Source organism: Maylandia zebra, linkage group LG20 (assembly GCF_041146795.1).
Source record: "Maylandia zebra isolate NMK-2024a linkage group LG20, Mzebra_GT3a, whole genome shotgun sequence".
Taxonomy (NCBI): Eukaryota; Metazoa; Chordata; class Actinopteri; order Cichliformes; family Cichlidae; genus Maylandia; species Maylandia zebra.
In genome coordinates, this window is record NC_135186.1 from 34,820,957 (window position 1) to 34,942,852 (window position 121,896).

Genomic DNA, 121,896 nt, shown 5'->3' on the forward strand with positions numbered 1-121,896 from the left:
TAAAGTCACCAACCTGTCAAGTGTAAGCTAGCTGCTTAGATACCCATCTCCTAGTCATTGTCTTCAAATGTTACATTTTTATAACCTGATCTTTACTATGTGTTTAACGTTTGAGGGAGCAGCTAAATCGGTTCGTGATGGAGATTTAAAGAAATAAACTTTGATTAAAGTCGCTAGTTTAGCCTCATGCAGGCTTAGAGATTGATCAGTGACCCTCTAGCAACCACCGGTTGCTAAGGAAAATGTCCATTCCTCAACAAAAGTAAAGTAAGAATGTAAAAGTTTATTTGTGTAGCACATTTCACAGACAGACATCACAAAGTGCTTCACAAGAGAGGTAACAAAAATACAATCCAATCATAAATGCATCATAAAAGCCCTGGGCTTTAAAACGTGCTAGTGTCAGTGGTGAGGCACAACTCTGTAAGTTCTTAGTTTCCAGTTTGTCAGGCATGTTTTTCAAGTGTTTGCAGAGAAGTTTGCGTCTCCCTTGCATATTACAGGAGATCATGGCAATCTACAATTCATTTTAGACAGCAAGCTCCAAGCTACAGCGCGCCAACCGCTGGGGGAAAACACATTTTCTCTTGAGTATCTGGCAGTTCAATGTAGTCTCCAGCCGGCCTCTATGCTTGTGCGACTGCAGCCGTAACATTTTTTATTTTTTCCAGAGATTTGATTGTTAAGCTGCCTAAAAATATACAAACTCAGAGCATCAAATTATAATTTAATGTGTTGCTGATTTCAGTGTATTTATTGGTAGCACTTGGCCTGAAGCACTTGAATCCCCAAAGCTATGACTTCAACCTACAACCCTGATAAATGGATCAGAAAATCATCATTTTGTAAGTAATGAACCATAAAAAAAAATAGTTTTTCAGTTTGTTTCAGCCTGAAAACATAAAAGGTGTTTTTAATTGAACTTAAGGCTACTGCTTCTTCCTGCCCTCTGCCTTTCTCCCGTTGTCTCTCTCTCCCGTTGTCACCTCTTATTCCTTTTGTTTTATGGGTCTGGCATGAAATCTGTTGTCTAAGCAGAAAATAAGCATCCATTCTTATATAAAAGCCAGTATGCACCATGAAATAACAGCCAGGGGGCAACAAGCAAAGGCTGGCCATTAAAAAAAGACAGGTAGAAAAAAATAGCTCGCAGCAGCTTACACATTTATTATAATGTCACATTTTCCCAGCACTAATCCCATCACAGCTGAGTCCTGAGTAGGAATTCTTACGGATATCGCCTTTAAATGTGCAGTAGCTTCAGTGTAACTTAGATCCCTTCTAAGAAATGATTGCATAGTTTCACATTTTCTTTATCAGTAGCTGCAACACATCGTTAAACTCCCACTGCAGTGTATAGCTTGTTCTACAGTAAATGGTACTCAAACTAATATGTTAAATAATAAAGTCATGATTGGTATTGTTGCACTTTTATGGCTTGCTGTGAGGCTACAATTAATTTATTTTTATAATCGATTAATTTGCAGTGATTATGTTAATAGCTTTCATGCTTGAACAGCAGCGATGCCAAACAAAAGGTGGAAATACTTTATTTTCTATCAGCCTGAAGCAGAAAATCTTTTGCGACTTCTCGCTGCCATTTCAAACAAAACCAGGACTGCGAATGTAAACGGGCCAACGGGGAACTCGTTCATTCATCACACAGTCCTGGTGACCTTTAACCTCGCTATATATTAAGGCCGCACTGACAGAAAATCCAAACAAAGTGTACTCCCATGACTGGCAGCCAAGTCACGCTGCATTTAACCGCACTGAAAGCTATATTTATCCTCCACTAAGGTCATAAAGAGCTCACAAACTAAACACTGATTGGATACATTAACTCAGACGGCGCTGGACTTCATCCATTAGAAATAAAGACGAGCTGAGGGAAACGGGAGGGGATGACAGCGGCGTGATGGATGGTAACCAGATTAATTCTGTGGTTTTACACACAGAGTTTAAAGTGGACCAATTACACTCATATTAAAACAGTAACACACGTAAGTCCTCTGTGATATTTAGGGATTATGTCAAGGAGGAAAGGTAAAACCTCACTTACCAGACAAATCCTGAAGATAAAAGTGATGCGGAAGAGCCGGCTTCACTGAATCAACATTAGACAGCACTCAGTCCACGGAAGTAGGAAAAGAACAACTGATCATTTTAAGGTAACTTCAAGCAGACAAAAAGTCAGAGAGGCAGTGGATGGATTCCCCACCGACCCGAGACACGAAACAGATGAAACAGAAAGCAGTGTCACAAAGATGAGAGAAGCGGACGTTGATGCTAGGATCTTCACAGGAGGGGAAAAAAGTCCCCGAAGCCCAGCTACAACGGGAAAAGGCCAAAAGCATCCTGCTCCAGAATCAAACAGACGATCATCCGCAGCCGTGCACCAGAAACGGAGAACGGGGGTTAAACAGAGTAAAAAGCTAAATGTAAATATGTTAAATGCAAAAATAAACAGTATGAAATGTGTCTGTTCAATAGTAATAAAGTTACCATTGCATGAACACACATACCTGCAACTTCACCCAATCTTTTCCTCAACATACTTGAATCTTTAAAACAGTCGTTTTATAAAATGTAACAGTATGAGTCCACTTTATCATTGGGTGACAGGCCACTTCATTAGGCACACTTAACACAAATACCTGATCAGCCATCAAAGTTTTGGAGACAAAAGGCCAGAGGTCATGGGGGAATAGGCAGACCGCTTCGATATGATAGGAACATAACAAGAGCTCAAAGTTACAACCAAAGTGGGCAGAAGATCATCTTTACATGGCAGGTCTGGATTTCTGAATGAGTTTTGTCTTTATTTTTACATATTTGGTGATTTGCCTCCTTGAAAATTCAACTACATGCACTTACTCCCTTTTTGCTGTGCTGAACACTGATATTACGGATGCCGAGGATCCCTGGAAATGTATGGTCGATGTTTAATACTATAGAACAGGGGTAGGCAACTCCACACCTCGAGGGCCGGTGTCCTGGAGGGTTTAGATGTGTCCTTGATCCAACACAGCTGATTCAAATGGCTAAATGACCTCCTCCTGAAGTTCTCCAGAGGCCTGGTAATGAACTAATCATTTGATTCAGGTGTGTTGGCCCAGGGCGAGATCTAAAACCTGCAGGACACCAGCCCTCGAGGCCTGGAGTTGCTTACCCCTGCTATAGAACAAAGAATCAGCTGCGTGTTAAAAGGAGGCTTTAAAAAACCCCCACAAAGTGAGCCTTTGTGATTTCAGAATATTTCCCCCTGTTAACCACTGCTGTTTACATCACAGCCTCCAAACAAAAGCATATCAGAAATGTGTTAAAGAACCGGCAGTAATTTAAAAAGTTTGAGAAACAGTGTGAACAATCGATAGTGTGAATACTGTGACAATAATGAGCTGCAACATGGGAACAGTGGCATGGTACAGGACACCCCACCCCCCACCCGGCTATAAACAAGGTGACTCCAACACCTGAAGACCTTTTCTGTCCTAAACTCCGGGATCATTAGCATCTGATGAACCCCATTTACCTGATGCTGCGAATGCTAAAGCAGCTACTTTCAAACCTGTGAAGTCTGTCCAGAGCAGGGGGGAACACTGAAGTCTGCTGCTGTTTCAGTCATTAACAGCTCAACGACAACGTCTGACTTGTACTCCAAGGTCAGAACGATGGAAAACAAGAACAGACAAATATTTACCAACTCTGATGTTGGTTCATTAGAGAAAAACAAGCCTTCCTATATTTAATAATCACAAAGAACCAGAGAGAGTTTATTATTTTTTTAGCACCTTATGTTCCAAAAACCGAAAAATGTGACTGCAGTTAATTATTACTGATTTCACTGTAATAACAGCTAGGATAGGCTCCAGCCTCCCGTGACCCTGAGCTGGATGAGCAGGCGATGGATGGATTCTATCTTTTTAAATCTACGAACCAAAGCTTTCAGATTTCAATAGCAGGACATGTGCAGAGGATGGATAGTTGCTATATTGGGCAAAGGATGAGAAACTTGGAGCTCCGAGGCAGGAGGGAACGAGGAAGACCTCAGAGATGGTTCATGGATGCAGTGAAGATCTCCCTTTTAACAGGAAGAGTCCTCCAGCAGAACCAAGTTCAGGGACGGGCAGCCATGTGCTGCGAACAGCCGAAGGTGGGGTGGGGGTGGGTGGGTGAGTGGAAGGAAGAGGAGAGCACAGAGACACAAGGACAAAACACAAACTACAGACAGAAGTTCATGACATGCAGCAGTGAAAGGAGGGGGGAGAAGTGCTCAGAGGATGATGGGAAATTCCCAGCAGCCTGAACCTATAGCAGCAATTAAGGGAAGGTTCGGGGTCACCTGATACAGCCCTGCATACAGGAACCGTTTGACACAGCTTGAGATTAAAAAACAAAATCCACAATTATGTCCCACAATAAGCGGCTAATGAGCGTAATAATTAGCCAACAAAGACGTCCTGCTGTAATCTTTGTTGCTGCAAATGTTCGTGCCATCCGCTCTCACAGTCCGGATCAGATACGAGCTGAAACATGCACGGATGGATTTGACAAAAATACCGTTTTCAACCAAGAAGGAGAAATCTACTTTTCCCAATTACTATTTTTTAATGTAACTGGAAAAAAATGTTGAAAAATATTGTTCGAATTACAGAATCCAGTGAAGGTTTTCTAGCCACGGTTGATTATTATAGTTGTTTTTTCCCCTTTAAAAGCAGGATGCACTTGGTTCTGTCTGCTGAAGCCAGGAGAGCGACAGGTAATCTGGGAAAATTGTGGGCTTCAAGGAAGGTCACCTTAAAGAGGAGATTTAAAAAGAAAAAAAAGAAGAGCTAAAACTGAAAACATAAAGACTCGTTTCAAAGGATGAACTGCAGGGCTGCACCAAGCCGACGCTGAACGGAGAATGATGTAAATCTACTCCAGTGGAGTCCGAGAATAAAAAACACGGAGCTGGAAATGAGCAGAATAAATGTACTTTAAGTCCAGTGTTAAATAAAGAAGAAAGAAACTAATGCAAGTACACACAAACGAGCAGTCTGAGGCTTGAGCTTTGAGCTCACAGGCTTTACATGCTCACCTCTTTATTTAAACACTGCCAGCTCTTAAGACGAGCATTCGCTGCTGTAACAGCATCATTTCAAACCAAAATACACAAACACAAGAGCGAGGAAGAAAAGGAAAGTGAAAATGGAGAAAGCGCTGGATCTGTTTCTCTGCAGCTTCTGCATGCTTCTTCTGTCCGTTTTCTGATTTCAAAACATCCTCATTTAAAGGTGCTGTAACTTAGCAACTAATGCATTTTCAAAAGTGGGCAGTTTATGCGTTTAAGTGTCTCGTTTTGCAGCGAGAGGAGGAAGAAGAATGCTTTTACGCGTTCCAGCCCTTCTCTGCAGAGCGCACGGGGAGCGAGGTTTAAAATAGGACTGCAACTTAAACCCGACTGCCAGCTGCTCCAACGGCGAGCTCGGTAACCAGGTGCAGATTAGAAAATCAGCCCAACAGATAAATATGAGTACAGTTGTGATGTTATCGCAGCTTTCTTGCTGATAAAACCTGTTCTTCATGTCTCATATACCCAAGAATAACCCTTTCACTCGTGCACAGAGGAGCCATCGTGTCTGCCGCTTTCACGAGTGTAACACACCTAAACACGAACCTTTGTTCACATCCGACTTTACAGGAATTACAATTTGTCACAAGAAGATCTGCGGATCACAACACGCGGCGAATCTGAACATCAGAGGCCCACTCAGCCCTCCGCAGCTTATCTCGACGTGTTGCGAACACCGGACCTAAATATTTGTCAGGATAACATCAGTGTTGGAGCTCAGGGACACTTTAGCTCACTTTTAATGGCTTAAAAGAACTAAAACAGAGACGACAAGCGCCAAGGAGTTCGTGTTCAAGTCTAAACAGACGATAAGAGAAGAAACTGATGAAATAAAAGCCTTTACTTTACAGTCCTATGAAGCATTTGTATCTGGGTTTATACGTTTCCGAGAAATCGTTCTGAAAAGTCCTGGAAAAACATCACAGGAGTGGAAACTCTGTGATTTGTGCTCAATCAGGAGGCAAAACAGTGTTATGCTCCTTTAATGGCCTGAAAGAGCTGTAATGTTGACTGTTGGACACCACCCTGAATGCACACACACACACACACACACACACACACACACACACACAGTGTCCCTGTTGGTTCATAAAACATTTCTAAGACTCGGCAGCTGCAGAGCGATGCCCCCCCCTCCACACACGGGATGTGAAATCACTCGTGCGCACACACACTTGTATTTAACCTTGGACTCCAATGATTCAAAGATTCACAGGAATGCACAGAAACATGCAGGATGTTGCAGCAGTTCAGTGAAAGTTCGAACACAATGCAGGAATTTGACTCTCACTTCTAATTCACACCATCCTTCACAGACAGGTGTAGCGATGACAACAACTGCAGAACCGTTAATTTGATAAGCAGCAACACGTCTGACGGAGGGAAGAATCTAAATGTGAACATTTTTAGTTGATTTTGAACCACCACGTGCAAAACATCTGACTGGGAGCAGCTTCGTTTTTCAGAAATGTAACGATCCAAACGCACTGCTGGTGCAGTAAAAAGCACGGTGTGGACTGGCCTCCCCAGAGCCCTGACCTCAAAACTATCGAAGCAGCGCGGGATCCTTCGAGAAACCTGAAGAACTGAACACTGAAACAGTTACAAGAAAGACTGGCTTTAGAGAGTTCAGGGTGACAACAAGAGGAACGGCAGCTGTCTTCTTCTGGGTTTTGTTTTTGTTCCTTTAAAATTTTTGTACATTTTTTTAACCTGAATCAGCTTCCAAGAGTTCAAAGAGCCTCTTTCACAACTGTGTGAAACTTATCAAAACTGGAAATGAACACATGAGATGTTGAAATCATAATGTGGAACATTTTTACACGAGAACTGCTCAAAACACTTTAATTTCTCACTTTCACTTCTGCTTGTTTTGAGTGTTTCACTCTGTTTTAAATGCATCAGTGTGAGATGGTTTGGAGAGTAGAAGCAGTCGGACAAATGCAGCTGAAGCTAAATGTGAAAGAGAAACACGAAAAGGTCATTAGGACTTAAGTAAAGAACATCAGTAAATGTACATACGGCTACAAACACACACACACACACACGGACAGAAAGTCACATGTATGTCTTTGACCCTGGCCTCTCTAAGGCCAAATCACACATGACCGCACACATCCAGCTGCTAGAGGTCAGGAGGCATCGAGGGAGGAAACCAATAGCCTCAGCTGATTGTTTCCTGCCTGTTCCTCAGCTCATCCTGAGAGTGTGCGTTTGTACTTGTGTGCCTAGCTTTGTGAGGACCCTTGTCCATTTTAGTCCTGTCATCAGGGCACGAGTGGAAAGTGGGCACTATTTAAATGGTTTCAGAGTTTAGGGAAGGATCGGGTTCAGGTTGAATGTTTGCGGGTCTGGGAACACGGGGTTCTAACAAGGACACCAGTATGTGTTTTAGACCGGTGAAGCCATCACATCGGATAAGAGGCTGCCTATGAATCGTGCCTTGTTGTGTCAGATCTGATAGCAGTGAAATGAAGTGAAGTGAAACCCTCCTGATGGTGAAAGACCAGATGTGACAAACACAAATACTCCAAATATTCCAATGTTTGGCAATCGGATTTAGCCCGGTGTGGACAACGGCTCCCTTATTCAAACACAGTTTAGATTTACAATTCATTGATTAGAACAGGGTGTGTACTTCTTATATAAACTAAATTCCTCGCGAGCAGATTAGAGACCGACACGTATTTTAACACCGTTCAGCTGCAGGTTCGCTTCTTTTTATCAAGACAAATAAATGTTCTTCTCAGCTGTTGAAAAGCTGACACGACACAAAGAGGCCGAGCACAAGTTTATACTACAAGCCTTCAAAACGGAGCATGAGATCATGAATAGCTCATGAAGTTATTGTACAAACCATCAAACTTGTGCAGAGCTCACTGACAGGGTCACTTTGCACTATTTGCAGACTAATTAGAGAAAATCTATCCCTGTTGTTCCAGTTAGGCTGTGGAATTGAGCGACTTTGGTCAATAAAAACTATGATAAAAATGTTTATGAACATTTTCAAACAGCAACAACTATAAAACTAAATGATGACTAACAATTCAAGTAATTTGTGTTTAATGCGTCTGCAGCGTTTGTGAAATCACAGCCTGCAGCTTCCTCCTCGTCCTCAGCACATTTGTCTGAACTGCTGCACAAAAAGAAGCTCTTAGCATCCGTCTCTAATGAAGCTGGTGGCTCTAGGAGGAAACTGATGAACTAACTACACTCATCTACACATTACCACAAAATATTAGACAATCAGCATTAAAAACAGGCGCAGGCAGCAGCGTGGATGGCCGGTGGCTCGTCGTCAGGTGACGTTAACGTTTCTGTCGTAAATCTTTCACGTTGCCATCCGAAGGAGTGAGACGGTTCCAGAAACAAGTGAACTGCTCTGTTTAAATCGTGGCTGCGTTCACGTCCGTGTTCAAACAGACAGGAAAGAGGATTTCAGTGAGCAAGCTGCTGCTCTTCAGCGGAGAGGTGCTAAACGCTATGTGAGGAAAAGTGAATCGACTCCAGGAGCCAAAGTCAACACTGAGCCGGCCCTGAGGCTGTAAAACCTTGGACTAAACTAACTAACTGATTATAAAGCAGTTAAAATACACCTGCTGCATGAAAAGCTGCCAGTGTATCAGGACTGATAATCTAACAAATTCATGAGTAATGCATCAGACTTTTACGACTTCATAAGTATTTTTTTTCCTTCGACACTTTAAAAAGGCTCCGTGTGTTTTATTCTTCGACTCGGCTGCAGCAGTTCTAAGCAGCCTTTCTTCATCCTACACCGCTCTGCTGCTCCTGAATCCATCCTCTGTCTGCAACAAGCCATTTCAGCTTCTCTACCTTTCAGTCGCCCTCCCCAAACAACACCGCTACTTCAAGAACTGCCATTCTGTGGACTTCCTGTTCCACAGGAGGCACTCCAGCATGAATGGGACCCTATACAGCATTTATTTTGGTTTAAGGCATGAAGCAAGCCACAAAGAAATCCTATAGGCACTTCAACGAGTTCCCTATTTACACACACGGAAGCTTCTGTTGTGCGTTTGCTTCTGACTTCTTGTTATCCTTTGTGGGAGTGAGTTTAAAATCCATCCACCTCTTTTCCACTTCAGAGTTATGACTGTGCCGTCACAAGGCGAGAGGCAGGGCACATCCTGATAGGCTGCCAGTCTGCCACAAGGCTGAGACAGAATAAAAGACAACCATTCACTCTCAGTTTCACACCTACAACCAATTTAGAATCACCAAATAACCTGATGCGTACGTCTTTGGACTGTGGGAGGAAGCTGGAGTTCATGCATACACGGGGGGAACGTACCCACTGCACACAGAAAGGCCCCAGCAGGCCACTGGATTCAAACCCACGGTATTGTAGCTGTGAGGGGGCGGGACTAAAAGTGCACCGTCATGCCCTCACTGTTAAAAATCCTTGATGGACTTAATTATATGTGTTAACATACATATTTGTGAAAACTAAAATTTTTTATTTAGTTTTCGTCAAGAAAAAGGTGTAAAAATACATTTTAGCAATTTAACACCAGCTTCAGTACGATGAGATTAGCAGCTCTGCCGTCCCTTTAAGCCAACCTTCACCTAAACAGAAGGTTTGAACAGCAGGTGGGCGGGGCCACTGTGCTGAGATGACGATGATAAGGAAATCCTCTATCTATGACATCATATATTCCCAAGAATAGAAAAAAGCTCTTGGTAACAGCAGTAAGAACATTCTGGGATTAGGCGTACGTACACTGATCTCATTTATTTGAGACTCTGGTCATGCTTAGTATGAGCATCCACGACTGGAACATAAGAGGCCGACTAACTTTGATATGTTTATCTCATTAGGACGGGTACTGGGGAGGATCTGAAACTGAGCTTTCAGATAGAATCAGTTTGAAGTACACGCTGGTGCACAGAAAGATGACGTCATCGCAGCAGCAGGACCGGCTGGTCTGGCTGTAAAACGTCTTCACAGACAGAGTCAGAGGTGAAACGCTGCCGGCAGAAATATCATATCAGGGTCCGTCTCGCTCTGCTGACTCAGCGTTCTCTCAGCGCTGACTCTGCCAATGACTCAATGTGACAGAGTGCGAGTTTTTAGACTCAAATTGTACATTAACAAACAATGGCGTGTGTTACAGGGAGACAAAGCGCTCTGGATTAATTTGCACACGTCTGCCCGCTCTGATGTCTAACACACACAAAAACACGCCGCTGCAGGTGACACTGTGACCTGATTTCGACAAAAGGATAATTAAGAACGCACAAGAGGTCAAATACACACACACAGACACACTCATATCAAATCAATGCTCCATAATAAGACACACTGATGGATTTCCAATAGCAGGATAACAACAGCCCTTCACCTGAAGGACTACAGCTGCGCGTCAAGTAACGATCCAAATATTTACGCTTTTTTAATGAAGTGCCGACTCGGCGTCCGTCTTCATTCCACTCCACGGCTATGGCAGCACTCAAACACTGGACAACAAATCACTGCAGATTGCAGCCAGTAACTGGGAGCTCAACCAAACAGACAGACGCAAATGTTTCCACAAAGAACGTGAGACGACCGATGCAAAACACGACTCGCCGCAAACGCGTTCAAAGGCAGCCGTGCGGATGTTCACTCTGTCTGTGACGTCCTTTCAAACAGATTTAATCATGACTAAATACTGCGTGAACGAGCCAGACCGAAAGCAGTCCTCCTGCGGAGGCAGACAGCTGTGACCTCTGACCTCTTCACTTGAACAGTGATTTTAGGCCAGCAGCCAGAATCAACATCACTAAGATGGCAAGTTATTTCTTCAGTTAATCAATTAAATGTTTTGCCTTAAAAATGTTAGAATAACAGAAATTATGCAGTTTATCCACGAAACGAGTCAAACCAGCCCCTCAGACTGAGACTTTTACCAGTTTACTATGTTTGCAGCGAATCGCCACCTCTGATTAATTTATCAGTAGATGACTTGGTCACTGCTTAGTTCACTGTTGTAGCAATCCTCCATGGACTCCAGCTCCACCCTTTCTACTGCAGCTGATGGGAGAAGTCCTCCTTCCGCTCCTTCCGCTGTGAGCTGGAGCTCCACTCCAAGGAGAACCCTCAGCAGGTGGAGAACTGTGCAAGCAGGACAAAGACCATGATCAGTGGCTGCAGTCCAAAAGGGTGGAGTTGGAGTCCTTCGAACCACGGGATAAGAGTCTCTGTGAAGACCCAGCTTTATGCTTTATGATTTTGTAAATAAAATATTTGCAGAAGATAAAGTCATGAGTAGTTTACTTAAATAATCCCTTTAGGAAGTAACTGCATTTGCTTTTTAGGAATGATTTTCAGATGTTCAAGTTGTCATTCAATCATAAATTTTGTAACTGTTTCTGTTTTTGAAGGATGCATCTTTCCAGGTAAGATGCAAAACCATAACTCTGCCAATAACACACCTAGAAGCTGTTTGACAGTCATAAAACATTAAAAACTGAAAACATCTGTCCAGTAAAGCATGACTGGCATGATGAGATTAGATGCCAGTCAAGAGTGGTAGCGCCGTGTTTGAAAATATTGTAAAACCTTCCAAATGTAACTAACGGTGTAATCACTATGTGAAGAAACGATGACATCTGTGTGTGGTGATGAAGCGCTATCAGCTAAAGCTGAACTTGGGCCTGGCTGTACTTTTGTGTAATACCGGTTTCTACCATAAGGTGGCACAGGTCAGCCCAGCAAGTCATTAACAGCACTTTCTTACTTATAACTGGAGCTAGGTGTGGGCAATATAAACGATATACGATAGAAACTATATAAATTTGGCCAGCGATAGAGATTTTGACTATACCACTCTATCGCGACAGTGCATGTTGATGATGTCATTAAGCTGCACCTGTTTCGCAGCGGCTAAAACCATTATCATCTGCAAATTATTCCGGGCGACAGTCATAGCAAAGAGATGAAGCACTTTTGAAATATGGGGAAAGCCAAAAACTGTGCTTCCTCCACTTCCGTAACATTGATTCATTAATGTTGAATTCTCTCGCAGCTGTTCTAGTCCCATGTTGTTGCAGTATATTAATAACTAACCTCGTATTGTGGATGAATGCTCTCAGTTGTTCTCCTGACTGAAGTTTGGCCCGTGTACAGCATCCTGCTATGTGATTGCATTTGTCCCTGACCACCAGAATCCCTCATGTTAACTTTTATTGAGTGGAAAAAAGTTAGCTTCATCCTCCAGCTTCACTGTGCTAATGTTATGCTAACATAGCTGTGTCGCTAGCAATCACGTAGCACAACATTATATACCAGGTAGTCCAACTTCAGTAACCCTACAAACGTCACTGCTGTTTAGTTTTTGGTCTTCATTTATATTGGAAGTGGTAGCAGAGCTGTACGTTTGAATTAGTTTCAAAAATCTCTCAGTCAGAACATGGTATGTCATGTTTAGGTGGAAACTAGCGAGCTAACTTCCTGTTAACTTCTAACTCCGTTAAATTTAATAACTTCTGTTTTCATGGATGCCTGGATGTTAAACTTAATTGTTACACCTGATAAAGCAGCAATGCTGATGATTTAATTAAAGATTAAAGAATTTAGACCGTTTTAACTCTCAGTGTTCGTTACTCCGCGAAGCTCCTCACTACGGCAGCCGTAATGCTCTGACAATCCATCGAGCAGTGCGGCTTACCAAAGTTGTACTAAAACATTTTTTAACAGATTTCTGCCCAAATCAGTTCGCGGTCAGTAAGCACAACCAGAATTCATACATAAGGGCACACTCTCGATTTTTCAGAAAATTAAAGGATTTTAAGTGTGCTTATAGTGTGGGAAATACGTTATACAGAAGAAAAGAATATATCGCGATATATATCGTTACCGCACATGCTTCAAATTATATCGCGATATGACTTTTAGGCCATATCGCCCAGCCCTAACTGGAGCCCCCAAAAGACAAACCTGATGAGGAAATTAGAGTAAAAAAATAATAAAGAAACGTTAAAAAGATCAGCGTACGTCTGAAAACACCGCCCCCTGGTGTTGGACGTTTTTGTCTAAACCTGACTGAGAGGAATTACAAAAACAAACCTTTAAATAAATGAACAAAAATTATCTCCAGTGCAAACTGATCCGGGTACAGCTGGCATGTTACAGCATGGAACAACATGTAATCATTTCAGAGCAGTTAGGGCAGCAGACCTCCTCGTGAGTGAACATCGAAACCTTATTTTTTGCATTAAAATATTATCTCAGTGGAAAAAAATGAACATGATGTTAACTAAACAGATAAAAATTGCAACAAGTCCAACATATCATCTCCTATTGCATTCCTGAGACGCCAACTTGAAAATGAAACCTGCTATGGACTTTCAAAAGCGCACACACATTTGTACTGCACTCTGTGCGTGTCTTATAGGCTCCAGGGTTGGTAGTTCAACTCCCTCTGGAGCTGAACTGTATCCCAAAGCGAAGGTAGATTAGCTCCAGAGGTGCCTGCTGACTGGACACACACACACAAATGGAAAAAGTGATGCCGAGATAAAGCAGCAGGCAGGAAAGTGAAGCTCGGTCTGGAAACATGTTGCAGCTTCACAGCAGGAAAACTGCAACTTTACGAGATGTATTACAATCACAAAGAGGACGTTACAGTAACAGAGAGGCCGAGCGAAATGTGAAAAGCACGTTTCCTCCAGAGGATCTGGAGTCGTTTGGCATTCGTGCAGCTGCATCCAGCTGTGCTCCATCTACACGCACCTGTAAGGAACATTAAAGTTTTACTTCCAATGTTTCTGCTTCCGCATTTTGTGTGAATGATTCAGGAAAAACAAACATTTGGTGCCTTTCGGACATTTTATACCATTACCATCCCAAAACTATGACTCAGCTCACAGTACTGGGCTGTATTATTAAGAGCAGAGTGGCATTTAGAGTGATTTTTACTAAATGAATACACAATTAAGTCTTTTTGCACAAAACATGCCACAACAATTAGTTGTTGGCTTGTTTTTTGTTAAGCTTCATGTTGATACTGGACCATCACCTTAAACACCAGGATGTTGTCCCATGTTTTCTCATTTTACACCAAATAACTCAGCTAAAAAAAAGTTTTATTTGTTACACAGAACCTGCTTTAAGCACAATAAAAGCTGATTTTAGTGACGAGCTAAAGAATCTAATCAAATAATTCGAGCTGTTCCAGCCCAGTGTTTATTTTAAAAAGTGTTTCATCTCAAAAAGGCTGAGAACAAGAATTAATGAGCTGCAATAGCGAGTTATAACAGTCTGATTTACTCCGTGGTGTCTTTGCCTCGTTTTAAAGTCATTTGTTTTGCTCCAAAGAGGCATGTTTCCCGCCCCTCTGTGAGTGAAAGCAGCTGCAGGAATCATTAAAATCCCCACCTGCCTCGACATGAACGTCTTTCACAAGTAGACGTAGACGTTTGTCCAGCGCTGCAGTGAGACACTGTTTGATAGAGAGCAAGAGTTTGGAGTTATTTGGATGGCGAGTAAAACTACAGGCTGCATATAGATTAAAAAAAATGGAGGACATCTGTAAAATGGCGCTAAACATAAAGTGGAGCTGAGGCTGATGGGAATGTCATTAGTTCTGCTGAACTAAGTGAAGTGCGATAGGCACATGGATCTGATCCACGTTTATGTTTTAGAACTTCTTTGCGTGTTCCTGCGGTTTGCACGGTCATATCTACTCTCTGAGCTAAGCTGTGCGTTCTTCTTTTACCTTTGCAGCTTCCTCCTCGCTTCTAGATTCATCATTGCTGCTTCTGGCCACAGTAACATGCTAACAAGTGCTTTAACTTAGTGATTACTCCAGTACTTAAAATTCATCATCAGTTCTTATTGAGGTCCTTCGTTGGGTTGGGCAGCTGTGAGCATTTGCTGAATAGAGCGTGATGATGGAGATCAGCTGAGTGATGTTTCTCAGAGGACCATTTTTGAAAACAACTGAAAAATACTTTACAGAAACTACTCAGACAGTGAGATTGAGATCGGAGCAGCAGCAAGATAGCCAGCCAGTTTAATTCCTGTCTTTTTAACCTCCCCTCCATTCTAAAAGCCCAGTTTCTTCTGATTGGTCAACTTCCAAAAGCCAGCTGAGGGGCTGCACCCGTTCTTCATGAGCATGTAACGAAAAATCAACGAGTACGATGTTCAGAGCAGTCGGGAATCCGCTTTTCTGTCACTGCTAGTCTATAGACTATATGCACGTTAGCATATGCTACTTCCGGCGCGGAAACTCCTGTGGGGAGGTTTGTTTCCGGTGTCCTATTCGCGCCTTGTTCATTTTAAGCAAATGAATGAATCAAGCGGTGATTTACATTTCTATAGATGTCTCGGGCATTTGCCCAATATATCTGTAAATGATGTTCATCGACTTGTCGATATTTTTTCCCCGCGCCTCAGAGCAAAAGAGAAACTGGATTCAAATGTTATATTTCTCAGCGGTCCCTCGTTTATCACGGGTGTTAGGTTCTAAAAATAACCAGCGAGAGGTGAAATCAAGTAGCCAATTTTATTTTTTGATGGTGCAAAACGTTTCATGGACATCGTGGACATACAGTACTGCACTTCAGAGTCACACTGCGAGCGATCGATGCAGCGATTCTATGCTGTACAGAAGAGACGTAACGGAGGAGATCGTCTGCAGTGATCAGGGCGCAGGACACAATGTGACGTAAAAATAAGCATGCAAACTTGAGCTAAAAAATCTGTGAAACAGCGAGGTGAAAGGTGAACCGCGTTATAGCGAGGGACCACTGTAATTTTGAAGGTAAGTCACAACATACCTTCGTAAATACTAATGTATAGAAACCCTTACCAGCAGTCATTCATTTTTTGTGTGGCTTTTTTCACGGTTTGTTAACATGCTGTGTGTGTGTGTACTGGACTAGCTGATCTCGACATAACGGGGAAACATCTGGTTTGACTATTCTTCACCTTTGAATGCTGAACATTTGCCTGTTTAGATCATGAGACCAGTCACTATACAGAGATGTGCTTCTGAGTGTGGACGATGTGTCTTCTGCTGCAGTGATGCAGTTCTGCTTGTGTTGAGTGATGTAAACAACTGATCGATCTAAACGCTTTAAACGTCAAAATTGATCATTAGATTTTTTTATGACACAGCAGCGGTGAGTGTTCCCACCTTCTGCTCTTTGTAACTTAATGCGATCTTTCCGTTTTTGAGTATATCTTCGCAGTAGCGATTGACCGCAAAGTAAAGCTACGGGAAATGTACAACCCCACATCCGGTCTCAAACCAGGAAGTTAGCATTTTCTCGTGCACAGGGTCTATTTTCCAGCATTGGCTCAATGAGCTCATCTGCAAAAAGCAATCCAATCCTGATTACTGCCACCTGCTGGACTGGAGGGGAACATGTTGCTGCAAAGCCACTGGCAACACAGCTGTTTCACACAATGTAGACAAACAGTGTGAAGTGAAACAGTTCCATTCCTTAAAATTCCAAATAGTGTGAATGGAAAAGCAGATAAATGTGACCCGTGTACACAATCAGATGAAATATTGAAATCAAATATATTTTTTTAACTCACAAAAATTGGTTCTGATACCAAACATCTCATCTTGGTCAGGTTCTAGACCAAAGTGCCAGATTCCAAATCATAGAAAAAGTCAATGCAGATCTCCATTGGAAAACATATTAAGTCTAGAGTAATGAAGGAATAATGAGGGACCAGCAGACTGAAGCCCTGGCAGGACTAATACACTAATTTGAGTCAAACTGCAAATGGAACCGTGACTTTTGTTAAACTTAAAATGTCAAATCTGTTACCAAAACAACCGGAGATTCATTTCTTTTCCAATCACCTTAAAAATTTATGGACTAGTCGTTACAGCTCTGACCAGATTTATGGAAAATCTTCAACTCTGGGACACGCTGCGGTCATCATCACCTTCTTGGCTTTTATTCATCTGCTGTTTGGACTTTAAAGCTGTTTTTTTTCTCGTTACTTTTTATATTTGATTCAAACTTAACTTTTTTATACGATTCATTTGAGATCTCCATTTGATTTTCTGTGCGCTGCCGTTATCTGATCCATGTCTCTCTGGAAAAGTTTCTGAAGCTCACTCTTTGCAGATAATGCGTTTATCTGGGATATTGGTTAATCAACTGGTTGTTGTCCTGGTGAAATGGGGAACATGTTAGAAAAAACACACCATAAAACTGAAGAAACTCCTGAGACGACTTCTTGAACGACGGTTCAAACAGAAGCTCTTTGTGTTTGTTTGCTTAAAATGATCAATCGATGCGATTAACTGATGATCAAAGCGCTCAATCCACCGTCATCTCTGATCAGCTTTTGCACTTTTCTTCACGTAGGTTTGGAGTCATTATTTAATCTCAAATTTGTCTCCTTTATTATTGATCTGAATCTGACCCGTGCCATCGATCAGATTATTGATCACAGGATCAGTGTTTAGCTGAACATCTGTTTGGTAAGGACACATGTGGGGGAGACTTGCTGCTACTCCTGGCACCATTTACATTCAATCAGTCATTATCATACAGCCCATCACATCACTTATTGATCCTGTGATTATTGATGTGCAGGTTGATTTCTCTTCTTCTTCTTCTGCAGCAAATTTATGTTTTAATCCGTTTTTAATAACTCATTCTTTTTGTTATCGACTCATTTTTTCGCTATTTGGGGCCGTTTGGTCCTGAAAACCTGATTTGGACTGTTTGTTGTTAAACTGATCACATCATTGATCGACTTGTAAACACATCAGCAATCCTTTACCGGGACTGTGATCCAAACGTTACTTGAGGATCAGCGCGGTCTGTTCGGTCGGGATTCTGATTGATAACCTTCAGCCTGGTGGGACTTGAGTGTGTCAGGAAGAACATCGATCACAATGAGATCATCACGATCGCGGCTCTGAAATAAATCCCGACCCTGAACTCGCCGAACCGGGATCAGAAATGTGCCGGTCTCGGTTCCGTGAGCAGAGCTGGGGGCTGATCCAGAAGATCGAGGCTGCTCTTCGGCACATGGGCAGTCGGATGAAGGCGGATTCAGAAAAACACAAATCCGAATTTGGTGCGTGGATCTCGGCAGCAGCCGGCGGTTCGTCCGCAGAGTTCGGGGCGACCATCGGACGCGTTTCCGGGGTTTCGGCTGCGGTTTTGAACGTTTTTCTGCCGCCTTCCCCCCCCTTTGTTCTTCCTTAATGGATCGGCGTCTGGAGCTGTGCTACCTCCCAGACCCCCTCCTCCTCCTCCTCAGCCTCCCCCACCACTCTCCCCTTCACCACACACAGAAAAACACACACTTGCAGCTCAAAATCGCCTCTTTTACGCACCGAACTCCGCACTTTAAAATGGAGGAAAAACGCAGAGGGAAGCGGTCCGCTTGGTGCCGTAACACAGGCCGAACCCCGAGGGCGAAAGCAGCCCCTACCTGTGGTATCAACCAACCCCCAAGTCCCACTCCTTCATCCCCACTCGCAGCATTGAGAAGGAGGAAATTTCCACGCGTAAAAAATAAAGAAAGGGGGGAAAAGCAGGCAGCAGGAGCAGCTGATGAGCGGTGATGCGGAGGGCAAGCGAGGCGTTTTCCCCCTGAAACATCCACACACTCATACACCCCTCTCCACAACCGCCACCACCCCGATACCCCCATATCTGCCGCCCGGACCCGGAGAACATCACCGGCCTCTCCACCTCCAAACACCACCTACTCCCTCCGGAACCCCTCAGACCTACCTGCACAGGGACGCGCAGAAAAGTCCGATCAGTTATTTAAATCCACACAGTCCCACGCGCTTCTGCTGCCTTTCTTCTTCTTCTCCTCACATAAAACCTGAGTGAGGTAAGCTCAGCTGGAGGCAGCAAGAGGAGCCCGCACAGGTCACCACAAAATCCTGCGGGTTTTTAAAAAGTGAGGAATAATCCAGAGAGCAGAGATCACAGAGCGCAGGAGCGCGGCGAGGTCTCCCATTCACACACAGCCTGCCTCGGCTTGGCTCGGCTCGGTCTGCCCCTACTCCACCACAGACAGCCCCCCAGCTGGAGCGTACCACTCTGCGCTGAGCTGGGAGGGGATACGGCCAGTTAGAAGCGGTCATTTAAACCAATTATCAATAGATTAATCGGCTTATCAAAGGCTCGGTGCTCCTCTGAGGACGTTAGCTAACGCGGAGAGGAAACGAGCATCGTTGAGAGGAATGGGACAGTGAGCGCGCTGTCTTTTTAATTGAAAACCAGCTGTTGTACCCCCTCCGAAAAGCCTCTCATGGTTCAGTCCAACTCCTTAATCTGCTGTTTTTCTCCTCCCAAAACCAGATGTGGAGAGAGAAACTGAGAGAGAGTCATATAAGTGCTGTGTGTGAGAGAGAGCCCTATAGAGAGGTGCGGTGGAAATGTATAGCCTGCAAATGTATAAGAGAGAGAAAGAGGGGGTGAGGAGATGCATATCAAAATAAAAGGGGGGATGGGGGAGTGAAGAGAGATGGTGTAAAGACACATGGAGACGAGAGGGATAAAGAAACACAAATGAGAAACTGAGACGTGTGAATGAGGGAGGGAAGAAGCAGAGCAGTGAGAAGAAACCGAAGCAGAGCGATCTGATGGAGAGAGAGACACACAAACTGAGCAACACATTCAGGAGATTTCATTGTGCCTGATGATAAAATTGCTGCTGCGTCTCCCAACAGGTGTTGAGTCATCGAGAGATACTGAAAAATAACAATAAAAAAGTTTAACCCTGTAAAGCCCGGCACAGCAGATCACCTGCCTCCAGCTCACGTCTGCCACACCAACCTCTGCCTGTCCTCCTTCACCACCAGGAATCGTCTCTGTGGTCTTCCTTTTCCTTCCTGCCTTCAACGAACTTTGTCCAGCACATCGGTCTTCCCTCCTCACACATGTCCAACCTGTCTTTGTCTGACCTGTCCCTCAGATTCTTTCTTTTCTAATTCTGTTCTCCCAACCAGGTCTCACTACGCTTTCACTCTTGTGTCAAAATCACCCCTGACACTCATCTCCACCCTGCCTGCTTTCTCACCCCCCCAGCTTTGGATGGGCACTCCCGGATATGTAAACACATGTATCTGTGTTGCTTCTGCTCTTCTCTTCAGTTCATGCCTCCACATCTCCAGCCTCTCCTCCACCTGCTCCATATTCTCACCACAGATCACAGAGTCATCTGCAAACACGATCGTCCACAGAGACTCCTTCCTGATATCATCTGTCATCCTGTCCATCACCACCCCAAACAAGAAGGGGCTCAAAGCCCATCCCTGATGTAATCCCACCCCCACCTTGAGCCCATGTGCCACTCCTACCTCTCACAGCTCACCACAGTCTCCCTGTCCTCATACACGTCCTGATTTCCTCACGCAACACCACACTTCCTCTCTTGGTACCAATATCATATCTTTCTCTCAATCCACAAAGACACAGTAAAGCTCCTTCTGACCAGCTCTACACTCCATCAACACACCCTCAAAGCAAACATCACATCTGTAGAGCTTTTTCTCAGCATGAAGTCACACTGCTGCTCGTGGATCGTCACCCACAAGCCAGTTTCCTCCCGAGGCCGGATAAATAAGGAAGGTAGAGTCAGGAAGGGTGTAAAATCTTTGGCAAATCAAAAAAAACACTCGCGAGAAAAGAAATAAGATGGTATTTTAAGCTCTTAGTGTGATTTCTTTTTCTCTATCACACATGATCATGAAGCCTCTGAGCACAGGTGTGAAAAGGACCCCCCAGAGTCTCACAGAGGAGACAGAATTAAATCAAGAGCGTTAATTAAAGTCTCTGTTTAGCTGTTTTAAGTTGCTTCTGCTGATTTCTGTCTCTTTATAGATATTTTAAGTCTTTTAAAGTAAGCTACTTTCAGCTGCTGCCTTACCACAGGCGTCGCCACAGCTGGCAGCGCCTGAGTGTTACGCTGCATGGCCTTCATGCATGCAACAGGAATCAAACCAGCAGCTTTTCTTATAAACGTGCTTTTAGTTGTTTTAAGTCTCTCTGTCGTAATTTCAGGGGTCTTTCTAATTTGTGTCTCCCATTTCTTGATGCTTTCGTGTCTTTTGTAGTTAAGTCTCTTTTTAGTTGCTTTATGTCTTTATGATGTCATCTTAAGACTCTGTCATCATTTAAAGGCTCTTTGTAATGTTTTCAATCATTTTGTGGTTCTAAATCTTCTGTTTTGTAACCGTTTTCATGTCTGTTAATTTTTTAACTGTCATCATTTTTTAATCTTTTACATGTTTTTTTATTTTGTCTGTTTATTTTTAATTTGCTTTATAGTTGTTTTCTGTCTCTTTGCTGTCATTTTAAGACATTTTGTAATCTTTTACATCATTGTGTAGTTTTAGATGTCCGTTTATATATTTCATAGCTTTGTCGGTTTTTTATGTCTCTTCTCATCATTTTAAAATTGTTTTTCTGGTCTTTTAGAGTTTTAAAACTATTCATATATATTTTAAGTTGCTTTGTAACGTTTTATTCCTCCTGGTAAGTGTTGGTAAGACTCGTCTGTCTTTTGGAGGCTTTTTGTGATGTTTAAATCCTTTTTGCAGTTGTGTGTCATTTTTACTTGTTTCAAGTTGCCTTGAGTTGTTTTCTGTGTCTTTGCTCTTATCTTTTATAATTTTTTAATGTGTCTCTGTAATCTTTTACATCATTTTGTGTCTTAAAATCCTTTTTAAATATTCTAAATTGCTTTGTAATTCTTTTATATTCCTTTATGTATTTTTTTACCGCTTTCTTTTTCATTTATTTGTGGTCACTTTATGTCTAATGTATATCCATATGTACTTGTATAGAGTTATACTGACTTTGTCTTGCACATCCGTGTACAATAACACAGACGTGTCTACTTTTGTAACGAGTAAAAGTCTTTTTATTTGACATAAATGTGCAAAGATATTTAAAATACAGTTGTGGTAAAAACGTTGCTCAGTTTAGAATAATATGGATTATTACTGAATGTACGTACAGACCCACTCATATGTTTATCACCATTAGTAAAGGGTAACTAAAGCAGTCAGACACACTTTTTCGCACACACTTGGACGTCACAGGTATAATTAAGACAAAATGTAGATGCTTGTGTAAAATTTTAAGCACATTTCATCGCTGCCTCTTGAAATGCAGCTGAAGGAGAATCTAACAACAACAGAAAAACACACTCCCTGTAATAAAGCAGAAGTGCGTGATTACAGATTAGTCACATCCTGACTGACTGATGAGTCAGTCGACAACCAGACAATAGGTGTGTTTCCACTGCGGGACTTTTCCTCGAGAAACAGAAACCTTTTGAGGAACTTGGTTCCACCATAAGACAAAAAGAAGAAGGTCCGTACATATTTGGACATTAATGCTTTTCTTTTTTTTTAACTTTTAATTTAGTCACAGTTATCTGATGTATGTGGGGTTTAAGTGCAGGCTTGCAGCTTTAACTTCAGGGCTTGAACAAAACTATCGGACACCCACTGAGGATTATAGTAGCTTCCAGTAGCTTCCAGTAGCTAACAGGATCTTCTGATATGAAATTTTCATTGTGTTGAGATTTCTTTGTCTGATGTCTGGACGGCACCGACATCCCCACAGATGGTGTTTCCTCCTTTGTGGTGCTTTTATTGCAGCTCTCTCCTGTTTTTGTTGTTGTTTTCTACTTTTAGTTTTGTCTTCACTGAATGAAAAACAGTTTGATTGGCTGGAGATCCGGTAAATCTCTTTGTCATTGGTCAATATTTTAATTTTACCTTTTCCTTTACCTACAAAAACTCGACAGTACTTTGGGGTCATTAGTGTGGAGTGCAGTCAGCTTGGCTGCATTTGGCTGAATGTGAGCAGAACATAACTCTGAGCACTTCTGAATTCATTCTGGACACATTAAAAAACAGAATCAGTAATCAACAGTAAAGCGAGGCCGAGTAGACGCCGCATGTTCTCACGCATCGCCCTGCCTCATGTATGTTTCAGGTTATCAGCTGTTGTTGGTTCAGAGAAGCCTGAGCGGCTGATCTGGGCATCTTAGCTTTTTAAAGGTGAGATGTAAGCACCACAGATTTATTTAATTATTTGTGTCATGACGCTTTTCTTTTTCTTTTTCTTTTTTAACTGAACCTAGGAAGTAAACCCAGACGGCTTTAGGCAGATTTATGGAGTTTATTTACAACAAGCGATGTAAATATGAGTGAGCCGGGTGGCCAGGAACAAAAGAGAGCGCCGGACGTCCGAGCAGGTTTGATGTCCAAAGACAGACGATGATCATGGTACTTGCAAGAGGGCGGGCAGAGTCTACAGGTGAAAGGAAAGTTTGTGGTGCTGGATGAAGGGCTGGACTTGACCGGTGACTGGAAACTCCTCCACAGGTAAGAATTTTCTGGCTACAAAGCTCCCCAGAGTGGAGGTAACGATCAAGCAGAGATCCATCACCATAGCGGGATCATAGCAGCCTCTGAATGAGACCTGCCCAAAGGCAGAGCCTGAAATGATCCCTCCCAGAGCCACCCAGAGGGAGAGGAGGGACAGAACCGGCCAGCCTGGCCCAAACATGAAAATGTAGTTATTTAACTTTTTGTTTTATTTTGTCAGTAGTTTTCACCTTTGTACTTTATTAGGTGGAGACTTTCCTTCATAAAAGACATGGACAAAGATCTGTCTACTTCCTGGAGAGGGCTCTTCACATAATTCTGAAGAAAAGACCTTGTGATTGTCTTCAGGGTCATTCTTCCAGGACTCCTTTATCGTGCCGAGCACACCACAGTGTTCTTTTCTCTGATTAGTCATCTCTCTGATGGTTTCTGTTCACTTCACAGTCTAAGGATGACCTCGCCGCTGCTCTGCGCTCTTCTGTGGACGTTCTGGGTTTGACACAACTGGACGACTGTCTATGAAAAATGATGAATGGACTGTTACTTATATAGCATCTTCCTACTCAGCTGAGCACCCAAAGCGCTTCTCATTCACCCAATCTCACACACACACACACACACACACACACACACACACACACACACACACACACACACACACACACACACACACACACACACACTCAGACTGGATGCTTCAGGGGTTCAATATCTCGCCCAAAGATACAAACTTCGGGGATCAACCCCCTGACTTTCCACTTGGTAGACGACTCGCTCCACTTGAGCCACAGCCGCCCTCCTAAAAGCAGACACACATTTAAACCCCTCATTGATTACAGTTTTTTACAGACACTAGGACACATTTCCCAATACTTAGGTCACTTTTGCAAAACTCTTCACACATTTCTCCTAACTGACCCTCAGCTTGGCAAAGCAGTTCATTTCACATTCAAAATGCACTACAACTACCAAAACACTTCATTCAGGTCTCAAATGAACACATTCCTCCAGAACACTAGCAAAGGTTGACAGCCGACAAACACACTTTGTCACCCACAAAACAATGACCTAAAAAACACTAACAACATGTAGCATTACAGTGTTTTCCTGTGTAAAACAAGGACACATCTCTGTTTAGAATTTCAATGTATGTTACTGGAATGAATCAGACATCATGTATTTATGTTTATGTATTTTTATTTTTTTGCACTAAGTAATCCCAAAATACAAGAATTTGTATACACACCATCCACTGATACACATACAATAGTAATGCTAATCTACTCGGTCTTCCCTATTTGGCCACAGGTTCTCATCCACATCACATCTTATGTCATCTAGGGTAACACACCTAGGAAAGAATCTTCTGGCTGCCAGAATTGAAGGAGTTGAAAAATTGAAGGAGTAACACCTGTGTAGATGTTCATCCACAATGAGAATCAGCTGTGGCTGGTTAAACTGCATTTTTAGATTTAAAATATGTTTCAATAAAATATTGCCGTTGGATTTTGCTGTCTTTTCAAGTTTTGCATTGTGTTATTGTTTTGGCCATGAGTTTAACAGTTTTGAAAACAGTATGTAAGCACATGCAAAATGTCCTGTACGTACAAAGATTTTTGGCAGTTGTTGCGTCTGAGTGAGAAGATGATTCATGAAATTTGAGAGATGTAGTCATTGAATGCATTTTGTGCCAAAACAATGATAACTGGTCCTCAGTTTAGCCCACATAGACTTCTGTTGTGCTCACTGTGTGAGGAGTTTTGCAAACGGGACCTAAGTATTGAGACATGTGTCCTAGCGTCTGTAAAAAACTGTAATGGTTATTATAATGACATATAATCAAGTTAAGCATCAAAACAGTAAAAACAATAATTTTTCTATCAGACACTAAAATCAACCATCTAAAGTCAGCTATCAGAAGCTAATAGAAGCTAACTCCAGCTGAGGCTACGCGATCTGTGTCATTCAGGGCGTCGTGAGGATGATTTAGGGCAAATAAAACTGAAATAAAAGCAGCAGAAATGAGTGAAGTCGGAGAGAGTTGGATGTGGTCTGTTAGCAGCAGACTCAGTGTTTCCACACCGAGCATGCTGAGCCTAAAATAACGAGAGGGGGGACTCGGGCTGGTCCGGGTTCAGGTTTAGGCTGGGGTTACTTCTGGGTCTGCAGCACAGGGTTGGCCCTGTAATCAGCTGACAGCTCTGGTTTCGCCTTCGATCTCTCTGTAATTTTCTTAATTGAAGCCACTTGAGGGGTCGAGCGCTCAGTTCATCCTCCTTTTTTTCCCTTCTATGTTGCCTGCATCCTGCTTCCTCTGTCCTTTCCTTTATTTGGTCTCCTATTTGGTTTCCTTTCAATATTTCTTTCTCTTTATTTTTCTTCTGTCCCCTGACTTGGTTTCATTTTCTTTCTTTTCCTATTATTTTGATTCTTAAGTGCATTCCTTTCCTATCATTCACTTTCTCCTTTCTATGTTTCTTCAGTCTTGCTTTGTTTACTTTTCTGCTCTTCCTTTCCTTTCCTTTCCTTTCCTTCCCTTTTCTTTCCTTTCCTTTCCTTTCCTTTCCTTTCCTTTCCTTTCCTTTCCTTTCCTTTCCTTTCAATAGTAACTCGGGGTGAGAAAGAGGAGGAGAGTATAAGGGTCAAAATAAAGTGATGATAAATGTTTTTGTTTTGTCATTTTTGTTTGTTTTCTAATTTAAAAATGAAAATAAAGCTTGGGAAAAAAAGTGACGATAAATGTTTAAATTAATGCTCATTTCCTTTTTTTATGTCAGTTGAACCAAAACTTTGTGAATTAAAAAAAAAGAAGATAAACTCTCGTCTCCTGCATTTGTCTTTTTATTTCTCCACCAGGCTTGTTTTCGTTCTCTCGATCATTTTCTTCTCCCCCTCCCCCGTCCGACCCCCATCTCCCCCAAAACTCCCATTCTTCAGTGTAAATTGATGCTGATCACCCGTTAATCTTTTTAAGTTGCCGTGAAACAGCCAGCAGCATGCATGACAATGGTCCTCTCTGTGAGTCTATGTGCGTAAATGACAATGGCTCTGTGTGTGTGTGTGTGTGTGTGTGTGTGTGTGTGTGTGTGTGTGTGTGTGTGTGTGTGTGTGTGTGTGTGTGTGCGCGCGCGCACATTGTGGTTTCAGGGCCTACTGTATGCTTCCTTTTTTACATCGCTGCTACTATTACTGCACATCTGGACCCTGCATGTGTGCGTGTACTCAAATTACTTGTGTTGTGGGAACTCTCCTCCATTACAGGGACTCAGCCCCGCTGTGTAAATTAGATTTATGCATGTAAACACAGTTTTTGGTTAGAATAAATCTTTGGAAAAAGAACCAAAGTTAACATAATGTCCTCTCAAGTCTATCAGCGATGTTGTGAGGGCAAAATCCAGATTACACATCGCATTGTGGGGACTTGATTTCCTTTAAGAAAATAAACAAAGTTATTTATTCATTTCTGGTGTGAAGACTGAAGGAGTAAGTCGTCAGGAAATGAATGGAAAACGGCGTAAAGTCCTCTGAAGTGATGGAAAACACGTGTTTGTGTGTGTGTGTGTGTGTGTGTGTGTGTGTGTGTGTGTGTGTGTGTGTGTGTGTGTGTGTGTGTGTGTGTGTAGCTGTTAGTTTAATCCTGAGTGGAGTTTACGAGGTTGAAGCCGCAGAGCAGAACAAATTCTCTGTGTCTCTGTCTTTATTTATTTTTACTTCTCTTGAGGTTTGCCTGATATCCAACACATCTGCTTGTTTGTTTGTGTGTGTGTGTGTTTGTGTGTGTGTGTAATCCAGAACCCAAACACACTTAGAACAGGGAGCACAGTTTGCAGCTCTAAGCTTGACGTGCGCCCTGCCCTCGTAGATTTGTTTCTGGCGGCGTCTGTTTTCAGTTTAGGAGCTGTAAAAACCTCTGACTCTGACCTGCCCATGAGCAAACAGCAGAATGACACAGTTAGAGACGAGCTCGTGAGCAACCAGTGAATCATTCACCAGCTACTTTCCCTCAGGCACTGGTGGAGGCCAAAAACTGAGCTAAAACATCAGGACTCCTTTACTAGGACTCATCAGCCTAACCAGATCATCCATTGCCCATAAGCACTGCAGTAGCATTACATGTTTGTTAAATCAATCAATCAATACACGAGTAGGGATGGATATTGATACGATTTTTACGATTCTGATTCCATTTTCGATTCTGTTTTCGATTCTTATTTTTAAAAAAGGAGAACACTAAGGTCGATTAGCTCAGAACTTTGTTTTATATCTTCTCTTTGAACAAGGTAGAAATTTAGGAGTAACATGGCCTTACAAACCCAACAGTGAGATCTTTAGAGATCCAGCCTACGGCTCTTCCATGGGGCGTCACAGGGTCCCCAGGAAAAAAAATTGTAAATGTAAAATAATAAAATAAAATATTCTTCTGTAGCAATAACAAAGTATAACATAAATTATTCTGTAGCAATTACACAAGAATATCCAGTAATGTCCCTGCCTACAATTAAACACTTACTGAAAATCGGGGCATCTGCTGCGGCAAATGGGTGCAAGCCTTTGACCACAAACTGAGTCACTGCTCGGTGACATTCGTCTATCCTGGCCTGAAAGGAGACGCTACTGGTAGATACTGGTAGAGCGTCTGAGCCGCCATGTTTCCTGCCAGGTAAATGACGCGCCGCAACGTGGTGACGTCATTCGGGGCGACTGGAATCGATAAATCAGAATCAGAATCAGAATCAGAATACTTTATTAATCCCGAAAGAAATTAGGGTTACAGCAGGCAGCACGCTAATGGCGAATGCACACTTACAAAGGAACCTTCTGACCAACTTTACACAAACATCACATTGGGGAGACATGTCAGAAAGGTAGGCTGATAGGAAAAAAACAACGAAAATACATAACATTAGGTAAGAGAAGGAGAAAAAAAACTCCACTCAGACTGAGCTCCTAGTGGGAGAACAGTTTGATAACAGAAAAAACACCTCAGCATAAAAAGCACATGACTATCAATACAGCATAGAAACACAAGACAAGCAACAGGGGCGGGTAAAGGGTAAGAGAGAGCCGCTGTAGACAGCACATCCGGTCCTGCAGCATGTCTGCGCTGGTCCAGTCGACTGCCATCTTCCCCGGTAGGGCACAAGCATCGAAGGCGTTTGGAAAGGGAGGGGGGATCAGTGTGTGCATATCAGTGTATGTGTGTGTGTGTCCAGAGTTCAGCTGAGACAGTGTCCTTCGCCCTGCCAGGCTAAGTAAACAGTCTTCCAGCCAACCCAGGTGGCCTTGCATGGAATGGGAAGAAACAGACTAAACACAGTCGTTATCAAGGTGTTTTGTTCAGCTCCAGCCTTGAGGCCGCAGCTGGCGCCGAAGGGGTCTCCGCATGAAGTGATGATAGTTTTTACTTTAGTGCGAACAACTCATATGAATTTCAAAGCTGTTCTAACAGTCCAACACTGGTCTCTCAATCTCCCGTTGGAGAGCCGTGAGCTTTCTATGATGTTATCCAAACTTACGTTCTGTGATGTTGTCGTTCTTTTTGCTCAAAGAGCAGGTTCTGAGAACTCACGACCGCAGTGCACTTCCCCAAGATGTGATTGAATTTGCGCTCAAAGGTGTTGTTCGAGCTAGCCCCTCCAGATGTAATCCAGTTTTTCACTCAGAGGTCTTATTCTGAGTATTCACGGCAGCCATCAGCCTCTCCAAGATCTTCTCCGTGCTGCACTCAATGAGCCCATTTTTAGAAACTCACGCCTCATCCCATGATTTCAATCCCAGCGGGCAGCCTTGTGGGGTTTGAACAGCCGGTTCCGCTTCCTTAATTCTTCGATAAGTCAGGGCCGAGCCAGCTCCGATCAGCAAGATCCCTGTTATCATGGTTCCGAATAGGTAGATATCTTCAGCACTCAGGCTCACCCGAGCCCAGACTTCTCGTTGAGAAGGGGTGTCAATTGCATTCAGAGACCAGTTGATCAAATCCAAATCCATAATTCCTCCTTTAGGTTTTAGAGAACAGACTGTGAGAGAGTGTTCCAGGGAAACGTAATACAAAAAAACCCACGAGACTAGACAAGGACATAAGAGGCTAAGCAGGGAAGCTAAGGGAGAGGAGGAGAGGAGAAAAAGTGCGACGGCTGAGAGCCAACTACTCGTTGGGAATAAGGGAATCGTTTGCAAAAATGTCAAACAATTCCAAGGAATTGAAACAGTGGGAACCGGTTCTCAACAAGAACCGGGTTTTGATACTCATCCCTGTACACGAGTTGTGAAATTAGCTGCTTATTGGACTAAATAAGACACATTACTAAAGACACCTTTTTGTCTTTGGCCCTGCACTTATTGTTTGTGGCACAGTTCTACAAGGAAACAGAGATTGTGGTCCATAATAACATGTTAGCATCACACAGATTTGCCTGTCAGCTGAGATTCTCCCACAGAGGGATTTCCTGAATAGAAACAAAGGACAGACTCATTGACCCTGTTTTACAGCACCTGGAACTGAATGGTCCAGCTTTGCTTTGATATCACAGGAAGTGATTTAAATGTCTCAACTTCAAAGCAAATAATTGAGACATCAGTCAATGAAAGTGCAGCATATCTTTTATTGACATGTCAGAGGGTGGGGAGGGTTACCAAGGCAACCAGAGCCTGGAATGCCTGCTAGCGGTCGACCATCATCAACAAACTGATGTGCGATGAGTAAATCGTTTCTTGTCTGGACCCCCTTAAGTTCTGGAAATGTGTTACTGTAACTTTGGTCCATCCAACATTCCTCCTCGTCCTGTGGGTCGTTACAGGTGAACATTTGCGGCTTCCTGCCTTTAGCGTGGTCCAGGATCAACATTGCAACTAACCAATCCTGTTGTCTGGCAGTTCAGTTAGCGTTAGTGAAAAAGTTAGTTAATGCAATTAAAAACAACCATGAACAAGTTAAATTTGGCTAGCAGCAAAACTACTTTAATAATATATATTTTTATATTGCATAAATTAATAAAGGAAACACTTTAAATGCTTAGAGAGTTTTATATAAACAAAGACATGTTTCTTTCTTTTCCCTCCATATTCCAAAGCTTTGACATCACCACATGATCAGTCAGTAGCAATGCTGATCCTGGGCCGACATTATAATGATGATGCAAGGACAACAGCAAAACTGGGATATCAGATACAACTTTAGTTTATGTATGTAGCTGTCATACTGCGGTGTGTTATTAATGTTGCTGACTCAAATGCAGGAGGTGAGAATCAGGAGCTTAAACACAGAGCAGAGCTTTTAATGTCAAACAATCGTTACAAAGTCCAGAAAACAGGAGAATAAACTAAAGCAAGTCTGGGAATCCAAGGTTTCCAAAAGTTAAACATACAAATACTGAACTAAGAGACACACGCAGAGGAGGACTTGACAAAGGACAAAGGGAGACTAGGCAATATATACAAAAGACAAAGACTGAAATGGAAGCAGGACAACTAACCAAATCAGACGAGAAGCAAAATTCAACACAAGACAGAGAGCAACTAAACTATAAACGGGAAGAGGAAAGGGAAAACATGGTCAACTAAAAAGGGGAAGAAGAAGGACAAAAAGGTTAACACAAAGATGAGCTCAGAACAGAAAGGGAACCCTCAAGTGGTTTCTGCTAAACCACCATCTGTCTTTTATAACAAAACAATAAAGAATAAATAGTCATCAGAAGATAATAAAGCTCACTATAGTGCAAGGAAACACAAAACCACACTAATAAGCAGAAAACTGTAGAATGTGAACATAAATCACTTCTCAAAACCCAAAAGGAATAATGAACTAACCGCAAAACCAATGGCCCCAAACCAAAGACACCATAACAGTAACAGGACGAAAGCCTACATTTCATATTTGGTGTGAACGCACCGTAACAGAAAGCACCTACGAAGATTAAAAATAGTTATCCACTTAAGGGAAGGAAGGAAGGAACCACAAACTGACCCGGATAAGAGTAGAGGTCATGATTTCCTCATGTTGCAACAGCCAAGTGAAACCACCTTTGCATGGCTGCTGCAACATTAGGCAACTACAGCTGAAACACTTGGTTCTTCAAATATTTGGATGCAATCTATTCTTCTTGGCTTTGTGACAGTGATTTCTGACAAGTTGTTCAGGGAAAACCAAGCAGCGATTTAAGGTAAGTGCTAACTTAGCTAGCAGCGTTGTCATTAGCCAAAGCTAATGACAACAAAGAAGAACTCGTAGACTGCGGCTCGCAAAGGTGAAGAAATCGTGACAACGAACGCCATGAACTCATGCCGTGAGGTTTTCTTTAAACCTTAGAAGTATGCAGCACATACGAGGAATAAGATGAAATACTGTGCTGAACAGGTGTCAGAGCTGAGCTATGATTAGCTCTGACTAAAGAGGATGTTATACTGAATAGATGTGTCTTCCAGAAAAAGAATAAAGCTTCGAGATAAACTTTTAATTCTAAGACAAAATCGTAAGTGAACAGCCCGAGGTTATTAAAAGAGGTGCTGAAGGATCAGATTCATGTTCTTTGTCTACTTTTGGTTTGGTTTTTTTGTAAAAAAGTGGGTGCTTGCATTATTTGAGGTTAACGCGTCACCGAGCTGATCATCAAGCTTCTTAGTGACAGAGTCAGCCTGAAGGAAGTCTAAGCTGCCAGGGTGAAGACAGACACTCTGTTGTTAACAACAGAGACAGAGTCATTGTTATTTACCGATGCATAGGATGGATTATGAATTAAGTTGTTTGAGGAGGTCTCCGCAGAAGTTGCTTGTCAGAAGTTTACACACATCATGGGCATGGTGGTCACAGTAATTTTGGACTTTTAATAATATTTTTGGACTGTTCTTTTCCCCGGGCTGGAATGATTGTACAGCACGAGTTTAAAAAAACATAAACTGGTTGCCCAAATTTGAAGACATACACAGAAATACATACATGCACTCACTTATTTTAATGAGTGGTGCTGAAGGTTCTGCAGAGTCTTTTAATTTGACAAGGCCAAAACCTATTAGCTTCCCATTAGTGACCATTATTGACTACAACTGGTAGTTTCACTCTGCCAGCATACAAAGGTTTTGTTTAACACTCTTCATCGGAGTGGCCAATGTTCCAAACAATGAGAAACTCCAAGAGACTCAGTAAAGATAATAGAAGGAAAACTGAAACAGTTGTACGCACGTTATTTGAATGTGTAACCACTTTGTCAGCCTCTAGTTTCACTGCCAGGAACTAAGAGGACCAACGAAGGAAGGTCTTTCTCCAAATTCAAAACATTCAAAACCAGCTGAAATTTAAAAGCACTCACATGGAGAAGGCAAATATCTTTTCCAGAAAAGTTTTATGGTCAGACCTAATTGACCAAAACAATAAAAGGTATGTTAGGAGGAGTAAAGGTGAGGTTTTTAAACCCAAGACCACGATACCAACTGTCAGGCATGGTGGGGGTAGCATCATCCTCTGGAAGAAGGAAGGAGAGGAACTATTCAGTTCAATTCAGTTTTATTTATATAGCACCAAATCACAACAACAGTAGCCTCGAGGACCTTTATTATTAAAGGTAAAGATCCTACAATAATAAGGTCTACTTCCAACTTCTTCATCTTCACCTCAGATCAACAGTTAGATGGTTGAAACTTGGATCAGGAGTTTGGTGATGGCTACCAAAAGGATATGGTCAAGGTACAGCTCGCTATGACCAAATATTAGTGGGGGGTTCTGTAAGCGTTTGACCCTGAATGGATTACAGAAAATCCAAAAATAAATTCAAACTTGTTCACCTAATTCTTGAGTTTTTAAAAGTCATTGAAAATGTAGGAAAAAGAAAAGCTCAAAGAAATAATTAAAAGAAGAAAATTGCCCTGACACTATGCCCATGATGAGTGTGTGTTCAAAAGTTTGCCCTGTGACTATGATAACTTATGGATAAGATTTCCACCACACAGTTAAAACTAGTAAAACTCTACTGCGCATGTGCCAGCACAACAATACGATTGGTACATTTGCTTCCTGGGTCAGCTGTGGATTGGCTCTCTTTGACAGGAGGCGGAGGCCAACTGCCATCTTTGCCATCACACAGATTTATATTTAGTGTCCTCTGAGTACCCGATGTCTCCGTTGTAATGTGTCTGCCCCCAGCTCTCCTACACAGGAGCACCACCTCTAACTGAAGGAGACACAATATGTTGTTTTCAAGGTTTTTAAGATCGTTTTCAACTCCAAACATTTGGTGAATGTTTTGTTTGTGTCTACAGACACTGGTAAAGTCGTCTCTGCTGACACCGTGCCATCTGATTGTGGTTTAACTTCAACCTCAGAGTTTCCCCCGGCCCAGAGTTTCTCTTTCTCTTCAGGGATGGGATGGCCACCAGGCGTGGTGCTGAGGTGGTTGCTATGGTTGCCACTAAGCCTCGCTCTGACCTGATTGTTCAAAAAGAAAAAGAAAAAAAACAAAAAAAACAAAACAAAACAATGAGGGAAAACTTCAAAGAGGAGCTGCTCAGTTGCCTAGCAACAAGGCTCAGTGGCAGGACTGCGCTCTCTCTCTCTCTCCCTATCTATCCCTCTGTTTCATCACTCTCTCTTTCTGCTAAACCACTATCTGTCTTTTTCATCACTCTGTAGGTCTGCTTCCATCTGTCTCCGTCTCTCCTTCAGCCCTCACAGGCTTTATCTCTTCTCTCACTATTTTATCACTCCATTGCTAGGCTTCTGTTTCCCTCTCTCTCTCAGTCTCTCTCTTTGAGTTTCAGCCCCTCGTCTCCTCATTCATCTAAAGTTGCTCTTTCCCTCGGCCCCCCCATTTTTCCCTCTCTCACTCTCTGTCAGCATCATGTAATGGAAAATATGTGATGAACATTTATTTTTTTATAATTTAATTATGGATAAAAAAAATAAAAACAGGGATAGATTTAAGGCACGAATGTGGGATCTGGAAAGGGAAGCTAATGCAGAAGAGACTGCATGTCCAGCAGGGGGCGCCTCCTGTGGCTGTAAAAAGAAGTCCCTGGGTAAACGGCTCAACTTTTCCCTTGATCTGTGAGCTCAGCACGCACTTTCATTATCAGTGTGTGGTGTCTAGTTTCAAGTCCTAATGAATAAAACATGATTTTAAAAAAATTACTGCTCCCAAGGTTATGCTTGATCATGTGACTGACAAATTTGTTACACCAACTGCACAGCACACGATCAGTACTGTGACACAAGTTCAGTCAGAAGCTGATTAACCAAACGATTAGAGTTGGAACTATTCCACCATTTTCTTTTCATCACACTACACTAATAAAAAACTACACACACACAAACACACAAACACAGACTAATATTATTTGACCTTCCCCCAAAATAACTACAAATGTTAAAAGTTTTATGTAAAACACATTTTTGTTTAAAAAATGCATTGACTTCTGTTAATTAAGGTAACAATAACTCACTATGCAAAGACAAACTGTGCTTCCAACTGTAGAGTGAGCCCCCCACAGTCCACCAAAACCCCCTACCTCTTTCCTGAAATTACCAGGAAGAACTGGAAATGTATAAAACTTTGTGGAGGAAGAATTTATAGCAGTGCTGTTGGATTGGATTGCATTATACTGCACAGGTGTTCCTAATAAAGTGCCCGGGAAGTGTACAGCTCACACATACACACAGGCGTAGATATGTGGACATGTGAGTGATGGGTTTAAAAAAAAATCCTCCTTTAATTTCCAATATCGCAGTCTATCACTCGATTTCATCGCTCTCCTTTTCCCTTTCTCCCTCCCTCTTTCTCCATCTATGGATGCCTGTGGTCTCTCCTCCACTGAAGAAGCCAACACCCATGACCTGTGTGTGTGTGTGTGTGTGTGTGTGTGTGTGTGTGTGTGTGTGTGTGTGTGTGTGCGCACGTGTAAAATGCCTGTAATAAATGGAGTGTGCTTTGCGGCAAACTGGCAGCGCAGCTGGCAGCACGAGAGTTGCATTTAGTGGTTTTTTAGACTCAAACCGAGGGACAGACAAGTGTGTGTGTGTGCATGTGTGTGTGTGCATGGATGCGTGCGTGTGTTGGTAGACTTCTTTGATTACAGCAAGGCATGATAGAGAGCTCAGCCCTGTGGTTGCAAAAGACAAAAGACACAAAAATGCACACTGACACACACTTTGTTGTACAGTGTGTGTGTGTGTGTGTGTGTGTGTGTGTGTGTGTGTGTGTGTGTGCTGAATCATCTCCTCTTTTTTTGAACCTGATTCAGATCTGATGATGTCAGTCTCTCTCTCACACACACACTTTTGTGTTTCCATCACTTCAGAGGACATCACTTTGACTCATTTCCAGCATCACACTAAAAGTTGATGATTTGCTTTATGGGGACTTCTTTTTATCCAATTAAAAGAGTTGCGTTCCCACAATGTGGTTGTGTGAACACATTTATGTTCCCACAACACGAGTAATACAAGTGTGTCCACATGTCGCTGTGGCAAATAACCCAAACCTGAACCCTGAAACCAGGTCTGAACCCTCACATGGCTCTTTGAAGCTCTGTGCCAAAGTCAGCAAATGTCCTCACAAGGTCTTAAACTGACAGTGGTTCTCACAAAGACAGCCCCACACACGTGCACACACACACACACAGTGACCACAGTCCAGTGAAGCCAAAAGTTTAATTGAAACCACCTTTTTCCCTCCCTCAGTGTGTTCTTTCTGTTCATTCACGCTGCTTCGGGAGCCTCTGTTCTTCTTCTTCCCTTTATTGCTTTCACACACCAACAGGCTCCAGGCCTTCCTGCTGTTGGTTGGTGTTGCTCTGCTGCCTCCTGGTGGTCATCTGGGACACTGTGTTTTAGACACCAGGTTCAACAAACATACACAACAAGTGAGTTTCATAGGGAACATGTGTAATGTCATCAAGGTTGCTTTGGAACGGGTTACTTGAAAGTCTGCATTACAAAGTGAAGAGGCTGCCTCTGCATCCCATGTGTTCTTTGCCCCCGTGTATTAAAGAGGGGCGGTACTCCTCAGGAGGAAGGACTCCTCTACAAACAGCCAGGCCTTTGTATTCAGCAGCTGTTTCAGCTTCATGCTCAGACTTTGTTCTTCACCATGTGTTTGTGTTTTAAAAACAAATGTGCTCATGTTGTTGTGAATTTAACCCTAAATATATTTTAAAAAGTCAGGAGCACTAAAATGAGATGATAAAATACAGCTGCAGGGCTCGAACAAAACTATTTATGATGCAGTTGGCTCAAATATATTTAATTGATTTCATTTAATTGCTTTAAAATGAGGCTGCAAAGCAAGGTGGTTTTATTTTGTTAAATCCCAGTTTCCTTGGCTCATCCTTAGAGTGACAAGAGGAGTCAGGGATGTGCAATCTAGCACATGAGGAAGGCCAATATGAGGTGTGGCGTTTGGACAACCTGGCTGCAGGCAGGAGCTAATGAAAAATCCCATCAGGTGTATGATGGGAAATGTAGGCAACCAACCAGGAATATTATTCCATAGTGACTGACTGTACTGAGATTAGCTCTGAGGACTTCGAGGACTTCTGCTTTGGTGTGTTTGAGAGTACTTCACTTGTTGATATAATTTCCTTTTTTTAGGTACTTCACAGACCAAAGAACCAGGTTTTATCTTTTACTTTTCACCATTTTGTGAAAAGCAATCCTGCGTGGATCAGCTTCTTGTAGCATTTGTTTAAAATGTACAAAGCACAAAACCTTCAAATATAAAAACTTAAGGTGTGTTGAGCCAAATTAATCCTTTTCCCCCATGAAACCTTATAGTTAACAGAAATCCTTTATTAGTAAAAAAATTAATTATGCTCAGCAGATGTGATGTTCCATTTTTATTTTTACAATTTGTCATTAACACTCACGTTACAAAATCAAATGTTAGTGATACTGAGCTTTTGTGTCTTCAAATGATAGTGACAGTGAAGATTCAACATCTAAAATAAGATAAAGTCCCTGGTCAGGAGGTCAAATATGATTTAAGATTGTGGTCAAAGTCTGTAAACGTCTATTCGAAATATTTAACATATTAAATTATTCCCACCAAAAAGGTAAATTGAACCTTTAAATACATAAAATACAGACACGTCAAGCATGATTTCGATAAATATTTACAGGCAGCTTTCTGAACCCAGTCAGATGATCACAGTGACACCAGTTTAGCAAATCAAATCACACAAACAGTCAGATTCAAGTCTAATTCAGTCCAGTCCAGTCCAACAGTCTCTGATAAACCAGTTAAACCAGTTCATCTCTCCACCCGAGTCCACTCAGCTGGAGGATCTCTGGGTCCTCTGGGCTTCTGAATCCGACAGTTAAACCCTGAAAAATAACAAAATAAAGAAAATCAGAGAAAGTATAACTTCACTATGTGACACACAAATGCAGCAATAAGAGAGCAGTCCAACTGTGAGTAAACCGTCTTCTCTTCTGTCATCACCACTGCCAACTAGCACATTTTTTATCACCATCACCTCCCCCATACCACCTACACCATGTTCAGTATTCATAAGAAAAATTTAAAATAGTTAGTAGCACACCACAGTGTAGCTGTCAGATAATAGTAATAAACATAAAACAATCCTTATTTCTGAGCAGCTAGAAAAGCTCCAATGGAACACCCAAAAGGTTTCCAAGAGCACCTATTTGACATCTTTACTCATTTTTGGAGCAAAATCTTCCTTCAGTTCTGAAAAACAGAGACCAGAGAGTTAAACAGTCCAAACTCTTTCTCTCTTCGCAGGACTACTGACCAGATCGCGACCCCCTGATAATCCTCAGTCACTTGGGAAAATGCGTTTTCCCCAGCTGGTCAGCAAGTGGTTCCCAGTCAGCAAATAAGTCAAGTCAAGTCAACTTTATTGTCACTTCAACCACAGTTAATACACAGTGAAGCGAAACAACGTTCCTCCAGGACCAAGGTGCTACATGCAACATAAATTTACAACATAAATAAACAGAAAACACTAAACTAGCTAACTAAGAGGCGTAGTTAGCTGGCTAGCAGAGACAAGACAGACTGACCTAACATGAATTACAACATAAATTAACAAAAACTAACTAACTATCTAAGGATGACTTTTTTTTCCTTTTTTTTTTGTTAACAGACAGCAGACAACAAAATGCACGTGCAAATGTGCAAACAAGAGCAGCAAAGTGACAGTGTGACAAAACAAACAAACAAACAAATAAACAAACAAACAAACAAACAAACAAATAAACATTTTTAACTAGACTGACAGGTCTCCAAGGTTGGGCAACAGAGTTTAAATGATCAGTGTAACTAGTCACAGGTTTTATAATATTGCTTAATCCTCTTTCATCCATGAAAGAGAGGATTTACAAAGTTTAGCTAGATGTTTAGCTAGACGTTTAGCAGTTTAGCTAGAAGCTAGCAGTTTAGCTAGTTTGTTTCCATCTAAAGATTAAATACATCAGTAAGAACATGTTTTAAACTTTGGACACAAACTAAGATGGAAACTAAATAACAGTTTGGAGAGTTGGTATAGTTTGAATGGCTGACAAACAAAGATGTGATACCTGGTGACTAGCTATGGTTAGACTGGTTAAAAACACATTAGCACAGCTGTGTCTATGCTGAACGAGGGTTAAATTGTTCTTAAAGAAAGTTCATTTTTAAGGTCCCTGATGGGCAGAGTGTAACACATTAATCAGGCGGGAAGAAGAAACTGAAAACCGACCAAACTTGAGCCCAGACAACGTCTGAGACGATCCATCTACACAGAGGTCAGACATGGTTCACATTACTCTCTATAAAAAAGTCCTGACCCAAAGCTTAATGTCCACACCGAAATCTCAGTCTGAGTATTTCTTGTCGTTCTTGTCACTCTTATGCTTAGCTTAAAGACTTTCTGCCTATGAGCAGCAGCCAGTCAGAAGTATGTTAGCTTAAAAGTGGCTTGAGTTTGATTGAGGATGAACAGCACCAGTAAAAGACATAATTATTTTGAACTGCAAGTCCTGCCAACTACCCATTGAGTCCTTGGATAAAAAAAAAAAATATATATGAAGCTAGAATGAGCACAATACATGCCCTTAAAACACTAACATGCAACCACTATATCATTACATACACATTAAAATGACATTTCTTAGTTGCTATTACTCAACCTATATTTACACACATGCTTTTTAGACACACCGACTCTCTAATTGGCCTAATGTGACACAGTGAGCACTACAACACACATATTGTGTAGTCCGAGCCCGGCACCGAGAGTGTGGAATCTCCCATTCAGGATCTTGTGTTTGTTTTCTTTTTTTGCTCTATTTTTTCTTGTGTGTTAGCTGGTTAGTTACAGAATCCACAGAGTATTTGATTAGGTTAGGAATGAGTTGGACTGGGTTAAACGATGCCCCTTCTCCGTGTAGAAAGATGATGCTTACTGAGTGTGTTCAAATGTGTCAAGCGCAGTGTTGGGTAAGTTACTTTAAAATAGTAATTTAGTTACATTACTAGTTACTTCTATCAAAAGTAACTCAGTTACTTCAAGTTACTCGTTACTTTCAAAGTAACTAGTTACTAGGCAAAGTAACTTTGACCGCCGCCATGATTCTAGCCTACGTCACAGCGTCATGTTCCCTTTTACATCCAACACAAAAACTGCAGTCGTGGTGCTTTGATTGTACTCAGAACTCTGAAATTCTGCCGTCTGAATAGGAAGATGTAGGTAACACCAGACTGCAGATGAGCTGCTTACAGGGCTGGACTGGGACAAAAAAAAAAAAAAAAATCGGCCCAGGCATTTTGACTAGAGACCGGCCCACCATTATAGGAAAAATCATAAAGCCTTTGAATGAAAACAAACGCTGTTGTGACAGTGATGTTCACTGTTTTGATGGTATATATGTATCAATCTATCAATCATTTGTTGTAAGATTCAGATAATTATTTATTAAAAGCGAAACATTTTAAATGAGAATAAGTAAGAAAAGTATTTCTTTGTGCCCCCCTTTCCCTGTTAATGTCCTACCTGCCCCCCTGGCAACACTTTGCTAGACCCGTCCCTGCACAGTTACCAGCTGTCAGCTACTTAGAAAAGGATCCTGGTGTTATTTGTCTCTCAGAAACAGTTCATAACTTCCCTTCAACTCATTCATGTCACCTAAAAGGTAAACCTGTTTCTCCATCACCTGTTCAGCTCTGATGGTTCAGTAAGGACATCTCCTGGTTTCATCTTCATGTTTCCCTCTCACCACATATCCAAACCAACATCATGACCAGCAGCTTTACAGCTGTGGCTCCAGCAAACATCAGCTGATCCTAGAAATTAATATTAAATAAATTCTAACAACAGCTGATCAAGCTTAAACGTGCTGCTGTTGTTTAACGCGATATCCGCTGGTTTCCTCTTTCTGGCCCAAAGTGGGCGATAAACAAACAAGAGAGAAAAGCCGATCAGCTGATCATTGATCAGTTTCATGATTGAAGTAGAAACGGGAGAGGGAGGGGAGAGGATGAGAGAAGAAGAGGCAGCTGTGCAGCGTAAACACAGAATAACTCCAGCTTTGTGTCTTTTTCATTCTAGCTGAAGTCCGGGACAAACTGTGTTCCTTTTCACCTCAATACGAAACGCGTAATATTTTCTCTGAATACGGAACGATTCCGTTTTTTTATGGGACGGTTGGCAACTCTAATAATTAACCTTATGAACAAAATAAAGTTTAACATCAGTAACATAGCACCCACCCAGCTGTATAGAAACTCTGTCATGCTAGCTAGTAAAGAAAAGTCAGCATAACGAAAATAAACTCCACCTACACTTGGTTTATATCTGACCCAGACAGACTGCAGGTCATAACTTCTTACCTGAAGTTCAGTTCACCTGACACTCGGACCGGCGGCCGCTTCGGGTCTCTCCTCCTCCTGCCTCCCCTTTCCCTCATCCACCTGCTGGCCTCCACCACTTGCTAATGTTACTGAATCTGTGGAAGCTCCGCGATAGCCACCACACGAAGTAACGAATAACGAGCCTATCTAAATCCCAGTAACGACTAACGCGTTCCTGATTTTGGCATAATAACTAGTTACTGTGCTCGTTACCACAATAATAACGTAGTTACTGTAACACGTTACTTAATAACGCGTTAGTCCCAACTAGAGATGGACCGATCCGATATTACGTATCGGTATCGGTCCGATACTGACCTAAATTACTGGATCGGATATCGGAGAAAAATAAAAAATGTAATCCGATCCATTAAATATCACGAAAGCACCTCACAAAACTTGCAACACGCCGTAACTCACCTCAGAACGTTAGCACGTCGGAGCAGTATGCATCACGTGATAGAGCGGCTGTGGCATGCGGGACCTGTCGGTGGTCTGGATAGCATGTGGAGCTTCGCTTAGCAACCCCGCATTTCATCTCCGACAAAGTTATCCCCGAGAGAAGTAAAGCAAGTGTGTAAGTCCATCTCTGAATGTTTGTAAAGCATTCCTGCGTTAAGCTTAACGAGCGACTGCCTCTCGCTCTCCGGCTGCTACTTCAATCATGAAACTGCTTAATGATCAGCTGATATCGGCTTTTCTGTCGCGAGTCCGTGTCTCTTGTTTGCTTTTGGCCCACTTTGCACCAGACAGAGGAAACCAGCGGCTGAACAACAGCAGCACGTTTAAGCTTGATCAGCTGTTGTTAGAATTTATTTATTATTACTTTCTACACCAGGATCTTTTTCTACGTAGCTGACGGCTGGTAACTGTGCAGGGGCGGATCTAGCAAAGTTTAGCCAGGGGGGCCGATAGGGCATGAACAGGGAAAAGGGGGCACAAAGACATACTTTTCTTTCTTATTCTCATTTAAAATGTCTAGCTTTTAATTATTTAATATTTATCTGAATCTTACACCCAAAGTTTTAATCTGATGTAAAATGTATAGAAGTCCATTATTGTATATAGTAACTGTTAAGTCTAATATACCCTAGTAAGCTATAGTACTTTTTACTTTGGGAAGGTACCATCTGTGCAGTCTGCAATTTTGTTGAAGAAAGATGTTGAATCTATTTAATATTTCTTGAAAAATAATTGATTTCTGTGTATTTTTTTTCCACACTGCATCAAATTAAGGTTGATTACGTCGATTAAGCATCATGAGGTGGAGCGTGAGGGGTGGTTCCCTATTTTTTATTTATTTATTTTTGTTGTTGCTGGGAGTTGGAACCCTATTAGTTAGGTTGCTTAATATTTATGCTAAGTACTCTTTAAAATACCAGAATAGGGAGGATGGTGTAGGTCTAAGTTTATTAGATTGATCAGTATTGCTGAACTATGAAATATTTTTTTTTTTTGCATACAGGTATAACAGAATAGCTTTAGTGTAGTTGTTGTTTTAAACTTGAGTATGAACTTATACAAAATGCAGCAAGATATTTAAAAAACAGTTTTGTTGATTAAAAAACACGATATCGGATTCATATCGGTATCGGCAGATATCCAAATTTATGATATCGGTATCGGTATCGGACATAAAAAAGTGGTATCGTGCCATCTCTAGTCCCAACACTGGCCAAGCATAACTTTACAAGTGTCTATATACAAAAAGTTGAGAGGGAAAGACCTGAAATTATGAGTCTGTGAGGTGTGACAACATGAACAACAAAATGAGGTACTATTACATTAACTGTGAGAACAGGTGTACTGACCGATGCTACCAGGCGAACAGAAGCTGGTCACATCTGAGACTGAAGAGGAAAAATCTTCATAATCGTTACAGTCCATTGAAGATTTCTCAGCTGCAGGAAGAAAAGAGTGAATTTACTTCTTTAGTAGGCTTGATTACTGTAACAGCATCTTTACAGGTCTACCTAAAAAAAAATCAGTCAGACAACTACAGCTCATTCAGAGCTCTGCTGCTCGAGTCCTCACTAAGACCAAAAAAGTGGACCACATCAGTCCAGCTCTGAGGTCTTTACACTGGCTGCCTGTCTGTCAGAGGATAGACTTTAAAGTCCTGATGCTGGCCTATAAAGCTCTGAATGGTTTAGGACCAAAATACATCAGTGACCTCCTGACCCAGTATGAACCTTCCCGATCCCTCAGGTCATCTGGATCCGGTCTTTTATCAGTTCCCAGAGTCAGAACCAGACACGGAGAAGCTGCATTCAGCTTTTATGCTCCTTATATCTGGAACAAACTCCCAGAAAGCCTCAGATCAGCTGAAACACTCAGTTTATTTAAATCCAGGTTGAAGACTCACCTGTTCTCAGCTGCACCAAATCCACACTTTTAAGCTTAAATTTCAAAACTTATATTTTAACTACTGATTTTATCTACTGATTTTTTTAATCAATTTTAAATCATGCTTTTTATTGTTGTTTTTAATGTCTCTGTAAAGCACTTTGAATCACCTTGTTGTTGAATTGTGCTATACAAATAAACTTGCCTTGCCTTACATTTCGAGTCTTCACGTCCCCTTAAATCCCAAACAGCACTCGCCCGCCCCTCCTTCACCACCCTCTTCTTACCTGCAACCAGCTGATAGTCTGAGCCCTCCCCAGGCTTTTGACCGGTCGGTGATGCTATGTCATAGATGGGTGTCACTGAGGGTGGCAGGCTCTGCTGTTTAGCTCGGGGTTTGACGGTGCTGTAGATGGGAGCAGCTGACACACTCTTGGGGTCGTTGTCATAGTGATGGGAGGTGGGCATTGTCCTGAAAGGACAAAACAGCCATGATCAGTGAGTGGAGGTCTTGTGGCTCTATAGTGTAACAAGTGAAAGATCCTGGGACAAATCCCTTTGCGGTTGTGTCAGGAAGGGCGTCCAGCAAGCATGCCACGCCTTTAGGGTGGAGGTGTAAAGAGGCAAGAGGGAGTGAAGGGGTCAATCAGCCAAAGCAACAAAGAAAGGTCGGGAATAGACTGCAGGCAGAATGGCGAGGATAAGACAAAGTTAGAGAGGCAAGGCTGCGATTGGTTGGACATGTCCAGAGGAAGGAGAGCGGATACACTGGACAAAGGAGCTGAAGATTGAGCAGCCACGACCACGGAGAAGGATCATGTAGTGAAGGAGGACCAGCACAGGGTTAGTGTGACAGAAGATCTGTCCACACAGGATGCAAGCGATATGCTGAGACGACAGCAGACGAACTGCTGTGGTGAAGTAGAAGACGGCGAGGATTTAGGGTGTGGAATGAGACTTTTCATAAACAATAACCATTTATTCTTTTTACATGTTTGTGCATCACAAAATCCTAAAATGTCTGCATAAAGCACACTTTAGTTTCTTTACCTGCTTCCAGGATTGGATCTGGACAGGGGTACAGCTGAGTAGGTGGGAGCCGATGGGGGTGGATGGGCGTGTTTGGGCTTGTTGACCACAGCGTACGTATCATTCATGACAACCTGCTGTGATAATCTGCATGCAGACAGAGAGAAGGACAAGTACATCTGAGCTGCTGTATGAGGCCACATTTTCAATCGTGTGCAGCTCAGTGATGATCAGGACCAAGCGGTGGTAAAAATTACAGTAAAACGTCCAAGTTTACAGCAGCAACAACTCCACAGCCTGTGACTAAAAACAGCTTTGGTTTCTGCAGCTAGTTTCCCCCTTTGCAACACTTCTTTTTAGGGGAATGACACGTAACCGACGAACGCTAACACAGGAAGCTGTAGCTGCTGCTCACCCCAGCCAAGTCTCTAAACTGGACCATGTTTGTGCTGTTGTTGCCTTTTGGACTGATTTTAACAACGCACCAAATAACATGTCAGAAAATTCCACAGCTTGTCCACAAAGTTTATTTTCCAGTTTTGGGGTATTAAATCCCAGCATTTCAATATGTTAATTAGTAAGTGCGTGTTTATTTGTGTACATTGCACCTGTACGGCGCACCAGAATTAGCTCCTGAGAGCACCTGTCAAATGTGGCCACATTTAGTTTCAGAAGACCAGATATAGAATCCACAAAACCCCTGCATCACATCTTCCTATTTACGCCAGCTTGTTTCCAGTTTGGATTCTTTGTATCCAGTTTGGTTTTCACAGAAACATCTTTATATTCTGACTTCAGAACAAAGATGCACCACGTTGTTTATTAATAGTAGGTATGTTTCTAGTTTTGGACAGAGATAGGTGACCACTTCCTGATAGTAGCAAACACAAAAGCATGACGTTAGCTTCCTAAACTAACCTGAAAATGACTGTTTAAGGCGTGACATGCTTTCACTCTTCTCCCACCAACAATATGACTGTTGATTAACAGAAGAAATAAAAATGTTGAAGTAGACACAATTTGAAAAGTGCCAGAGGCACACCAGAAGTGCGAAGAAACTGTTAGACTGGTGCGATCAGAGGAGAGGAAGCTTGAGTTTCACAGGCAAAACTAAAAAAAAAAAAGAAAAGAAAAGAGAACTCCCCTGCCCCCAACTCAAAAAAAAAAAAAAGAATTAAATATCGCAATTAAAAGTAAGAACTCAACAGCAGCAGTGTGGTTTCATATGTGATGAGCTGCAAAACTGAGCAGATGGGGAGTGCTGCCAATGTGCTACTCAACACCACATGCAACAGCATACCATCCCACTCGTCAACAGCTTTTCATTTTTATTTTGAGAAATGTAAGTAATATACAGTACTGTGCAAAAGTCTTGTGTCAGTCTTTGTCCGGGCTTTCCGAAGGTTTTGTGGCTGCTGTCTCACCCAACGTCAATGCAAACTTATTACTGAGCATTTTCACATGAGTGGTTCATTTTTGGGGTTTGTTTTTTTTAAACGCCATTTAACACTGACCGATGAACCATTTGCTAAAAATGAACTCAAAGTAGCGTCAGTCAGATTTTGCTCCACCATAACATCTAACAAGAAAGCCGTCTAAGAGCTGGGATGAAGAAACAATGTGGTCAAACTCAGTACAGCAGCTAAATGCTAACACGTATGTTTGCATTTATGAAAGCTGATGAGTGCGTCTTGGATATGAACACAGTTTCTAATACTTAAATGAGTTCAAAGCAGTGGGTGTATCATTTGATCCTCTACTGTTAACTGAAAGGTTTAAGGATGGCGTGACCTTTTAACTCCTATTATTAAAACTTTAAAATAAGCTTCGACTCAAATGTGACAAACGAGTCATGTACACGAACAGTTTCTTCCGGCTCTAAAACCTACAGACTAGAAGCTTTTTTGAAAACCCATCAGATTGTGGAAAAGGTTACGCATGGTTACATTTACTCAGGTTAGTCAGTTTCACTTCCTCATTTGCAGTCAGCCCAGATTAATCACTTGGACTCAGATTACTCAATGTTAGCACCTTTGCATGGGATCCCTGTGGTGCTGCTTTAATTAAAGCCTTAACACTCCCTCCAGACGTCCGTCATCCTGTGCTCAAAGTTCACCTCAAAAGGGCCTTTTGGACTGTGGGAATGATCCATGTGACCTCAGACAAGCATCAGCTGTGACCCACTTTAAATCAAAGATAATTAAACACTTCCTTCTTGGTCGAGCTTTTGGAAAGTGCTGATATCCGAGTTGTCATTTTATGTAACTAGCAGAGCATCTCTTCACCATCTACACTGCAGACTTCTCCCACAATTCCACCCAGTGCTTCCTGCAGAAGTTCTCTGATGACTCTGCAATAGTCGGCCTCATCACTGATGGGGACGACAAGGAGTACAGAGGTCTGACCCAAGACTTTGTGGACTGGTGCCAGCTGAACTACCTCCAGATCAACGCCAGTAAAACCAAGGAACTGGTGGTAGACTTCCGCAGGCACAAGCATTCTCCACTGCAACCACTGAACATCCAAGGTATGGACATTGAGGCTGTGGACAGCTACAGGTACCTTGGTGTTCATCTGAACAATAGACTGGACTGGACTCATAACTCAGACGCCCTCTACAGGAAAGGGCAGAGCAGGCTGTACCTGCTGCGGAGACTCAGGTCGTTTGGGGTGGAGGGCCCACTCCTGAAGACCTTCTATGACTCTGTTGTGGCTTCTGCTATCTTTTATGGCGTGGTCTGCTGGGGCGGCAGCATCTCTGCTGGGGACAGGAAGAGACTGAACAGGGTGATCCGAAGGGCCAGCTCTGTTCTAGGATGCCCTCTGGACCCAGTGGAGGTGGTGAGTGACAGGAGAACGGCGGCTAAGCTGTCATCCCTGTTGGACAACATCTCCCACCCCATGCAGCAGACTGTGACAGCACTGAGCAGCTCCTTCAGTGGGAGACTGCGGCACCCACGGTGTGGGACGGAGAGATTTCGCAGGTCTTTCCTCCCCACTGCTGTCAGACTCCATAATAAAGACTTTAACTGATCAAGCACACACATCCATACATATGCAATAATACTAAGTGCAATAATCCTTTCTGTCATCGTTGTATTTTTACTCAGTTGTATATAGTATTTGTATTTGTATTCTATTTTTATCTTATTGTATATTTATTTTATTTTATTCTACTGTATATAGTATTTTATTCTATTCTGTACAGTTGTGTATTGTATTTATTCTTATTGTATTCAAATTTTTGCCTCATAACTTTTGCACTGTCCACTTCCTGCTGTGACAAAACAAATTTCCCACGTGTGGGACTAATAAAGGTTATCTTATCTTATCTTATCTCACTGGTGATGTCCACAGGTTCTAGACTTCAGCCACTCGCTGAACTTCACACAGTGGACAAAACATGAAGTGAGTTTTTACAGCACAGCACTGTGGAACTATAAAAATGTATCGTTGTAAACTACAAGCCCCATGATGCATTGCAGAACCGAGCGTTCACATTAACACCGTCGATCTGATGTCTTTATATTGTGGCTCATGCTGTCACTGTAGCACTGCTGCCGTCGGTTAAAATTTGCATCTCTGCAGGAAATCACAACTCTACTTCCTGCTGCAGCCTCGTGATCATGGTCGTCGTGGTTACAATGATTGCAAACACTGTGCACCAACTGTGGTCCCGGAAGGAAGTAAAGACTGTTTAATTGATTGAGCTTTGATCTGAGTTTCATCATTTGCTCCTACTCTAACCTCCTTGCTCAGCTGCTTCCTTACTTCCTCATGTTTCCTCTGCGCTTTCATCATTTTCTCCCTCTCACATTTCCCTTCAGTTCTCCTTTTTTTCCTTCCCCTCTTCTTTTTATGTCATTCCTTCAGCATCCCTGTCCTCCAATTCTCACCTCCTACATCTACTTCCTCACCCCGTTTCCTCCCCTTCTTTACCCGCTCACTCTGTCTCCACGGAAACATGATAGCATATGGGAATGGAGGGTGGGAAGGTGCTAATTTAACACCTCGGGGTGAAGCATGCTGTCTATATCGGTCTCTCTGCCTACACAGATGGGTGTCAAATTAAAGAAAGGGGCTGAACTCTCGACCCCCTAAAACGAGGACATTTTCCTGTGTGGTGAATTTTTATGCACCAATTTACAATCTTGTGCATGAATTTATGGTGAAAATGTCTTTGCAAAAAGAAAACACACAAAAAGACTCTTAGAAAGCCTAATTCTCCTCGACGTTCTCATTTATTATTGCCCCTCACACACATGCAGGCGTGATTTACTCTTCTGGTTTTTTGCCCGTTGTCTCATATGAAGCTGCGTGTGCGTCTTTTGTTTGGGAAAGAAACCTGCTTTAATGCGCGTGTGGCACCTGTCTCCCTCTGTGATATCTTAAATCTGTGTAATTGATTTTTGATCCCTGGATTCTAATAGCTCAGGTAGGTTTTAATTAAAACGTGCTGCACAGTCACAGATCTCTTATCGCTGCGCTTTAGATCGCAGCTTTGTCACCGAAGCTGACTGAAAACAAAGATGACAGGATTATCTAAAGACTTGGTTTAAAGCCTGACTGATATTAGGCCTCCTGATTTTCCTTCTGGCTTCTCCACGTTTGTGATCGCAGCTCTGAATGTGTGCAATGCAGCTGGGATGACCACTTATCACAAACACACTGGGAGTTTCCATGAGACTCAAAAATACCGACTGATACCAGCCGAAAGAACATTGTGAATAATCTTGTAACTATTCTGCCTCCTTAATGCTTTTACTGCAGCAGGATGAATGCATGCATTATAAACGTGTATGCGGGACTAAAATCTTTGCCCCTGAGCGAGGGGATGAGGTGACTCTGCTGCCGCGGGGGTCGTTTTGCTGACATGGTTTGGGTGCTCTTGTCTCCTCAGGGCAAAAGGTCAATACAAATCAATGAAAAGCTGTTTTAGTGAAACATTTCCAATCTGATGGATGTGCCCTTCTCTGCAATGACAACGTCTCCATTCATAGGACATGAGTGCTCACTGAAAACGATGTCAATCTAATGCCATAACTCGATCTCAGACCAATTCTACTCCTCTGGGAAATACAAATCACATGAGGGCCCGTCACGCAGTTTATCGACAGGCTTTAATTTAGTCAATAGCGCACGTGCCATAAATCATTTCCTTGTACATTTTGGTGCATATAAAACCCTCAGTTCTGCTTCCAGAACAACTGATTACATTTCTATTCAGCTCATAGAGCTGAATCTGACAGCTGCTGGTTCTATGGAGCACTCGCTAACACCAAATATATCCTGACGCTAAATCAAAATAATGGACCCTTACATTTGTTCTTGCAAATGTGCATGCAAGTGTCTCTCAGCCTGATTCGCAGGCCTGAACATGAAAGCTCCCTGATGGCATAGATCACTGGTAACAAACAGTCCAGCATTATACCATGAAGCTGGCTGCACATAAAACTTAAACCAGCCTTTGGCGCTTCGTCCCTTTGAGATTTGCCTTGAAGTAACATTCTGCTGTAGCTGCATGCCTCTTTTCAGCTCAGTGACTCTCCGGAGCGCCTGTTCTCTCCCTGTGACTCCGTCTCTCTGCTGGTGTGTGGATTCGAAAATCAAAACAAGAACGCAAATTATGCTCTTTGAAGACAAGGCGGCTACACGGGCCTCCGTTTACACCCAGTAAAGTTTTCAGTCTCCCACCTCAGTGAAAACCTTTCAGACCACAGCTATGCTGGTTGGGCCAAAACAAAGAGAGCAGGTCAGCTACTATTCTGCCAAATATCCTTGTTCTAGAAACGAATCCCAAGTTTCTCTCTGATGCCTTCACTGGAGTATTAATGTGTGAATGTTAGAAGCACTTAAGCATAGAAAAAAGTGGTTGTAAGAATAGATGAACGGGGCATGTTGTATAAATAGCTTTGAGTGCTCAGAGTAGAAAAGCGCTATAAGAACCATCCATTCACCTACTTAACCTGACACATGTGCCTAAGATGGTACAGGCCACAGTCTGCTGTTCTGAGACCATCATGGTAAATATAACTGACTCTTTTCTGGTAGCACCTGATGGCTCTACAGCTTCCTCTACAACTTTTCCACACGTTACCTGCAGGGCACGCAACAAAGCAAATGACTCAAATTCAGCATTAAATGGCCTTTAATCTACTGGCTCCCCATTACGATGTGTGTGTGAGTGAAACTGGTGTGTGCCTGCGTTGTGTCTGACAATGAAAGGTTAAAAGAAAGACCTCCGAGTAAACAACTTGCCTGCTCCAACTCCTATAACCAAAAATAAACAGTTGGGTCGAGAGTTAGCTCACCTCACTACAACTTCCAAGCTAGCAAGACGTACTAACAGTGCCTATACACACACACACACACACACACACACACACACACACACACACACACACACACACACACACACACACACACACACACACAGCATCTAGTAAAGACAGGTGTAATGACGACAATAACAAACTAAAACACACAATCAGAAACATCAGGGTGGATAAAGATATAATTAGTTTTTGGAAAATAAATGACACCGACCTCTCCCACAGGGGAATTGTAGCAAAGGGGAGAGGCCAAAGGGATACCCCAAACCTATAGGGCTGCACCAAAGAAGAAGAAAAGGATGAGGAGGGGCTCTAGCTTAATAGTCTGGAGCATTCACAGCTAGTGAGTGTTTGTCACGCTCACTGGCTCCATGTTCTATCCGAGCAGCACCCTCACTAAACCCAACGGAGCATTTCCTAAACATTGTAGAGACCAAAGAGGTCCACGTGAGGAGGTCGGAGGGTTGGCAGGGGCACGTGCAGGAAACCTTTTGTGTTTTGGGACTTTTCCAATTACACTTTACTTTCAGCTTTACTCACTGGAAAGGTTTTGACACCATGAACTACATGGTTAAAGTGCTTTGGGTTCACATTACTGACAGACACCTCTCACCAATGACAGCATTAGGCACGGATACCGAAAGACACATTTTGTAGAAATCAAACACACCAGCAGCTTTGGCAAAACCGCATTACCAAAATTGGCGGGAATGAGACAGATTCATGTGTAAAAGCAGATTGTGTGTTTTTTTTAATATATGTATGGTGCCTCTCTGTAGATAACATGCACGCACCTGTTGCTGGAAGATGCAGCTGTTGTGGTTTTCTTTGTCTGAAAATAGAAAAGAACAGTTCAGTTCATCTTGAAGAAGAAATGAAGGATTTCTGTACAGCAGATGGAAAAGGGCTTCTGGGCAGAGTGAGACAAAGATGACTGAGTAAACGTATGTAGCACACAGGCCTCCAACTGTGGAGCCAATCATCACTTTCATATTTATGTGGTGTGTCCCAACGTTACCCCTCACAGAGTAAATGCAGCAGCAGAAATTCAATTCAGTTTTTTCAGATCACCCGTGTTGACAATATGCACATCGATACGTCTCATTTCTGAACTTAAGCGCTTTCCTTTTATTTATTTCGGACCTAAATCCACAGAAATGAGGTCACGGGAGATGAAGATCACCTCCGAGTCTGACTTGAAAACGTGTCGGCTTCGCAGGCTGGGATTTGCATGTTGCAGCTTTAGCAGAGACTGCTGCAAGTGAGAGAAGATGCTCGTCAGCTTTGTTTGCGTCGAGCACTGTAAGTGGTTCATGTGTAGATCAGAATAATTCAAACCACAACACTGGAGAGGCTGCTTTTAAAACTCTGATGTCTGTTGTGTGTGTTTAGATCTAGAATAGCCATTGTGTGTCTGCAGACAGCAGCTCAAACTGGGGAAGGAACACTGATTTAAGAGGTTGTTTATGGGCTTTTTTGTGCGTTTTTCCCCCCCATTTGCCGTCTTTGTAAGGAAACAGGACGTGCCGCTTCATGTGCTTTGATGCAATGGTTAAAAGGTGCATGAAGTTGTCATTTATCTGATGATCATGATGTTATGTTGTCCAGTATAATTCAGCAAGTCCTTCATCAGATCCTTAATCCAGTCACAGGTACAACATAATAAGGACGGCCCAACAAACCTCTGACTGTGTTTATCGTGCTGTTCGGCTATTTTAATACACGGATCACAAACCTGCAGCTTCCCCCGTCTCAAGAGGTTTGATAAAACATAAATAGAAATAACACAACATGACTGAGCTATATTACTAAAGCTAACAACACGTTAGCCTTCAATCAGTTGGACTTGGAGGGTAACTACACACCTAAACAGCACACTGCAGAGCACTCGTATGTGATAAAATAGGATTTATTTGCATCTAATAGTGATGTTGAGAAGCTAATTTATATGTAACAGTCTAAAATATGTTTTGTTACTCTATTCGTGTGGTTTTAAATTTAAAACTCAATATAGGTTTTTCGATTGTAAACGTCCACAAACCCACTGATGGGCGAAGCTTCTTTGTCCTGAAAAAGACCCGATTGTTTAGAAGTCGATGGGAAACAGCCCGGCGTGGCTCTGTGACCTGTGTGGCCTGTTTGTGCTGTTGCAACAGTGAAAACAACCTTCACAACTGAGTGCTCTAACCCCTGCATCTGTCCATCATTTATCTACAGTCTTTGCGCAGAAATAAAAAAATATTTTAACCTAAAATTCAGAAAATGGTTCAGAAACGCTCATTCTGGTCTGTTTAAAAACTTACTGCTGTATTCAAAAATTTACATCAGAGTTTTTAAGAGGTTATATAAAATGAACTAAAAACAACAAACGTGTTAGTCATTTAAATATACTACATAAACTCTTAAATTTATTTACTTACACTAACACAATACACAGTTTTAATGTGGCAAATTTTCTGTAAGAAAAAGTAACATGAGGCAAAAGCTGGTTGTACGTTTGGTTTGCATACGTTACAAGTTAGAACTGCACTGAATTTCTTTACACGCTCACGCAGCACTAATACTGGGTCCTGTCCCCGGACAGGCTTCCAGAAAGCGAGCTTTTGGAAGAGAAGCCAGTTAAATTTCTTTAATGCAAATACTGTGTACATATATTACTTTCCTTATCACAGTAAAGACACAGATAAGTGTACAGCTGTCATTTTTCCTCGGGGTCCTGTGTCCTTAAAGTGAACTCTCACAGTATTTATGAGAGCTGCTGTTCGTGTCGGCGCTCTGGATCGAAGGTTAATGAATCTGTAACGTCACAAAACGGCGCACATTTGTAGCTGAAGGTGGTGAAATAAAAGGATAAAGATCATGAATGCTATTTTGTGGCAATGTCGATAAAAGTTTGATGCCCAGAAGAGCTTCGAGAATGAAGCTGTAGTACCAGGTAAAGAAAAATATTTACTTTATTAATGCCAATATGATCCACTGGAAATCACCCCATCAGCCTTAAACGTAGAAATAAATAAATAAATAAATAAAGGCATTTGAGAAAATTTGGAACTACATTTACATTTAATAAAATTAAATGTCAATTATTAATAATTGTATTTATGCTACTATAAACAGAACCATCTGTGTGCTACTTCCTATCAGAGTTTCTCTCTATTGTGTGACCCACTGCTGGATTTTTGTTCCATTTGTACTCATTTTTATTATGTCAGCTTAAACACAAATACATTAAAAACCATTCTTGCACAAATAAAGTACAATTCTAACTTAAAAGGCGGCTCTCAGTTTAAATTCAAGTCCAAGATAAAAATAAAAGAAGGAACGTGCCAGTGTTTCTAAATATCACCAATTCCCTTTTTTGTTCAGCAATAGAAAAGCGAGCCATGGCTCTCAGCTCGCGAGGTGAAAGCAGAGATACCACTGAAGCAGTGACATAAACAACAAGGTTAAACTCAGATCACCTCAGAAAACTCTACAAAACTGATGTAGCACAGAAGAAAAGCACAACAAAAATAAGCCATGTTTGTTGGAGTGGACCTACCTTCCGCCTCTGTGCTCCGAGCACTCTGCTGTCAAACTGCGTGCAGCAGAGGATTTGCAAAGAGGAACTCGGAGTTAAAGAACATTTCCTCTTTCTGCAGCTGCTCTCAGTCTACTTCCTCTGACTCCAGCATACTCATTTTGTTGTTACTGTAACACAAATAGATATTCGTGTTTTACCTGTAGGGTGCTGTAGACCTGCTCCTTAGATGTCTGCAGGAATTGTTCAAACATAGAGATGGCAGCTGTGTAGATGAACTGGAACTGATCCTGCGAAGAACAAAGGAAGAAAAGTTTCCTCTCAGCGTGGAAGACTGATGGAAGCTGACCGCGCTGGGGTCGGAAAACAAGACGAGTCATAAATGCAGAAATAAAGCCACTAACAAAAAAAAAGAAAAAGAAAGAAAGAAAGCCACTGTTATTCTGACGCTGTGCAACACAATACATTTTAATCTAAAAGTCACAAAGTAGGGAATGAAATGTTTCCAATACAGAAATCTAAAGTACGAGGAAAAGAGACAAACTTTCTCCATAAATATACACCAACCAGACGTAACATTCTGACCACTGACAGGTGAAGGGAATAACACTGATTATCTCTTCATCATGGCACCTGTTACTGGGCGGACTCAACCTAACATTTTATCCTCAAAGTTGACATGTTAGGAGGAGGAAAGATGGGCCAGTGTAAGACGGTGTGATGGTTAGACGACTGGGTCAGAACATCTCCAAAAATGCAGCTCTCGTGGGGTGTTCCCGGGCTGCAGTGGTCAATCCAAAGTGGTCCAAGGAAGGAACAGTGCTGAACCGGTGACAGGGTCGTGGACGGCCAAGGCTCACTGATGCACGTGGGTAACAAAGGCTGGCCCGTGTGGTTTGATCTGACAGATGAGCTACTGTAGCTCAGACTGCTAAAGAAGCTAATGCTGGTTCTGTATAGCAAGAGACCCGTCAGGGTGCCCGCGCTGACCCGTGTTCAAGAATGGGAACATGAACATCAGAAGTAGACCATGGAGCAATGGAAGAAGGCGGCCCGGTCTTATGAACATGCTTTCACATCCTGGTGGATGGCTGGCTGCCTACATCGCTTATCTGGGAGGCAGCCAGCTGGTGGAAGCAGTGTGTTGGTTTGGACGGTGTTCTGCTGGGAAACCTTGGGTCTTGCCATCCACGTGGATGTTACTTTGACATGTACCAACTACCCAAGCATTGTTGCAGAAACCGTGCTCGCTGATGGCTGTGGCCTCTTTCAGCAGGACAGTGTGCCCTGTCGCAGTGCTGCCCCTCAGCCTGTCAGCAGATACAATTATGGTATCAATTTCAAAAACCATTGCTTTGTTTTCAAGTTGTTGCATTCACGAGGTTTTCAGAGAACCTGAAGCCGACCTTGAGGTTCACAAACTAAGATGACCATGCTGCATGCCGCTGACAATACCCCATCAGCCTTTTACGGGTGAAGGGTAAAAATGGTTGAGGAATGGTTTGAGGAGCACAGCTACAAGATTGTGATGGTGACTTGTCTCCAAATTCCACAGACCAAATCCAATCAAGCATCTGTATGATGTGCTGGACAAAGATCCACATCCCAGCGTACAGGACTTAAAGGCTGTGTTGCTAACATTTTTGTGTGGACACCACAGCAAACCTTCAGGAGTCTATGCTTCAGGGGGGCATTATGGCATGATGCTATGCCTGATCAATGTACATCCATCCATGCATTCCTATCCCAGCTACCATTGGGCGGAAGGCGAGGTAAAGCCTGGACAGGTCGCCACACAGGGCTAACACAAGGACATCAGAAACATTCACACCTATCCACAATTTAGAATCCCCAATTAACCCAACCCCACTAAGCACCTGTCTTTGGACTGTGGGGGGAAGCTGGAGCACCCGGAGAGAACGAATTCATGAACTGAAAAAGAATAAAAATTTTAAACTTTAACTTTTTAAGCTAAAGAGTTACAAAGAGAAAGATGTTGTGTGTCATGGCTGCTGTTGCGTTATGAGATAAAGTGATTTCACAACATTTTAACCGAATACCATTATAATGTGAAATTGACTCCCTTGCTGTTAAAAAGCAGCTGATGTTCTTTAAGTGCTGTTCCTGGGGATTAAATAACTCCTAAACTCTCACACTTGCTCGATGAAGCACTTACTTTAGTTTGCACTGTTGAGGGTCTCTGCCTCCTGAGCTCCAGGACGATGTTCAGGATGCTGAACTCTGGTGTGATCTTCTGCAGAGCGAGCAAACAAACACTGAAGAGCCGCCCCAAAACACAGAGAGGCTGCAACATTCACACGTTACATCTGACATGCCTGATCTCCTGGAAGACAGACTATGTGCTTTTATCCGGCCTCATCTTCTGGTTTCATTAAAAGGTTTACTCGTCACATTAGGAAGCTTTTAAACACACTGATATTAGCTCAACTCAGGCTTCTCAATCTGAGACGTTTGTATCTTCTGATCAAACTCCATTTATTACTCTTAGGTCACTAAAAGAAAACCATTTAAAATCTTTAAAAAGGGTGAAATGTGTATTTAAAAAAGTGAAAACATGAAAAGAGAACAAAGATTCAGGACATGTCAGATTCAGACATTCAGCAGCCACACGGCGGACCAGCACTGAGGCCATGTGATGTGTTATCATGTGTTACCTTGGTAACCAGCAGGTCATGGATGTAGTCTAGTGCACAGATGACTCCTGTCCTCCCACAGCCTGCGCTGTAACACACACACACACAAACATACACACACACACACACACACTCAGCAACAGATGCAGCATGCATGTTAACTGTGCCATCGTTAGCAGGTGTTACCTGCTGCATATTCACAGCCTCCTGCTTTCGATGTGTGGGCATGTGTTTGCATGTGTGTGTGTGAGTGCGTGTCTGTTTGTGCACGTGTGTGTGTGTGAGATAAGCTGCCATATGTGTGATCTATCCTGCTGAATGTTAATGACCATCTGACCTGCGATCTGCACCAATTTCACAAACAAGCTGCAGTAATGATGAGGCATTACCAGCCGTTTGTGTGTGTGTGTGTGTGTGTGTGTGTGTGTGTGTGTGTGTGTGTGTGTGTGTGTGTGTGTGTGTACCTGCAATGTATCAGCAGAGGTGAGACGTTGGCTCCACGGCTGCTCCTGGCTCTCTCCAGCATGTCCAGGACTCCAGCAGTCTCGTAGGGAACGTCATGATCCGGCCATGAAAGGAACTGATACTGAATCACTGACCGGCTGGCCTGGAGGAGGAGGAGAAAACAAATTATTTTAAAACTGAAAAGGTCAAGTCATTAATATTAGCATTCATAATGATGCTTTAAGTTATTCAAAAGGTCCGTTTCCAAAGAAACTTCGGAATTAAAAACAAAATGCAACGAAAATGAAATCATTCTCCGTTTAACTGAAAATGGTACAAACTGAAAAAAAAAACTGAAATTGAGATCATTGTTGGATGTGATGCCAGCAGTTCTTTCAAAAAAGGTTTTGATGGCCCAGAAAATCCTGTAAAATGTTTGTAAAACTAAAAGGAGAAGAAAGTTTTGAGTGCATTAACCCATAAACTCGAAACACTGCTGCCTCCTAATTAAGACTAAAGCAGAAACATCTCGTCAAAAGGAAAACGTCTCCTAGAAATCGCTGCCACTGTGTCCTCTGGAGGCTGTGCGTCTAAACTGGTTTATTCCAACAGGATGGCTCTGTATTGAAAAATTTGGGAGCTTAAGTGGCCTTTCCAGATATCCCGCCCATTGAAAGCACAGATTATGAAACAGAAAGGAGAAGTTTGGATTTTAAAGAACAGTTTCCAAACACACAAAAGAAGGCGTGATGAAAAACGTTGTCTTTGAACTATAGCCAATGAAAGCATTCTGCTTTGTAAGGTCCAAACTTCTTGTTAAGCTTTTTGAAACCACTCACTCATGTGAAAACTTCCTACCTGCTGGAATGTGACGGTCAGATTTCTCACCACTATATCTTCATTGGGATGTGTCTCCTCCTGCTGGAGACACACAGGAACAACACGTCAGAATCACTCCAGATTATTCTGGATTTGTATTAAATAAAAGGACTCAATACAGTCTGAACAGTTAACATCGTTAATGAGGAGGTGAACTGTGCTGTATGTTCTGTGTTAATCAGATTTATTAGCAGCCTGTTTGTTCTTACGTTGCTGACAGTAAACGGTCCAAATGAAGCCGACTGCTGAGCTGCAGCCCAGTAACACTCACACTTTCTCTGCAAAGGAAAATACAGACTTGTTAGTTAAGAACACGAACCTTTAATTCTGTTTTTATTATTTCTGGTTGCACGCAGCTGTTCCACATGTACAATCAGTGATGAAATACATGCATATGAAGTGTGAGATTCCCTTTCATTATTCAGGTAAGACTATGCCATACTTCACTCACTAATGCAATGATATTTTGGTAGTTATAGATTTGCATATTTGCTCTATTTGAGTAAACTTGAAAAAGCTTTGAGGTTCGAGAGGTTAAAGAAAATAAAGTAAAAGAGAAGAGTTTTTAAAATCTGAAGTCAAAGGTCTGAGCCAAGAAAGAGATCAAAGGGCAAAAAGGAGTTTACCTTTCCCATCTCTATCTCTCTGCAGGCCATGACTATCACCTGAAACACAGAGTCAGATGTTAGTCAGAGCCTCCTGAGGAGAAGCTGCTGATCTGATGAAGAAAACGTCCCTGTGCCTCAGCGATCACCGACTTCAGCTTAACAGTGCGTCTGACATGAACAACCTCAGAAGCTGAAAAGAGCACAGCTGTGTGTGTGTGTGTGTGTGTGTGTACGCTTTGTTCCCCTGCTACACATTTTGGGACACATTTCTAAAATCTGGCTTTTATTCAGCGCCTGTGAAAAACAGGGAAGACTGTAATCGTGGGCTGAGTTCAGGTGGCAAATTTCAGGACACTGCAAATCTCAAGTTCTCCAGATTTCAGCAAATATGATGAACAGGACAACAAAGAAAAAGAAATGCAGCTACAATAATTATTTACTTAGAAATGTAGAGGCATGCAAACAAAAAGGTGTAAATTTATGCTTTGTGTGCTAAACCTGGAAATCCAGGCTACCTTCAGGGTATGAACAACAAAGACAGCTTCTGATTTCCCATTTTCAAGTCTAGACTTCTACACACAGCTCACATGGTCCAGACAATCCTTAGTTTAAACTAGCAGACCCTACTTTCAGTCACTGTATTTGTTATCATCAGAAATACATTTCTTTGGGCCTTTCTGGATCCATATTTTGGATGCTTGCAGTCACATATTCAGCCACCATCAGTCACCATCAGAAGAACATTAAATAAGACGGAGAGAGTTTAACTGGTTACTAGTCGTCCATTCGTGTGTAGGCAGCATTTTATTGCACCGTCTGGTTGGATTAGAAGCAGCCAATCACATCGCGACACATTTGGGATGCTGGATCTGAAAGAACTGGCAGACTGTTACAGCGCTGCTTACTAATGTGAAGTTTAGCGTGAGCCAAAACATCATGCTTCATCTGTTTGGAATCCAAAAATCTGAGCACAGAAAACACTTAAAAATTTTCCCTTTAAATGCAACAGAGTGGAAGCCCTAAAAAAATAAGATAAAGTAAAAATCTAGTGTTTCTGCCAGAGTGGCTTTGGTTGATTTACATTTCAGTACAAGCCTTGTTTGTCTCATCATGCATCTTGGAGCAGCTTCCTTTTAAGCCAGCTTTTGCTCTGATTGGCTGCCCCCCGTAAGCAGCAGGGCTGAACAGTATAAGACCTGCTCTTTGTGACGTCATACCAAAACCTGAAGCCTAAGTTTCAGGAAGAATAACAAGAAAAAGAAGAGTCCGTTTTAATGATTAAACTAAAGTTTATAAACACCATTTGTAGCTCAGACTAATTCGTGGATATTAACTGAATGCTAATGGTTTGCGTTGTGCGTTTGACCTTGACGTTGTACTGCCAGATCATCCTCCAGAAATCAGTCACAGTGGAGCTGAGGGGCCCCTGACAGCCAATGTATTTGCAGTCTCCTGTCGCCCCCTGCAGGACAGACGGCAGCATTACAACCCCATCAGAAACAGCCAAGCACGAATCGTTAAACACAGCAAACTGAACGCAGTGTGACATAAATCTGATTGTTTGACAGGTGTGGAGTTAAAATGATCTAAAGAGCATGCCTAATAGAATACAGAAACATGTAAGGGGCCTCAAACCGTGCTGCACGTGTGAACCAGGTGATGTTTTCACATTTAGAGGAACAGCTTTGAATGATTTGTGTGAAGGCAGACAGCGTTTACCTTGATGAAGCTGGCGTTGATGTAATCAGAGTTGGAGTCTGTGGTCGGCAGAGAGAGCTCCACCCGAGACTGGTCATCTACAGACAGACAGACAGACACACACACACACACACACACACTTAAAGGACACGTATTTGAGACCATTAAAGCAGGTTTCACTATAACTGTTCTTCATAAATATTCGATCAGTCTCTGCTGAGCCCAAACTGATTTCATAAAGCTTTGTTAGGATCCGTGTTCACTACAAGCAGTCGAGCTACAGAACAGCCACAGGGACCCACAACAACCAGAAAAAAAATGCACGGCAATTGAAAGATTTCATGAAAGTTTCCAGAGATGCAAAACAAAGCTTTGTGTCTCTTGATAAAATGTTTTCCTCCTTCGCTGTTCAGCTTGTTTTCAACTTGAAAATAAGCTAATCCTTACAGGAGAGGGAAACAAAGGAAAGAGGATGGAGGTATGAATGAGAGAAAGGCTGAGAAGAGTGAGGACATACATGGCAGGATGTCTTTATATCTGTTCTTCTTGATGTTTTCCTTCAGAGCTCCAGCCTCAGAGGTCAAGCCCAGCTCTTTCTTATACCCCAAAGACCGTGAACGCACCATCTGTCACAAGACACAACAACAACAACAACACACAGGTTAGTGTGTGTGCAGGTCTAATGCACACCAAGTCCAAGTCACAAAGAAATGAACTTTTTCAATTCATTCATGTTTATTTCAGGGACAAAGTTGATCCTTTTTGCTCCAGAGTATGTAGTTAGAGGTCTATTCGCACGTGCATGTTGTAATTGTGTAAATGTGATGTGAGAATTTACTCCTTGTGTATGAATGCAGTGCAGCACATTCATGTATAAGAGACAGGTGTCAGCAGTGAGTCAGGACTGTGTTCACATCATGAACTGAACATTTTGTAAACTTATTACACGGTGCTGTTAAAAAAATAACATAAAATAAATTATGTGCGCGCGCACGCACACACACACACACACACACACACACACACACACACACACACACACACACACACACACACACTATAGCATTTGAAAAAAAATGTTGAAAACTATTCTCAGTGTTTGAAATGGTTACAAAAAAGGTTTGTAAATTGAGTCCAGTCTAATAGTCCACAAAGTTCCCTCCTCTTATTCCCATAATTTTTCTTTGACCTGGAAAATATCACGAGGTGAACGAAAGGAGTGAAGCAGACTTAAAGTGTTAAATTGCTCAGTATCAGTTTTCTGTTGCATGTTTGATGAGACCAAAGACTCATACATCAGGGTACTTTTTTGTTGATTACAGCTCCGCCTTCAGTACCGTCATCCCACACAAGCTGGCAACACTCGGCCTGCACCCCCACCCTCTGTGACTGCAGGACTTTTTGACTGGCAGGCCTCAGTCCGTCAGGATCAGCAACAGGACCTCAGCCAGCATTATCACTAACACTGGCGTTCCACAGGGTTGCGTCCTCAGTCCCATCTACACCCTGTACACCCACGACTGTGTTGCCTCCAACAGTGATAACAGCATACTGAAGTTCGCGGACGAAGGTTCAGGAGTGTGAAACCCAGAACATCTCGACTCAACAACTCCTTCTTCCCCACTGCTATCAGACTCTTGAACAGCTGACCTATTTTAACAGTAATAATAATTTTTGCACATCAGGTAATCTCACATATCAAACCAGCATATTAAGCTCATTGATCTTTTGCACATAAATCTATTTAATACTTCAATTTTTTGTCTCCATTTATTTATTCATGCTATTTGTATTGTATTTTTTATTGTACATATTAACTGGCATCTGTGTGTGGACAGCAGAGAAAGAATTTCATTATACAGAGAAATACTTTTTCTTTGCACACATGACAATAAACACTTTGAATCTTAAATGTTTGGAAAAGCAGCCTCAGATTGAATCATTGGAATTTTATTTACCATTTAAATAAAGTCCTTCTTGGGGATACATGTCAGTTTCACAGTCAAACTAAATTGTAAACATGTTTTAATTAGTTTCATTAGTATAACCTACACCGGTGGGACAAACAAGCATTCATTTAAATCCATTTAAATTCTGAAGCAGACATGGACCAATCTGACTGCAGGCGTTTTACCTCAAGTGACCACATCTTTAACTGTCCTGTGAGAAATCAAGCCTCACTGCCTCAATGGAAAATAAGAGGCTCAGTAGCAGCAAGGTTCAGCATGTCAGCACCTCTGCAAAAGCAGACGCTTTGGCAGTTTGCTGGTCCGGAGCGTTCAGCTGTGTTAATGACACGATGACGCTAATCAGAAAAAGACTGAACAAAGGAGGGTTGCTAGCACAATGCCTCTTATCTCTAAAAAGAACATGGCAGTAAAGTTTAAGCTTGATTTAGACTTCTGCAGGAAATCTAGTTCCAAACTTACAGTTCACCCAGAAACCTTTCAACCCTAGACCGCAACTTTCCCCTCCGTCTTTGCGGGCTGCGTCCACCTGACGCACAATGACATCAGATTATGTGAAAGGTTGTGGCGTAAGATGAAAAAGGGGTTTCTGATTATGTTGTAAGTTACTCATTTGCTACAGAAATCTACGTGATGGATTAGGTTTGCAAAGTAACATCTCAACAAACCACAAGTCTTCTGGTAGAATGTCCTGTGGACAGACGAGACCAAAGTGGAGTTTTCTGGCTGTCATGCAAAATGCCACAAGTGGAGAAAACCAAACACAGCGTATCGGCACAAACACCTCGGACCAGCTGTTAACCACAGCAGTAGATGGGTGATTTGGTTTAGTTTGGCAGCCACAGTCATCGACCTTGAACTCTGTTTCGGATAATTTCATTGATAAAAGTGAGGACGTTTGTCTAATTGCTAAAACTTTGGGTTACTTAGCTGTGCTCGGACAATGATCCTGAGGTCAGCTGCAAATCTCTACGTCCAGACCCCGACATGAGTGAAAGGCTGTGGTGGGACCTTCAGACACCTGTGAATAAACAGGTCTCAGGTTCCCCACAGCGATATGAAAGACTAATGATAACTTATGTATTGTGAAAATTATTTTTCACATGTCATTTTGCACAGTTTATATAATGTATTGCTTTATTGTAGGTGTTTCTGCATGTTTATCGTTTATGGCTTCCTATCTTTAAATAATAAGGACATCAAACAGTGATGTCACAGTTGCTTCAGCCTTTTATATACAGGTCACGGACCCGGTGTCTGTGAGCAGTGTGGATTATTATTATTATTATTATTATTATTATTATTATTATTATTATTATTATTATTATTATTATTAGTAGTAGTAGTAGTAGTAGTAGTAGTAGTAACTGTCCCTGAGACAGTTAAAATAAAGTTGTTTATTTCATGTTGCTGTAATAGATTCATGCTTAATTTAGTTCATTTATTTATAAGATACGATGATAAAAGTGTAACACTGATTAAAAAACATGTCTAAAATATGTGATTACAAAATATGGGTTTGTTAAATATGTAAAGTGCTGTAATGTTTGTAATGGTCACATGACCAGGTTTGGTTGAGAGCACAACCATGGCACGGTGGAGCTAGCATGGATACATGGCTACAGATGCATCTACAGCCTCAACGTTAATGTCATTCTGCATGTGGTCCAAGAGGCGCACACGGTATGCTTTCATGTATATTGTTTGCATAATGTTGCATACGTGTTCTACACTGGTAATAAGAGGACATTTATGTTGTAAACATAAATGTAAACTTTGTGTTTCTTCAGTTTTCACGGTGTCTGACGACAAGAGTGAGAGAGAGAAAAATAAATTTGATGCGTGGCCATTGTTTGTTGGACCCCTGTAGTTACATTATTATTATTATTATTTTTGTGATGTGTGCGTCTTCTGCACGATGCTGTCATGTCTGTGTTGCACTTATTGTATGTATGCATGTATGCATGCATGCAGGGGCGGAGCGTGGGGGTGGCTTACTGGGCTTAAGCCCGGGTTGTTTTGTCAGAAGCCCGGGGTCTTTTGGAGTGTAATTTTTTCATAGTTAGATGTCTGGCTGACAACAAAAGTACACACAATATTCGAAGCACATAGTGCACACTGTGGGAATTTACGACTGTGCGTGAATCCCCCCTGATATTGGTATGATCCGAGCTCAGGCACTGAGGACTGAGCAGAGGGCGGGGCAGCTGCTGCCCGTGAGTGCACTGTTGGAGAAACGGAGCCAGCCATACTAAGGAGAGCTTAAGTTTGACCAGGTACCAAAGCAAACCATTCGTACTGTACAAATAATGTAAATATGACGGTGAATCACGAAAGATTGATATCAAACTGATCGCTTGACCCATATTACGTTACTTGCTCTTCAAGTGAATCAACAAATGGCGAAATGAAAAGCCGAACAACAACAATGCTGTTTTTTTAGAGTCTTAGCTTACATGTGTTTATTTCATATTTTCAGTTGTTTCCCTCCATGGCTAAATAAATCGGTTTCAGTTATGTACTGATATACAAGAATGGACATAAGGGGCTTCTTTCAAAGAAAAAACTCTGGTAGTATTTGATATATTATGCTTTGTATATATTTTGTATATATATTTCTATGCAAAACAAGAGGAACTTCAATACACAGCAGGATATTCACAGTTGAAACCAGATATTTACTTACACTTTATGGAAAACACAAGAACATTTTTTTACTGTACAACATCAATTTAGAGTAAACTTGTTTGTTTTGGTTAAATAAATATTGAAATATATTTTGAATTAGTTAAATGTCAGAATAAAGAGAGACAGCTGTCTATTTTTATCACTTTCATCAAATTTAAGAGTACATATACACTAAGTTTATTGTTAATTAATAAGAAACTCCAGACGATTCCATTCTGAGCTGAAGAAGCTTCTGATAGGTTCGTAGAGTCCATGTGAGTAAACTGGTGGCACAGCTGTGGATGCATATAAGGCAAAACACAGAGGCTGTTTCTGTGACATGGGAACATCAGGAGATGTCAACCAAAACACCAGGAACAGAACTGTGGAGCTCCATAAGTGTGGCTCAGTTTTGAATACAATTTGGTGCCATTTACAATTAAGAAATACAGACAGTTTCTCACTTTACTCTTAAAGTTAACAAATATGTTATTGATAAATAATATATTTATCAATCTAAAAAAAATAAACATTTAGTCTGATTTGATGTTACAATTAAAAAAGTGTTTTGATCTGAAGAGTTTGTAAATATCTGTATATTTGATGATTGTCAGCACAAAGAGGGAGAGAGAGGGAGATGGAGAATGAGGACAGAACAGAGATGAACAAGAGCAGGTGAGACACACATGTTAGTCAAATGGTTGTTTACCAAAAGTATCATAGGTACTCATGTATCTCGTACCTAGTGTTTCTTTTTAGGTTTGTTATTTTTCAAATTCTACATTTATTAAGTTATGCAGCTTGTTTGCACAACAAGGATAAATAATTATATAAACTTTTCTCAATCTAAATAGTGGACTTTGGTAGAATTAAAAAATAAGTGTAGTGCAGGTCTATGATGATTTTTAGTGCTACTATCATCTAGTTCTGATTCTGGTTCTGTCTTGGTTAAGTCCTCAGTAGTCCTGATTTTGAACTCTTGTAGTCCTGTTTTAATTCCGGATCAGTTCTGGGTCTGGTTGAATTGGGGTTTAGTCCTCGTGTCTTGATACAGCCCCGACTTTGCATATGTGATATATATTTTTCCCTATATGAAGTCATTCTTTTTTGAACAAAACTCAAAACAGAGCCAATTAATCTTTCAGTCATTTCAGCCGTACCAAGGTCGAGGCTGGTTCATAGAGGCGATCGAGCATTTGCAGTCGTAGCGCCTAAGCTGTGGAATAATTTGCCCCTATATGTCAGACAGGCTCCTACTGTCGGTCTCTTCAAATCTTATCTTAAAACATTTTTATTTACTGGCTTTTAATACAGAGTTATTTGTTATTTTATTAGGTATGTTGTATTCTTGTACAGCACTTTGGTCAACGCTCCTGTTGTAATTAAATGTGCTATATAAATAATTAAACCATAATAATCATGTAGTTATGTTGAACTGCAGTGAAACAGAAGTGCAAAGGCACCACAAACAGGTCCCTGTTCCCCTCGTTCCAAATCTCACTTGTTGCCTTATTAAACCTTGCATCGACATGTCCTGCACCAGTAAGCAAACACCACACACTTACTGCAATCTAAAGCTGAGACCAGTGTGAGGAACAGTGGTGTGTCCCTCAGCACTTTCACTGGATGAGTCATTTCAGGAACAACAACAAGGAAGCTGCTGTGGTGGGTTAATCATAAACCAACCTGAGGGACAGAATGAGGAAGCAGGATTATTGACTAACCAACTTCTGCTGCCACACAGGAACAAAAAACCAACCTAGCAGCTCACCTTAAAACAGACAGCCAGAAAAAAGCTCAAGAAATGCAAAGCAGCCTCTGTGTGCACGGCTAAAACAAGGGTGTGTCTCTGTCGAATTAGAAAGTCCCTCAGGGTTTCATATGCTCCGACAGGTTTTTAGAGCAGGAAATTAAAATCTTGTAATGCGTGAAAAATAGTAGGCTACTCAGCATTTCAAATGAGCTCGAGGCTTTTTGTCACGTGAAGGTGGTTTTATTTTAGAAGCAGGTTGTTTTCAGTTAGATGCTGAAACCAAAAAAGGCTGCTGCCGTAGCCAAACTGAAACTCAGGACATTTCCTCTCCGTTTCGATCTCATTAGCTCCCTTCAAATAAACAACAAGTTCTCTCCTTTTTCCAGAGAAATCTTGGCGATGTTTTCAATCATAGTGTTTGGGAGTCGCTCCAAATCACAGGAAGTTTGGGAAAACCAGGTCTTATTAACGTGATGTTTCCTGAACAGCTCAAGGAGACATAATAATAAAAAGATATTGAAGTGATGATGTTTTAAAGCCACATGGTTATGCACATAGACTGTATATAAAAGATGGACAGTGTCACCATGGCAACCACGATGAGACTGTACCTTTCTTAGTGTTTTGAAACCAGATGTCACAAGTCTGGAAACATGTCTCAAATGAGCAGTTTGAACTCCTGTGAGTCAGCCTTCTTCTGGTTGGTTGCCCCTCTCAACAGAAGTTGTGAACTACAGGTGGGTGGAGCTTCTGTGTCTGAAGTGGAATTTATAGGCCAGCATATATCCATCTGCATACATGTTTCGGTTCCGAGAGGGGGTTTCACACACCAGAGTTGCACTCCTGTGCAGTCCTTCAAGATCTTGACTGCGTGTTGCTAGAAACAGATGATGTATGCGTCTGCCGAATGCTGATTGGTTAACACGTAGTCCAGAATAGGGCGTAGAGCAACAGAAGTTCACCGAGAACGTGCAAAAAGCACAGACAGTAGCTTCAGTGGACACTTTTCATTGTTTTTAAAACACCAGTTTTCACTTCAGCTTCATTGTTTGCAGCACAAGCAAGAGTGAGCGGTTGTACAGACTTTGTACAGCGCCTCCATCTGGCAGCGGAGCCCTCTGCAGACAGACAGGCCTGATCCCAGACTGGAGTAGACGTGTTGATGATGATGTTTGCACTGCTCTGTTCTGATTAAAGAACCAACACATTTGTCTAGTTGAATGTGTCGTCATGCTCGCTGGAGCACTCGGTGCATCCCACTTCCTTCTCTTTGGGGTAAAGATTATTTCTGGTGTTCTGTGGGTGAGTATTACACACTGTTCTATGAAAAGTTTTTTTTTTTTTAGGTGAAAGAAAAATCAGAAGAAATGAATCAACATTTCTTAGAATCAAAATAGTTTTTCCAACATGTTAAGATTATAACGAGGCACGGAGGATGCTGCTTTGGAGACTCAGCTGCGGTACTGCTCTTATATTCACCCTTTGAGCCTTGCTCACATACTTGGAAAATGGCTTTGTAAGAATCACTCAGCCTTGATCATTTAACGTGTCACTCAAACACAGCAGTCTTGGTTACTAGAGGGAAGCAGATTTAATCTTAAATGATTTTAATTGTCATTGAGAGCATGCTCACCTCATTTAATGCTATATTACATGAAGAACACTTTTTTTTTCATAAAAAGATTGTAGTCTGTATAGACGTGTGTAAATTGTAGCTTCATGTTTTCTGCTGCTGTCATTTAATTACACGAAAGACAAAAATTGCATCATTAAATGTCATTATCCAAAATAAAACCACACAAATTTGAGACAAATAACAGCTTTACCTACAAAAACAGAAACCTAGGCCTGTGGGTTAAGCTAAATTTATGTCACAAAGTAAGTCTCAGCTCATGTTGGATATTTTAAGAATATTGACCTAAAATGAAACCAAGTTCTAAAATAGAAGGAAGACAAAATAAATTTGAACCAGTGTTTAGATTTAATTACTGGCACTTCATCGCTAATATAGAGCTACAAAGGCAGAAACAACAGAAAACGCCTAAACTTAATTTAAGTTTTCATTTTCACATGTTTGGTTTGAATAAAATGTGATTGATTTTTATTGTAGTCCATGAGTACATGAGTTAGCGTCATGGCCCCTGAAGAAAAAACAGCAGCTTGCGTGCGTATGTTTTGTGGTGAATGGTTTCAGTGTAATGTTGACACTAAACTCTGCTTTTAGTAACTCCGCAGGTTGTTTCTGCTCATTTCTAACCTCACCGTGAGTTTAAATTCATCTTCTCTCAGAAATATGTGAGCAGAGCAGCAGCGGCAAAGTGACAGGCCTGAACACAAATACGTTTTGTGCCCCAAAATAATTAATTTAGCAGCGCCATGCGAGTTCACATCACTATTCACTCGATCCAATTACATAGGATGTAATGCCCGATCAGGCCATGTGACTCAGCCACACACCGATTAAAAAGTAGCAGAAAAAAGGCCCTAAAAGGTGTGAACTGTACTCTGATATAAAGAGACAGGAAAACAATAGCAGGGTGACCATTTTAAATATTGGATTATGAAATATGCCGCACACAGATTAACCTAACATCAATAAAATTAAAGAAAATTTGCAGAAAGCTGCAGTTTCCTTGCAGCTCAGCAGCAACAGCTGCACAATGTCACCATGCTTCATCGTTTCGACTAAGAGTTGTAATGTGTACTTAAATGTATGAAGATAAATAACACATTTAGAGGACAACACCGTCCTGAAAGGATTGTTTGGATGTTTCTCTGACCAGTGAGCCTGAGAGCAGAGGACAGCATCAGTTTGATGTCAGGAACATTTCATCTTAATTAGCGAGTACCGCGCTGCACTGCAGACAAAGCAAAGGTGGAAATCTCTCAGCATTGATATTTCAGACACTCGTCTGCTGTTCCTCCACAGAGGGACGTTGGGTTTGACATGTTAAATAATGGAAAACAGTTTGAGCAGTTTAAGGTCAGCGCTCACGCGACATACATGACTTTCAGACTGACCACAGCATTAAAGCATTTATAGTCCGAGTTATTGTACGTCCTGCTGCTGTAAAATAAATTAGCCAGTCCTCTCAAATAAAATGCATTTCCTTCTTGTTTTATGTTATAAAATAAGGATGTAGTTTTAGTTTCACAGAGAAATAAGATGATAGTTGGACAATGTCAACAGTTTGTTTTAGCAAAAACAGGCTTCCTTGTTTGATTCAACAGTAAAATGGAAAATTAGTTACCTGATATTTAAATTTATAATTACACTGGATTTGTTTCTGGACATAAATTGTATGTGACTTTGAAGCTTCATTACACAACGTTTTTAAAGAGTCTCTTATCCAAGCAGCCATTTTGGAAAGACAACAGGATAAAGGACACTGTGCAGTGGGGTCGGGTTCATTCATGAACAGAACACAAAGTGGACCCAGAAGATACAGATGGAGGACAAGTTAAAATTTCTGAAAGCCACAAACGAGGGAATTTACTACAACCCCCCCCCAAAAAACAACGCCTTGATCCCCGAGTCTGACAAAAAGCCAAAGACTCACCAGCACGTATATCGACACCTTGACATCCACCTTTGTTGTAGCGTTCGTGTTGCATACCATCACATTACTGTGACAATGACCACGAGCATTAGGTGGCACTTGATTGCAATGGAAAACTGGTCAGTCCAGCTCGCCCTGGCGAGTTGATCCAAGTAGGTAGTGATGGAAAAGAGGCTATACAAAGTTGATGGAACAAACAGGGAAAACAGACAATGATGGAGACACAACTCTGGGAGACCAGACAGACATGGGGACGTGACTGGGGAGAGAGAAAGGGTAACGACACAGAAACAGGAGTGACTTCCACAGGAGACGCTGATGATTGAATTTTTATGCAAACTGGCCACCTGCATATAAATCTAGTTCCTGCAGCTTTTTCAGGAGCACGAGTGGATATTCTGTCAGTGTCTATCTGGCACATGATGATTTGGACCATCTACAGCTTTGCTGGTAAATTACCATAAGTGTGTCTGTTTGTATGATCATGGTAAAACATCAACCTGGAAACGCCTACAGAAGTGAGTCTCGTCTCTTTGTCATGTTCCGATAGCTCACAGTTGCTGTGGCTTTTGTGATCCAGTGGAAATTATTTTTAGTATTTTCTTGGCCTGAGTTTGACCTCTGAGGCTGAACATACACTTAATAACATACTAAAATTAAAAAGAGACATTATTTTTGTTTTCACTCACTGTTCGGGTAAGGTACCAGTGTGACTCGGTTCAGATTAGAAAAAGGCCTTATTTTGGGTTCAGATAAGCATGTTCACAGTCTTAACCCTTTGCATTTTAAATGGCATGCCGAAGAGTATCATGTAATTGAAAGTGACACAGAGGAGTTTGACGTATGATGGACCGAGTCATAACCTTTCTGACAATGAAGAGGACTATTGGACCTGTGTGAGGTTTGTAAAGAATTGGTCTGGACCGCAGGTGTTTATTCTAAAAATAAACTTTGAAGAGAAATGGACCGAGATTGGACCCCTGAGGAACACCCGTGCAACCTGTCAAAATCTGGTTTGAGGTCATTGAGACTTAACTGAAGTGAAAGCAGGAATCTTTGTGTTGAATGAAGACAGGTAGGATTAACAGAGCAGGTTTTTGAATAGGCGGAGGAAAAGCTGGAGCTCTTAGAGAATTCAGGACCCTCTTAATGTCTTAATGTTAATGCTTAATACTAAAAACAGGGTATAGTGCTGATGGGGGTTCATGAAAATAAGAATATCTCCAGTCTGAAAACAACCTAACATGGTGTGCATGTTAGACTCGACCTATTTAGCTTTGCATGTTTTACACACACCAGCCTCACGTGACTGAGTTTATCTGATTATTGGCTGCAGCTCATTTAATTAGATGGGTCAGAGTTGAAACTAGGGGCAGGTTTTTCCAGGAAAGCACATAAAAGAAGTCATTGACAGAGATGAAAAGCAGCGAAAGGTCCACAACATACAGAAGTTTGTGCATTGCGTATAAATGTGGCGTATAGGAGAAAACCTAACCTCAAGCACGACCTCAGAGTTACTCAAGCTGTTCTCAATCGTTATCTGAACTTCACAGTGCGTTATTACTGCACTTTTATTTCTATAAATACTTTTCTGACAAATAAGACGTTGGACTAGATTGTCGAGGATGTGAAAGCTCTCAAGCCGGCTTTCCCATAAACTGAGGAATGAAAACAAACACTCACACTGTACTCCTGATCCACAGTCCTGGAATCGACTGTCTTCAGTCTGGACAGCAGCGAGGGCAGCAGCTCCATGTCGAGTCAAGTAACATCCAACACCTGAGCCGAGCTCGTGCGCCTCACTGACTCTCCTCTCCTGGCTGCAGGCTGATCAGCCAAAACTGAAATTGAAATAAGCCTCTCTCTCTCTCTCTCTCTCTCTACCTCTTAGTTGTCTCTTTCCCTCTCTGTGTCTCAGTTCTGCCTCTGTCTGTCAGTTAATAATTTAACACCAGCTAATTGAGCCTCTCTCTCTCTTGCTCTCTCTCTCTCCCTGTCTGAAGAACAAGGAAGTATGTGGACAGTTTGAAGGAAATACAAAAACTTTATGACTGGTTACTTCACTGAATTTTAAAGCGTGTGTTACAGAAATATATTTCCTTCCTGAAGCACACAGCTAGTGAGTAATCTGGTACAGGCTGCATACCCATGTATGCAATCAGGCAACCTGTTTCACCTGTGTGTTCACCAGACAGCGTGCAGAGATAGATAATCTTGATAGAGAAGTGTTGACAGACGTGGAATTTAAAACAACTGCCTTGTCTGAAGCTGAAAGATATAGGCACGTGTTTAAAAACACTGAACTGTGATGGACACGTGATTAATTCTGCTTTTTGCCGACCAGGCGTGGAAAGGTTACTAGATAGAGATCTTATGTAGTTCAAAAGTTGAATAACCACTCTCACATAAATTGGAGGCAATCTTATCTAGCTCTTTTCTGTTCTACCTGAACACACCTCATTCACACACACACTCATATAAGCATTTTTCTTTTCCTGTCCTTAAGTGCTTTCTATCTAACAAGGATATTTGGCATGCCAGGGCTCAAACCACCAACCTTATGGCCTGCGCTACCTCCTGAGCTACAGCCCCTAAAAACACTAGAGGCAAAAACCATCAAATACACTCAGACACCTTGCAAGAAACAGGTTTGACTCCCTTTTACCTTCTTCAGTGAGTGCTGGAAACACTCCTCAACAATTTTTGTCCATATTAACATAATTAAATATGGATACATTAAAAGCCACATACACAACTAATTCCCATTACTCTGGATGTGATATTTTCTTTATTCATTTATTAATTCAGTAATGAAATGACCCTGGCTCACCATTGCACATCTATTACAGCTGTCCAGAACCTAAAATGACACCTCAACAGTGCTTGTTTTGCTCAGTATTCAAACAACAGCCTTAAGGAAACCCAGAGTTAATCTATAATGAAGAACCTCAGAAAGAAAAGGACAGCACGTCCTCACATGTGAGAAGCTGGGAGCGAAAGGTTTTTAAATTTATTTACTGGAATTATTTTGTAAAAGCATCACTCATTTGGCCTTTGAATGTTAAACAAAAGTTCGTATTTCGTTATCTTTCATGACATTTATATGGACATATCGCCATATATTTAAATCTGACCTCTTAATATTCGCAGGTCTTGAGTAAATGTGATTTGAGTGATCGAGGTTTCTCTTAGGTTCTCGGAAACAGCATCAGAGTGAGCGCTCTGTCATGGCGGCTACTCTGTCAGCTGCTCGGTTCTCAGAAACTGCGTCAGAGTGAAACCTCCATCCTGTCTCTTCCTCTGTGTCAGCTGCTGCGTCTCCTCCTCCGCTAGCTTAGCCTGCTAGCTCGCAGCAGCAGGGAAGGTAAACATGGCTATGTCGCAGGCTCTGTCCGAGGAGGAGTTCCATCGGATGCAGGTGAGAAAAACTACGGCGATTGTTCTTTTGGTGTGTAGGTGTCAGTGTGGTGAAAAACACCTGTGCGGTGCAGCATCACTGCCAGGGGCGTTTGCCCAGTCTGTTAATCGTGAGCCGTTGCTAGGTGGGAGCGGTTAGAACGGCTAGCTCGGCTGACATTATTCATTTAACGTTGGCAGGAAGGTAACGGGCAGCCAGAGCTTTGACATGCCTCCGGGCGATATACTTAAGAAGGGGAGGAAGCAGACACAATGAGAGAGAGCTCAGTTCAACACTTAGCCTAGCTTACACCCCCCCTGTAAAGAAAAGCACAGCGTAGCTAACCGTTATTTCTATCTGACAGCGGGCTAACATGTTAGCATTCACGGGACTCTCGCCCTGCTGAGAGTCACGGGGTCCTAGGCAAGCTGCCGTGGGCTCCTCTGTATCGGAGACAGGGCCGGGAAGCGCAAACACCTGTTAACATACTAACCACTGACCTCCCCGACTACTTTAATAGGACTGTTGTTCTCTGTTGTTGCACGAAGTGTAAGAACAGGAATCTTGACTGTCTTCACACATGGTAAACAGCAGTAGGGAAGAGTTCAAATATATTTACCACAAAAAAGCCGTTAATACAGCTGTTATACTGTAGTAAACGCATTTTTTAATTTCTTTAAATGCAGCTGTAAGGCCCCTCTGGGGCAGTAAGGTGGGTCCCCTCAGAACGTCATGCTGTTTATGAAATATTTAGGAAGAAAGATCTTTCTAAAAGATGGAGGTAGCCACTGGTGTCAGCAGCTGGTTTTGGACTTTTATAACTGTCATTGTTGTGTTTTTTGGTGTCAGCAGGAGTGTATTTAGGCAAGTGAATAGAGTGCTCTATAATGAGCATAAACAGCATTTTGGGTGGGTGTAGCTGCCATGATGTCACCCGTTGGTTTGCGAAGTCCTGCTACAAAGCTTCAAGATCAGGGTGTTTAATGTCGCCCTCTTGAAACTGGATATCTGGGATGGATCCGACTATGAATCCACTTGTGTTAAGTGCTTCAGTTGAAGGCAGCTGGACTTCTTGGTTCATGAAGACATTTCATCTCTCATCTCAGGGGCATCTTCAGCTCTGAAACCTGATAGGGGGTCCCAGGTATTTAACTCTTTGGGGAGGGGTGGGACCACCTGTGCATCACCAGCGGTTATTTTGCCTCTTGCTGACATTCATTGATCTCTGGTCACCATGCTGCTGCTTGTTACAGTAATCAGTTTATTTACATGTTAGATTTGTTTTTAAAAAGATGAATAAGCTCATCTTCAGTTGACCTACTGGCCAATCAAAAACACAACATGATTCATGCAGTTTCTAAGTAAAGCCGGTCATAAATTAATACTGGTGTGTGTGTGTGTGTGTGTGTGTGTGTGTGTGTGTGTGTGTGTATCCTTGTGCAGGCCCAGCTGTTGGAGCTGCGGACGCAGAACTACCAGCTGTCTGATGATCTCAGGAAGAACACGGCAGGTAAAACCTTTCACTCTTTGTCCTTCTTGTTCCTGCTGTTTCATCTCATCAACACTTGAAATGACCACAAGCACACGAGAGGCTCTTTAAAGCAACAGATTTTTTAAAAACACTGATTAGAAGACCCACAGCATAAAACCAGTTTTCCTGCTCCACCTGAGCAGTTTTTGTCCAGGTGAAAGTTTTATTAAATTTCTTTTTCGAGAGCGACCTTGCCAACGGGGCAGCAGACATTATAAGAGACATTAGAGGACAAGTGCAAATGCTTCAGCTAACGAACATGAAATCATTCATCGGATAAATATTTGATTGGCCCATGTTAGCAGTAAAACTTTAATGAAGAGGAAACGTGTGTTTTCTATAATTAAATGTCGTCCTGGTGCATTTCAGAGCTGAATGCCGTCCGTCAGAAGAATGTGGTTTTGGAAAGAGATTTTGTCAAAACACAGAAGGTAACGAACACTTTATTACTATGTAGTTGTTTTTGTAGATGAGTAATTGGAAAAAAATAACCTGCTGACCTGAATTTGGGGGTTTATTTTCTAACAAAGCTGAGCGAAGAGTTTTCCTCATCTCTTCATGTTGTTGATTTACATTAAATGTTTTTCCGCTTTTCTTCTTTTCAGGCCTTGACTAAGAGTAAGAAAGCTCAGGTAAGCTGTTGTTTGATGATAATTGTTACCTCAGTGAATTTCTAGAGTAAACATTTTTCAATTATGTCCTTTTAATTGTTCCTTATTTTGTCATTGTTAATGCTTTATGGCTTCCTTATTATGCTAACACAATCACCAATAATCTGCTTATTGGAGGTTATTTCTGTAACTGAGACAAACCGCAGTGCAAACATCGCGTCTTCTTGTACCGTCACATCCCAGGAGCTGTTTAAGCTCTGCTTCTCTGGTGAAAGCTGTAATGTTTAAAGGTCATTCAGGCAATAGGTGAACTGGAAGTGCATCAGAAAAATAAGAGTTTAGTTTTTGGCCGTGTGTCATTTCTCTGTTCTGAAGAAAACCTGAAGTACGACTGAACTGTGGTTTTAAAGTTTGTGTTTATTCTCACCTGGTGCTGACGTCTTCTCTATTTTTGGCACTGTAGTGTTTTCACCGAAAATGTTAATTCACTCTGACTGCAACATGTTCCACTAGCTTTCTGTCGCATTGTTTGGCACAGACACCCAATCACCCGCCACTGTTTGGATGGTTTAGTTGCAAAGAAATGACAGAGATATAACAATATGTCAAAATACTACATCATGAAAGTTTGGTCAGTCTGTCTGTGTGAGTGATCTCAGTTGGAGTTTCTGTAACCTGCAGTCAGCTTTTTATTCTGAATGTATTATTTTGTGTGTTATTTCTCTGTGTGTAGGAGGTGGATGCTTTGCTGAGTGAGAATGAGATGCTTCAGGGGAAACTCCACAGTCAGGAGGAAGATTTCAGACTACAGAACAGCACACTGATGGCTGAACTCTCCAAGGTGAGCCTGAGTGTTTGTGTGTAGTTCAGGCACTGTAGAAGCTTCATATCATTATTGTGATCTTAACATTATAACATTTATTTTTCCAGCTGTGTACACAGATCGAGCAGCTGGAGCAGGAGAATCAGTGCCTGAAGAAGGAAGGAGGAGCAGCCTCTGCATCCAGCCCCCCACCTAACCCTGCATCCAGCCCCGTGGATGGAGAACTGCTCCGCCTCCAAGCAGAAAACTCCACCCTCCAGAAGAAAATGAAGGGTGAGGTGACATTTAAAAGGTGTAGATCTATCAGTTTTAGAGGCTCATATTTTAATATTTTTTTCACATAAAAATCGTCCTGAAGGTGTGTAGAGCCAAAGACAAGTAAAGGAAAAATATCACGATCTGATAGTTTATCTTCAGGTGTCGAGCTGATATTCGCCCACCTGTGTTCTCTCTCTCTCTTCCTGCATCAGCAGCAGTGTATTTAAAGACTTTGACACGCAGTAAGCAGTGTTGGGGGTGGATAGAGCTCCTTTAACTCCCCACAGCGTCGTATTCTGTGCAGTTCAGGAGACAGACAGAGGCTACTGTTGTTTTTCGGCATATAAGTATTAATTTTCACAGGTTTAGAATTCATCATTTAAAAAAATGTAATCATAAACCTTCCTGACACATTACAATATAAACTCAACTCTTCGTCCACAGAAGGCCTTTATCATTAAACATTTGCTGACATATGCAAACATTAGTCATTTTCGTCTGCTGCCCTCAGTTTTAACTGACCAGTAATTTTTGAGGAAATTAGGTAATTTTGAAAGGAGAAGTGTTGTATGAAACAAAACCCCAAACAGGACTCAGAGAAGGATGCTAGAAACTAGACTGATGAGACGAGCTTGTATAAATCTGTACGGATGGAGAAACGGCACATGTGTTAGCAGTGTGTAATTAGCTGGGTGTATTGTGTACTGATGACTGAAGGTATGGACAAAAACATTGTCATCATACTCATGAATTCTTAATGTTCTCACTGTGAGAGTTAACTTGTGTGTGTTGGGGAACGTTGTCGGTACGTGGGTGTGATTTTTAGATGCTCTTTAGATTGAAGTTTAGGTAGAAGCTCCTATTGGCCAGACAGACATCATTTACTGATCTGGTTGATCACAGCATGTTTGCAACATCAGGCATTCACGGTTGACCTCGTTCACATACAGTGACAAATAATTTGTGACAAGTGGACAGATGAACAAGTAAAGTTGGTTTAGAGTTATAACTTGTGCCTGGTTATTTATTTCCCTTTTTGAAGGTTTTAATACATTTTCATGTAAAAAGTTATGAAGCTAACCTGGGTGCAGTGACCGCTGGGCTTGTAGTACAGCTGTGGAAACCTTGTGATTCCTGTTAGTCCTTCATGAAATGAATGACTGAATGAATGAATGATGTGAGCTGCAATTCTCCTCCAGCCCTGCAGGAGCGCTTCGACAAGGAGCTGCAGAGACAGGCGTCCGTTCAGGGCACCCAGAGTGCGACCACAGAGACTGACGGATCAGCAGGTACCAATGGAGTCTCTGATGTCACAGGGACAGGGGAGGAGTCATTGCCAGGAGGATCCAATGAGAGACTGGAACAGGTGATTGGAAGTCAAAGACACAGCCGATGCAGCATGTTTGTGATATTTTCAGCCATCGAAGATGATGCGTTCAGATTAAATATATTCTTTGACCAAAAATCCAAAATCCTCAAATATTAAGTTTACAGTTTAGATATGATGAAGAAGGTGCTTTAATCTTTTTAAGTTGAAATCTTGTTTCAACTTTAGTGCGAGTCACCTGATGTAGTGCTGCTGGACTAGAGTTTACTGAGTGCTTCTAATATTTTGTCCCGTCACGTGTGCTCATGTTATAGCACACTATACTGTAATAAGTATGTTTTTTTTTTCCCTTGTCTGTTTTTCAGGCGGAGCCTGAGCTGCGGCAGACGGAGAAACAGCTACACGGTGAGTTTACAGTTCGCTCTTTTGCTCACACGGTGTTTCCACTCAGAGGAATAACTCCTGTTCTTTCATGTGGTAATTAGTAACTTCCTGAAGAATAGCATTTAAAATATATGCTGTTTATTACATAATTAAAGACTAAAGTATTGAAATGGTGTCTGTCTCACTGTAAGTACTTTTATTGCCCTGAAAAAATGACCATGACGTACTTATAGAAGACAGGAAGCTCAATGAACCGTATGAGCTTCACATGCAGAGACAGGATTTATCCTCCACAGTGGGTTACACTGAGCTTTGCTTTCTGCCTCCACTTAACATAAACCTCGAAACATAAACACTGGATTTTGATGTCAAATGGAGTTTTGAGTTACAGAGAGAATTTTCTGATGGTATTCAGGGTTTTTCTTGCAGTTGGCAGCCCCTGTGCAACAGGACCTTAATCTGTTTTACTGAACGTTCTAATTGTTGGAGCCTCTCAGCTTTGAGCACACTGGCTCTAAAAACACTTGAGTGTTTTTTCCCTGTCTTGATAGTAATGAAGGTGCCTGAACAGCAGTGTGATTCACTGATGTGTCTTTGAAGCAGCAGTGAGCTCTGAGTTGATAGATTTATTTTCTATCTGCACAGGGGGTTTGTTGACAAGAAGAATAATGCTGAATATCACAAGATTTTAGGTGTAACATGTGGGCTTTAGCATTTGAGCTATTTTTATTTATGTGCTCATTACCACATTACATGCAAACTAACTGTATCAACATGCTGCACGAAGATGATCAAAATGGTTTTATTTTGTGTGTGAATGGATCTGGCAGCTCAGACTTCAATAAGGTCATCTTCGTGCAGCGAGCTTTATAAACCGATTTACACCTGAAGCCAGCAGCTGAAAGGAAAACAGTCTAAAACCTGATCGCCACGCTGGTCTGAAGAAAAGCTTTAATCTGTCAAGCTTACAAACGCACGCTGTGTTTTAACAGCCGTCTTTTAGTTTGAATTTTTGGCTTCTGTAAGGTGAACCCACAGCTGGCTTTATAGGTGCAGAGCAGCTAGCTGGCTCAGGGCAGACACACACTACAAGCTGAAGCAGGGAAAAACAACGAAATCTGTTAGGAAGCCGCAGATTAATTAGGCTTTAATGTGGATATAACAGCTGAGGCTGCTTGAGCAGGTATTCCCTGTTAGAGCTGCAGAGCCAAACTCATTTCCACTTGTTATAAATAAAATCTTTGTTTTTGGCAGTCACTCCTGCAGTCTCTGCACTTTATGGAGACGCTCAGAGAATTTCTTGTAATATGAACAAGTGATTATTAATTTCAATACATAATTAGTGTGAGACAATCATACTGAAAATGGTAAAAAATAGCTGTATTTTGCAGCAGCCTGTGAGTCAAAGTTACCACTGGTTATTTTTCTGGTAACATATAAGTGAAGTGAAGAAATGTTGCGCTGCTGTTCTCTGTTTTGATCAATGTTGGATGACACCGCCTCTCTACAAACAAATGGACCTGAAAGTGAAAACCTCCAGAGTTCATATAAGCATGCTGTCAGTGAACGCAAACTCACAAGATGCAGCAGTTGATGTTTGACTTTGCAGCTCACCCGGAAAATCCTGGGCTCCGACTCTGTCTGCCTCCTCCAGAGATTAAAAACAAAACAAAAGAAAAGCCCAACCTCTCAGACGGCGTGTAAAGTGAGGAGCTGGTGTAGTGTGTGTCTGGCCTAACGGACTGCCCCTGCTGTGTGCGGCGCCCCCTTTAGGCCTGTCAGAGAAGAGCGTAGAGAAGATTGTAGCTAAGCAGGCAGCGCTAGGCTGGTCGGCTGCTCTCTGTCCAATAACTCACTGCTTTGGACCAGAGCTGGAGATGGCCCTGAACACCGAGCAGGAGGAGAAGAGGCTGCTGAAGGAGCAGATCCACACCCTGGAGGTACACATGCACACAACAAACACAAAAAACACATTTGCACTCACATATATCAGAGTAAGTTCTACTCGAGTACTTCCTTTATATATTTACTTCACTAAAAGTCTAAAGCGATAAAAAACTTTCCCCAGAGTAATGCTTTCAAATTCCCAAGAAAAAAAATTCCAACTAAAACTACTTAAAATGAACTGTTTTACTCTGTAAAATCTAAATGAGCAAACCAAAGTCAGGTCATAATTTCCTGTTTTATTGTCCAATGTTTGTGTAGGACATGTGCAGAAGTGTAACTCAGCGTTAGTTCACCTTCACTTGTGTTTCTTCTGAGAAGTACATGGATGCTTACACAAGGAGGCTGCTCCAACACTGCGGGCTCGATTAGTACACTGGATCATGTTTACCAGAAATAACTTTGAAGTAACAATCAATAATTATTGTTCGATAATACCTTAGCAAGCTAATTTTAGGTAGCATCCCACACTGAGCCAAACAAACATGTTTTTGATGGATTTAGCTGAGAGTGAACTCCTAAAATTTCTCCTCCTGAGTTTTTGGCTTTGAAACAACACAAAAATATGACGTCTCAGTCTGTGGACGTCTGCTGCTGGACTCCATAAGCTCCACGTGTGGACTGGTTCAGTATTTTCTCTGGTTCTGCAATCTCAAATGAGAATATTCACAGATGAACGTATTGACGTATTGTATGGAACATATCGTATTTCCAGGCCGATCACAGCAGATCATCGGATCAAATTTTAAAATTGATTCCATTCTGCAGTAAACGGCATATGAACAGGAATAACGTTTAAATATTAGACAACATTATAGAATATTACAGTAACATCTACTTCTTCTTTTTCATACTACTTCTTTGTGGTGTAATGTTGCTCGATCTGTTGTGTAATTAACTTCCACTTATCCAAAAAGCCCAAAGAATAAAAAAAGTCTAAATGTTGGCAGATGAAACAGTTGTATGTCGTGAGTGAGAGAGGAAACTAATTAATTCATGACAGGAACATAAATGGCAGATGGAGAGCAGCGGTGAAATGTCAGCGTGACTAACGGACGACTGTGTCCTTTCCTCAGCGTTCACCCGCTGATGGAAACACTGAGGCTTTTTATGGGAAACATGCCTGAAGATGATTGTGATTTCTTGACCTTTAAATTGGTTGAACATTACAGGTTTGACAAATGAGTACTAAGGAGGAGGGGACAAAACATCTCGAGTGGTAAATGGTCTGTATTTGTAAAGCGCTTTTACTTGGTCCTAAGGACCCAAAGCGCTTTACACAATCATCCACACATTCACACACTGGTGATGTGTAGCCACGGCCACCCTGGGGCGCACTGACAGAGGCGAGGCTGCCGGACACTGGCGCCACCGGGCCCTCTGACCACCACCAGTAGGCAACAGGTGAAGTGTCTCGCCCAAGGACACAACGACCGAGACTGTTGGAGCCAGGGCTCAAGACGAACGCCCAACTCTTGAGCCACGATCAAGAGTGTTCGTGCTGTAAACCAAAACAGCTAAAACGCTGTGTGCTGCCCCTGTTTGAGTCCAGCTTTGAATTTGAATGCTTGAAAGTATTTAAACAGAAGAGCTACAGTGTGCATTTCAAATGAGCCAGCAGGCACAGCTGACAATTTGAGCCAAAGTCACAAGTCTGCTGTTAACGTGTCATTAAATTAGGTTTCTGTTTTTACTTTTTGATTTTGAAAACTGCTGCTAGCTCTGTCAGGGTCACCCACACTAGAAATGATTTTTGTTTGGTGGATGATGACTGTGTGATTGATACGTGAACCCTGAGCTTGGACAGAAGGCTGCACTTCTCATAGCCTTTGTTTCCACATCATATAAACACGTTTCTGCTGCCACAGCTCAGCTAGATTTTCTTTTTTGTTGGATTTCCAAACATGTAGCTTTGTTTGGACTGTTTGACTTGTTTTGCTCTTTTTTTTTTTTTTCCTTTTTCCAAAAGTGTTGGTGTCGAGTTCATCAGCATGTCATCGTCATGCTGCTTTCCTATTGGTTGTTCAGTCGTAGCGCATCGTGGTAGAAGTGCGTTATGAGATGCTCTGATTTAATCTCTGACACACTCCTGATTTTTCACACATTATATCACCACAGATCTTTCATGATTCCAGATTCTCACGGTTTATATTCAGCTTAAAGGTTTTGATAACAGAAGGATCTGTTGGTCACATGACACCTGTCAAAATCCACTTTCATCACCCAAATGCGATTTAAGATTACTTTAATATGTGAACTGTATTTCTTTTGGAAAGTCATTTGTGAATATTTGCTGCAGGATTATCTGTTTAACCAGAGTTATTAAAGTTTTAAACCTGGGCCTTATTTTCATATCACCTTGATGGTAAAATTGTTAATGGGAGCAAATGAATCTGAAAGAGCTGCACGTAATCCTAAAAGGCTCAAAGATTTTTGGAAAAACTTATCGTGATGCTGCAAACTGAGTTTCTTTGTGTTCGGACTTCCAAGAACCAAAACTCTGACTGCAGTTACCGTCGTTGGTCTAGGAACAGACGAGACATCCATTCAGAGGAGCAATAAGTTCACTTTGATTAATAAAAGTTAAGGAAATGTAATTCAGAGCAATACTTTTTAGACTCTTTGGACATTAGCCTGCATCGGTGTACTTAATAAAGTGGGGGGGATCTATAAAGTGAGCACTGAGCATGCTGTAAGTGTAAGTGTCTCTCTCCTCAGTTGACTGAACGTTTGCTTTCTGTCTGCCTCCAGGCGTCCAAACAGGCTGAAATCACCAAACTGCAGGAAGAAATAACAAAGGTAAATCTTCTCAGGGCTGACAACACACAACCACTGTGTAATAGAGATTTATTTTGCAGAAACTATGCCAGTGAACTGATATTGGCTATTAAAGGTGCAGCTTTTTAATGCTGTTTCCGTCTCTTTGTCCTGCAGCTGTCTGACAAGCTAAAGAAGAAGCAGGAGAGGTGAGATGACCTAACCGCAGTCACATTCACAGCTTTTTGACACAGTTATCGGCCAGTAATGTAGCAGCAGTGCTGTATAAACTGCTTCAGGCGTGGCTCAGTTCACTTAACCTTCACAGCAGCTGGATATTGTAGGTAGAACACCCTGCAGTACTAGAGAGAGAGAACCCCAGCCAAGTAAGAAATGAATAAGGATCGTCTTAAACTGTGAATCAAAGCTACTTGAGTAGAGGTGAAGATTTAAAGAATATATATCCCGGTCTGGAAACAGATTCACCATCATGTTAATCTGTTCTGGGCAACTAAACGAAAGCTTATGTTTTTGTTCTCCTGCAGTTTCCAGCGTCTGCAGACAGAAAAGGAGGCTCTGTACAACGACAGCAGGTCAGGACTGCCGGCACCCCGCTGCTCTTACTCCCACTAGTGTATTGACGGCTCTAATGTCCACGGTTCAGGGTGTCTGCTTTTTTTTCCCCTTTAAATGTGCTGCTTGTTGTGGAAATGTTGACCTTTTGTGGTTTTGATTCTCTGCAGGACAAAGATCGATGAGATCAACCAAAGAAAAGAAGAAGAGCTGAAGGCCATGAATATCCGTGTCCAGAAACTACAGACGGACCTCATGGCAGCCAACCAGGTTCGATCTCGCTAAGAAATCGCACCAGTCCATTACTATGTACATTCCCCCAGCTCCTCTATGATTCTTTCCCCAGTCAGGGTAATGTCCTACAAGGAAAAGTAACCATGTTGGAATTATTTATGTACGATAAAAGTTTACAAAAAACTAAACACAGGAAGTCTTGCTCGATGTTGTGTGGTGTAAGTTTAACCACTGAAAACAAACAAAGCACTTTCTATCTGAAATGAATTTTTTATGTGCAGATTGTTCATAACGAGTAATCCAAACCACGCAGCAGCATATTATTGACTAACCTGGTGTTGTGGATGGATCATCACAGATGTTCTCTTGACTGAAGTTGGGTCCTCTTTTAGTGCTTTTTTCCTGTCTTATGATTTCATTTGTCTCTGTCCATCTGGGACCACCACAATAGCTTTTATTGAGGGGGAAACTTTAATGTTCATCCTCCATCTTGGCTGTGTTAATGTGTTTATATTGTCCTAGCTATAGCTCTGTAGCTAGATACCAACTAGCCCAGCGTTAATGACACCACAGATATTGCTGCTGTTTAGTTTTCTTCAGTTATGTCTGAAGTGAAAGCAGAACAATACTTTTGGGTCTTATCTAACAAAGAAAAGAATCAGTGAGCTGCTGAGATAATTACACAGTGATGAAAGTTTGGACTTGTTTAAGAACACACCATGTCTTCATTGTTTGGACTTTATGTTTTTTTTAATTGACAGAAACTCTTAAAAATCAGACTTTGTATCATGAAAAGTAGTTCATGTCTGTGGCTGACGTCTGTTGAACACCTTTGGGTGTTATTGGAGAATCTGAATCAGACTGAATCCATTGGACACACTGAATAATTAAAACATGCATTAATAAAACATTCATGCTGTTTTTCATTTAAACGTGACGTCACATTTTCTGTACGAGTCCAAAAACAAAAAAACTTTGAATTCCAAAGTTTGCACACTTCACATGTCATTGTGAACATAGTGAAAGAGTCACTTTCTGTTCGGTTTTCTCCTCTGTAACGATCATTTCACCCTCGTTATGAACTTTGACTTTTTACTTTATAAACTAATCATTTGTGTTTGTGCGTTTTCTTGTTCAGACGGTGTCAGAGCTGAGAGAGCAGCTACAGAGCAAAGAGAAGGAACATGAGGTGGCTCTGCACACACTGAAGGACGAGGTAATGCATGCGTGCACGCACACACACACTCTGAGTCAGAGATCGTGAATCCTGCCACAGACAGGCAGACTTCTGAACATATTTCCATGTCTCAGGCGCAGCAGGAGTGCAGTAAAACACACACATATAAAGACGTGACGGCACTCTTATTTAGATATTTGTCCACATCCAAATTCTGCACACACATATTAGAATAGTTTTCTTTTTCTTTTTTTTTAAATTGAAGAGGATAAGGTTGAGGGAAAAGGGGACAAGGGAGGAAACAGTGTGAAGGTTGTAGGAGTTTGATTAAAGCTGACTGTTTTCGGTTCTTTCACTTCTCTGTGAAGCTGCTTCTCTGCCAAAGTGATATAAATGTTTAAAAAGAATCCGTTTTCACCAAAAACAGGTTTTTAAAATGAAGGAAATGAAATGAGAGATGGTGGGATGGAGAAAGCTCCTTAATACAGATGATTTTTTCTTAATAAAGTACAAATATGTTTTGGAATATCACTCTGGTAGTGGAACTGGTACTTCTGTGTGTTTCTGAACTGCTTTATCCTTCTCTAATCCTCGACTCTGTTCTTTCTGTCATCTTTGTCATTTAAAATTTCTTTACCTGTACACTCTTACGTTTGTGTGTGTTCTTTTTGTTTTGTTTACCTCCTATATTGCCTTTGTTTTTCTCGCTTTCTTTATTTGCTCTTTACTGGTTTCTTTCCCATCTTATCTTTTCCCCTCTGACGCCCCCTGCTGGTGGTTTGGTGCAACTGCAGGTAGCCAGTCAGAGTGCAGTCAGTCAGGAACAGGTGGACAACATCCTGCAGGAGAACGATGCTCTGAGGACAAACCTAGCTGCTCTAGAACAGGTAATAAACGTTACACAGCATGGAGAGAGTTAGTGGCCATGAAACCCGGAGAACCCCTCATAAGCATGACGTCATCTCTGAGCACTAACCCAGCTACTTTTAACATGTAATAAAACTGATGAACAGTACCATAACCCTGACAGTACATCATCTCTGTGTACTAGAGAAACTGACAAGAACGTTACACTGACCAATGAGGAAAAAGTCATTAATACCTCAAAGACCATCACGCTGCTGCTAATCACACAACAGTTACCTGATCCCAGTTGTTGCTTTAGAAAGAAATGACAAAAATGTGTCAAGTGGAAAAATAAATTCACATTACTGTGATTGTCTGCAGCACCTGGACTTGGACCATGCTAACACAAAGCAAGTAGTTAAAGATCAGAGCCGTGCGAACCAAGCAGCTGAAGCTTTTTAAAGGTTAAGAAAAATCTACAAAATATTAGCATCTTACAAAAAAGAGGAAATTTTGCTTATTAGAATGAACTGCTGTTACAAGAATTACTTGTAATCGACTTGTTCCATATATACACTCAACAAAAATATAAACGCAACACCTTTGTTACTGCTCCCATTCCCCATGGGATGGACGTAGAGACCTAAAATTCATTCCAGATACACAATATAACCATCCCTCCCAAACAGTGGTCACAAATCAGTCCAAATGTGTGGTAGTGGGCACATCTGCTATATTGAGATAATCCATCCCACCTCACAGGTGTGCCACATCAGGATGCTGATCTGACATCATGAGTAGTGCACAGGTGTACCTCAGACTGCCCACAACAAAAGGCCACCCTGGAATGTGCAGTTTTTTGCGCTATTGGGGGTCTGGGGACCCAGAACCGGTCAGTATCTGGTGTGACCACCATTTGCCTCATGCAGTGCAACACATCGTCGCATGGAGTCTATCAGATTGTCAATTGTGGCCTGTGGAATGTTGGTCCACTCCACTTCAATGGCTGTGCGAGGTTGTTGGATATTCGTGGGAACTGGTACACGCTGTCGTATACGCCGGTCAAGCACATCCCGAACATGCTCAATGGGTGACATGTCCGGTGAGTATGCTGGCCATGCAAGAACTGGGACATTCTCAGCTGCCATCTGCCCTGAACAATGTGAACCATGATTCATCCGTGAAGCGCACACCTCTCCAACGTGCCAGACGCCATCGAATGTGAGCATTTGCCCACACAAGTCTGTTACGGCGACGAGCTGGAGTCAGGTCAAGACCCCGATGAGGACGACGGGCATGCAGTTGAGTGTCCCTGAGACGGTTTCTGACAGTTTGTGCAGAAATTGTTTGGTTGTGCAAACCAATTGTTCCAGCAGCTGTCTGGGTGGCTGGTCTCAGACGATCTTGGAGGTGAACCTGCTGGATGTGGAGGTCCTGGGCTGGTGTGGTTACACGAGGTCTGCGGTTGTGAGGCCGGTTGGATGTGCTGCCATATTCTCTGAAACGCCTGTGGAGACGGCTTATGGTTGAGAAATGAACATTCAATGCACGGGCGACAGATCTGGTTGACATTCCTGCTGTCAGCATGCCAATTGCACGCTCCCTCATTGCTTGTGGCATCTGTGGCATTTTGCTGTGAGACAAAACTGCACATTCCAGGGTGGCCTTTTGTTGTGGGCAGTCTGAGGTACACCTGTGCACTACTCATGATGTCAGATCAGCATCCTGATGTGGCACACCTGTGAGGTGGGATGGATTATCTCAATATAGCAGATGTGCCCACTACCACACATTTGGACTGATTTGTGACCACTGTTTGGGAGGGATGGTTATATTGTGTATCTGGAATGAATTTTAGGTCTCTACGTCCATCCCATGGGGAATGGGAGCAAAAACAAAAGTGTTGCGTTTATATTTTTGTTCAGTGTATATGTGTATATGTATAATATGGAACACTGGATCAGGCTGTGTTAATGCAAAGAAAAGCGTGTCATGCTCCGCGCATTCAGCTTCAGCTGTTTAATAGCTTCATTTACTGGTTACAGGTTAAAGACAGACAGCCCAATCAGAAAGAAGTTTAATGTTTTATATAATTCTGACCTCAAAACGCTGGTTTGAACCACTTACTGTTTTTTGTAATTGATGTCATTTCACGTGAGGTTTTGTAAATCTGACCCTGAACAGGATCATCCAGAACACTTTACTCACACACTATCAAACTGTAACTCACCTTGTAGGAGAACAGTGCTCTGGGGACTGATCTGTGCACGCTTGACCCTAGAGTAGAGCCCTCATCTAGGACCCTAACCGTAGCTTGTTTTTCTGGACTAATGTGACTCTTGAAAACTAAACTACATACTGCTGCACCGAGTGCTAACAACAGAACACTTTAGAGAGGCTTACATTAAATCTTTTGTGCAAGTGTAAAATTCAAAGCGCTTGCAGGAAACTAGATGATAGATCTGTGAGGGCTGCCCAACTAATGATGGTAGGTGGAGTTAATCTAGAATAGCTTTTTTAGAGAGAGTATCTAGAACCTGTTTGTTTATTGTAGCAGCTGTCTTTAATGTCAGTGTGGAACACGTGTTGCAGGAGAACAGTGCTCTGAGGACTAATCTGTGCGCTCTTGAACAGGTAATTATTTCCTGACTCCTCATGTAGAGTTTAGCATTAGATTGAGGTCCTGAAATGAACTTTGATTCCTAGAATCTTTTCTAGAGGCTTTTTTTAAAGATTGATCCCCTTAAAAATAAAATAACATGACTGTGTATGCTGAGTAGAATGTGTTGATGTCCTGAACCAGAAGCCTAAGTAGAGTGACTGGTTACAGTGACTGAGATTAGTTGGTTGGAGCTCCTCAAAGTAATCACGATGATCAGTTTTTCCTGCTTTCCAGCAGGTTCCTGCTTTAATTCTGATTTATGTAATGAAAATGTTGATGCTGGAGGAGGTCAGTAACCTCAGCTGCAGCTCATTAGGGTTCACATCCATGGTCCATGTTGCTTTCTTTGTTTGTGTCTAGCAAGATATATATTTGATGAAATGTACGACCTTTGGCCTGATTAGATCTGTTCGTGTTGTTCTTTGTCGTCATTCTGAAACACTTTATTTTGGAGAATAAATCAGGAACCAACTGTGTTATATGTTAGGTTTTCAGGTTACTTGGAGGGCAACATCTTCACCTTTTGATGTCTTAAATGCTTTTTAGAAAGAAAAACTCTAAATAGTGTTTGATTTTTCAGTCAGACTTTTTCCACCCAAATCCCAAGACTTGGAGAAATACTTTTTCAAAGTAAAAGTTGCATATTCTGATTGCATACTGTTGGGCCTCAGAGGTAAAGATTAGGCCTTTTGCCATTGTCCATGACATAGACCTCACCGGATTATTCATACAAATACAAAATTTTTACTTAAGTATAATTTGTGTCCTGTGACTCTTGTTTGTGTCGTCATAAACTAAAGAAAAGGTCTCATGATCATCATTGGTGTTTACGTTGGCACTTTTCGTCACGTCCATAAGAAACTGCAGGACTGAGTTGGTGCACTTGTTGTTCATAAACGAGTAACAAGTTGAAAATAGTTGAGCTTTAAAAAATCGCTGCACTCCTCAGTGTCACCACTTTAACTAAAAAAAATAAGAAGGGGCGGGATTTATGATGTCCGTACCGTCAGTGAACAAACACTGTCGCTGACGACAGTCCTGAACACTGACGAGCATGGTTTCATGAGCCAGCAACAGTTAAAGTGCTCTGATGTTCCACGTTAGCCTCAAACTGGAAGATTGATTTAGAACGGAAAATTGCAAAGAACAGTTAAGCCGGTGAAATCATTAAGTCCGATACAAAACGCACTGTAGGATTAAATACGTTCTTAAACTTAGAAACCTGGACTCAGGAGACGCTCCAAATGCTTCATCCTCTGTTCTCAGACGAAACAATCCATGTGCTGACTTACACAAATCTTTGTGTGGTTTGTAAAGCCAAAGTATACATTTACACTCTTCTCACTTAAAGTCACTGTGCTGTACACGTGAATATTCTGACTAGAAATCAAAATAACACAAAAACATTTTTCTCCCAGGAACTTTGTGATGGTAGTAAAATGTTTTTTGTGTTTCCTCTGAGACCTACACACACACACACACACACACACACACACACACACACACACACACACACACACACACTGATGTTCACACCAAACCTGGCCGTGTGGAGCTGTGCTGCTTTAGAACATGAGAGCATGACTGCTGTCAAAGAAACTGGAAATTAAAATGTATTTATCAGATTCACTGCTTTGGGTCTTACTAATGCCGGCTAGTTCGCTCTCTGAACTGGACAATGTTATGTTTAAAAAACTGAAATTAATGTTTTGAAATTGTTATACCTAAAAGGCCAAATGATTTAATGCTACAACTTACATCTTATTTAACCTGTGGTCATTTACTGTTCTCTGCTTCATCTTAATCATCTGTCGTCATCATTCTTTTCTATCTAATATTTTCTGGCAGTTGTTATCTGTCCAGGACATTCTTGTACATGTACGTGTTTAAGTTGGACAGGTACTGCAAAGAGTCGTTCAGGAATTAAAGTGAACACTGTAAAGAGAAATAAAGTGTTTGAAATGTGTTTGTAGATCCAAACGGTGAAGACGCAGGAAATGAACCTGTTGCGAGAGCAGCAGGAGGCGCTGACGGGCGAACTGCAGCAGAGACGAACTGAACAGGAGAATCTGCTGGCTCAGAGGGATGACCTCAACTCCCAGCTGCAGGTAGATTAAACAGTGGTTTGTTTAACCTTTGGGTTTTATCTCAGCTCGTTCTGCCGATATAAACGACTCTCCAGCTGTTTGTTTACACGTGGCTTCCTGCTTCTCTCACTTTACGTCCTTCAGGAGTCGAGTTTTGCCAACAGGAAGTTGTTGGAGCAGTTAACCGAAGAAGGACAAGAGAAGGATAGACTGCTGAGAGAGCTGGACGAGGCTAAGAAGGTACACACATAAACAACAACAACACACAGAGTGCCACATGGTGTCTGTACACAAACCAGCTGAACCAGTAAACACACTTACACCTGTTTGTGTGTGAGCAGACAGCAGAGAAGAGGAAGGCCATGCTGGATGAGATGGCCATGCAGCTGAACCAGGAAAAGTCTGACCACAAGGAGGCGCTGTCAGACCTCAAACTGCAGCACGAGAAAGAGGCGAGTGGCCATGGATCTGCTGCTTTTAATGGCTTTTATCCATCACAGTTTTCATGTCTTCTTTGTTTGGTTTCTCTATATAGTTTCTTTGCTTTGAATTATCGCTGATCTGTTTTTGTTTGTGTGGTTTTTAGTTTTTAAAATGTGCAAAAATAAAGAAAAGCCACAAATTTTCATCAGATTTAGTGAATTCTTTTTGCTTTTGTCTCTTCTCTGTATTCCCTGACTCATTTTCTTCTTCTGTCTCCTCCTCTCTTTCAGGTTCTTGCAGTGAGGGCTCGATACGAGAAGGAGCTCAGAGGACTTCATGAAGACAAGAATCGCTCTGAGGAAGAAATCCGACAGCAGCTTAGAGATGAAAAGGTAAAGAGGCACGCAGGAGGTGAAAGTGGCTAAGGAGACAAAAGAAAACTCCTGATGTGTGTCTTCCAGATGTCTCGTATAACACGAGCAGCAGAGTCGTTATCGCACAAGTTCACGATACGCTTTGTGAGTTTTCAGGCTCGGACGAAGGAGCTGGAGGGTTTACAGCCCCGAGTGGAGGAGCTGCTGAGTCAGGTCCAGTCCATGGAGGGAGCCAAAGGATGGTTCGAGAGACGGCTCAAAGAGGCTGAGGTCAGTATCTGCTGAGTGCTGGCTGGTCACCCTATAAACCAGCGGTACTTTTCCGCCAATTCGTCCTCCAAATCCTCCGTAGTTTAAAGGTCGAGTTTGCACATTTGCATCATTATTTTAAAGTGAAAATGCCAACATTTACAGTTTTTAGCTTCTCGGCTGAGCAGATTCTGAGTTCCTTTGATTCCAAGTGTTCCTCTGTGACTGACTGTACTTTATCTGTCTGCTGATGCGAGCAGGAGAATATAGAGAAGAACAATCTGCAACATCAGGAGGAAATCAAGCAGCTGTGGAAAGAACACAAACTTCAGCTGGAGGTACACACACACACACACACACACTCTTTCATTTTGTTTTATTTAATCAGGTAAAGGTGTCACTGAGAAGAGTAATGTGTTTTCTGTGAGCACAGAATGAAAGCCGGTGTTATAAGAACAAAAGCAGACAACAGACGATGACTGTCACACTTGATGAGATTACACACATTAAAGCGAGCACAGAAACATTGATTAACAGATCCTGTAGAAGTGACTTAAACTCAGCAGCAGTAATCAGCTCTGACAGTTTCACCTCCGTCTCTACTTCGCCTCAGGAAAAAGATGCTGAAAAGATGCCGAGACTGTCTTCACTCAACATTTTATAGATGTCGCTTCTTTATGTTCAGCACAGTTGAGGAAGATCATCTTGGGGTGGAGTTACAAACATGTATAAAAGTCACTCGATTGAAATGACGGACAAGAAAAGCTCCTTATATCCAACCGTCACACCTTTGACAGGCGTTAGGTCAATTTTCAGGCACTGTGTCAGTTTTTCTGTTTATCATCAGTGAACTGTGTTTATCATAACCCACTGCATAACCGTTCCTTTGCATAACATTACGTTTCCTCCTGTAGCCTGTCTGGTAGAATAATCATGTCTCTCTAAACTCCAAATGGAGGATTTGTAACAAGAAAAGTAATGAATACAGTGAGCTGTGTTTAACATTTTGCTCCATTTGCATTTATTTTATCTAATCAGTTGAACTCCTCGACTAAACTGCTGAGCAGTAATGTGGATGAGATGATATCAAACCCAAACTGCCTGCTGCACACCTGTGAACTATAAAAATACAATTTCCCATCTTAGTAGTTATTATGGATATTTTCTTCTAGGAGATATTGTGCTATTTATCCCAGCGTGTTGGTCTCATGGACCCAGAATACACACACCATGTATGCAACGGTTTTAAACTGGATTCCTGTGTGCATACGTGCAGTGATTGGCCTCCTGCATTAGTGCACAGCCTGTAGTAAGACAGTCGCTTCAATCACTTCACAGCGATGTCGCAAACCTGCTGTTCAGTTACGGAGATCTGACGGGCTTCAGAGGTTTGAAATGCAGATACAACTGCAGAGCCGGGCTCAGCTAAACCTGCTCTCTGAGACACACAGCAGTGGTGCATCAGAGAACCGTGCAATGATTTGTGTGATTGCTTCCCAGCATGCACTGGGACAGAGGATTTGTCATAATTTTTCATGTGTTAGTGTGCTCTGTAGTGTTTCCACAAGTGATGCTTTCCTCTGTGATTTTTTTTTTTTGGTCCCCATGACTGCATGAAACATTGATAATCTGGTGAGACATATGCAGTTTAATTAATGACTCGTGCTAATCAGCACACATTTAATTTGTCAGAGAATCGGTTACATTTCTGTGCAGAATGAGATGAAATGATACAGAATCTGTAGCTGGTTTAATAGTAATTCACTTTAGTTCAGTCTTATTTATATAGTAAAGCTCCAATTCACAACAGCAGTCATGTCAAGGTGCTTTAGTTAGATTAAGAAGCCTGAACTCCAATATAGGAGAGAAGACCCCATCAGTCAGACCAACCTCTATGAGCAACCCCCAGCAGAACCAGGCTCAGGGCTGGGCAGCCATGTACTATGATCAGTCAAGCGGTGAGGGGGAAAACAGGAACAAAAGGGATAGAAAGCTGAGAACAAAATATAAACTACAGGAGAGAAAAGGCACAAGATGAGGGCTTGCAGTAGTGGGATATAATATCCATGGAGAGTGGATGTGGAGAAAAGTGCTAAGTGTTTCTTGGGCCATGAGCAGGACTAAGGGATGGTTGAGGGTCAGCTGATCCAGCCCTACCTAAAAGTTTTATCAAAAAGGAAAGTTTGACGCCTGTTTCTGAAAAGTTGAGAGAATCTCGTCTCCCAAATGTACAGGAACAACTGAAGGCTCTGCCTCCATCCACAGAGCACAGGCAAGGCTGCAGTCTGAGAGCGATGTGATGTGAGATGGTGGCGCTTGATCATTCATGCCTTTGTATGTGCGAAGAAGTATTGTAAATTAAATTCTGGATCTAACAGGAAGCCAATAAAGATGAGCTAATGCAGGAGAAATATGATCTCTCTTTCTGGTTCCTGTCAGTACTCAGACTGTGGCCTTTCTGATCAACTGAAATCTTTCAGGGAGCTTTAGAACGGCCTGCTGATAAGAATTGTAGTATTTCAGCCTAGAAAAATCAAATGCATAGACAATTTTTTCAGTAATTGTGACCTCTTAACAGTTGCACTTTTGAAGCTTCTACGGAGGCTTGAAATCATTTCTGAATGTTAAACTGCAGCTCAGGTGAAGACGGAGCATCCGCGTCCAGAACAAGACGTTTCAGAAGGCGCCTCTATAAATATCAACACTTGTGTGCGTGTGTGTAGACAGGCACACAGTGCGTGTAGGCATGTACGTTTGTGTGTGTGCGCTCTAATTGAAAACGTTTCTAATTAAAGCGTAGTTGTCTCCATGGTAACTTGGAGAGGTTAAGCTGTGTTAACAGCCGATCAGAGTGGAGGCGGCTCATGTGAACGCTGACAGTCTGCTGCAGACACCCTGAATGCTTCACGCCATCTGTCAGCAGGACGGAGTTCAGCTTGTTGTTCAGCGCCGTGATTCTCGTTTCCACACTGACCCGTCGTCGTGGTGCACTCACAGCACAAAGACGAGGCTTTGTTTACAGCGTGCGACGAGTGGATACCGCTCGACGCGGTGGTGTTTGTTTCCAGTCTTGAAGCTGATTGATTTTGTTTGCAGTGTTTACAGACATCTCTGTTGTGAAACGAGGATGGATGGAGGGCGCTTTTTGGATCGCGCTGCTGTAATTGGTCACTGTGACACACTGTCAGTATTAAGAAGCACTGGATTAGCTCTGTCAACACTGTTTCTAGAAGAGTTTTGTAAATGAAATGGCTCCACTAAACAGACAAAAGATGCTGAGATTTTTAAACGTTGCAGATGTTTGTTGTTATTGATGTAAGGTGATGTGATGGGCCGCCAGGCTGCGTACAAGTTCAAATAATCCAAACATAAACACTAAATGTAATTTGCAGCTAAAACAAAGACTGAAAGGAGAGCGCTTGCCACCTGCTCTGATTCCTGCAGTGGATATAAACACACTTAGTGTACAGAACTCCACAAAGACTAACTGAAAGGAGTAAAGACCCAAATATTAACACAGTCTGATTGTGGCTACAGCTTGTGGAGATACAGAAATGCTGCCATATAATCTGCATCATTATAATTTCATTAATAACATTCTTTACAGCATTATTTCATCTAATAATATTTCTCACAGTATTGATACTGCATTACAGTTGTTTATTGAAGATGTTCATTTGAGGATCCTTCCATTATGTTAACTTTTATTACAAGTACGGTTAGAAGTATTTTATACACATTGCATATTTGTGCTTATTTCGAGTTGATGTTCGGTTCATTAAGGGTCTTAAGCTTCACTGGCGTGACTGTCCAGGTGATACATGCTGAGGGAAACTAGAACATAGAAGGATAACTGCAATGCATGCTTACAGTACATATAACACATATAATCTAGGAATGTGTCCAGCCTGAGGCCTTAACTCATTTGGTGTCTTAATATATTTTATTCTACTTGGTAACAGACGATCAGAGTCAATAATTAGCCCCAGAGACCCTGAGGGCTTGAAGTTTATTACCTTGTATGGAAGGTGTTATAGAAAAGAGAAGTTCTATGTCTGTTTATAGGCATTAAAGATGTATGATTAACTGTGACTAATGTCTGGAACCTATTTTAATCTGTCATTGACGCCATGGGGGGGCGTGTACCCCACTGCTTTATAAGTGTCCACAACATGTATTTTGGTCAGAAGACATAGGCTGATGTTTTCTCCGGGCTGTTAATAAACTCATCGTTTGATTGCACTTCTCTGGGGCTTCCGTGGTTTGTCTCACTGCTCTACATTGATTGATTTCGCGACAAGCTCCATATGTGGTTACCATTCGAGTCTCATAACCAATAATAATTCTCATTACTGATGAGCGTAATTATTGGTTATCAGTAACGAGCCCTTTCAGCAGATTAGATGACCACGGTGATCGTGTATACGTCTGTGAGAAAGTCTCTCCTCAGAGACCTGCTGCACTGATTAGTTTGTCTGCGTGTGCGTGTGTGTTTTATCTGCTGGATAACAGCCTGGTACTGAAACCAGAGTGAGGAAACTTAATAGGAAAAGTTAATTAATGATGGAAGAAGTCTAATTAGAGGGCAGGTCAGGTCCCGGGCAGGTGCTCCACGTGTCGGGGGTTTGAGTTTCAGCCGTCACATGTCGTTTCCTGTCTTCGTTCCTGAACATCAATGCTAAGGTTTGTTAAACCGAACGTTAAATGGCAAATTAAAAATAATCAGTTCACCCTGTTCTCTCCAGTTACATCAGAACATGCTGAAAAAAATAGCTGATTGTTCATAAACCTTAAAGCACACGAGTCCTGCAGCCTGATTTTACAAATTTAAATCACTCAAACTGCTCGAAGCATTCTGTTTGTAAACGCTGTTCACCATATCTAATCATCTGCATGAAAATACATTTTTTCCGATGTTATAAATTATATCTTGTAATATGTTCACCTGATGCACACAGTTATAATAAAAAAAATGATAGTTTGGAAGAAATTAAGTCAAAATTATAGAGGCTGGAGAAGCAGGTATTTAAATGCAAGTCTTATCTCTTATTCCACAAGGCTTAATCCTGGAATTCAGGTGTTTTAATTCCCATTGCTACAGATGTGTAAAATCAAACACTTAGCCATGAAGTCTGCTTTCTTTTGTAAAAGAATGGGTCACTCTTAAGATCCTGCTGAAGTTAGGAGTGGTACCGTAACAGGATGCCACTGTTGCAAAACAGTTTGTGAAGTTTCTTCAGTCCCAGATGTTCCACGATCAGCTGTCAGTGGTGTTATTTCAAAAGTGGCCGACCACAGAAAGCTACCAAGGGGAGCCATCAACCAAAATGATGAAGAGTCTCCAGCGCTCTGCTGACTCAGTAGCTGCAGAGCTCCAAGCCTCCTCTGGCTTTAACATCAGCACAAAAGCTTTGCACCGGGAGCTTCATGCCAAGGGTCTCTGTGGTCGAGCAGCTCCTGCAGGTGTAATGTGTAGGTGGCTCAGGGTTTTTGTCCACATGCTGTACTTCTTGTAAATTTCTGTATTTGAGAAACTGTTTCCAATCTTCCAAAATAACTAATGCAATTAAATCGAGTATGAAAAACTGTGTCAGTGCCCTTATGTCTAAAACATCTGTGTGCTGCAATGAAGAGGGAACAGCTGGCAGGTCATCAATGGCATATTTTTATTTACAGTAGCATCCTGTAAGAAAGCAAAGAATAAACAAGTTTTCTTACAAAATGAGTTTAAAACCTGCAGTTTAGAGTTTTTATTATTATTTGTGATTTTTTTTTTTAAATAAATAATGTCATACATCTCAGTAAAGTCTCAGAGCTTCTCTCCCACCACGTGGTGAGCTGTTGATAGAGGTGTAAGACGTTACAGGGAATTAACAGACTCTTGTTTTCCTCCAGAATGACATTTCCCCCTCCCTCTGTCAGGTGAGCGGCTACAGCCTGCAGATGTTTTTAATGTAGATTTTAGTCAAATTAATTAGCGGCAGAAGATTAGAAGGGAATTAAAAGCAGTTTCCTTTTTCAAATTAATCTCTGTGTCAGATGGATTAAGAGCATGGGGGCATCGCTGGAGGTGCAAATGTAGCTTGTTTAAATGTTTTTCGCCGCATTTCTCCTCCAGATGTTTGAGCTGCTGAACGAAATCCTGATGTGTCGCTTTGTGTCCTGCAGGAGAAGCAGTCAGAGATGGAGAAACTGAAGCAGCAGCTGGTGGAGGTGGAGAAGCAGAGGGAGGAGCACGGGGACACCATCGGGAAACTCAAACAGGTAATAGCTTTGTATCAGAGCTGATATATCTCGTTCCTCCAGTGTCCAAAGACTGCAAACTTTAATTCAGACCCACTCACACGGTTCTGTCTACGAGACCAAATGTGGTTTAATACGCCGCTGTAAATAGTCCCTTATAGTCCTTTTCCTACTGTTTATAATGATAGAACAGAGAGCAGCTTTTAGGAGCTTTATAAAAATGGAACTACATTTGTGATTTTTCGTTTTTTTTGTAAATAAAGGTTGATGTTTACAGTATGAACCAGCGGGCTGAGACCATACACTGTATGTACAAGATGGACATAAACAGACACAAATACCTGCTGTTTCATATGCAAGTAAAATGCTATGAGAAACAAACATAACAGAAATTAATACTCGTAAATTTAAATTGATTAATTTGTTTTTTAATTTGTCAGAAGCAGGTAGCACGGTGGGATGGTGATTAGCACTGGTCCCTTTGGGTTCTCCAGCTTCCTCTCACAGTCCAAAGACATGCAGTTAGTGGGGTTAGATGAAGTGGTGGTTCTAAACGGCCCATTCAATTAGATTTGAATCGGGGAAATTTTGCCTCAGACAGTCAGAAATATTATAATTCTGATCATGCATCAGTACATTTCCATATTTTTATATTTATAAAAAGAAAGCTGAGACTTGTGAGACTTTATCAAAGGTGTGAGCATCACAGCAGAGGCCTTTGTGTCAAAGTAGCTGAGGATGAAACAGAAAAACATGAAGGAGATTTTCCTGGCCTGAGATTTTATACAAATATTCTGCAGTCGATCAAAAACGGAGCAAAACCATTAATCAACATATGAACGTGACCTGATGCTGCTGACGTGAAGCAGAGCAAAGTTACAGAGGTATATTTAAAAATCGTGTCAGGATTTTAATGAATCGATATCACGTTATCCAAGCTAGAATCGATTTTAATCAATAAATTGATTATCAACACCCACCCCTACACAGGAGCTGTCAATCATGAGTCTCTGCCCCGCCCCTCCCCCTTCTTACATACACTTCTTAATAAATGACAAAGAATTTTACAATAAGAAATTAATAATACACAAATACATTTACTTATTTATTTCTAGCCTTTCGAATGCTCTTTAAATCATTGTAACTCCGGTAACCTTTGTGCTACAGACAAAATTCCAAGGTGAGCTTTTCAGGGATCACAAAGCATTCACAACGCACTGCTGTCTGAACACGGGCAGGAAAATCCGTTCTGCCGAGACTTGAGTAGGTACGCTTAACGTTAGCGCTGCTGCTCATCTTTTTTGAGCTAGAGAGAAAATTCAGAATTCTAAAACAAGTCTATCACTGTATGATACTTGGATGATAAAGGGTGAAACACTTCTACAAGAACAAAGCAAAGAACATGATAAAAAGAAACAATAATGAGGAGACACAACGGGATCGAAAACATGGCCACACCAAAGATTCACAAAAGCCTTTTAAAAGAGAAAATTTAAAGACGAGATTTGAAAAGAGTATTTTGGTGTGAAGGGGCAGACGGTTCCACAGTTTAGGAGTCCTAATGGAAAAAGCCGATCACCTTTACTAGGATTTCTCCCAGCAGAGCTGAAGTGGTCTGCAGCACTGCAGCAAAGCTTTGAGCAGGTCCTCTGAAAGGTCTTTACATGGTTGATGCAGCGGCCCACGCTAGAGATAAAAGGAAACGGTCCCTTTGAGGCCGAGGTTTTTAACCTTTACAAATGTGTCACTTTGAACCCAGGAACTGTGGACCTGTTTAAAAAGCACCAAAATCTGTTTACTCTTCTCTTTGTTTATTCACCCAGCTTATGTGTTTTAGTGTCTGCCTTTAGCGTCACCCTCCCTTTATGCTGTGTGGAGGTGCGAGCGTCTGTTTAGCTTGGTGTTTGCACGATGCTCTGCAGATCACAGCACAGAATTTGTGGGCCAAAATGTTAAGGAACCAAAATAATTTGCTGAGCAGATTTAAAATCAGCTACAGGCTTGCTTTCACTTTGACATGGTTCTGGCTGGTGTCTGTGTTTTTGCTGGTTTGGGTTTTTTTTCGTGTTTAATAATTTCATCAATCGTGACTGCAGATGAAAATGTCCATTTTAAGCTAGATCTGGCACGTTTACAGTATGGACCCAGGTGTTCATGTTTGGTATTGTGCATTTTTTTAATAGTATAAAATGCCCTGAAAAAGTCAGAAAATATAATGTCTCACAAACAGAAGCAGTAAATTCTCAGTTCAGGAAATGTTTCTGGCGTTTTTACTTTGGAAATGAACTAGAACGATCAGAGTAACTGACAGTGATGTCTCTGACCTGCTTTCTTTGTTTAGGAGATAAAGGACACTGTGGACGGTCAGAGGATTCTTGAGAAGAAGGGAAGCGCAGCGGTAAGTTTACTGTTTATCTGACTGATGCTGCCAGAGACAAAGAGACGGATGGACTGTGTGAGTGACAGACGCAGACTGATGAACCGATACTGCAAGACGAGAATCTGAATAGCAATGAGAAAGGAAAAATATTTAGCAGAGTAATTTGAGAGCAGTGGTGCATGGAAAATAATAATTAGAAAATAAACCTGTGTGTGTGTGTGTGTGTGTGTGTAGCTGAAGGATTTGAAGCGGCAGCTGCAGCTGGAGAGGAAGCGAGCAGACAAACTGCAGGAGAGGCTCCAGGAGATTCTGACCAACAGCAAAACCAGGACAGGTACTGTACGCACCCCGAACTGTGATGCTGTCCTCACGTCTGCATGCCCCTACGTTTAGTTAAATGCTGGTATTGTCTGTTCATTCTTCAGTCCCACTGACGCAACATCAGCTTCAGAGTCTGAAAACCTTTAATCTGTTTCCTCTCATTCGGTGAAATGGTCAATTTTCCCATCAGGATTTACAAAACCAGAAAGAAGCCCCACCTATTTGCTCTGGTAGTTGCTGTTAGCAGGGCAACCAATTAGAGGCTTAAACAGTGTGACGGGGAGGCTGTGGCTCAGGAAGTAGAACAGGTCATCTGTTAATCGTAAGGTTGGTGGTTCTCTCCATGGCTGCTCTGATCTGCGTGCCAAAGATACTGTAGTTGCTGAGTTGCTCCTGATGCATTTGTTGGAGTGTGGAAGTTAAATAGAAAGGCCTTGGATATAGAAAAATGATATGTGAATGTGTGTGTGAATGGGTGAATGAGACATGTTGTATAAAGCTTTGTGCCTAGTATAAATGTGCTGTACAAGAGCCAGTCCACTTGCAACCACGCAAGGGAGAGAGTGCAAGCTCCACACAGAAAGACCGAAGGTGGCTGTGGATTTGAGTCCAGGAGCATCTCGCTGACAGGGAGGTGACCGTGCTAACCACTGTGCTCCTGTGCTGCCTTGTAGTACACTTTAAAAGGAAACTATGGAGCTTGATATGTGCGTACATTTTTTTTTGTTCATAGCACTGCTGTCTATCGTTACCGATTCTCTTTCATGTGCACATTATGCTCAGAATCGCCCTTTTTCACAGAACAGATGTTAAGTAAGCAGCCCGTAGTTTTAAAAGGTGAGTCTTCTGTGGAGTAACACATGTACATTACATGGAGACTTCAACATTATTGTATGCCTCCAGGCTCAGGATGTTTTGAAAGGAAAAAACTGCCCCCTTGGTGTAAATAAGGTTTTTGATGACGATTTGATAAATTCTAATAATAGCTTTTTAAAAATGAGTCTACGTAGGTTTGTCCTGATTTATGCCTGTAATTGTTAAAAACGTTCCAGTAAAAAAACTAAAAGTCATCACAGAGATGCCTCAGGACACAATGTACAAGATTATGCTGACGTCTGCTGCTGACGAAACATTATATGGGTATATGAGAAGCATGAAACATGTTGACACCATACCTGAAGTCATGTCACAGTTATTAGGTGTCGTTTCAGTAACAGTGGTCCAAGCTTTTGCTCGATGATACACTTGTCACAATCATGCCTCCAACCAATGAGCCAAGAGCCTTGTGCTCATGCAGCACAAGTTCATCCATGATCATCAGCATCTGTGCTGGAGGCTGGAGCCCTGGATGGCAATCAGTCGGTGTCTAAAGCAGGCGACCCACTTATCCTGGAAGAGCTGGGCATTTTAAAACCAGTTTCATGTCCTGTAAAACACCTGGTGTGATGTGCTCTGGATGGGAAACTCTGTTCCTCTCTCGAGTAATCTGTAGACATTAGCACTGCATGTTTCTGCAGGTTATCGATTGCTGCACACTTAGAGCTCCATAAAGCTGAACCTGACGGGACTCTGAAACTTAGAGGTAGAGGACGTAAATCCCCGAACAGGATGGTGCTCCCATTTAAATACTCCAGGAAGGAGAGACAGCAGTTTTGGGTGTGTGTGTGTGTGTGTGTGTGTGTGTGTGTGTGAGGCCAAGATGTGATTGTAACGTGACCAGTCCGATAATAAGCGGCATGCTAGCCCTGCGTCAGGAGGTTCTGCCTCAGTCCGGAACCTCCTGCTTAATATTTAATGGAGCGCTCTGGTTCCCAGAGCTGAGCTGGACACACTGGCGTCTGCTGGCAAAACACAAGCAAATACACACACAACCAAAACACTTCTTGCCCACACCTGCATCAAATGGAATTTTGAAAGTTTTAACTTTTTCCACTTAATATTATTTAAATGTTATTCTTTTATTGCATATTTTCTTATTCTCTGGTGCTTATTTAGCAGACTCTCTGTTGTCACACACAAACACACACACACTCTCAGTTGGAGCGGTGCAGGGTAGTTCTGAGCTTCATGTATAATCTATGAGCAGTGCTGAATGTTTAAAAGCCTCTTCTGCACAAACCTGAGAATCAGACATTTTAAAGTAGCTACTTATCCATCTCTCCCAGTACCTGCCTTATAGGGACGTCCCAGTGCCTTAAAGGGGCAGTTTGTCGTTTTAACAGGACAGCGTGCTGCTTTAAAAGTGACAGTCCACGGTCTTAATGGTAAAGTGGGATGTCTTATAGAGACAGTTCATTGCCTTGGACAATAAAGGGACAGCCTGAAGGGTCGGCCAGTTGCCTTAAAAGGACATCCTTAAAGGAGTGACTTTGTCCTTTAAAGGGACAGTTCTCTCACTGCTGTCTTACTTGGACAACTTGCTGCTTTAAAAACACAGTTTCACTGCCGTAAACAGACAGCTTACTACCTCAAAGCAACAATCACACTCTTACAGGAACAGCCCACATTTAAATGGGCAGCTTACTGCCTTAAAGGGCTGTTTGCATTCCTACAGAAACGGCTTGCTGCTTTAAAAGGATGTCCACATTTTTTTAAAAAGATTGTTTGACAGTCCAGCAGCTTAACAGAGCAGTTTGCTTTCTGAAAGCAATAACAGCCTTTATTGCCATAAATAGGTCTTATATGAACAGGAGGCTTTAAAATGATGTTCATATACTAAAAGGAATAGTCTTGGTCTTTAAATGGACTGTCCACATGCTTAACATGGTGGTCCAGTATCTTACAGGAACACTGTGGTGTTTTTAAAGACAGTTTTCTGCCATAAACGGGAACTTGCCACTTTCAAACAACAGTCTTAAAGGGGCAGTGTACGTTTTAATAGACAACTTGCTGCCTTTAAGGGATGTTTGCAATTCTAAAGAGACGGCTTTCTGCTTTCAAAGAACGTATGCTCTCTTAAAAGGTATATTCACCAATCCACTGCTTAAAGGGATCATTTATTGCCATAAATAGACCTTATGTTACTGCTGTGCTTTGAACAGTGTCCTGCTTTAAGCACACTGAAGAAGAAAAGAATCAAGATGTTGCAATGCTCCAGTCCATGTCCAGACCTCAGCCGGATTATAATGCTCTGTCAGGACCTTAAGACAGTTGTGCGAACATGAACGCCCACAAACCTCAATGAACTGAAGCAAGGTTGAGTGGGCCAAAATTCTTCCCCAGTGATGTGAGAGACTGATGAAGTCATATAGATGCTGCTAAAAGTGTTTCTACGAGCTACTGAAACATGGAGTGTTCTTAATTTCTCACAGGACTGAACAGACTCAAAGTAAAAGGCTACGTATTAAAGGCAGTTGAAGTAAAAGTCTTTGTCAAACAGCTGGGGGATTTAGAGTTTGTCTGGGGTGGACTGCAGCTTTAAAGAGGTGAATATGTCCTGATGCTTAGAGTGAAATTGTTGTTCTTTCAGGTTTGGAGGAGCTAGTTCTGTCAGAGATCAACAGTCCCAGTCGAACTCAGCAGACCGGAGACTCGTCCTCCGTGTCCTCCTTCTCCTACAAAGACATGATGAAGGAGTCTCAGTCGACCAATCAGAATAAGGTGGGTGGAGCTCCTCGCCACCTTAAACACAGAGCTTGATGTCTGTGACACTTCAGGCTTTGGTGTGGACATTATCCCAGCCAGCACACTCAGCTCCAACTTACAGAGCAGGCAGTGTTTTTCAGTTTGCCTGATCATGGTGCGTTTGAATGGCTGCCATGCACTCATCTGTTCTCTCTGTTGACTGGTGTTTGGACCTCGTCTGGTTCAATATCTCACGTTATTATTTATTTATTTTTCATTGTACTGATGGTGGTTTATGGCTGAAATGTGATCAACATCATGAATCTCAAAATCCAAACACAAACATGAACATCTGAGAATATGTCCTGTCAGCCTGGAGTCAGCAGCTGCTTAAGCCAGAATGGCGTTCTGGCTGAACGCCTGAAAATGCTGAAAACGTTCCATCAGTACTTCATACATGACCAGCAACAGCAGCTGGATCGTCTTCAGGATGTGGAGATTCCGGCCGGCTCTGGATTCAGCCGTGAGCGAGATCACAGATCGACTGATTGAGGAAACAGTGAAAGGAAAATTTTCTGATGGGCCTTTTAATGCTCCAGCTGCAGTTTGCTGATGTTACTTTGTGACAGATTTACGCATCATTAAAGGCTTTACTGGATACGACTTCTCTGCTGTTCAGCTACTGGAGCACACATTGAGTGCTTACACAAAACCTCAGGCAAGTTGAAGAAATCTCAATTTCAGATGAAGGTTTAATTGAAGTGCTACTTTGTGTCTGCAGCTACAAACTAATGCTGTTGGAAGGACACATTGTTTTCATAGCAACAGCTATAAAAGGTTAACATCTGAGGGTTTTTTTTTTAACCTTCGACAATAATAAACTGAGTAAAATGTGTGATTAAAATATGTTCACATTCAAGGCCATCTTCTTGTTCACCTCTGGACCATTTCCTGCAAAGACCCAGGTTCAACTCAAAGTTCAGTTAATGTGATGTAAAATTTCAGCCATGCTGGAAGCTGTGTGAATATGCCCAAGAGTAGGATTTTAAACAGGTTTTTATGGAGCTGCTCTCAGAACCTTCTGATAACTTTTGCCTTTTTGTTTGAATACTTCAGGCTTTAGGAAAGTGAAGCAGAAAATTAATTTGGCAGAATAATGGAGAATAGCTCTGACCGGCTGTGCGCTTTCATCACATTAAAATGTAAACAGTGGTATTTATTAAAGCTGTGTTAAAACTAAATGTAAGAAAAAGTCACAGTTTGAAACCTCGACAGATAAAAACTGTCATGTTAAAAGTGGATTAATTAGTGTTTTTAGTGTATTCAGTGAAAGCTAAACAAGCTTCTGCTCCTGACCTCTTAGCTCTGTGTCAGGTCAAATCACGACCTCTGACCTCCAGGTTGTATTGAAAGACAGATTTAACTGTAACATCCCGTCATCCTCTCTTTTGTTCTTTTATTACGTTTTACAACTGATTTATCTTTAAAGTTCCTGGTGCCATATTTATCTCTGTCAGTGGTGTGTGTGTGTGTGTGTGTGTGTGTGTGTGTGTGTGTGTTTCTATTGATAGAAACACTGTAAATAGAGCTGACAGACTCTCTGTATGTCGATGAGTGTTTCTGTCAAAACATGACACTGCAGAGTCCTCCATCACTTCAGTTTACTGTGGTGATGCGGTTGTTATTAGCAACAGCATCACATGAGAGAAAAGAGGGTTTGATGATGTCCTGCTGCTGCAACGTTTCCCATCAGACACCTCTGTGATGATTAAAGCCTCAGCGTGCTTCAAAGGTCCCGTTTTGGTCCACACTTTAAATTTTAATGAGAAACTACAAACTGAATGCTTTTGTGTGCATTCAGACATATAGATCTCAGTGGGCTGATGATGATGACTTTTTTCGCTTGTTTCCATCCGACTTTAAAGTTCGGCTCAGCAGAGTTTAACACGCGAGACTACAAAGTCTGCTTATTATCTTGAACCCAAACTGTGATAGCAGCTGCTGTACCGAAGTGTAAAAGCAGAACAGACTGTGGCAGCAGTTTGATCCTCTCGCACACAACTGAGGTAATGTTAGCAAGCCTGTGAAAGGCAGCAAAAGCTTCTGGCACAACTTCACCTGCTTCCAAGATGCATAGAGAGGATGAAACGATTCACAATGCAGGAACTCCAGGAACACTTAAGAGAAGAGGAACAACTTTATTGATTGACCAACGTGTAAATCTGCTAATAAGCTCTCTTATCAAATAGCTCACATGCCTCCATAATGGAAGAGGAGAAGTTCTGTCTTAGAAACCTTTTCTCAGGTGGAAATACGACACTCTCACAGTTGCATTTGAGAGTCTCCTCATGTGGCACCATAAGTTTTTTTTTTTTAAGACGTCTGTAGTTTGGCTTCACTGTCCTGCCATTAGCACCTGACTGTACCAGCAGGAAGCTGCACATCAGACACTGTAACCTCTGAGATACAGCGAATGATCAGCTTTTGAGTTTGATTAAACACAGAAAAAGCAGTTACAGCGACGAGTCTATTACCAAACATTATTGTGTCTGTTTTCCTGATGATTCTGGCCAGTGTGTTTAACCCAACTTAAAAGAGTGGTTATAAAAGTGTTGTTATTTCAGTCCTGGCGTTCCACACATGTGCAGTACATCAGACACAGCTTCAGTACTTTTTCTTTACAAATAAACTGTTAACGATAAGGCAGCCTCAACCTCATCCGATTCTTTAGGACTCTTCCCTGTGACGTGTCCAATAATGTGACGAATTCCCTCTTGGTTGCATAATGAGCTTCTGGGTTTGAATGAGCTCTGAAGTGCTATAAAGCAAGGCAGCAGAGCTTTCACATTAACTGAAGCCTCTGTGTGTGTCTGTCAGTCCGGAGGAGGCAGCCCTCAGTCTCAGCGCCCCGCCGAATTATCCGATGATGAGGTCGGAGAGCTGTTCCAGCGGCTCGCTGAGGTTCAGCAGGAGAAATGGATGCTGGAGGAGAAGGTGAGGAGTCTTTGGCTAAACCAGAAAGCAAACTATATGTCCTGTTCCTGAAGTCCTAAGCACATGACACAGGAGTGGAAAACTAACAGAGAAAGCAGAACATTCTCCACGTCCTGATTTAACGCCTCACTTGTGCCTTTTAGAGGCTTTAATGCTTCTCTTTGTTATTCGAGTCAACAGTAAAACGTCTGTCCTGTTTTTAGATGCAGGTTTGTATTTTTAGATGCATTATTAATGTCTGTTTAATATTTAGGTAGTTTGTATAGTAGCACTGTGAGGCCAGTGGATAATTCAGCAGAACTTTATTAATCACTTAAATATTAATAAGTTGTTTCAGGTTTAATGATGCTAAAGAAAGGACTTAGTTTGTTGTTACATAAACACATTGTGTTTTTTGTCTGTTTCAGGTGAAACATCTGGAGGTGAGCTGTTCATCGATGGCTGAAGACATCTGCAGAAAGAGCGCCATCATAGAGACGTACGTGATGGACAGCCGCAGAGGTGAGAAATCGTTTCATCTCCTCACAGAAACATCTGGAACTTAACTGTAGTTAGTTATGGAGCATCTGTGATTCAGTTTTTGTTTCAACCACAGACCAGGAACATTTCTTTTAGCAAAAAAGGCAAAGACATGTCAAAGACGGCGTCATGAACGTGTGTGCAGGCAGGAGTGGTCAGAAAGTGGAGATGTGGTGTCGAGTCCCAATTCATGGGAAACAGCCATGAATGTCATGTCAGGACTGCTGTGGACATCCACTCTGTGACTCAGCATTATTAATAATAGTTAGCTCCTGACCTAGCTAGCTACATTTCAGCTTTTTTCTTCTGTGGAGCCGTGCTCGATGCTCACAGGTGTGAGGTGTGGTGATTTTGGGTCTGTATATTGTCACTGAGAGCTGAGCGTTAACATGGTCATCTCATCTTTAACTGTGAGTCACGAAAAGCTACTTTAGTTGAGCCTAAGACTAAAAACATGGAGCTGGAAATGGATATGATATCTATCGATACTCTGTTTGCTGCTACAGTTTTGTAAACACCGGAGCTGGAAATGCTGTCCTCACAAACTTTATGACATCACCATTGCTAAACGACTCCGGGCTCTTTTTCTGCTTTATGATCTGTAAAGTAAGCACCAGGTAGGAGTGTGATGTAGTTCAAAGAAAAAAAGAAAAAGATTTTCTTTAAAATGCTGATTATCTTCATTTTTAGTGTTTTGGAACATTTAACAGACCGAGGTACAAAACGGTTATTTAATATGTCTTTGAAATAATCCTCGTCTCAGTGGTAAAACTGAGAGAAGAGTCGCTGGTGCAAAGTGCTAATCCAAACTCTGAGGTACTTAAAGTGCGTCAGTCAGCAGAAAGTTAGCCAGCTCAGCACGTCGTTTATCTGACAGTGACACTTAATTAGAACCACTTTAATCTGCCGCTTCACTTACCTGCACTCAGGTTTACATGGACTCTTTGTGTTTGGAGAAAACAGGAACAAGCGGTGGAAAAAACAGGCGTGCTTAACACTTTCATGTGCCGCTCGTGCCGAGCTGTTTCCACTGCAACACGACGGAGAGAAGTTCGTGCTGGACGGATGTCAGGACGGAGAAACTCGTTGGTCTGAGTGATTTTCACTTTCCCACGTCTCTGTAAATACATTTGTACGTCTCTGATGTTTCACCGCTGCTATATTTATCCGCTCGTCCGTCTTCAAAAGGTGACGCTGCCGTGTGTGAAGTGTTTTTAATAACTTGTTCAGCTATCAGCAGACTTATTTTTCAATTAAGTATCGTCCTCCTCGTCTGGCTGAAGTTATGTTCAAGGTCATCATTCCTGGCCTCACATACACTTTGTTTGGTCACACCTGGACCATTTGCCAGATTTTGACTCACCTGAGGAGCACCAGTGTTCACCGCACAGGTGCAGAGGTCCACTTCAAGCGACTGATTTCAGCTTGTGTTGTAATAAATGTGGCTCTTTAGAATGAATTAGAAAGTTGGTCGCTGCTGCAGAAGGATATGATAGATATTGTGTGCCTTATTTTTGTGGCTTTGATTTCTGTGGTAAAAAAATCAAATTAAAGCCGTAAAATAGAACAATCTGAACAATCGTGCAGTCTGAGTGTGAACTGCAGATGGACTGAAACGTGGCAGGTTTGGATTTTAAACAGAAGTAAACAAAAAGCAGCTTCTCATGTTAATCCTCTCGCTCCCCTCAGTGTAAAACTCTTTGAACGACTCTGTGGGAAATGTGCTGTATAAATAGTTACCTTTCCTCCATCCCTCCCCCCCTCGTCCCGCTGCCTCACGCTGTCCTTTCTCTCCTGCTGTTTTCAATTTCATGTTTGACTGCTTCAGCCCTCCTCTGTCTCTCCATTCCACTCCCATTAACGCAGTAATGATGGTAAATCTAATGGGCAGTAAAACTGAGAGCGGAGCTGCTTCTCTAAAGGCTGGACTGTCTGTGTGTGTGTGAATATTTCAAACTGCACTCGTTAGAAAAGCACTCGCACACACAGTTATATGCTTTACATTCAGTGTTCATTTACATTTGTTTAAAACTTGTCTTGAAAAGCTGACTGAGCGCGCTGCAGTCCGTTTAACCAGCTGCAGAGTTTCCAGCATGATACGAGGAGCAGTTGAGTGGGCGGTGCCTTGCTTGAGGGCTTCTCGGCAGCTCCTGGCGAGATGATGACTCACTGATATTGTGATCGCCAGAATCTGGGTGAAACAGCTTTGGAGGGATGACAGAGTCACCCCAGTAAACCGTATAAACGATTTATTGTGATGATAGGAAACACATCGAATAGATGAGCTGCCGATGATTGATGACGGGGTTAGCTGACTCGGCTACCAAAAACGAAATGTTCAAAGCCACCTGTAACTACCCAGAGTGTCCTGCACCACAGACCTCGTAGATAATGTCCATGATCTGTGTTGCAAACTAGCAGCGTGGGAAGATTTTTGATGTAGAACATAAATGGCTGTGTGTCTGCTGTGCTCGAGTAAATACAGACGTAACTATTCAAGCGGTGTGTAACCAAGCAGGTGAGCCTGCTGGTACTATTAGCACTGCTAATGTTAGCCACGCTGTGTTTTCTTACCGTTAGAGTCAGTTTTTAATGTCTGTTTCCATGATTGGTGGCGAGCTTCACCTCTGTGTTTTTGTGTGCAACGTTTGGTTAGAAATAAAGGAAAACACCAAAACAAACAAACCTCCTGTTTCCACTCCTCACCCTCCTCTTCATCTCCTTGTTCTTATCTCCTTATTTCCCTGTTGTGACTGCTTCTGGTGTTTTCTTCGGGCCGTTTGACCAGCATGTTTCTTTTAAAACGAATCTCTGTTGAATCTCGCGTCTTTGCTTTTCTGCTCAGATGTGTCGGGGAGCACAGTTGGAGGTCACGGAGGCTCTCAGGGAGACCGGGGAGGTCTGGGTTCGGTCCTAAGAGAGCTGGTGAAACCAGGAGACGAGAATCTGAGGGAGATGAACAAGAAGCTGCAGCACATGTTGGAGGAGCAGCTCACCAAGAACATGCACCTGCAGAAGGTAACGGTCCACACCAACATGCTACATGGACAGTTTCCACGGGGTGAGGGTTTAGTTCTATAAAATATCCTTTAAATTACCGATTCAAACACACACAGGGTGGATGATTTTCATCTTCACCGACTTGACTGTTTAGACCAATAACAGCAGAAAGAACAGCCTGGAAGTTTCACAGGTGGCTAAACAATGTTTTTTCAGATTGGCTGAGACTGATTGAAGTGTTTCCACAGGTCTTATTATTAATTTTTAATCTGCTAATCCATCAGTTTGCTGCATTCATCTTTGTCCAGGAAATCTTCATTGATCTCATTACTGAGAATGATTAATTAATACAGCTGAAAGAAATCTGATAGAAACATCAATAAACACTTAATAAAAGACTGAAGATGAAACACGCAAACAATGTATGTACAGTTTCATTAAGGTAATGTACACACACGGAGACCATCAGCCTTGTGGGTTTCTTTATGTGGTCACTCCACCCTTTTCCAGCTAAGAACCATCAGCTCAGACTTGGAGTTGATGGTTCTCATCCAAACCACTTTGCCCCAGTGTGAGGTCATCGCCAAAACAGCGAATGTCCATGGTCTACCACTCGCTTTTATCTCACACAAACAATTACACACACGCAGTAACAGCAAGTGTAGCAATCTGTGCTGTGCATACGGGCGCTTTGATGAAAATCTAACAGCACGCCACGTCAACGCAACTGCTGTGATTGGCCTGTTCCGTAACATTGATTCCTCCTATGCTTTTTCCTCATATAGCATTTCACCGCAGGTTTGAATGAATCACTGAGAGAATATCAATCATTGTCTCAGCATAAGGAATAATCATCGCTCTTTCAAGTGTCAGATCTTCCTAGAGGGAGATCGTTGAAAGCATCAGGCGTGAGGTAAAGTCCAAAGATGTGGAAACACTTCAGGGACAAACACGTTTGACTTTGAAAAAGAAACAAAAAACACACTACAAGAAAAAATGGGGGGAAAAGTCCTGACATATTATTTTTTTCTATCGTGGCTGGAACACACACACACACACACACACACACACACACACACACACACACACACACACACACACACACACACACACACACACACACGGCGAAGGTGAAGTTGTACAAAGATTCGCTCAGAAGTCTAAATCAGCCATAAATGGGGATGTTCATGGTTTTTGAATAAAAATAAAATAGCTTACAAAGCTTAACCTTACGCAAAAACAAGTTTGTCATAAAATATAAAAAAAATTTACGTTTTTACGGACATCTGTCCGATCTGTCTTGTGCATGTAGTGTACCACTACCACCACAAGGTGGCTGTAATCTATCTGCCAGCTGTTTGCCAGCTTACAGTTCCGACAAAAACGGAGGAAGCAGATGTTGTGTGTTGGATTAGAAACGAGAGCACAAACAGGAGAAAGATGCACAGCCAAGGACGACTTCAAAAAGTAATCGAAAAATTCGGCCAGGTGAAGCCCAACCCCCCATAAGTCTGCTGCATCTAAGATCAGTTTTTAGAGAGCGAGTTGGTTTAGGGCAGAGCTTCCCAAAGTGTGGGGCCCGCCCCCTAGGGGGGGCGCAGAGCCATTGCAAGGGGGGCGTGGCATGAAAAGGGGAAAAAAAACAAAAACGCTTGGACACTGCTAGCGTAATGGACAGGTTTTTGACGGGGCTCCACACGAACGCAAAGCAGGAGATGAAGCATCGCTGAATATGTTTCCAAACCAGCTTCCTTCCAAGACAAAGACTAGAAAATATGGTGAAGCATCTTCCCTTTGGTTTCACCTGCACAAGTGCCAAAGTAGGTCTCCCTGCAGAATTGGTTTTCCCTTCATCGGGAGCAGCGCTGGGCTGTTCAAATCACGGACAAACAGGATCCCACATTCTTGGCTTTTAGTTCACAAACACTTGTTGTAATGACTAACTGCTCCGGACTAGGGATGGGTATCGTTTAGGTTTTATCCGATACCGGTGCCAAACCGGTACTTTTGAAACGGTGCCGGTGCTCAAACGGTGCTCAAACCGGTGCTTAAAGAATGGAGAACACAAAATTGGTCCAAAAACCTCTCATGTTCAGCTGTTTTTTTGTAAAAAGATAACAATGTTAGCCTTTTCTGCAGCTATGGGGCATATATGGTATCACTCTTGGCTGGAAGCAGTGCTTAAACAATGGAAAAAACACAAACTTTGTCCAAAAACCTCTCATGTTCAGCTGTTTTCCACTTTTTCTTTGGTCATTTTAGCCTTTTTGGCCAGGGTGAAGGGAGCATCTGCCATCAAACAAGAAGACAGCCGCATGTAGCTATGATGATGTTTGCTAGTTCACCTTACATGCATTAATGTAATAACGTGGTTAGCCTACTCAACGTAAATTACACACGAACATTAAGCTACTCACGCAGAGAAGAACGGCTGCTGCTGCATCATCATCCTCATCATTTCTGCTATACTGGCAGGGCTAGGGGCCAGGACTCTCCTCTTCGGGCACCGGTACCCATCCCTACTCCTGACAGTTTAGAGATGTTTGCTCTTTATACAGTAAAGTTACAGCGGGATACAAATAACATCAGGCTGATCCTGCCGTAATTTGTTCCCCCGGTTCAAATCACAGACAAACAGGATCCCACAGGGGCATTTTTCTTGTAAAACAAAGAGGGGCCTAGCGAAAGAAAAGTTTGGGAACCACTGGTTTAGGGGGAGAAATTCAAAGAATTGACTTTAAATGTCCCATTTGTCAACATTTTATTTTGAAAAATCGTTTTCTGCTGACCAGTGCAGCCACATCCCATTCAAAATAAAATGGCTACATATCTGATCAATCAGCTGAGAGAAAATTCAGTTTTCAGAGCCTTCAAGCACAGATCAGTGGCTTTAATCATGGAACAACCTTTTTCCATGAAATGTGTCTTATTAAGTACTTGCGTTTTTCACACTGAGCGTACTGCAGCTGTTAGTAACAGATGTTGTAAATTACAAAATGATGTTTTACTTGAGGCACTTGCTTGAAATCATTTCAATTACTGAGTTCACAAATTTATAGCTTATAGGTTTGTAATAATTCACTTTTGTGATACAGACTATAGTCTGGGCTCTGCTGTTATTTTCTTTTAGCTGCAGATGAATTAAATGATAAAAGATTACATCGTATCTCCTGGTCTTCATGTTCAGAGTAAGATTTTATCCAAAAACAGGTGCTGCTGTTTCAGAGATGGGCTGTAAAGCTGTTGCTATATAAACATTTTCTTTCTGTTTTCTGCAGGACCTGGAGCTGTTGTCCCAGGAATTAGTTCGTCTCAGTAAAGAGAGCAGTCCCGGTAGCAGTGCTGCTGGGTCAGGATGAGGCTATCACCTGGATTAATCCATGCAGTCACTTCCATCTCACCACTACCATTCACCTCAGCTGGAAGGTGTCAGCCAGACTCAGGCTAACACCTGGAACCAAGTTTTCTTCCTTACCCCATCTCTGCGCTAAGACCTGCTGTAGGCTCTGACTACTGCCTGAAGCTGTTATGTTTTCACCATTTCAGCCTGGGTTGTGACTAAATGCTGAAATAATGTCCATGTCATGCTTTTCAGCCTGGAGGAAGCAGTACTTTTTAAAGGCGTAGAAGAAGACACTGAATGGAAACACTGAGGATATTAAAAGCTGGCCTCAACTCATGTACGTCTATGTTGAATGTACTGTCATTAGAGCGCACTGCTCAGTTTGCTCTGAGTCCTGGCTACGACCTGCAGTGGTCACATTATAACAGACTCGTGCTTTCTGTTGTCTGTAAATCTTTGCTTTCACTGGTTTCTACTTTATGTCTTAACACTCTGTCTGTCTGTCAGGGCCTGGCTATATCCTGAAGGACGCTTATCCTAAATGACTGACATTGGTTCCTGTATGCAGTAACTCTGTTGTGATCTGATTATATCCCGTCTGCTAACGAATCGCACATTACTGAGTATGTGGGCTATGTCTATGCTGTCAGCTGACCTTTTTGATCTTCTTAGGGAACCAAATGTAAGATTTTTATGAGGTCATCATGACACCTGAGTACCCCCCCCACCCCCCCAAATTAAAAGATGCAGTAGTTGCATATTTTATTCTGAAAGTTCAGTTCGCCACTGCCTTGTCTTTCCTGCCTGCATGGTGGTCAGGTCTCTGTTGTGGTGTCCTCTATGTCGTTCAAACTCTCGTCCAGATGTGTTCACTTCTGACTTTTATATCAGTGGCTACGACCATCTAACCACCAACAGACCCCCAGAGCAGACCGTAGACGCTGAGGTGAATGACGTCAAAGACACCACAGAAACTAGGCCAGGAAAGTAGTACGAGGCTAGCTGTTTGTCAGCAACTGAGCTTTCAAAATAAAATACTTACTTTGGACTTTTTAAGCAGTTTCAACCAGAGAATGAGCGATAATCCACCAGCTGTTGCAGCTTTAATCACCTTTTCTTTGGTGAAACTCAAGTTTTACACGTTATAGTGAAACTGTGATGACACTAAAAAAAAAAAAAACACTTCTTATTAAGTGTTTTTCTAAAAGAACTTCATTCCATAGGAAAGCTTGTTTGCTTTAACAGATTTAACATAACCACCAGAAAAAATAAATGCCTGTACCTTAAAGACTACCTACAAATGTTCACGTTAAACTTCCTGTTAATCTGTCAGCTGGTGTCACACGTTAACTGATTGTGTCCTTAGATTAATTAAGAGTTGCTTTATCTGTCTGTGTTGGGCTGTGGCTACGTCCAGGAGTTCACAGTGTGAAATGTCTTAGGCGTCACAGGTTCTCTGTGCAGCTATTTTGCGTCCCGGCCTTTATTTATTGCTTTTTATACACTTTAGGATGCAAAATGGTCTCCCGTGTGTTTCAGCGCCTGCCACCAGAACAGTCATTAAAATTCATCAGGGATGGCAAAGGGATCCAGGCTTAGACTATTAGCTGGATTTTCAGACACAGTTTCTTTTGTCGAACCTAGTGTGACCGTGTTTCTGTGTTTCGATGGCTTTTATTCAAAATAACATCTCCGAGAAATAAAAACTGAAATGCTAAAATATTAAAACACCAGATTTGGTGATTATGTTTCCCTTTGTTTTAGTCGGGTTACTCTGGATAAAACCTGGTTTAAAAACATCATTGATGACAAACAGCAATCAGTAATAGCTGGACAAGGAAAAATCTGCACAGCTTTAATTAGCGTGACGCAGCCTGGGATCCACAATGGTTCAACAAAAGCTCAATGACTGCCTTGGTGTGGTCTGTGTCTATATCCTGGATGAAAAGAGCTCTAACATTTCTTGCACTATTATCAGTTTGTGAATACTTCCCTCTTTACCGGAGTCACCAAATGGCACACAACAAAGACAGTTTTCAGGGTTTTTTTTGCTTTTCTGCAGGGTGGGTCTATTTCCTGCTCTATAATGTTCACTGACTTTGACTGTATCGTTGCATTTATTTCTGTTTCGTGAAATCTGACAGGAAGTGACAGACACTTCCCTTTTGCTTTGCCTTTGTTTCTTCTGGACTCTGGCCCTGGGCCCTGACTATGCCCTGGATTATACTCTGCCCCAGGCTAGCTCCATCTAACTGGGCTGTGATTATATCCTGGACATTATGCTTGTAACAGATTTTGTGTTTTATGTTATAACTGCCTGTATATCACTGCTTTTTTTTTTGTTTGTTTGTTTGTTTGTTTTTTGGGTACACTGCAGCACATATCCAGCACCGTCTGATGTAAGGCGTTTAAAATGTCAACATGTGGGAGGAAAACTCGAGCTGTTTCTGGTGCAGCTTTAAGGATTTTCAAATCTTAAGCTCAAGGGTGTTTAAACCAAACATTAAGCAACTGAAAATTCCCCCAAAATGATCACTTAGCAGTTGAGCTGCACCACAATCAGATCTTTTTTTTTTTTTTTCCACTTTTGCTTCAAAGATGGCACTAACCTGATCCACTGGGATTGGTCTATGTGCTGGACAGGGACTCGGCTGGAGCTTTTTGTTTGCAATGTTTAAATCTGTACATAAACGCTGCGATATGACTTCTAACTGTATGAAAAATCAACTGATCTATTTATGAAGCTGATAATGATCATGACGCTAATTATTGTAACTATGACGAAATGTGATTTAAAAAAAAAAATACTGTCTGAACATGATGATCACGTGTTCGGGTTTTTTCGGCTCAATTTTTCCAACATTTTACTGCCTTTAAATCAAAGCTTGATTTTGGGGATCTGAACGCAGAATTCTCCTTCATGCCGTCAAATATGCAGGACGAATGGTGGTGCTGATTAGGCCTGGACATTTTATCAGATTTTAGTTTCAGTTACGACTTTGCCTGCCAATGAATATGAAAGCGGATCTTATCAGGCGCGCCCCATTTCTAACAGGGCTCAGTGGTGGCATTTGATAAAGCAGCTCAAAAAGAAACCAAAGGCTTATTTCTCTTTAGTTTCAGCTCTTTGTGTCAGTCCAGACTAAACCTTTCTAATATTATTAAATTCATCCAGTGTTGAGAAGTCCTACCAGACTGAAGTTTAAAGACTGTACAACAGCACAAAAACTCTCTGTGGGGTCATCGAGGGGTCACCAGCTGTTACCACCTAAAAGTGAGATGTTGCAAACAGTAAACATTGTAAAATATTGTAGGTTAATCTGTGGAGGATGATCTGGTTGCCTGCAGCCGTCTGTTTCTCAGTTGTTTTTGCCCGTCTGCGAGACAAAGGTTGGTTGTTGGCTGCAGCTCGCTGTGCTGGATTGGTATCTGTCTCACAGACATCGGGCGGCTCAGGTGGTCGACCAGGTCGTTTACCAAACTTCAATCAGAAGGGAGTGGACGGATCCCGTCCTCCTGTGCATGTGTCAAAGTATCCTTGTGCAAGATGCTGAATCTCAATTTGCCCCTGATATACATCGGAGTGTGTGTGTGTGTGTGTGTGTGTGTGTGTGTGTGTGTGTGTGTGTGTGTGTGTGACGAAAGACTGGTTCGTTTACCATGATCATCACCCCCAGTACAACCCTGTCTCCCCTGTTACCCCAGACTTTATATTTTATCTGTTTGCCTTTTGAAATAATTTTTAAATTCAATGAAATCCATATATTTTTAAAGTTTAAAGTGCCCGACGCTTGTTATGAATAATATGAATCATCATGTTGAATAAAATCCTAATTTTGGAGTCTCCCATAATTTAGCAGCAGTGTCTGACCAGTTTGGGAGGCCCTGAAATTAAGATAAATGGACAGAAAAATAAGAAACAGAGGAGTGAAGAGGAGAAAGGGAGCAGTCGGGCTTTGAAGGACGCTGTAGGAAATCACACACAGGTGTTTTTCAGAGTTTTAGTTCTTAAACATTTCTGCTATCAGTGGCACGGCATGAAGTTGAAGTGTTAGTTTTTTTTCTTTAGCTGGACAGTCCTGATCAAAATAACTGAAGAATTATTATTTTGAAATGATTTAGGGCTCTGTCTAAGTCCTGGATTAGGAAGGAGTCTGAGTTCTGGCACCACGTGTTTGAGGATCAGCTCCTAAAAATCTTCTAAAAGTTGAATGAAGTTCGGTTTCTTCTGAAGTTTCACTCTTCAGACAAACGTACAGGAGGGCAGACTCCGCCCTCTCTGCCATCCCACAATCCTCGCTGTTTCCTTTTTTTCAGAATCCAACTCTTTGTGTTCCCAGTAAAGTTTGGAGATGGAGGTCGAGCTTCGCGGCTCTCTGCAGGGAGATGCCGCCTGGCTCAGCACTAATTAGCTCTCGGGCGCTTCCTGTCCCACAGAGAGAGGCGGATTAAAGAGGTGACCGCTCACCGCAGACGGGGTCCACCTTAACGAGATAGCGCCTGATTGGCCAGGCTGTGGGTTAATTGAAGGGGAGAAAGTGATGAGTTTTAATTAAAAGGAAACCTCAGAGGGAGGCCGACAGCCCGAGAGCTGTATTTCTCTGATTCGTCACCAGCTTTACTCTCAAACTTTTTAACTATTCGTTTTTTGATGACACTGATCTGAACCTGCAGTTTTTCAATAAGAAACACTTGTTTTCTACTAACTTTGTGACTTTAATCTTCAAATTTTCATGAATTTCTAACTTTATAGAGGCAGCACGGTGACGCTGTGGTTTTGTTGCCTCACAGCAAGAAGGTTCTGAGTTTTCACGGGTTCTCTCCGATACTCTGGCTTCCTTCTTTTCTCACATATTAATCATATTCTGATTTTGTTCAGTTGTCAAATTTAGGCCTATATTTGGATCCAACAGTGTTATTGATGCTTTGCTCCCTAATCTTGTGAATCACTGCCTCATTATTAGTAACGTTTCCTAAACTCTTCCTCGCAGTAATTATCACTGTAACTAAATGTTTTTCAAAAGAAGGACAAACTGCAAAAAAGGCAGGAGACACTGGGAAATGAAAGAAGAGAGGATGGAATAAAAAATAGAAATGACAGGAGGAGATGAGTGGAGGAGAGAAAAAGGATGAAAGGACCTGAGGCCTAGAGGGCAGGAAGTGAAAGAAGAGATGAGATGAAGATGACAGTGATGAGGGGAGGAGATAAGATGAGGAGGTGAAACAGTAGCAGAGAGATGAGGAGAGGAAGGTTATCTTCTGGTGATCGTTTGCATTAAAATCTCAAATTCACTCATTTCTGTTCATAAAGATGCTCAAAGAACCTTAAAAGGGTCCTATAAACTGTCTGTTTTGTTGCTATGGGTTACATGAACTTTACACTCTCCGTCTCCATTGTAGAGATTTGAGGACTTGAGTATGTGGGTAAAAAGTGCAAACTCACTCTTCTTATTTTCTTTCTTTGAGGTTCACTTTAGAAATACACGTCAACATTATGGTCTCAATCTCATCAGATGCGTCACAGCACCAAGCGCCAACGGTGCCCAGCTACTCACTGAAAAAATAATATAGTGCTGGGTTTATTTTTTATTGAAGGGCTGCACAGAGCGGATGACAAGGGCATGAAGTCCGACAGAGGAACAGAATAAAGAATGTGCTCAGATTTCAAAATAAAAGACCCCATGCAGAGTAAAAGTGCGAGTGGGAGTCATGCAGACTGCTTCACAGACATGAACCAGGTGCACTGCCAGGGTTAATCTACCGTTTAACCTCGACATGCTCATGCGTTACACAAAAGTTGGATGTAGCCACTGTGACATCATAAAGTTTGAAGCCTCAATTTGAGTGTTTGGAGTTGGAGACAGAAGAGACCATATTTAAGAGTGTAATATGGAGGGTTTCATCTTGGTTAGCAAGGTGGAAGTCTCACAGACTCAGATACAGATACCTGCTGATTAGTGGTAATATTTTAGTACTAAAATACTAAAACTTCATTCACCAAGTGTGGAAGAGACATTTGTCGAACTGACCACACACAAAGCTGAATAGCAGAGGTGAGACCTAATGGAAAGTGGCCACGCCTCTAATAATGCACTTAATTATTACTCACACAGACGTCTTACTTAGATGCTTACTTAATTCAAACCATTTCCCCCAACGGGTCACCAGGAGATGGATTTACTTTAATTCTGGATTTGGTGGAGATTTCACAACAAACCGGCCTCCTTACTCAAGCTTCCCGTTTATCCAGGCTGCTTGTCTTTACTCCCAGCTGTGACACAAAGACCTTTTTCTTTCCAGACACACGGGTGAGTTATGACTGCACTTTTATTATGAAAAGTAATATTAATTATGAAGACCAAAAGCTATTCTTGTAGCAGACTGCAAACCTTTTAATTCTGCTCTAAAGTTGAACATTTCAACTAGTGATGCCAGCCTCAAGTGGCCATTTGGGGAACTTCAGTTTTTCGAGCACTGGCTTCATTTTTTCAGATCACTGCTGTTTCCTGAGTAAAACGTCGTCCACATCGGCATTTCCAAAGTCAGACTTTCATTCATAACAATGCCACAGAACAAAGATTTGCAGACTGTGGGATCAACTTATTAGTGGATGTTTGATAAGTAGTCAGACTGAAGACTTGATGAGATGGAAGCGGACAGGCTGAAGCTCCTCAGGTGAAAAGACAAGCTGTCGTGTTTCCTTTTGGTTTGAGGGTGTCGGGGAACGTCCTCACAAATCCAGATGCAGAGACGTGTGTGAGGTCGGGGTGATTATGTAACTGGACTCTCTTTTTGCCCCGGGAAACCAGGGGCTTGCCGTGGAGATCCCCTCATATCTGAATGAGGGTGCGACAGTTACACGGAGAGGGAGGAGGAAGTTGGTTTACAGAGTTTAAAAAATTCACGAGTTTTCTCCTGCAGCAGACTGCTAAATATAGACTGTGTGTGTGTGTGTGTGTGTGTGTGTGTGTGTGTGTGTGTGTGTGTGTGTGTGTGTGTGTGTGTGTGTGTGTGTGTGTGTGTGTGTGTGTGTGTGAGTGATACAGAATCCGTCTCCACAACAGAGAGGTCTTAAATGCATCACAGGATGTTGGTAAATGATGCACCATAAATAGTCA

The 121,896-nt window shown here is 41.9% G+C and overlaps 3 protein-coding genes across 9 annotated transcripts in view; 1 reads left to right on the forward strand and 2 right to left on the reverse strand.

Annotated features, from left to right (window-relative positions):
- The window catches only part of plxna3 (plexin A3), a 136,550-nt gene extending 117,459 nt beyond the window's left edge, over positions 1-19,091 (reverse strand). Inside the window, exon 1 of the mRNA XM_004568188.4 lies at positions 18,842-19,091. The gene's annotated coding sequence lies outside the window, so the exon portion shown is untranslated. The remainder of the gene's footprint in view (positions 1-18,841) is intronic.
- An 18,178-nt stretch (positions 19,092-37,269) lies between these two features.
- Positions 37,270-72,867, reverse strand: ptpn18 (protein tyrosine phosphatase non-receptor type 18). 4 transcript variants are annotated; one of them, XM_076878349.1, is made up of 18 exons: positions 72,441-72,867; positions 61,328-61,436; positions 60,832-60,908; positions 60,479-60,574; positions 59,131-59,169; positions 58,714-58,782; positions 58,484-58,546; positions 57,646-57,788; positions 57,203-57,269; positions 56,704-56,781; positions 54,728-54,817; positions 54,549-54,584; positions 51,802-51,839; positions 44,697-44,822; positions 43,934-44,118; positions 43,112-43,201; positions 38,092-38,138; positions 37,270-37,771 (listed from the first exon to the last, which is right to left on the reverse strand). In XM_076878349.1, exons 1-17 carry the CDS (start codon positions 72,510-72,512, stop codon positions 38,092-38,094), a joined length of 1,425 nt encoding a protein of 474 aa, XP_076734464.1. In that variant the 5' UTR covers positions 72,513-72,867; the 3' UTR covers positions 37,270-37,771. The 4 variants fall into 4 exon arrangements, with proteins under 4 accessions (XP_076734464.1, XP_076734463.1, XP_076734462.1 ...); XM_076878348.1 differs by lacking the exon at positions 38,092-38,138 and having other exon boundaries at positions 58,484-58,543; positions 72,441-72,866; XM_076878347.1 differs by lacking the exon at positions 38,092-38,138 and having other exon boundaries at positions 72,441-72,865.
- Positions 72,868-73,894: 1,027 nt separating this feature from the next.
- gripap1 (GRIP1 associated protein 1) lies at positions 73,895-117,599 on the forward strand. Of its 4 annotated transcripts, XR_001341564.4 has the most exons (30): positions 73,896-74,175; positions 75,598-75,664; positions 76,055-76,116; positions 76,291-76,317; positions 77,030-77,137; positions 77,227-77,392; positions 78,577-78,743; positions 79,070-79,109; positions 80,862-81,028; positions 83,784-83,831; positions 83,967-83,998; positions 84,335-84,382; positions 84,533-84,632; positions 85,735-85,812; positions 86,568-86,660; positions 91,255-91,389; positions 91,513-91,608; positions 91,710-91,820; positions 92,082-92,183; positions 92,322-92,435; positions 92,675-92,752; positions 98,583-98,678; positions 100,999-101,055; positions 101,272-101,371; positions 104,828-104,958; positions 107,800-107,916; positions 108,324-108,417; positions 111,281-111,453; positions 114,714-114,934; positions 115,031-117,599. XR_001341564.4 is itself a non-coding variant. In XM_004568189.6 (29 exons), exons 1-29 carry the CDS (start codon positions 74,128-74,130, stop codon positions 114,792-114,794), a joined length of 2,736 nt encoding a protein of 911 aa, XP_004568246.1. In that variant the 5' UTR covers positions 73,896-74,127; the 3' UTR covers positions 114,795-117,599. The 4 variants fall into 4 exon arrangements, 3 of the variants coding, with proteins under 3 accessions (XP_004568247.1, XP_004568246.1, XP_014262935.1); XM_004568189.6 differs by having other exon boundaries at positions 114,714-117,599; XM_014407449.4 differs by having other exon boundaries at positions 73,898-74,175; positions 80,958-81,028; positions 114,714-117,599.
- Positions 117,600-121,896: the final 4,297 nt, after the last annotated feature.

What these genes read in the sequence shown, in the direction of transcription:
- gripap1 (XM_004568189.6), top strand. Translation starts at nt 74,128, where the DNA reads ATGGCTATGTCGCAGGCTCTGTCCGAGGAGGAGTTCCATCGGATGCAG. An exon ending in ACCTAGCTGCTCTAGAACAG is followed by an intron (nt 86,661 to 91,254) that starts GTAATAAACGTT and finishes ATGTGTTTGTAG; the next exon opens with ATCCAAACGGTGAAGACGCA. An exon ending in AGAAGAAGGGAAGCGCAGCG is followed by an intron (nt 101,056 to 101,271) that starts GTAAGTTTACTG and finishes GTGTGTGTGTAG; the next exon opens with CTGAAGGATTTGAAGCGGCA.
- ptpn18 (XM_076878347.1), bottom strand. Translation starts at nt 72,512, where the DNA reads ATGGAGCTGCTGCCCTCGCTGCTGTCCAGACTGAAGACAGTCGATTCC. An exon ending in AGGTCTACAGCACCCTACAG is followed by an intron (nt 54,585 to 54,727) that starts GTAAAACACGAA and finishes TGCTGCACGCAG; the next exon opens with TTTGACAGCAGAGTGCTCGG. An exon ending in AGATCCAATCCTGGAAGCAG is followed by an intron (nt 44,119 to 44,696) that starts GTAAAGAAACTA and finishes TTGTCCTTTCAG; the next exon opens with GACAATGCCCACCTCCCATC.